This window comes from Phascolarctos cinereus, unplaced genomic scaffold (genome assembly GCF_003287225.1).
Source record: "Phascolarctos cinereus isolate Bilbo 61053 unplaced genomic scaffold, phaCin_HiC Scaffold_2;HRSCAF=192, whole genome shotgun sequence".
NCBI lineage: Eukaryota > Metazoa > Chordata > Mammalia > Diprotodontia > Phascolarctidae > Phascolarctos > Phascolarctos cinereus.
The window spans coordinates 314,303,953-314,446,495 of record NW_027555625.1 but is presented as its reverse complement, the minus strand read 5'-3'; the positions used below and the strand labels follow the sequence as shown (position 1 = coordinate 314,446,495).

Sequence of the window (142,543 nt, the reverse complement as noted above, 5' to 3'; positions counted from 1 at the left end):
AGAACTCATTTATGAATAATAAATCCCATTTCTATAACCCTTTAAGGTCTACAAAGTATTTTTTTCTCACTCGCATTCCTCTCTCTTTGTTTTCCTCTCCCTTTTCTTCTGTCCCCTTCCTTTCTCTTTAGCTGCCAGTACTCTTTTCTGGACTCATTCTTTGAGGATGCTTGTATGGCAAGTATTATCAACCCTGTTTTACAGACCAAGAAACTGAGGCCAGAAAAGTGAATGCCTTTGCCCATGACCCCTGGCTAGTAAGGTCAAAACTTCCTCTGGGATCTAGTTCAGCTCTCCTGAAGCCAAGCCTAGTGCTCTTTTCGTCACAGCAGCCTCCACTCTCTGGCTGAGGTCCATGGCCACAGCTCAATGCTGACTCAGAAGAGCATCAGGTTGGGGGATCAGAAGTAGCAGTATGAGCAGGAGCTACTAAGGAAGTTGGGACTGGCCCAGTGTCCTTTGGAGGGGATCCAGACTTCCTCCCCACATCCTTCCTCTCCACTCCCACCTCCCCACTGAGGGTCCCTCTGCAGCCTTGGGGGCTTCCAGGCCTGCCACCAGGGACCCTGGGACAAGCAGTTATTATCTACAAGAAGCTGACCCAGCCTGGCAGTCTTTGTCACCCTCCCCTCTTCCACATTCCCTGCAGCTCCAGGCTTCTACAGGAAGAAGAGAGCAGCTGGTCCTACTGCGAACAAGGCCTGGGGAGGAGGGAGGAGGGGCTGGAAAAGAAGGGAGGGGGGTCCCAATGGAAGGCCTGGAGTGCCATCTGTTTGCCTGGCTTCAGTCAGGGTGAGGATCGAAGGAGGGCCTGGGACCAGCTCCCAGACCCACCAGCATCGATCACCACATGACAAGCGCCTCTGCCCCCACCCACCTGCTCTGCCTCCTGTCTTCATTCAAGCCAGTTCTAGACACAGCAAAATAATAATACCATTAATAATGATTTCCCTTTCTATAGCACATCGAGGTTTACAAACCATTCTTCATAACACCCCAGTGAGCTAGGTTAGAGCAAGTATCATCATCCCAATTTTACTGAAGAAGAAACTGAGGCCCAGAGAAGGGCCCAAGGTCATACAGCATGTAGGTGGCAAAGCAGAGATTTGAACCAGAGCTGACAATGAACAAAAGATTCCTCCTCCCCCACCCTTCTCTCTCTCTCTCTCTCTCTCTCTCTCTCTCCCCCTCCTCTGCAGCAGGAGAGGCAAGCTACTATTGCTCATTTCTCTGGTCTGAGCCACTAATTCTGGACCCCCAACTGGACACCTTCTTTAACACCCCACCCTCTACAGAAGGAAGCCCCTTCTGTATAATTAGGAGGGAAGAGAGAGATGGATCTCCTCCTCCCCCTTTACCCCTGCACTGACCAGCTAATCCCACCCAGGCAAGAGACTGAGATGTCTGCCAACAGAGAAAATGAAAGGACGGAGGAGCCCAGAGTTTTGGGTTTGCACTCCATGTGTGGGTCTTTGTGGGGGAGTGTGCCATCTGTTTGAACTGTCATTCTCCATCCACGGGGTCCTCTTGGAATGTAGGGCCTGAGATTTCTGTAACTAACTCTGCATAGAGCCAGGACATCTTGGACTTTCAGAGAGGATAAATAGTTCACATTTTGGGGGGGTAGAGCTTTTGGGTTTACAACACTCTTTCCCCACAGCAACCTTGCATAGGGATAGTGGAGGGGGTGGGGGTGGGGGGCTTGGGGAGGTAATTCAAGTGGTATTGTGTCCATTTAACAAGTGAGGAGACTGAAGCTCAGAGAGATGCCAGGCTTGCCCAAGGTCCCATATCGTGAATTAGGGACAGAACTAACCCGTGGATTATAAATAATAACCTTTGTTTCTGTAGGGCTTTCTAATTTACAAAGTGCTTCTCTTAAAACAAGGCTGTGAGAGGGGCAAGAAAAGGATTATTATCCCCTTTTTACAATAGAGGAAACAGGCCCAGAGTTATAGGTTCAAAGCTAAACAGAGCTAAGACTCAATCCTCCATAAACCCAATCCTCCATAATCCCAGTTCCTGGGCTCTTCCAAATATGTCCCATTACATTCTATTACTATGCTCAAATTCCCTTTTCCCACATTTCTCTCCTAGGGACAGAGATCTATTTATCTTTGGTATCTCTTGACCTCCCAGGGAGGAAGTGGAAACCAAAGCTTTCTAGGATCTCTGAGACCTTTGGAACTCTCTGCATCATATAATCATAATAGAAAACATCTATAGCCATGATCATGACAGATTTGTTTGGGGTTGGGCCAGAGGATGAATTCCCCAACTCAGAGCACAGCAAGCTTCCCTGGGATTAAATAAAGAACTCTGGGTGAAAGGGAATACTCTGGCTAACCTCAGTTGCTCTGGGAATGCTAAAAAAAAAAGTTGAAGGAGCATCATCAGATTTAGTGCAGTGATAGAGTAATGGGCATGGAGTCATGAAGACCAGAGTTCAAATCCAGCCTCAGACACTTACTAGCTGTATGACCCTGGGCAAGTCACTTAACTTCTGTTTACCTCAGTTTCCTCAACTATAAAATGAGATAATAACAGCACCCGTATCACAAGACTGTTGTGAGGATCAAATAAGATAGTAATTGTAAAGCACTTAGCACAGTGCCTGGTATGTAAATGCTATATAAATGTTTATTATTATTATTATCACGTTTGACTCCTAGTTCCAGTATTTACTACCTGTGTGACCTTGGACAAATCACGGAGTCTCTGAACTTCAGTGTTCTCCTCTATTAAAAGGGGATGTGAATACTTGTATTACCCAATCCATAGGGATGCTGTGAAGAATGAAGTTTTCAAACGGAAAAGTGGAATGACAATGTGAATGCTGGTGTCTCTAGACACATGAGGAGGAATGGCATAGGCCCCTGAACCAGGGGCTCGAACCCAGGTCCTTTGAATCCAAGACTGGAATTCTTTTCACCTTACTCCATGTCCTCCTATGACAGACATCTCAATAATATCATTGAGAGAAAATGGCAGGACTTGAGTTAGGGTACTATAGAGGGTTCAGTGGAGGGGAGGGGGACTCAGTGAGCAGATGGGGTCTCAGTGAGAAGTCCTGACTCTACAATCCTAGGTCAGTCTGCCTTCCCATGTATCTTGCTGATCCTGTCTCAACCATTTGTCTGACCCTGGGTGAATTTGTCCCCTCTAAACATCCCCACCCCCATTTGATGTTAGGTCAGTCTCTATGCCTGTGCTCAGCTGTTCTTCCCTCCACTCCCTTCCAACTGTGGGTCCCTCTGTCTGTTTGGGTGTCTCTCACATCCTTAGTTTCTCCATCTGTCAGTCTCTTGAAGATTCTGCATGTGTCCTTCTCCATGAGTTTTTTTTTTCTCTCTTCCCAACTCATCTTAACAGATTCAGGCTAAAAATTCTTCTCCTAGAAGGTCTTAATTCTCTCTCCAGAAAACACCCTAGCTACTCCTAAACTGTGCAAACAGAAAATGACTGTCACGAGCTCATTTTCTGAAGCATGTTCCTGTTGAATAGATAGGAGTAGGACCCAATCTTGTGGGAAGTAAAGAATTTAAAACCATGGGTCAAATGAACACCTGCCCCTCAGATCCTGGGTCAGAAATCAGAGGCTGCAGGAATAGCCTTGGAGATAATCCAAACTACTGCTATCGTTCAGACATTTTCAGTCGTGTCTGACTCTTCATGACCCCATTTGGGATTTTCTTGGCAAAGATACTGGAGTGATTTGTCATTTCCTTCTCTAGTTCATTTTACCAATGAGGAAAGTGAGGCAAACGGGGTTAAGTGACTTGCCCGGGGTCACACAGCTAGTAAGTGTCTGAGGCCAGATTTGAACTATGAAGAAGAGTCTTCCTAATTCCAGCACTCATTCCATGGCACCTCCTACCTGCCTGAATTACTGTGTATCCTTAGGTATTGTGTACCTCTCCTCTCTGGGCCTCAATTTTTTACTCTATAAAATGAAGGGGCCAGGGGCAGCTAGGTGGCACAGTAGATAGAGCACAGGCCCTGGAGTCAGGAGGACCTGAGTTCAAATTTGGCCTCAGACACATAACACTCACTAGCTGTGTGACTCTGGGCAAGTCACTTAACCCCAATTGCCTTGCCCCCCACAAAAATGAAGGGGCTAGACTAAATGATCAGTAGGTCCCTTCTAGCTGTAACCTAAGTTTTAAGTTTCCTGCAACCCCACCTCTTCTCTCTGCCTGGGGAAAATCTGGCTTACTTTCACTACTGGTTCTAATCACATTATGTTCTAACTGTATCATGTTCTATTTTTTGACAGTTTTATGATTCTTGGTCAGACTTGGCTATGAAATCTTCTCTCAATACCTCCAAAAAGAAGGATAGGCTAGTTCTTTCTTCTGGAGTTTAACACAAGGCCTCTCTCCAGAAGGGTGGATCAGAAGGTCAATGTCTAAAGCCCACTGCTTCTCTTCCTAGGCAAACGGCCCATAGAATAAGTTCATTCTCCACATCATGAGTGTCCTTTAGGGATTCCATCTCAAACCTTCCCTCTCCTGCTCCCACCAATGCACACATGCACACACACACACACACACACACACACACACACACACAGCATCGCCTTGCCTATCTTTAGAAAAATGCCATTCTTGAGTCCTAAGGAGTCAATGAGGGTGAGGTTGTTTTTGAGTTGAAAATGTGGTGAATAAAACTCTCTCACTGGCTCTAGGATTTCTCCTTGCAGTGTGAGGACTACAGGCTTCTACTGAAGGCCTATGTAAAATGAGGGATCTTGCAATCCTGGTTGTGGGGAACTACATTCCCCCCACCCCGACCCTTTAATAGCCTAGATCCCTCATTTACATCACTAGATGGTGAGCCTTTCTTAGAGGAGCTCATATTCCTGATATTGACAGTAGAACAAAACATCAGTGTCAGCAAATGACTTGATTGTAATCACTTACCTCTTTATTTCACTTTATACCCATCTTGGTAGGTGGGTAGGAAACAGAGCCACAGCTAGTAATCTTTGTGCCAGTGGCAATCAACATGAAATATGTTATCAAATCAGCTTTTTAAAAGCAATTCTTTTTTTTTTTTAATTCTAGTGTGAAAGGAGCAGGATGAGGTCACGGAGGAGCTCACTTGAACACGACATCTAGAAACTTCTTATTTTAACTAACTAATCTCACTAATGAGTTACTAAACTCAGTTGCTTCTCAATGGCTAAAAGACTGGAAATCCTCTAAAACTTGAGTCTCTAGGCAAAAAATGTCCTGGTTATTCCACTCTACTGACAACTGCAGTGAGGAGACCGGACCAGCCTCCCTGCTCTGAAGACCACAATTCTCTGTTAGAGGGAAACCAGAATTTTATCTGGGAGAGGTAGTATACTGTGTAATAATATAAAAGCATTGGGGTTGACACCAGAAGACTTGGATTTGAGTGCAGCGCTGCTATTTTACTGGCTATGTGACATTAGGTAAAGTCACAAACCTTATCTGAGCCATAACTTCCTTTTCTGTAAAATGGCAGTGGGGATAGGAAGGCAACTAGATAATAAAAGTTGGCATTTATATTGCAAAAGATTTTATATACACCATCTCATTTGATCCTCATAAAAACCCTATGTGTTAGATACCACAAGCATTATTATTTCCATTTTACAGATAAGAAAACTGAGCCTCTTTCACATTATGTGACTTATCTATCATAGCATAGTTAGCCCCATAGCTGTGTGACCACGACTCTGAGCTCCCCATTCCCAGACTTGCTGTATACTCTCAGCCAAGTCTTTTTCCCTGTCTGGGTCTTCATTTCCATCTGTTAACTTCAATTCTACTCGACTAAGCTCAATAGAGTCAGCTCTATAGGTTTTATTTAAACATCACACACCCCTCCTCCCAAAGTAATCAGCACGGTACTTGGACACAGCAGGAATTTAATAATATTTTGTTGGATAAAATCAATTTCATAAACATTTACTAAGTGCTTACTATATGCAGGCCCAGTGTTTGACATTAGGAATACAAAGACCTGACTCTCAAGGAGTTTATAGTCTAATAATATGGAAAGAATCACTTGCACAAACTCCAAGTATTAGAGTTTAAAGGAGGCCACCCATGTGTAGGTGCGTCAATCTAATCCCTTGGAGCTCAGAAAAAATCATCAGGGTGTTACAGTGAACATATCTTTGATCTGGAATTCCAGAGACCTGGGTTCTAGTTCCAATTTGTCACTGATCTGACGTGTGATTCTGAATAAGTCACTTCACCAACCTGAGCCACCTTTTCTTTGTCAGAAAATAAAAGAGAATGAATCAATCAAGAAGCATTTGTTAAGCACCTACTGTGTCCCAGGTGGTGTGTTATGTACTGGGAATACAAAGAGAAACACAAAGTCCTAGATGGTCTCTAAGATTCCTTCCAACTATGCCATTCTTTGATTCTATGATCTCAGCAAATCCCAGCACATTTTTAAAGGCTACATCTCGCTATCCCCTAACCCCCCAACTCCATTCCTCACTTACTTCACTCCCAACCCTCAGGCAGCCCTGGGCTGAAAAGTCAGGAAACCCAGGTTCTGGTTCTAGCTCTGCTGTTGACTGTGTGGCCCCTACCAATTCATTCCCCCTCTTCTGAACCTTGGTTTCACCACATGCAAAATGAGGGGTTTGAGCTAGGTGACCTGATGTGTAAAATTTCTTCCATCAATAGTCTTTTACCTTGTATGTTCCAAGTTCCTTTTCAAATAGAAAGAGAATTGGTGGGGCAGCTAGGTGGTGCAGTGGATAGAGCACCGGCTAGATTCAAGAGGACCTGAGTTCAAAACCGGTCTCAGACACATAACACTTACTAGCTGTGTGACCCTGGGCAAGTCACTTAACCCCACTGCCTAGACCAAAAAAAAAAAAAAAGAAAGAAAGAAAGAAAGAAAGAAAGAGAATTGGACTTGGAGTCCGAAGACTTAGGTTCTAGCCCTCGCCTTGCCACTCACTAGCTCTGTGATCACGGTCAAGGTACCATGGTAGGACTATTATTATTATTATACTATTATGTGGACTATTTGTGCCTGACCTGTGGTAGAGCCTTCTGAGCTCATATTGGTCTGATCAGCCATAATTGGACACATTGTACCTTGACCCCAACATAGTGATGTCATTTGGTCCTCTCTGAGAATGAAGGACGACAACCAACCATTCACGGTAAGATGAAAAGATAAAGAATTTGGAATTAGGGGACCTGGATTCAAACCCCACCTCTGTTATTTATTGCTCTGTGTCCTTAAGCAAATCCCTTGCTGTCTCTGGGTCCAGGTTTCCTCAACTGTAAAATGAGTGATCTCTAAAGCCCTTCCCAGTTTTAAATCTATGATCCATCTCTGGGCCTCATTTTCCTCTGGGGTAAAAGGGAAATAAATTGTGCTTATACTTCCTGCCTCTCAAAGTTGTGGGGAAAATATCATAAAGCTCTCTGAAGGTAGTCTCTGTTCTTTTCTGTTCCCTGCTTTTCTCCCTTCATTTTTCCTAGTCTTCTCTTTCTTGCCATCTCCCACCAGAAGAATCACAGTGCAAAGTAGGGTGGTAATGTGTGGAAGGAGGGAGGCATCAAGAGGGGTGAATGTCAGAGTTTGGAGGCTCAATAGAAAGAAGAGCTTCCCAACAGTCAAAGTTATCAAGGAGATCTCAACAAAGGATTTGGATGCTTTGAAAAATAACAATTCCAAACGTTCTTGATTAGAAATGAGCTTTTGTTTGAACACCAGTGTTCAAACTGAAGCTGGATAGACAAGCCTTGGGGAAGCTGTGGAGGGATCCCTACAGTGGGTGGGAGTTTGGACAAGGGATCTCTTAGCTTCCTTCTGACTGGGGAGGAGGACTCTGTGCCAGGATTCCAAGAATCTGTCTGACCAATACACATTGACCCAAGCTTCTTTCCCAGACCAGAAACTGTCCTACTAGAAATTCTTCACTCTCTAGTGCCGTTCTCTTTCCTTTAGCAATCCTATTATCCAACCTAGCACTTAGGCTATTTATTCATACTCTCCACGCCCACACTCTCACTAGCATTTTGTCCTTAATATGGTCAAGGGCTAGGTGATGTGGTGGATAGCATGCTGGGCCTGGAGTGACTCATTTTCCTGAGCTCAAATCTGGCCTCAGACACTTATTAGCTGTGTGGCCCTGGACTAGTCTTAGCCCTGTTTGCCTCAGTTTCCTCATCTATAAAATGAGCTGGAGGAGGAAATGGCAAACCACTCCAGTGTCTCTGCCAAGAAAACCCCAAATAGGGTCACGAAGAGTCAGACATGAATGAAAAATGACCCGACAACCACAAAGAATGTCAAAATGACCATGCTTCCACCCTACCATCTACTCAGGATTCCAATCCTGCTGTGTGACTTGCTCACAGTCATACATCCAGTTGACAGCAGAACTGGGACTAGAATCCAGTGTTCCTGAGCTGGCCAGAGTTCTTTTCATTGCGCTCTAGGGCCATTGGATTTAGAGCTAGAAGGGCACTTAGAGAATATAAACCTCTCCTTTTTACAGAAGAGGAATCTGGTGTCCAGGGAGGTAGAGGTTCTTGCCTAGGGTCCCACAGGTATTGAGTGGCATAGCTGGGATCTGAATTGAGATCTGATGACTCAAAATCCAGTCATTCCTCCTTTAACAAAGTTCCTGCCCATGATCCTGGAAGGTCTCAGAAATTACTAGAAAGAGTCCAAGGGTCTAGAGGTCCTTCACAGAATTTATTGCTAAATCCCTTCTTGCTAATGGGCTTAGTAAATTATGTTTATCAGGTTAACAGCCCACTCAGGAGAAAGCTGAAGATTAGCAAAAGATAAATCCTGAACAAGAAGCCCTTCTGTCCTAAAGGTCAGGTATAGAGTTACAGGCTTAATTGGCTTTACCTTCCCCAGAGTGGAGGCAGAAGAGATACTCATAGGCTAAGCACATGGACCCCTGGGTCCACTTCCCAGGTCCAGACTCATTCTAACCTATCAGCTAGAGAGAGAAGGGAGCTCAGGAAACTTTGAATGAAGGGAGGCTTCCAGTTGGGAAGGGGGTGGCCTCCACTCAGGAAGAATACTTTGAGATGTTCAAAGGATGATTCTTGAAGGGCGCAAAATGTCTTCCAGTTAGAGATCATCTAGTTTAACCACTTCATTATCCAGACAAGGAAAGGGAAGGTGCTTGCCCAAAATAGTACAGCAATGAACCATGAATTTGGACTTAGGAGGCTTGAATTCAAATACTGCTTTACCACTTGCCACTAATGTGACCTTGGTAAGTAAATCTCTTTCATTTTCCTGGTCTTAGCTTATTTTTCTATAAAATGACATGGTGATAACAGATGATCTCCAAGATCCTTCCAAGCTTTGCATTTCATGATTTTAACATTCTAAGTCAGTAGTAGGACAGTGTGACTTTTAATTGTGTAAAAGGCATGGGCCAGGAGATCCTCCTGGCCCTCCATAGCACCTCTGATCATGTGGGGAATTTTCCAGCCAGAAAATCCTGATAACAGCAAAAATAATAATTTTCATTTCTATAGGCTTACAAAGCATACACTCAGTTTGGGCAATGGAAAGAACACAGAATTTAGAGTCAGAAAATGTGATTTCTATTTCCATCTTTGCTAATTACTACCTGAATAACCTTCTTACTTAACTTTGCTAAGTCTCAGTTTCCTCATCTGAAAAAAAATTTAAAGTTGAATTAGATTATTTCTAAGATATCTTCCAGCTCTAAATTCTATGATCCCATTTTACAGATGAAGGAACTGAGGTTCAGAGAGGTAAAAATGACTTGACTAAGGTAAGAAAATTAACTAGTTAGGTCAGTATAATTCCACATATAAAAATACTCAACTCTTACCCCAACACTCCAGGAGTGGATTCAATTACTTGCTCAGGATTTTTGTTCATTTAGTTACATCCACAGACTAGTACTGCCTTGTATATAGCCTAAGGAATTCAGGTTTGCCCAACCAGGAAGGAAATCAGGAGTAAGGTGGAGGAGGGTGAGGATGGAGGGGAGGACAGATTGCTCAATTGTCTAGCCCTGGAACTAGTATAAACTATCTGAAGTTAGTCGCAGAATTCCAGAACTGAAAGGAGACCTCAGCTTGATACAGGGGAAGAGTGCTGGAGGATACTGACTTTGGAGTTAGAGGTAAGGGCTTGAATCCTGGTTCTTCCACTTACCATCACCACCAAGTCACTTCATCTCTAAGGATCTTAGGGCTCTCATCTGTAGAATGAGGGGTATAGACTAGCTGGCCTGTAAGATCCCTGCCAGCTCTAAAGCTATATTTATCAAGTCCACCCTCTTCATTTTTTACAGAAGGAAATTGAGTCTCATAGAGAAGGGAGGTGAATTAACCAAAGTCCAATTAGTTAGTGGAAATGCTAAGGGTAGAACCCAAGCCTCCTGACTTCTAGTTCCTACTCGGGAGTAGGAACTTCTAAGTCATATTGTTCAGTCCCTGTACTCCCCTCTCAACTTCTTCCCCACAAAATAACCCATTCCCTGACTTCCATTTACTTTCTTAGAATCAGTCACTGAATCTTAGCATATTAGAGCTGAAGAGTCCTTAGAAGATATAACACAGAATGTGAAAACTGGAAGATGCCTTAGAACATAGAAGTCTGAGCTAAACATGAACTATTGTTTCTTTCTAGAACTATCAGATCTAGAAGATACCTAAGAGATCCAGTCCAACTTTTTCATTTTATTGAAGACAGTGAGGCCCAGAGAAAGAAATACTTGATTCTCACTACTGGTCCTCCTGGAAGTCATCTTGATTCTGCTACCAGAGTGGCTATCTCCAGTCCCAGTCTTCCATTCAGTGCTGGAGGCAGCACTGCTGTGGTGCTGCCTTCTACACAAGATCTTTCCCAATCCCACCAATTCTTAGTCTTCTCTCCCTCTTGAAATTATGTTGTATGTGGTATATTCTCACCTGTAAACACATTGTATGCTCTCCACTCCCCAAGTAGAAGGTAAGTTCATTGAGAGGAGGGGATTTTTTTCCCTTTGTATTCCCATTGCCCAGTATAGAGTAGGTGCTTAATAACTATTGAATTGAAGCTACCATCTCTGTTCATTTATTTCCAGCCCTTTTTGAGGACAATTCTTTGCTGGTCAAAGAAAACTGAGAGGTGGCTCATTGTAAGGAGATTCTGAAAGGGAGGAAGGGGTGTGGTTTGAGGCTGCTAGTGAGTAAAGGCCAGTTATCTAGGACTTAGGCTGATGGACAGAGGGAACTGAGCTTTGGCTACCAAGAATAGGAAGTTACCATTTCAGTATCTAAAAATATCTCTCCATCTGTCCACTCAGTCAAGGGAAAGACAAATGTAGATTGGTTCCTGGATATAGACTTGATTATTTTCATGTGTCAGGCTAATAATAATAATAATGATGATGAGGATGCTTTGAATGGATACTGATTTTTCCCCAGGGCAGTCTGAGGGAGAACAAGTTCACCATCTTGCTGGTGACTGGCCCTGTCACAGACGGGGGAAACTGAGGATTACAGAGGCATGGTCACACAGCCAGAATGATACAAGGAGCAGGCAACTGGAACAAAAACTAGAAGCCCTGACCCCAAAGTCTAGTGGTCTGTCTTCCAAGCTAAGCAGAGAATGATGATGATGATGATGACAATGATGATGATAATGACATACTACAACTTTGCTTTTGTATGGTGCTTTATAGTTTTCAAAGTGCTTTCACATCCATTGTCTCATTTGATCCTCATAAGAGCTCTCTGAAATATAAAGGTTAAATATTGGCTCTCTGTTCTACAGATTAGGAAGCTAAGCCAAAGAAACTAGTCCATAACTGAAGTTATTCATGGAGATAGCCCTAACAGAGAACACAGACCTCCTGACTTATTTAGTGCTTCTTCAAGTAGAACCGTCTACACTTCCCCTTCCCCAAGCAATGTCAATACAGGGGCACTTGGGACAGCCTGACTCATCCCAACCAAAGAGGAGCTTACTCTTCTAAGAGGCCTATATGGATTAACTAGGGAATGGGGGAGATACATTCCTCATTAGAGATTCATTCTCTTGAATGAAGATATCTTCTTACAGGATTCTCCAGCTCTTGGTCCTGCTAAAGTAAGGTTCTATCTCAATGTGGCTTTCCATTGACTTCGTTGGGGGAACATTGTTCTAGATCCAACTCAGCACAAAGGGCTCCCGATTGCAGGGAAAGAAGGGAATTGGAATAAATTGGAATGGATTGGAACAAATCTGTGAAAAACTTCAAGGTCTCCCCTCCTATGGAAGCTAAACCAAGCTTTTTCTTTTGCCCTTATGGGCTCTGAGAGGTGGCAAGAATGGCTCCCAAATTCCCATTGAGGTGGGGTGGAAGAATCCTTACCCCAACTGTAGTCCTAATCACAGAATATAAAAGCCAGAATGCAGAATACCAGAGCTGGAAGGGACCTTAGAACTTAAAGTATTAGATTTGGAAGAGACTTTAGAGATAATCTAGTTCAGCCTCTTTGCTTTGCATGTGGGAAAGGTAAGGCACAGAATAGGAAAGGGATTTGCAAAGGACCTCGCAGCTTGAAAATGGCAAAGTCAGGATTCAAACCAAAGTCTTCTGACTCTATAGTTCTATGATCTTAGCATTACACTACACTAAGAGCTGGGAACCCTGAAAAAGCAGCTCAGCACAGGGGGAAAGGAATATAGTTGGAGAGTAGGAAGCCTGCAAATCTGTCCTGAAACAGTGGGCCTACTTTCTTGGGCCTGCTTTCCTCTCCTATGATCCCCTTTCCTGAGGTTTAACGTAGGGACAAAAAGGGAGGGAAAGACCTAGGGTACTAAGAAGAAGCATCAGAATGGAGATGTCAATTGATTAATGAATGCTAGTTGATTATTTACTGTTGATTGTAGACCCACAGACCTTTTCAAATAGAAGAACTCATTCCCAATGCTCTCCAGACTAGGAAGTGGGGGGGGCTGCCAAAGGGGTGAAGGGAACTGAAGAAATGGCAAGTTCTGCTGCCTCCCACCACCTTCCCCTTTCAAAGCTTCCCCTTTCCAAATGCTTCTTCACCACCTCTAAATCCTCTCCTAATTCATTCTTCACATCATAAGGACAAATGTTTCCATATAGCATGATATGGTTAAAAAAAAAAGCAATGACTTTAGAATTAGAAGATTTGGGTTTGAGTCTTGACTGTTATTTACTATTTGTGTGACCTTTAGACCATTCACTTAACCCTATAAGACTCAGTTTCCCTATCTATAAAATGAGGGGGTTATATTAAATTATCTTTGTAAACAGTCTCTATTACTCTGACATTCAATGAGGCTATAAAGAGCTTTTTACTTGGAATCATGACTCTAGTCCTGATTCTGTCAGACTTGCTGTGTGACTTTGGGCAAATCATTTATCCTTCTGAGCCTTAATTTCCTCCTCATTACAAAAGGGTTTGACTGGACGACCTCTAAGCTCTGAGTTGGGCCTTCCAGCTTTGACATTCTGTGATTCTCTCACACCCTCCCCCCAATCTTGTACTGCCCCATGCATGGGGCCAGAGGGGAGACCCCCCGAGAGGTGAGGGAAAGAAGGAGAGGACAGGGTGGGGCTGGGAAATATGGGGAAGGAAATGAATCAATCCAGTCCCTCCCCGCCCACCCCCCACCATTTTTCCCCGTCTCCAGCCTCCCCTCCGAGATCTCTTCTTCCTCCCCCATCCCATCTCATCCCATCCCATCCCATCCCATCCCATCCCATCCCATCCCATCCCATCCCATCCCATCCCATCCCATCCCGTCCCTTTCCATCCCATCCCATCCCATCCTGCAAAACGTCCTTATTTTCCTACCTCCAGACCTGACCGAGCTGCAGGACATGAACTAGCGACTGTAGGAGCCAGACGCAGAGGCGGCAGCAGCGGCGGTGAGGACGTCGGGCGCCAGATAGAGAGGGAGGGGCGGGCACGGCAGGACCCGGACTGGGACCGCTGTCCTTCGTGCTGAAGGCGGCGCTGGCGCTGACGCTAGCGCTGGTGCTGTCCTTGGTGCTGAAGGCGGCAGCGGCTGCACCTGGCCCAGCTCCGGCAGATGAGTAGTCATAGACGAACCATCGGAAGCTGAGCAGCTGCACCACGAGGGAGGGCAGCAAAGCGAAAAGCAGCGTGAGGCTGAACCAGATGTGCTGGCCCTGGAGGTAATAGTCAGCCGCCAGCCACAGGTCGGTGGCCCCGTCGGAGAAGAAGACTAGCAGCGCGCACAGCGCCCAGCAACAGTCCCACAGGCTGTAGCGGGGCCGCTGTCCCCCCACCGACAGCAGCCCCGCCCCAGCCCCAGCCCCAGTCCCCAGAGCCCCGGAGGCCCCGAGCCGGCCCGGGCCCCGCCAGCCACCCCCTCCGGGCCCGGGCCGGCCGCGGTGGCGCTTCCATCCGACTTCGCGGCCATGTTGGCGGAGGAGGAGGCGGGGAGAGACTTCCGGGCGGCCGCGTGGTGGGGGGAGAGAGGAGGAGGAGGAGGGGGCAGGGGGCGGTGGTGGTTGAGAGGAGGTTCTTGCTGGTGGCTTCTCTCTTCTTCCTCCTCTTCCTCCTCCTGCTCTCCTGCTCCTCCTCCTCTCTTCCCCAAACGCTCTCCTCCTCCTCCCTCCTCTTCCTTCTCTTTCTCTTATTTTGCCTCCCCTTCCTCCTCCTTTCTCCTCCCCCCTTCAATTATTCACTGGCCCTACTCTGCTCCCTCTTCCCCGAGTTGATGGTGGGACGTGATGGGGCAGCCGGGAGAGCCGAAAGATCAGGGAGGAGCTGGGAAGGGGTTGCATCCTTGGTTATTCCTCCTTCCCTCCCTCTGCCGCGCCCCTTTCCCTGTTCCAAGCAGAACTCCAGTCCCCCACTTCATCTTCGTTCATCTTTTCTTCATGGACCTCCTCCCCCTTCCCCAGTACTACATCCATTCATCTTTTCTGTCTCCCCTCTCTCCACCCCACCTCCATATTCACCTCAGGGAGCCTGATCCTACCCTGGCCTTGTAGGGTGTGGCTGAGACTAGAAGAAGGGAGTTGAAAGGGTGTCCCATTGGCTAGGGCCCTAATACCTCCAGAACTGGAAAGCTTAAGAAAGAAAAGAGTACAGCCATAGAATGTTAGCGCTGGGGGGCACCTTAGAAAATAGGAACACAGAATGTGAGAACTAGAAGGGACCTTACAACAGAGAAGGGAGATCAGAGCTGTGACAGAACAGCCTGGTGTAGTTGAAAGGGAACTGGATTTGTAGTCAGAGGGCCTGTGTTTAAATCCTGGATCTCCTCTCAGTGCGACCTTGGCCAAGTAATTTCACCTCCCTGGGCCACAGTTTCCTCTTCTGTAAAATGAAGAGATTAAGCTAAATGATTCATAAGGTTTCTTACTGCTCTAAATTTATGATCCTATTACTTTAGACTTCTCCAATACTAGTTGCTGTTTTACAATGGTAAAGAGTTTCCTCACTAGAAGCTCCCTACACAAATGAAACCACAAATCAGCAATATTCCTTCCCAAAATAACTTTAGAATACGTTAGAGTTGAAAGGATTTTAAAATCGCCTAAATTTCTGTAGCATTAAGGTTAACAAAACTCTTTTCCTCAAAACAACTCTGGTAGATAGTTACTATTATCTATATTTTACAAAGGAGGAAACTGAAGTAGAGAGAAGTAAAGTAAATTCTTCATGGTTAGACAACTAGTATCTAAAGGGGGGTTTGAACCAGATCCCCTGACTCCAAGTCCAGAACTTTTTCCATCATCCTATAGAATGTTAAAGCTGGAAGGGAACTTAGAGATCATCTAGTCTAAGGATTATTAACTTTTTGTGTGTCATGGACCACCCCATTGACAGTTTGATGAAGCCTACAGGCCATTTTTCAGAATAATGCTTTAGAATGCATTAAAAAAAATACATAAGATTACAAAGGAAATACAATCATCAAAATATGAAAAAAACCCCAAACTCAGAGTCTCTGAAATCTATCCACAGATCTATTGGTGGTTTATGAACCCCAAGTTAAGAACCCTTGATCTAATCCAATCCCTTCATTTTAGAGCTGAGAAAACTGAGTCTTAGAGAGGAGAGTGACTTCCCCAGTATCCCCTCACACAATGTTAAGGGAAAGAATCAGGACCAGAATTCAAGTTTCGAAACTCTTAAGCCAATGGGCTTTTAGTGACCCCACACTGCCACTCCCGAGGAGAGGCAGAACCATTGCTGTTTCCATTATAGTTAGGGGTTAGAAATGCCAATTCACCCCTAAGCACTATGCACCTACTCTGTGCCCCAAGTCAGTAGGTATTGGGGGAACACCCACTTCCCATTCAGTTCAGGTGTGTAGGTCTTATAACATCTCTGGGTAAAGAAATCCCTCCTTCAGTCCCTGCCCATACCTCTGATTGGAAGACAGGTTTGATGCTTTACCTCTCCAAATCTCTAACCCTACCCACATCTCTGATACCCCAGGGTCCTTTCTGAGCCTTATGATAGAGAGAGGTTTCCCTATAGATGTAGAAAAGTTCCCAGAGTCTTGAGCTGCTGGGTGAGGGAGATGGCAGTTCCCAGAGTTCTGTAGCAGTCTCACAGTCAGCAGAAAGCTTCTGCCTGCCTGCCTGACTTCCTCCCAGCTGATGCTCCCCCAGTGTGGGCCCATCTTGGCTTAGTGCCATGCCTGGGGGCTGTGCCAGACCCAGCTGTTGCTGACAATCTCTAGAGATGGAGGAGGGGAAGGTAAGGACCTGGGAGAGCTTTTCCCTGCTGAATCAATGTTGGTGGTCTCCATCTAAGAGACAGCTGTGGGGTGCCCACCAATCAGTTGTTGTGGACTGCTGTGGACTCTTGCTGACAATATGTAGACAGAGAAGAGAAGGGAACTGGGAGAGACCTGCAGATTCAATGCTGGTGGTCCCTACCCAAGGGAGCTGTGAGGTGCCAACCATACGGGTCATATGGACATGTTTGTAGGGGATTGTGTTTAGGGCTGGGGTGGGAATAGAAGACAAAATATAGGCTATCTCCTGACCCCTATGAGTCATCTATTTGTCACGTAGCTTCATAAAGTCTAACTCCTCTTCAGACTCTTCTTTGAAGTCCCCATGGGGACTTTGGAGGCCACCCCAGAAATAACTGTCATCAACTCTCTTATGGGGACAGGTTTGAGGGGAGTGGTGTAGTTGTACCACAGGTACAACAGAAAAGGGAGATTGGAGTTGGGTGCCAAAGTGTCAGAAGTTCTGAATGGATTCACAGGATGTTAGAGCAGGAAAGGACCCTCAGAACATAGAATGTCAGAACTGGAATCAATCAACAAGCATTTATTAAGCATCTACCATATGCTAGGCACTGTACTACATGTACAAATCAAATAGTTTCTGTCCCCAAAAGCTTTCACTATAATGAGGGAGGCAGCAGGTACATATATAAGTTTATACAAATCAAATTCCAAGTGACCTTGGAAGGGAAGGTTCAGGAGACCAGGAAAGGTATCCCAAAGCAGGTGGCCCTCGGCTGAGTCTTGAAAGCAGTGAGGGATTTCAGGAGGTGGAGGTGATGAAGGAGTGGGTTGCTGGCAAGAAGGACTTGTAGATAGAGTGTAGATAGAGTATCATATATGAGGAAGAGCAAGTAGGACAATATGACTGAACCATAAAGAGCATGGGTGGGAGTGATGTGTAAGTAGACTGTAAAGATAGGAAGGAACTAGGTTGTGAAGAGCTTCAAATGCCAAGCAGAGGAGTTTAGATTTTATTTGAAAGATACTAAGGAGTCACTGGAATTTATTGCATAAGGGAGTGGGGGAAGGGGGGGGACAAGTGATTTGATATGGTCAAACCTATGCTTAGCTGCTTTGTACAAGATGATCTGGAATGAAGAGACACTTGAGGCAGGGAGACCAGTTGGAAGTTTTTGCAATAGTTCAGGCAAGAGGTAATTTGAGGATTCATTAAGCTGGTGTCCATGTAAGTGGCAAGGGAGAGGTGTATCAGGGAGAGCTCAAAATGATGAGATTTGACACCTGCTGGTATTTGTAGGGTAAGTGAGAGTAAGGAGTTGAGGATGGGATACCAAGGTTTCATTCTGGGTGACTGGAAGGAGGCTGGTGCTGTCAATGGGAATAGGAAAATTCAGAAGGGTGAGTTTGGAGAGAAAGATAATGAACTCTGTTTTGAGTATATTGGGTTTGAGATGACTACTGGATATTATGACCCAACTCTATCATTTTCCATGAATTGTCTATGGGAACAGGAACTATTAGGGTGTCTGTGTAGGTATGAAGATGCAGCATCCTATGAAGAAAATAGAATTGTGTTTAGGAAGTACAATGTTTTTTTGACAAAAACATAGCTTTCTATTGGGAAAAAGACTCAAATAGCTGTACCCAGCAACTAATAAAACCACGGCAGCCTGGACGGGCAGTCAGAAGGTTTAGGTTAAATTCCCAGTTCTACCAGGCATTAGCTGTATGACCTTGGGCAAATTACCCCTTTGGACTTCCATTCCTCACCTGTGAAACCAAAGTAATACCATAAGTGCTAAATACTTCACAGAGTTGTTATGTGAAAAGCACTTTACAGACCATAAAATGCAATACAAATTGTTATTTGCTCTGCATTCAGTAGGTTCTTAGAATATGCTGTTTGAATTGAACTGAATTTCTAAAAAAGAGGATAATAATTCCTGTCTTACTGGTCTGATGGGATTTTTTGGGGAGGGGAGGGAGGAAAGGGGATTGGTGAGGAAAGTCCTGCATACATATGAGCTGTTATTATTCTTATCAAGTATTTTAAGAACTTTGAAAGTACCAGATGGGGCACAAAGTTGGTATCTGAATTGAGTGTTGAAATATGGGTAGGATTTGAGTTAAGCCAGAAGTAGGGCATAAGGGAGTAGAAATGTTATGAATGAGGCATTTAAGGGCCGTACATGAAGAGGATTGGAATAGGGGCAAGAAAAGATTAGAGAGGTATTCTGAGACCATTGTGGACAACATAGTAGAAAGAATTTGGATTTGAAGTAAGATGACCAGGATTCTGGTTCCAGCTATGTCAATTAATTGCTATGTAATTTTGGCAAGTCACTTGACCTTCTAAGCTTTGGTTTCTTATCTATAAAATGGAAATAATAATTATTTCACTACTTACCTCACAGGAGTGTTGTGAGGATAAAAAAAAATAGAGCTACAATGCCGTGTGTCAATTTTGTAACCACAATGTGATGTGTATATATAACATTTTAAAATGTTGGGCTAGATGGCTCCTAAGGTCCCTTCAAGTTCTGACATTCATGATTCTCCAACCTTTCCATGGCTGGGTTCTTTATGATTTAATTCAAACTGAGATTCTCCACCCCCACTAGTTTGACCTATAAATAGACCTAAGAGGATGAAGAAACATTTGGCACCAGTCCCTCCCCCCTCTGACCTGTAACCCCAGCCCCTTGAAGCCTCAGTGTCTTGGGATTTTTAATGAGGATTCTAGAAGCCAAGGAGGTGATAATGATCTCTCCTGATAATTCTCTTCCCCAAAAGTCCAACAGCTTTGGCAACCCAGTCCAGATGCCTAGCTGCAACTCACCTATCTGTTTGCCTGTGGCTCCACCAGGATCTACTGGGAGGGGATGGAACAGAGGGGAAGTAGGAGCTGGGAACAGGGGATAAAGCTGCTTACTCCTAAGCTCTTCTATGTCCTTTGCAGGCCAGGGGCCATCACAGAGAGATCAGGATGGTTGAGGGAGTTGTGCTGAGATAAATCATTACCAAGGCAGAAATCAGTCATGGGAATCATAACATTTTAGAGCCAGAAGGAACCTTAGATATCATTCAGTCCAATCTCCTCATTTTACAGAGGAGGGACCAAAGATGTGCTTCCAGTCCAGTGCCAGTCAGAGATAGCTCTGAAAGCATTTGTCACCTCATCTTTATCAAGGCTGGAAGTACTCACTGAGTGAAAATATCATTGAACTAGAAGTCCTAGGTTTGAACTAAAAGTTATAATGCTTTCAAAACCATCATAACGCCTTCTCTCAATATCCCTATGGGTAGAATTGACCAGGATTATTTCCATTTTCCAGATGATGAAACTAAGGTTGAGTGGTTAAGCGACTCTCTGAAAGTTGTTCAGCAATATTAGTTGAGAAGCAGAATGGCATGGTGGAAAGCATTCTGGATTTGGAATCAGAGGATCTGTCCTTAACTTGCTATGTGACCTTGGGCAAATCACCTAACCTCATCTATAAAATGAGGGGCTTAAAATAGCTGATTTCTAAGGTGCTTTTAGGCTACAATTGTGTGACTCAGATTCAGAAGACCCATTCACTTACACTCTGTATGACCTGGTCTGGCAATAAAATCCTGGATTTCAAAAAACAGATACATAGTCTCATGCTCATTTGATCTAAAATATAAGTTTTATTGGTTGTACATAAACCGATTGAGTAGACAGAACATACTATGGATGTGTGCATCCTATCTGACTCATCACTACCTGGTTCTCAATATTGGTTTCGGTTTGGAAAGATGAAGAAGTAACTAGCCCTTTTTAGCCTGTTCAGACTAATTCTGGATGACCTGTTGAAGGTTAGGGTCACACCTCACTGAACAACAATAACAAGGCAAAGAACAAGCCTTTTGTAAACTAATCAGTCCTAGGTAAGCCAACTGCAGCCACCTCTGAATACATTGAACGAGGATAGGTTAGATAAGGATAAACTTAGGTATTGGTAGAATTCCTTGGTGTCAGAGGCTACACTTCATGGACTCATCAGTCATTTTAGCTGTTTCTGCTTCATCAGGGGCCCAGTTTTACCAGACTGCATCACCTGAGGCAAGTCACTGCACCTGTTTCTTCATGTGTAAAATAAGATCAACAAGCCCTTTGTAGTGGAAACAGTTAGAAAACCCAGGTTCAAGTCCTGATCATGTCACATCCTAGCTGTGTGACCTTAGACAAATCATTTTCCCTTTTCTTTTCTATCTCATAGAGGGATATGGTGAGGAAAACACTTTCAAAAGCACTATATAGCTAGGATCTATTATTGTTGTTTGGAAAGTAGAAATAGGCGGGACTATTATCACTACTGGCTCAGGGCATGGCAGGAGGGCTGAGACCCCAGCAGCAGCTGGTGGAGCAGGGACTGTGCCAGATGTAACCCTCCTCTTTTCCTCCCTCCCCCCACCTGCAGTGACCTGGTGGCTGAGATAAGGCCCAAACCCCTGAGGAAGCTGATCTCATCTGCCTGAGCAGGGAGAATAAAGGAGTGAGAGGCGACCCTGGTGCTGCTAATGAGCCCATCTGCCTGACATGGACACATCGTTAGCATCCCCCAGGGAACAGCTGGGAGAGGGAAGGGGGGGGAGAAAGAGAGGGATTGGTGCCTGAACATGAATTATTTACGTACCCAGAGATGCAGTGGACCAAGGCTTTCTCTAAAGGGAGTACCCAGCAGGGGTGAGGCCCTGGAGGGGAAAGAGCAGGAAGGGCCTGAAGTTCCAACCCAGTAGAGGGGAGGGGGGAGGGTGCAGGTGGTGTGGGGGAGCCTCTGCTTGAACAGCAGTAGTATTAATAGTAACAGCTCACATTTATATAGTTTACAAAACTCTTCCTTCCCATCTCAGGTGCCACTTCCCACCTTCACACTCTCTTTCCCTCCCTCCCTTTCCCTTTCCATCTTCTCCTCCCTATTTCGCTGTTTCTCTCTGTCTGTTTTTCTCTCTCTCTCCTTCCCTCCCTCTCTCCCATCCTCTCTCCCCTTCCTCCTCTCCCTTTCTCCCCTTCCCTCATCCCTTTTTCTCCCCTCCACCCCCTTAACATTTACTTCTCTGTGTACATGTTGTATCTCACACTGGAATGTAGACTCCTTACAAGGACTGCTTCGTTTTTCTCTTATTCTCCAGGCCTAATAAAGTGCCTTGAGCACATCACATCCTTAATAAATGTTTAGTTAAACACCTTGGGAGGCAGTTCATCCACATATTATTACCCTTCATTTTGCAGACAAGGAAAATGAGACTCACAGAGGGAAAATGACTTACCCCAGGGTGACAGAGAATATTAGAGTCAAGATTCAAACCCAGGACCTCCTACCATAAGCCTAGAGCTTTTCCTACTCCCACCAAGCAACCAAGCAATCAACATTTTGTAGATTCCTACTACACGCTAGGCACTATGCTAAGCACTGGGGACACAAAAAGAGCCTCAAGGAGCTTACAGTCTATACAAGTATATACAAAGCAAGCTACCTACAGGATACATAGAAAATAATTAAAAGTGGGAAAGCACTGGAATTAAGGGGGGCTGGGGAAGGCTTCCTAGAGAAGGTGGGATTTTAACTGGGACTTGAATTAAGCCGGGGAGGTCAGAGTCAAAGCAGAGGAGGGAGAGCATTCCAGGCATGGAGAACAACCAGAGAGAATGCCTGGAGCAGAAAGATGGAACGTCTTGTTTGTGGAACATCCAGGAGGCCAGTATCGCTGGATGGAGAAATACATGTCAGTGAGAAGACTGGAAAGTTAGGAGGGGGCTTAGTTATGAAGGCTTTGAGTGCCAAACTGAACATTTTGTATTTCATCCTGAAGGCAACGGGAAGCACTGGAATTTATTAGGTAAGGAGGTGGCATGGTCAGACCTGGGCTTTAGTGGCTGAATGGAGATGGATTGGAGGGGGAGAGACTTGAGGAAAGCAGATCCACCAGCAGCTATTGCAATAATCCAGGTATGAGGGGATGAGGGCTTGAGCCAGGGTGGTGGCAGTGTCAGAGGAGAGAAGGGGGGATGGTCAAGAGACTTGCAAAGGTGAAATTGACAACAGATTGGACATGGGAGGTGTGACAGTGAGGAGTCCAGGATGACGTCTAGGTTGTGAGCCTGAAGGATTAAGAAGATGGCCTTGCCCTCTACAGCATTAGGGAAGACAGAAAGGGGAGAGGATTTAAGAGGAAAGATAATAAGTTCTGTTTTGGACAGATTGAATTTAAGAAGTTTACTGGACATCCAATTCAAAATGTTTGAAAGGCTGTTAGAGATACAAGTTTGAAAGTCCTTTTTCCCCCCAGAAACTGAGACATCATTTATTGGAGACAGTCACAAAAAATGAGCAGGATAGGTATATTTGAGAATTATTAGCATAGAGATGGTAATTAAATCCATGGGATCTGATGAGATCATTAAGTGAAGTAGCATAGAGGGAGAAGAGAAGAGGGCCCAGGAGGGAACCCCCAAGGAACACCTATAACTAGAGGCCATGATTTGGAAGAAGATCCAGCAAAGGAGGCAGAGGAGGAGCAGTCAGATAGGTAGAAGGAGAGCCAGGAGAGAGAGAGAGAGAGATGTCCCAAAAATCTAGAGAGAAAAGAATATCAATGAAAGAGTTATCAACAATGTCAAAGAATGCAGAGAAGTCAAGGAGAATGAGCATTGAGAAAAGGCCATTGGATTTAGCAACTAAGATCATTAGTAACTTTGAAGAGAGCACTTTCAGTGAAATGATAAGGTAGGAAGCTAGATTGTAAGGGACTGAGACAATGAGAGGAGAGAAAGTAATGGCAACTAGAATAGACGGCCTTTTTGAGGAGTTCAGCTGCAAAGGGCAACAGAGATATAGGACAATAATCAGGGATGGAAGGATCCAGTAAGGGTTTTTTCAGAATAGAAAAGACATGGGCATGAGCCAGTAGACAGGAAGAGATTAAAAAAAAGTAATAGTGAGGATGACAGAAGGCACAATCTGTGGGAAGAGGTGGGATGGAATGGGATCACTAGAATAGGTAGAAGGGTTAGCCTTGGTAAGGAATAAGGCAGGGGTGAAGAAGTGGTAGAAGGCATCTGAGTGATAGGAGATGAAGAAGAGGGGAGAAGAGGGCTTTCACAGCCTCATTTTTTGTAAAATATGAGGCAAGGTTTTCAGATGCAAGAGTAGGGGGAGAGGGAGCCATAGGAGAGTTGAGGAAGGATAAAAAGGTTTGGAAGAATCTCTGTGGATAATGGGATAGTGAGTTGATAAGTAAGGTATAGTAGAATTGCCTAGCAGCAATGACGACCTAGTTGAAGTCATGTGAGATAAATTTGTAGTGGACCCAGTCAGGATGGATGAATGCTCTTCTCCATCTTCATTCATCAGTATGTGTAGTAGTTAAGGTGATGAATGGTGGGAGTAATCCAAGGCTATGCTCAGGAATAGGCAAAGGGGCTTTTGAGGACAATATCTAGGACCAGCTGAAAAGAGCTGGAATCAGGACCTAGGAATCAGGAGACCTGAGTTCTAGTCCCAGCTCTGTCCCTAACTTTTGGTGCCACCTTGGGTAAGTTACTTTTCCCTGTCAAAGTCTTAGTTTTCTTCTCTTTAAAATGAAGAGGCTAGACTAAAAAAATCTCTAAGGTCCTTTCCAACTCTGATAGTCTATGCTCTAGCATATCTTCCAGCTTTAAAATTCTACTATTCTTGGTGAACCACACCCTTCTTTCCCTCTAAGAAATTAGCCCCCATCATCAGAAGACCTTAAGTTAAATAATATTAGAGCCCATACTCTGACTCACTGTGTTCAGCCTTTCCCATCATGCCTTGGTATGGTGTCACAGGATTGGGGTCACAATGCACATAACTTTTACCTTTAATTTAGAGGAGCTGGGGCTGTGGTCACATCTATGGTCCCTCAGCCTTTACTTGGCCTAGTTCTTTCCTAGCAAATGTCACCTTTTCCCTGCCTGTGCTTGAATTCCTCCATTCAAAAACCACAAGTTGTTTATATAAAATAGTCTCGGTTTGTATACAAATTCACCTCAAGTGAAGAATTATTTATTAAATTTCACAACCCATTTTTGAGGGGGAACTCCTCTGTTTCTTCACCCAGTGGCTACTTATGGAATGAAAGTTTTCAGCATTTAGGGTGGGAAAGGGAGCCGGAGGCTTTTCCAAAGATGCCAACAGCCTCTAGGTGCCTTTGTTTTGTTTTTAATTAAATGTTTTATTTAGGCTTTTTTCACATTGCTGTCTCTACTCCAGGACTCCCTCATCCCCCAAAGAATCTTCCCACACAACAAAGAAGTATAGCCAAGCAAACAAATCAGCACACTGCAATATATTCACCTGACAAGGTAGGCTTCATTTTGTGCCTCTAGCAGTCTATCACGTCTCTTCTGAGAAGAGGGAGATGTACTTCACCAACAGTTTGCTGAAGTCACAATAGTCACTGCATCGACCAGAATTCTATCTTTCAAAAACAACTGTTGATATCTTTCCTTTTTAAGTAATGATAACTAACATTTATGTAGCACTTTAAAGTTTGTGAAGCACTACAAATATTATCTCATTTGATCCTCACAACAACCCTGGCAAGGAGGTGCTATTATTATCCCCATTTTATAGATGAGAAAACTGAGGCAGGCAGAGGTTAAATGACTTACTCAAGGTTGACTAGATAAGCAGTGGCTGACACTGCATTTGAATTCCTGCGTCTCAGTCTAGTGCTCTATCCATTGCGCCACCTAGCGGCCTTCATTTCCCAATATGACTCACCCCACTCCCCAACTCAAAACTATCCCTTGGGACAAAAAACAAAAAAGAAGGAAAAAAAAATAACCAACACATCAACCAAGTTATACATTGTGTGCAATTTTCCATGTAGTTTCTCACCTCTTCAAAGAAGGGAGAAAGGGTTGTATCTTAATCTCTCTTTTTGGAAATGTTTGGTCATTATAACGATGCTGCTTTGATTTTTTCATTGTTGCTTCTACTTACTTTATTGTAGTCACCAGTTTCTTGGTTCTGCTTATTTCCCTTTGCATCAGTTCATCTCATGTGCATCACTGTGTTCATTGCAGGAATTCTTTTGCTGCTCCTGCAAACTTTGATCTGTATCAGTTCATACAAGTTTTCCTAAGTTTCCCTAACTCCTTCAGAGTCATCATTTCTTAACACAAAGTAATGTTCCATTACAGTGATTTATACTAATACATTAAGCCAGTCCCCACTTGATGGGCACCCACTTTGTTTTTATTTTTTTGCTCTCACAAAAGGTGCTGCTGTAAATATTTTTGCATATATGGGATCTTTCCCTTTGTCTTTGACTTCTTTGGGGTATATAACTAGTAGTGGTATCACTTGGTATCTTCGATTTAATGATGATTCCAATATAAAGCTCAATTGTTTCCCAGAACAATTAGACAAATTCACAGCTCCACCAAACAGTGCATTAATCTGGCTATTTTTTCTCCATAGCCCCTCCAACATTTTCCATTTTTATATTTTGTCATCTTTGTCAATCTGATGAATGTGAGAATTGTTTTAATTTTCATCTCTCTTATAAGTGATTTAGAGCATTTTTATGTGGTGGCTGATATTTTGCATTTCCTCTTATGAAAATTGCCCAAACAAACTTTTGAATACACCAATCATGCTAAAGATGAACACAGTGGGTAGAGAATCCCTTTGGTGTATGTGTGTGTTGTTTGGGGATGGGAGAAGAGTGGTGCTATGCTCATACATCCATCAGTAATTCTAGCTGTTTCTTTCTGTTTCCTCTTCTTTGTGGGGAGAATGGCACAATATGACCAGACTGCATCTTTCCCTTATAAGTATGCAGATTCACAAAGCTTGAAGTAGGAACAAGTTATTCATTGCTTCCCATTATTGGTTCCCTTACCTCTTGTTCATCAGTTCATCTTCCTACAGTCTTCTCCAGCTTTCAAAAAACAGCTTTCATTTCCTTTTTCAGAAGACCATCTCTCCTTTCCATCAGCATTACAGCTCAAAAACACAGCTCCATGTTTTTCGGAAGTCTTCTTTTGCATTGTTTAGTTCCTGAGACCACCAGCCCAACAGCCTACACTAGCTGTTTTTCTTCTCATCTTTACTGCTAAACCAGGTTGAGGGTAACAGGCCTCCAACTTGTCAGTGAGTTAGGGGGGTGTTTCCTCTAAGCACATGAAGATTTCCCTGGCAGAATGGTCAGTTGAGAAAAATTTGTTCCAATGGCCATGAAGGCCACTAAAGCAGGTGCTGTGGAGTGCTCAGAGTTTGGTCAAACATTAAAGATGCCAAGGTCATCCTCTGCATCCCAGGAGAGCGATATTCATCTTGAATTTTTTTGCCACTGGACTTCAATGACTCTGTAAGAGAGAGTAAGGCTGATGACTGATTTACAGGCAAGTCAAGACATCACCCTATGATTGTCATTGGTCCTCTTTGAAAATGAAGGAGGAACGACAAAAATAGCATCTTCACTAGTACTTCTCATAGTTCTAGAATCTCAGAAGAAGAGTACTCTGGTATGTGCTGATAAATGTTTAACAACCAGCTCTCAAAACAATTTATTTTTTGGACCTTCAGCTTCTCACTAGAGAGGTGAGGTATAAACTATTGCATATACTGTCAGATGTGATTACTTAGGCTTTTAGGTTTTATTTAATTGTTTTCTTTGTTACAAAAGAGGATTTTATGTGGATGGTATATTTGGAAGTTACTCTGGTGATTATAAAAAGCATAAATTAAAGTTATTAATGGGGGGAGAGATTTAACAAAAAAATTTATTTTTGCTAGTCACACTTTTAAGTTTAATCTGCTTATTAATATTTTCTCCACCCTTCCTTAAGGTTAGAAAATCGACAAAACAATAAATCAACCCCTGACTTGTAGTCAATTTCTAAAGTGTAAATGCTCACACCAAAAATTTAATACTCAGCAGTTTGAACTGGCTCTAGCATACCGCTGAGCATTTCACCTTCTGTCCCAAAAGTCTCTTAGGTCACTATGGCAATTCTCCTGAAAGCAGCTGGTCAGTTACTACAGTTTCCTAATGCTAACTCCTGAAACATCTAGGGAAAGCTGGGGTTTGAGACACATGCTCCTTCCAAGCATTTCAATGTACTAGGATGGGAAAATTTTGTTCCCACTGCTATATAAACAAGCTTTTTCATTTAAAAACTTTTTCCATTCAATTTTATTTTATTTTCAGCTTCAGATTCCCTCCCTTCCCTCACCCACTGAGAAGGCAAGAAATACAAAACCCACTACAAATATGAAGTCATTAAGTGAAACAAATTTCCATATTCACCATGTTCTAGGTGGAAAAAAAAACACAGAAAAAGAAAGAGAAAAAAAATGTGCTTCAATCTGAACTCTGAATCCACCAATTCTCTATCTGGAGGTGAATAGACTTTTTCATCATGAGTCCTTTAGAATTGTTTGGTCATTGTGTTGATCAGAGTTACTAAGTTTTTGACAGTTGATTATAAGATTGCTATTACTGTGTAAATTGTTCTTCTGGTTCTGCTTACTTCACTTTGTATCAGTTCATAGAAGTCTTCCCAGATTTCTCTGAAACCATCTCCTTCATAATTTTTTTAAAGCACAATAGTATTCCATCACATTCATATACCATAAATTGTTTAGCCATTCTCCAGTTGATGGGGACCCCCTAAGTTTCCAATTCTTTGTCACCACAAAATGAGCTGCTACAAATATTTTTGTACATATGAGTTAAACAAACTTTTTTTAAAAAAAGAATAACATAATCTACAATGAATTAAAGTTGAAGGTCACCCAAAAGACAATGGAGAGGCACATCATGAATTTGAGCAGACTGAAAAAGAATTGTTCAGGATAAGAAATATAAATGATGCATTAGAGACGTTGTTTCCTAGGGATAGAAAAAAAGGAATTAAGATTGGTCACATTTAGAGAAGGAAAGAACAACGGCTGCGTAGCCTAAGTACTTCACTGCTACCCATGCAATGTCAAGAGATATGGAAGAATGCACCCAGAAGGTTGGGTGGATCTCCTTTGGAAGATTTATGGATGGATCAGAGTCACACAGAATGGGCAGGGGTGAATGGGTTGCAATCTGCATTATTGAGTGAATGCTCACTTTGATGCCATCATAAATCCATCAAACTATTGAGGTAAGGATGGAAAGTAATTTGGAGCCAGATAAATGTCAAGCTAAAAAATCTGTGTTTTATGCTAGCAACAATAGAGAGATACTGAAGATTTTTTTGAGCAAAAGAGTGACATCTTCAGATCTGTGTCTTAGGAAAATTATTTTGGCAGCTGTTTGGAGTAATAATTGAAGAGGGGAAATAGAGGTGACAAGAAAATGAAGTTAGGAGGCATTTATAATAGTCCAGGTGAGAGATTATGGGGGCCTGAATAAGACCAGTAGCAGTGTGAGTGGACAGAATAGAATGAATTTGAGAAATGCTGTGGAAATGAAATTGACAACTGATGGGATTTAGGAGGTTGAAAGAGAAGATTCAGAGATGACTCTGAGGTTTCGGACTTCAGCTGACCTGGGGTGGGTGGGGTGGGAGGGGGGGTGATGCTTCAAAGTGTTCTTGTTGTTGCTGAGTCATTTCAGTCATGTCTGTCCCACCCGTTTGGGGTTTTCTTGACAAAGACAGCGGAGAGGTTTGCCATTTCCTTCTCCAGCTCATTTTACAGATGAAGAAGTGAGGCCAACAGGGTTAAGTGACTTATCCAGGGTCACACAGCTAGTGAGTGTTTGAAGACAGACTGAAGATGAGTCTTTTTGACTCCAGGCCTGACCTTCTATCCACTGCACCACCTAGCTGCCCCAGTACCTCAGAATTGATTATTTGCCCTCTCTCTCTCTTTTTTTTTTTGTTTCTTCTTTCTCATGGTCCCTCCCATTGGTTCTAATTCTTCCTTACAACATGACTATTGTGAAAATAGGTTTAATATGAATGTATATGTAGAGCCTATATCTGATTACATGCCATCTTTGGGTGGGGGGGAGGAGAGGGATAGGGAGAAAATTTGGAACTCAAAATCTTATGGAGGTGAATGTCGACAACTGAAAAATAAATGCATAAATTAAAAAAGAAAACATATTAACTTCATCGATAGTCTTGTATTTTATTTATTTTGTTAAATATTTCACAATTACATTTTAATCTACTTCTATGTTTGACATTTCTGGTCTAGAAAACCACTAAAACAATAAATTTAAAAAAATGAAACTACTCTCTCCCAAGTCAAAAAAAACCCCCAAAAACGGAATTTTGGGGGAGAGGTTTGGTAAAGAAGATGGTGAGTTTAGTTTTAGATATATTGAGTCAGGATGTCAACAAGACATGTATTTCCTGAATTGGCAAAAGGGCTATAGAAATTTATACATGTGTGTGTGTGTGTGTGTGTGTGTGTAAATATAACGTCTAAGCAGTTTTTCTCTCCTCCAAGACAAAAGTAGCAGTCCTTGGCTTAGATCTGAAAAGACAGCAAATATCTATGTGATTTTGTAGCAAGTTAATCTCTCCAAGACTCATTTTCCTCTTCTGTAAACTGTGGGAGGTGGGCTTGATGGCCTCTGAGGTCAATACAGCTCTACAGCTCTCTAGCTCTCTAGCTATGATGCTATGATCTTTCCAGGTGTAGGATGAGAGACAGGAGTTTAACCTATGAGCTTATAGCTTTATGTCAAACAATTTGCCAGGAGAAATTGTCCATCTTAAGAATTTAAGATGAATGTAAACAAGGAGTCCCTAGGGTAAAAAAATTAAAAGAGGAGAAACTGGATCAATCTTAAAAATTTAAGACCAATGACAAACAAGGAATCATTGGGACAAAAATATACATATACATATCTTTCTATTTATACATGTGCATTTTATTTTATATATATATTACAGTGGGCAAGTCACTTAACTTTCTTTGTCTCAGCTTCCTCATCTGTAAAATGAGCTGGAGAAGGAAATGACAAACCATTCCAGTATCTTTGCCAAGAAAACTACAAATGCGGTCATGAAGAGTCAGACACAACTGAAAATAACTGAACGGTAACAAGTGTGTACATGTATATAAAGAAAACACACACACGTATAATTCCAATCAGCTTCTTTTACAATACTACCAAGTTCTAAATACATGATGTAGTGGCACACTGACCTTGCACTCAGAGGACCTGAGTTCTGTGTGATTTTGGACAAATTATTGTACCTCTTTAAGCCTCAGCTTCTTTATCTGTAGAATCAAGGGTTTATAGACTAGATATCTCCAGGTGCCCTTTCACAATTAACTGAGTATGGGAGAAGGGCAAGAGAGAAGGAAGAGTCAAAGATAGGTCTGTTTACATTTTAGTCTAATGTGCCTGATGAATTTCTGGAGTGGGGGGAAGAGGGAAGACCATAGAATTCAGAACTCTAAAATCCTTTATACCTTACTCTAATTCAGTCATTTTAGGGATGAGGGGATATCTAAATTACTCCACAAACCACAACCTCTCCTCATCTCTCTTCACCCAATCTGACAAATTGTGGTCATAGTCAGTTTGTAAACAAGCATTTATTAAATACCAACTATGTGTCAGGCCCTAAGCTAAGCACTGAGGATACAAAAAAAAGAAAAGAAAAAACATGGTCTCTGGCCTCAAGGAGCTTATATACAATGGAGGAGAGATGCAAATAACTATGTACATATAAGATATACTCAATATAAATGGAAGACAATATCAGAAGGGAGGCATTAAAGGAATGAGGGGGAGGGAGAGACAGACAGGGAAAGCCCTCCTGAAGAAGGTGGGACGTGAGCTGAGTCTTGAAGGAGGCCAGAGAATTTAGGAGGGGAAGTAAGGAGGGAAGAATATTCCAGGCATGGGGAAAGACTCAGGGTCACAAATAGGTCACTGTAGCTGGATTGTAGAGTACAGAAAGTGGAATAAAGTATAAAACTGAAAGGTAAGGGGGGAGGTCATGAAGGGCTTTAAATTCCAAACGAGGCATTTTATATTTGATCCTGAAGGTAATAGAGAGCCAAGATCAACCTGTGCTTTAGGAAAATGATTTGGCCACTTAGTGGAGGATAGACATGAGGCAGGGAGAACAAGGAAAAGTCGATCGCAATAGTCCAGTCATAAGGTGGTGAGAGTCTGCACCCAGCTGGTGGCTCTGTGAATGGAGAAAAAGGGACATTGATGGGGCTTGACAACAGATGGGATATGTGTGGTAAGTATGAGCAGGTTGTTCTGTGAAAAGAACTTATGACTTACAGATGGGAGGAGCGTTGGGAGTCAGAAATGGTTATTGCCTGAAACCCCTCCAAGATATAATATAAGAAAGTAAGAAGCCAAAAAAAAAGTAGAAGGCACTTTTATGAAGTGTGAAAAATGTCCTTGATTGAATTAGAAGGAGAAGTTGGTCATTGTGTGGGCAAGAGATTGATCCTGTCCTGAGTAACCCTTACAACAGCTTCAGAGTTAGTTTGGGAGTTCAAGACATAATTGAAATGCATCCAACAGGGACACACACATGCAGAGACACACCGTCTCCAGACAGACACAGACAGACTCAGGGAAGGAGTCTAGTTGAGGAACTTGTGACAGAAGCAACTTGTGAGCAGAAACTCTGGGAGCAAAGAAAAAAAAATAACCACTGTGGACTCGAATGAACTAGCCTGGCAATGAAAAGTCAAGCTAGTGAGAAAAGCAGACCTTGCGAGCATATCTAGGTGACCTGCCCAGCAGAGACACTGCTAAGAGGAACAGCATAAGGAGATAAAGGACATCACGGCCCTACAGTAATGGCAGTGGGAGCTGCCTTGTTTTCATGTGTTTCCTACCTGGGGGACTCACTACCATTATATTTGTAAGTTTATACTCACTTTTCCCACTGTGCGTTTGTAGGAATGCATATTCCAGGCATATGGAGGGAATGTCTTGAAGCTACTGTTTTTACTATGCCATCTTAGTAAGTGTTTTTGCTTTGAGTTAATTGTTAAGAGGATGCTCACCAGTGGAGGCTTGTGAGCTAAAGTTTTAGGATTTGTAGACCCATAGCATATCCTTGAAACCTGGGATCACTTAGTCCCTCTCCTACTCTGCGCACCTAATTTGCAACCTTCAGGGTGAAGATTAGCTCCCAGAGAAGGGGCTATACAGAATTTAAGAATCTTAGTGTGGAACAGAACTACAGAGGGCATCTAAGCCAACTAGTACCTGAAATTGTTAGAAAGTTTTTGCTTAATATGCAGAAGGGGTTATAATGACAATCCTGGTTTGAGATCAGAATGAAATTGCACAAATTATCAGAAAGCAGGGTAAAATTGTGTGTGTGTGTGTGTGTGTGTGTGTGGTATGTGTGTAGGGCTACTCAGCCCTACCCCCTTAGCCATTTTTTTTTTTTGCATTAACAAAAGAACTGGGACTGATCCTAAAAACCTGTGATCATGGGATCTGAAGGTAGTAACCTTCACATAAAATTGTTTCAATAAATCATGTAGTCAGGGGCAGCTAGGTAGTGCAGTGGATAGAGCACCAGCCCTGGATTCAGGAGGACCTGAGTTCAAATCTGGCCTTAGACACATAACACTTACTAGCTGTGTGACTCTGGGCAAGTCATTTAACCCCACTGCCTATCCCCCCCCCAAAAAAAAGAGTAATAAATCATGTAGTCATTAGAAAGTCAATCATCTAAGTTTTATAAATGAAGACAATCAGTAGAAAGTAAAATTTTCAAATGTGGGCTAAGGGTTTTAAAGGACAGATCACTGATTTTCTAGTTTAGTAATGTTGGAATTTATTCTATATCATACACCTAGAGCTATATGGAGTCCAATGACAAATCCCAGGTACCATGAGATGGTATAGCTCCGTGAGCCTCAGTGGTGAAGAGGAATAGTATGAGTTTATAGGCTGAATGGCCTCTGGTGAGCAGGGTGGGTACTTCAGCCTTTTGGGAAGTTAGTGCATGAGTATGGAATAACTTGGCTGGTAGACCCAGAGCTGAGCCACCTCGAGGCCATATTCTCTTGTAGGTTAATTAATTTTGTTATTATTCAGTTGGTTTTTCACTCAGTCATTTTTTCAGTCATGTCTAACTCTTCATGACTTCATTTGGGGCTTTCTTGGCAAAGATACTGGAATGGTTTGCCTTTTCCTTCTCTAGCTCATTTTACAGATGAGGAAAGTGGGGCAAACAGGGTGAAGTGACTTATCCAGGGTCACATACCTAGGAAGTGTCTGAGGCCAGATTTGAATTCATGAAGATGAGTCTTCCTAAATCCAGACCCAGTACTCCATCCACTGTACTACCTACCTTCAGGGCTAATTAACAAATTAATTCATTGATACCCTGCTTTTCTGTAGCTTTCAGAGAGTAGGAAAAGGAGCTGTGGAATGATATTCTTTTTGCAGCACCAAGTGTAGACCAAGCCCACACCACCACTAGTGATGAAGCCTACATCTGTCTCTTTCAAACTTATATATATTTATTGGTCCTGGTTTAGGACCAGAAAAGCCATGTTTTAGAGAAGACTTCTTGTTTTATCTGCTAAGGATAAGAATAATATATGTTGAAGTTCAAAGATTGTAAAAGTATTATTGTTCTTATAAAATCCTTTTCTTTCAACATACCAAACAATTTGCACCAGAAAATTCCTAAAGCAGTGAATGTTAGAGATTTTTATAATAAAATAAAAATGTGTTTAATTAAAATTTTTGAATCTGAATCACCTCATTTTACAGAGGAGGAATTTAGAGAAGTGACTTGTCCAAGGTCATATAGCTCCTATGATGATCCTGAAAACATTCTCTTGCCTACTCCAGTCCACAAGCAGCTCTTCCCTTCTAGGTGAAGGCCATAGTTTGAATACCTTAAGCAGAGAGCTGAACCTAGGCTTCTGGGAAAGTCCATCCACCACCCTGCACCTATCCCAAGTTCCATTGAGCACTGGGTATTCAGGAAGCCCTTTTTAATGATGATGATGATGAAGAGGAGGAGGAGGAAGACAATAACTGTGAACATTTTATACGTGGCTTTAAGCCTTACAAAGGGCTTTCCATGTGTTATCTCATTTGACCTTCACAACAGCCCTGTGATGTAGGTGCTATTATCCTATCCATTTTACAGATGAATCAAGGCAGAATTCAAACGCAGCCCTTCCTGAGCCTAAATCTAACATACCACCTAGTTGTTGAATCGAATTGGAAATTATTCTTTGCTCCCAATGAATTCTGTGCAGGACGCTATTTTCTACCCATTTGACAGAGAGAAAATGAGAAACCTAGGGAGAGATGAGGGTTGAGAGGAGGTCAAAGGCTGCGTCCCTCTCCAACCTGCCCATGCTGTCCAGGGAACTAGAGATGGCTGGGTTGTTCTTATTTTCTCTCCACTCTCCCCAATTTAGGCGACCTGAACTCGGGATGAGTCCTTGGGCATCTGAGAGGTGGAGACCTTAAAACAACCATTTTCGGACTTGTAGACTTCAAAGCAAAGACGCAACTCGGCCCAACCGGGGCGCCAAAGTACCTGCCTTCACCTCGCACACGTGCGTCCCCGCCCAACTCCATCCAACCCAGACGGCATCGTCACGTGGCCCCAAAGGCCACGTCCCCTCTTTCGTACCCCCGCCCCGCCCCAGGCGTGCGTCCTGACCTACGTGCGTCCTGGCCTACGTGACCGCGCGCGCGCCGGCAATCCCTGCCGACTCCTAGCGCGCCTGTGGTGGGGCGCATGCGCCCAGGAGACTGCCGGATTGCACCATGGCCCAAGTCGCGTTGGGCTCAGAAGCCGAGCGTGTGCTGCTCTACCTGAGCGAGGTAGAGGAGCTAGCCGAGGAGGTGCTGGCCGACAAGCAGCAGGTCCGCGAAGGGGCCGGGAAGAGAAGAGCGCGCTTCCAAAGTCCTGCCCGCCTTACTCCTCCACTTCCCCGTTCCGCCCTTCCTTTACCCCGACTCTGAGCCTGGTCCTGGTACAAGGGAGGAAACGGAGGCCCCCGGGCGGGGGGGTGGGGGTGTGTGGCTGGGCAGAGGTTGCTCCTCTGACCCCCTGCCCTCTCTCGGCCCCACCGTGATGTCTGGCTTTCTCCTAGATAGTGGACCTGGACTTGAAAAGGAACCAGAACCGGGAAGCCTTGAGGGCCCTTCAGAGAGACCCCAGCCAGTCGGGTAAGTCGTGGGGGAGCGGGGTCAGGGGTCATGGAAGCCATTCCCCGGCCTCTTCGAGCTCTTCCAGGGGTGAGTCTGGAGTCCACATAGAGCCGCCTACCAGCCCTGTACCGAGGTGCTTCCTCCTCTGGGTAGAGAAAAGAACACATTTCGGCCCCTTATAGCTACTGTCTGCTGCGACCCAGGCCGCTGACCCAGCTTTGTGTTAAAAGGAATGAGTCTGGGCTCAGGGCTTGGAAACATTAGCTTCAGTGCAACTTGAATTTTTTAGGTTTGGAGAATATAGAGTATCAGCAAGACTCGATTTAGCGTGACTTTTTTTTTTAAGGTCAATATAAGGTAATCATCTGTAATTCTACATCACAGCGGTAGCATGAAGAGGAGAGGGAAATGGGAAAAAAAATGAGATATTAACATCTAAAATTCAAATCATTTATATATTGGGTCCAGAACACACTATCACAACATATACAGTAAATACTTTTGAGGACATAGGTACAAATTCTTTTTTTTTAATAGTTTTTAAACATGACTACACAGAAGTGGTTAGAGATTTTCCTTTTTTTTTTTTTTTGCCAAATTGGGCCTTAAATTCTGTCACCTTCCTTAGGGAATTACGGATACCTGAAGTCTTTTTGGGGGGGGCGGCTAGGCAGTGGTGTTAAGTGACTTGCCCAGGGTCACACAGCTAGTAAGTGTTATGTGTCCGAGGCCGGATTTGAACTCAGGTCCTCCTGAATCCAGGGCCAGTGCTCTATCCACTGTGCCACCTAGCTGCCCCCATTACCTGAAGTCTTAATGGAGAAGAATACTAATAATAGCTGACATATAGCACTTGAAGATTTGTGAAGTGCCTATCACATTCAATCCTTATAGTAACCCTGTGAGATCAGTACTATTATCCCAGTTTTACAGATGAGGAAACTGGGGCTGAGAATAGCCAAGTTGACTTGCACAGGTCGAACAACCAGTAAGTATGAGGAGTGATGTGAGGCCATCCCAAGTCCACTAAAAACTCTTTGTCAATGGGGCAGCTAGGTGGCACAGTGGATAGAGCACTGGACGTGGAGTGAGGAGGACCTGAGTTCAAATCCAGCCTCGGACACTTAATAGTTACTATCTGTGACGTTGAGCAAATCACTTAACCCCATTGCCTGCCCCCCCCAAAAAAAAGACACATAAAAACTCTGCCTCAAGAATCCTTGAGTGTCACTAGCTAAATTTGACATTAGTCCCAAAGATGCTGGTCTCTGTAAGGGGTTGACCAACGCCCTTGTTCTGGCTAGTCTGCCTCCCTTCATAAGAGCCTTTCCTGACCCTCCACGTCCCCCACCAACTTTGTGTCCTCCCTCCCAGGCTACTTTAAATATATTTGTATCTGTTGATGTGCCATATATGTATTTGCCATCTCCTCTGTTAGAATGTAAGCTCCTCAGGAATAGGAATTGTTTCATTCTTAATATTTGTGTCCCACAGTGCCTGGCACATAGTTGGTGCTTAATAAACACTTGCTGATTTATCAGGCTGACCATGGGCTATTTACTATTTCAGATAAAGTGATGGTTTGCTTTGGAAACATGTTCATCAAGCTTCCCCGACCACGGACAAAGGATATGATTCAGAGAGGTAAGGGATCCCAAAACCGTGTTGTGAATACTTTGGCTTTACCTCCCAAATCAAGCTTTATGTAGCTTTTAGGCTTGGGTCTTAATTCAAAACTATCACAAAGTCTTAGTCCCAAAAGTTTAATAGCCTTTGACCTAGAGATCTCACTTTGGGGCATATACCTCAAAGAAGTCAAAGATAGAAAGTTTATATATATATATATATACATACATACACACACACACACACATACATACATACATACATACATACATGCCCAAAATATTCATAGCTGCACTTTATAATAGCAAAAAACTTGAAACAAAGTGGGTACGTATTGATTAGAGAAGATCTCTATGTAGGAAGTATGAAGAATTCAGAGAAAGGTAAGATTTGCTTGAATTGTTGCAAAGTGGAGTAAGCAGAACCAGTAAAATGATAAAATACAATGGTTACAGTTTTAAAAAAAAAGTCAGCCCCCAAAACCTTCTTCTTGGGCCCAGTTTTTTTGGGGGGAAAGGGGTTGTAGGGCATTAGTGAAGAAAGATGAGACCAACATCTGTATTTTTCACTGGGGAGAAAGGAATTGGACATCCCACCAGCCTGGTACAAAGGAAAGAGCACTGGCTGGGCAATCAGGATCTAGGTTCAAGTCTTACATCTTCCAGAACCTGTAAGAAGACATTGCTGTCTCTGTGACCTTGGGTAAGACACAACTTTGCTGGGCCTCAATTTTCCTCATTTGCAAAATGGACTAGATGGTCTCTGATGTCCTTAAATTTCTGATCCCCTACATAAAGTCCTGTGGAGTCAGAATTAACCAAACGGGGTAGAATAGTGTGATTTGAAAACAAAGTAATTGAGAGTTCTTGGTATCCAGTCGCAGCTTCTCTTATCTCCTCCCCTATGTACTGCCCCTTCATTCTAGCCAGGCCCATCTCTTTGCTTTTTGTCTGGTACACCACTCCTCATGCTTCCCCACCTCTGTGTGTTTGATCGTGCTGTTACCTTTGCTTGCAGAGTTCTTCCTCCTCTCATTGGTCTCTGTAAATTGTGTACATTCTTAAAGGTTAAACTCCAGTCCTGACTCCTGCATCCTCTCATTTGCTGTGTCATTAATCTGTGCCACTCATTAGACACTTAAACATTTCCAGCTAGGCATTCTTTTTGGCTAGATGGTTTGCAGTACCTAGACAAATTCTGTGTTAATGAGGAAGCTCTTGCTATCAGATCATAAGAATCATAGAAATGTCAAAGTTGCAAGCAATTTTAGAGACTATCTAATCCAACTCACTTGTTTTTCCAAAGGTGGAGTTAAGGAAAGTCACTTGCCTATCATCACCTTGCAGTTTGTATGCAGGCTTTGTTTAATGAGTCCATGGCTTTCTCTGTGTTTCAGCCCAGCTTGCATTATAGTTCACACATTCTTATGCTCAACTAGTTCCTCCTCTTCCTCTCAGACAACAGTAAGGTTTATAAACCTGGTTGCAGCAGCATTGGGTTGCCTCTCCCACCCCAAACACAGCTGCCTTTTTTCTTCTGTTCTTTGGGACCTTGGCAGAGCATAATAGACCTCTCATTCCCACTTCTCCAGATCATTCTGTTAACAGGCAGTGTGGCGTTGTCTGGAGAATACACAGGCTTGTCAGGACACCTGGAGTTGAATCTTGACACTGTCAGTAGTTGTGTGACTGTGAAGAAGTCATTTGGCCACAGCTTTAGTTTCTTCCTCTATGAAATAAGAATAATACTACTTGCACTGCCCACTTCACAGGATTTGGGAAGAAAGTGCTTTTAAAACTGCAAAATGCTCTGAAAATGTTAGCTGCTATTTTTGTTTTTTGTTTGTTTTCAGATCAGGAGCACCTGGATGAGGAGATAGAGAAACTCCGGAAACAGCTGAAAGGGAAGGTCAGCCGTCTCTTGGAAGCCCAAGGTACGTAGTTTCTTAGTAGGGACTGAAAAGTGGAAAAGCCAAAACCTAAATCCTAGCTTAGCATGAATGTCAGAGGTTGGAGTACAACAAGTGAATGTAGGCATCCAGAAAGTGAAGAAGAGGGTCAAAGTAGATTGGCATATGCCAAGGGCCTGAGCCAGTCTGAACTCTTTACCTACAACAATAATCTGTAGTCCCATTAAAGTTTCCTCATAGAGTTGTGCTCTCTGATTGGTCACCAGTCATTTGAATTAGCTCATGATAAAAATTGAATCTAGGAGTGAGGGAAGGCACATATTATGACCCAGGGTGAGCCCAAAACTGGCTCCTCTTCTATGGCAGTGATTGAAGTACATGAGTGGGCAGGAAAGCCCTTGAGATAAATGGGGAAGTAACAGTCTGTGAACCCTTAAGAGTCTTTCCAAAACCCAAGAGAAATGAGGGAATCATTGTTGACTAGTTAGCATAAAACTGTTTTTGCTTAGCTTTTCTTATTAGACCATTAGCCCCTCCCATGACAGTATGTAGAAGCCAAGTAATCTCTCTCTTTCCCAGCTAGAATGCGATAGGACTGCCTCCTCCACACCACTCTTACATCTCTGACCTGATGACTTGCTTCTCCCCCAGGTAAACCAGAGTTGAAAGGATTTAACCTGAAGCCCCTGAGCCAGGAGGAGATGAGAGCCCTTAATGTCATCTTGAAAGGATGAGGTTCTATAACCAAGGACTGGCATGGGGACTTAAACCATTGACCCCCAGATGTCCACAGAAGAACCGCTTCACAACCATGGCGTTAGGGTATAGTAGGAACTAGCTTCAGAAATCTATCAGATAGCAGTTTGCTACTAAAGACTTTTTGTTTACAGGATTTGGCTGCTCTATTAAGGCCAGGAACCTACAGCCTGTTATTATCCACCCAGGACACCACCAGGGTGGGCCAAAACACCAGGCCTATTGATATTCCTTGGAGAAGATCCAAGATGAGAGGCTGGGGCAGCAGCAGTGGGAGCATTAGAATGACTGCCACAGGCACTTCCAACAATGTCCTCCTGTCTGGGAGGGTGCCTTTTTCCTTTGCCTCAGACCCACAGTTTGACTATTGTTCTAGGTCTGGGGAAGGGAGTGGGAGAGAGGGAGCACTTCACTCCAGTCTAACCCCTCCCTTCCCTGCCCTGGCTGTGGGGAAAAGATGGAGAAGAGAGTTTGTAGGATGAAGATGGTGAGTTTATAACAGGTATGAATAGAACAGCAAAGCTTAATGGTGGTTTGTGATAGACAGGAAACCTTCTGTATTTGTGGTTCACCACGAAGGTCATGCAACTAGGGCTGAAGACAGCTCACATTTCCCAACAGCTCCCCCTTTTCAGTCCTTTTTGAGTTCTGATTACATCAGAGCATTTAATAGACTTTTGTTAATATCTTGTAGATCAACTGAGACTTTGTCTCCTGAACTTCTCATGGGCAAAGGGGAATTGCCCAGGCAGTTGTTCCTTCAGTAATTGCAGGGCTTAGGGGCAACTTATCATTGAACATTCCCTGATAATGGTGTCCCTATCTACACTCCCATAGCTTCATGGAATTTCCCAGAGCCCGTTCCTTGAGGTGGACACGCCACAGGACTGTATCAAATGAACTTCCAAAGAGCTATAAAAAAAAACTGAGCAGAATTAAAAACCCTGGATGGAATCTGCAGTATCTGTGATCTGTGTTTGTTATACCTGACACAGCTTCCATCGTTTGTAAATGGTATACTCTTCTGCAGAGTGAGATCATCAGTGGTATCCCACTGCTAGAGATTGTTATTTACTTTGCATATAAACTATTGCACTTTGAATACGTGATCACTTTGAAGGGAAAGATGTATGCTATACATAATCATGCAGCAATGTGCAGTTGTAGGTGGGGCTGTGGTTTTCTGTTAAGCCAGATTGGGAGTGGAGGGAGGAAGGGTGAGGCCTGGAATGCAGCCAGTGGCTCCTGAAACTGATGAAATGATGCCAGTAGCTGCACTGATCTTTTATTGACTCCTTCTTGTTAGAACCTCACACCTCTCCTTAGGTTCACTTCTCCCCACTCCAGCAACCTCATTATTGGTTGTGCTAGAGAGAGTGCCCCATGACCTTGAGTCAGGAGAGGCTTGGCCTCCCACTGACACGAGTGTGACTGAGCCAGTCGCTTCCCTTCTTTAATTTTCTTTTCTGTCAAATAGCGATGACACTTGAATTGTCTACTTCACAGGGTTGTCAGGAAAGTGCTTTGCAAACTTTAAAATGCTATACAGATGTGAGTAGTTATGCCGGGATTTATAAAGTATTCTGGAAAGTTAATACTATGTCCATGCATAAGGGAGATTAGAACTGGCCTTTGAAGTTGGCAAAGTACTTTAAATGCATTAGATCATCTAAACCACCCAGCAGTCCAGGAGATAGGTATATTGGATTATGTGCCGTGTGTGTGTGTGCGCAGAGTTACTCAGCTAGTGAATGTTAGGTGTCTGAGGCCGGATTTGAACTCAGATCCTCCTGTCCCCAGGGCCCATGCTCTATCCACTTCACCATCTAGCTGCCCCCATCACATGCCTATTTTACAGAAAAGGAAACAGGTTCAGAAAGGTTCACAGATACTTCACCTTGGGACCTCATGAAACCCTTCCTGATCTTTGGCAGTTCTGACGTTTCTTTCATGGACCTTACTTAACTAGCCTTTTCTCAGCCCCTTCCCAGAGCACTTGAGTTTGTGTTGTATTATAGTTCTCTGCATTCTTGGGTCTCCCTATGGGCTATAAAGGGCTGGAGACAAGAGACTGATTTATCTGTCACCCTTAACCTTTTGTCATGATGCTTTGCGTGATTTTTTATTCCCCTTTGGTCTGGATCTGTGATTCTGATGAAGCAAATTCTGCAGTACAGATCAGTTACCCTTTTGTAACTCTGATCCTTGTTAGGAGGGATTGTGCTTAGGTCCCTAACACCTGTCACAGTGCTTCACATGTGGTAAGGGTATAATAAAGTGATTAAATAAATGACATGCTTGGGGTCACATAGTATGTTAGAAGTAGGACTGCCCTGTCCTAAAAAAGTACATAATAAATGGCTGGTTGCTTTGTTAGTCCCATTGGATAGATGTGAAGAGAGGCATCCTGACATTACATGAAGAACTGACCTTGAAGTGAGGAAAGCCTGGGTTCCTGCCCACCTCTGACCCATGCTGGCTGTGAGTCTGGGTAAGTCACTTATTCTCTCAGGGTCCCAGGCAAGTCCCTCAGACCATGGAGGAGTTGCAGAGCGCTTGTTAGACCACATTAGAAAAGGGACTCTCCTCAGTGGAGAGGTGTTCTTGACACCAGTGAAGTCACATGTGGTCCACGAGGATGAGGAAACGGGCCCTAGAGGTTAAATGACTTGTCTGAATTCCTATAGCTAATAAATGTTGGAGCTAGTCTTGTCACTGAGATCTTCTAACTTTGAATTCACACCATAGCAACCCGGTGGAGGCAATTACTCCCTTGTCCTCCCTGAGATTTTTCCCCATCTCTAAAATGGGGGTGACCTCGCCTGTCTGCCTGAAAGAGGGAAAAAAGAGTGCCCTGTGAACATACATGGGTGATGCTCAGTGCTTCAGCCAACAGGATCCTTGCCAGATCAGAAAGAAGTCAAATGATGATTTACTTTTATTAAGAAAGTTCTCTCTAGGACTGCAAGGCTTGCTGCATTTCTCTTTGTATAGGTCAAATCCTTAGTTTCCCATCACAGAACCAATGCAGACTAACCCAGACTGGCACAACTCCTGAGTACACTTCACCCGCAGCACACCCTGGAGCCAGCAAGTCCAGGAGGCTGATGGTTGGTGACATGCTGAGCCAGCAAAACTGTTGGCAGGCCTGAAAGAAACTGGAGGCACTGCTCCAAAATTGGGAGGGGTCACTAGGCACCTGCTTGGGCTCAGTCTCCCCCTGGCCCACCATGATTAGCTGGTAGCTTTTGTCTGGCTGTGAAGTGAGCGGAAGAGCTGCCTCAGCTGTTTCTTTCGATCATTGTTGCAGCCTAAAATAAAAGCAAGAGTAGGGGTGCTATCAGGACCCCCTGATACTGGCTGGGTGACCTGGAGCTGGTAGGGAGAAGAGCATGGCTGTGGGCCAGCTTCATTTTCCTTGTCACGTAGAAATATGAACAGCCCATATAGTACTTAAAGGTTTACAAATGTGCCCCATGATCTCTTCAGGGTAGAGTGCAATCATTACTACCCACATCTGATAGTTGAGGAAACAGGCCTGGAAAGAAGTGGTTTGCCCATGGAATGTGTTCTGGGTCTAAGACCAGCACTTTTTCCCCTGCTCTACCTCATATTATCCTCAAGGAAATTTCCAGGAAAATGCATTGAAAAGTGAAGTGCTAAAGAAGTGTAAGCTGTTAACACCAAATCAAGTTCAAGCTCTTGACCTGGTTTTTAAGGCCCTTCACAGTGTGTGATCAGTCTGCTTTCTGGGCCCTCTTTCACACTCTTCCCATCCATGGGCCTGTGCTCTAACCCATCTGGATTATCTGTCACATCTCACACTTGTCCCATTACATGCCTCTGCCCCATGCACATGGAAAGTGACCCCCACCACCACCACCCAGACTTTTGTGACCCAATCTAAACACCATCTTCAGGAAGCCTTCCCTGAGTGTGTCCTCATCCTCATGATCTTTCCCCCTCAGACTTCACCTGATTGGAAACCCATGGAGCCATTCCTGCTTGCTCTTAAGAGTTTAGAATGAAGAAGAAAACAAGCAGTTTGATGTGGGCCTCAGATCTGGGGAGAGCTGATACAAAGGGCTTCAGAGCAGGGAGAGGTAGGTTCCCATGGACTGAAGTTCTAAAAGGTAGCAATTAGCCCAGCATGAGGGGAAAACTCATTAAGGAGATTATAAAAAAATGAGAGAACAATTCTGATGGGGACAAAGGAGTGTTGTCTAAAGAGCTATGCACTTACTGACTGAAAAGCCAGTGACTCACTACTGACTGACAGGTAGTGGAAATGTCAAGTCTGATGGTTTTTCCACTCAAGTCCCCACCACCACCGCTTGTGTTTCTCTGTGCTGATGGTGCCAGGCTGGGAATACAACCCGCTGAGGAGCCCCACGTACCCAGGTGGGTGTTGGCCACAAGGTTCCCAGTCCCAGACGTGTCGATGCCCTCTTCTTCTCTGCTGACTGGTCCATCATTCCACATGAGGTCAAAGCCGCCAACTCGCTTTTCCTTTCCTGTGAGCCTAGGGGGAAGGCACAGAGATGCAGCCCTCTGACAAGGGAAGCCTTGTGGAGGAGGCACTAGCCGAACTTCTCAGGGACTAGCACTTGTATAAATGATAGACCCTGGGAGGTCACTGGTTTAAGGGTTTTTATCCCCATTTTACAGAGAAGTCAGCTGAAGCTCAGAGGCCAAACAATTTGCTCATGGTTACAAAGTAACAATGTGGCAGAACCAGAACTTGGGCCCAAGTTTTCTGACTCAATTGGACTGTACATAGTCCTGTCTCAAAGAGGTGAAAGCTATAAAAAAGCTGTGGTGGGGTGAAGTTTGAGGAGAAAACACTGGGCTCATAGTTAACAACCCAATAACTAACATCTCTAGCATTTTAGGATTTCAGAGGCACTCCATATCTATTATCTCATTTGCTCCTCATAATAATCATATGTGATAGGGAGTAAAAACACATTTTTTCTGATGACCATGGAGGTAGGGGGCAGGGAGACCCACACCTATGATTCCATTGCTGTTTGATGTAGGGAACTTACCATCTGGAAACTCCCTTCTCCAGTGCTGATCATACATACCCTCATCTGTAACAAACAGCCTTAAAGAGCTACCTGGGGGCCAGTATTTGTCAGAAGCAGCATTTGAGCCCAGGTCTTCCAGACTCACTGAGATAGTTGCCTTTTAGTCTAAATATTATTACCCCCATTTTACAGATTAAAAAATAGAGGCACGGAAGTGATTTGCCTAGGGTGACAAAGTCTGGGCTCATACCCAGCTCTTCTGATGCAGTACCTTCGCATGCCACACTGCACTCATTACTGGCTTTGAGTTCCACCTTCACCACTTGCCAGACTTTGCTCCCATGGGCCTGTTTGCTCCAGTAAAGCCCTCCCCGACTCCCATGGCTGCTGTGTGTACGTGTAAGACAGTGCTTTGTAAATTGCATGAAAGGGATTATCATCATTTTGATTATTGGTATAGAGATCTCCACAAGAATCTCAGCCACTGTGTGTTTCTGGCCTTGACCCAAAGAGGGACGAAGCCCTGAAGTAACTGATGACCAACATATGTCTGTCTTGGCCAAGGACAGATCTGAAGACCTTAGCTAGGTCTGTCGGCTACTCCTTTGTTCTGGGAGGAGTCCAGCCTGAGGCCTTTGAAGGGAATGGATCTGGAGTCAGTGGCTTTGGGTTCATATTCCAGCTTGTTCCCCTTAGACCTGAGGCAAGCAAGTTTCTTTCTCTGCACCTCAGATTCCCCATTTGGGAAATGAAGGGGCTGGACTGGATGGTCTCTGAGGCACCTTCCAGCTCCAAGACCCCAGGATCCTTCCTAGCGTTCTGGATTTCTCCGTCATGCCCCAAGGTAGGTACCTAATGCCACTCCCCCACCCCCCGCTCGCCAGCTTCCTTTTGTGTGCTGTCCTCCCCCACTAGATAGTGAGCTCCCTGAAAGCAGCCATTGCCTTGTTCACATCCCCAGTGCTTGCTTAGAACAGTGCCTGGCACATGTCTTCTCCAAACTTCTCTATTAAGCTATTCCTCACCAACAATTACTCTTTCCTCAGTAGGAAAAAAAATGTGTTGGTTAGGTCTGCCTTGGGAGATTGGGGATAAGGGCTTCTATCAACCTCATTTTCTCTACAGTTTATCTTCTGTTGAGAGGCAGTGAGACATAATGAACAGAGAGCTTCCCTCAGAGTCAGGAAGACCCTGGTTTGAGTCCTGACTGTCAAATATTTGCTATGTTGATGCTAGGCAAGTCATTTAACCTTCCCTTCATCCTCCTAACTCTCTTAAGACCATAAATTACAGAGAAGATGCTGATCTGCATCAGAGAGCTCTCCAAGAGCTCTCTACAATAAAATCACAGCTAGGTCTGGTTAAGAAAAAAGCTCCAGAAGGAGGGGAGAGATGGAAGGGAGGGCAGATTAGGGGAAAGGGTATTCAGAATGCATGACATGTTGGGGTGGGGGGAGGGACAAGATGGGAAGAAAATTTGGAACTCAAAACCTTGTGGAAGTGAATGTCAAACTAAAAATACATTAATAAAAAATTGAAAAATAAAAAAAACTCAACTCTTTCTCAGTTGTTAAGATAGAAATCTGATAAAGAGAAACTGAGGCGAAAAGAAAAATAGCTCCAGTTGGCACCCATAGGTGAGGAGTACCTTGATTTACAAGACAACTATGTTCTAGGTTCTTGAAAAGTTGAGTAAGTCACATTTTAAAAATACTGAATTATAATAATTAGAAAAATACAAATTAAAATAGCTTCGAAGTAGCACCTTACACCTATAAAATTGGCTAAGATGACAGAAAAGGAAAATGACAAATGCTGGAGGGATTGTGGGAGGACAGGTATACCCAATGCACTGTTGGTAGAACTATGAACTGGTCCAGTCATTCTGGGAAACAGTTTGGAACTATGCCCAAAAAGGTATTAAATTATATATATACCTTTTCAATATCATTACTAGTTCTATACCCCAAAGAGATCAAAGAAGGAGGAAATGGACCCAGAAGGGCATTGGCGAGGGTGGGAGTCAGGAGAGCTAGAAAATGATACTGTCTTCAAGAATTCAGTTATTATTTTATGTAAATCAAGGTTTCATATACTTAAAGGGCTCTTTAGGTTGGCATCAGTAATCCCACCTGGTCTCCATGTCTACAATGTGCAGTGTGTCTTCCAGAAGGCAAGTCTTGAGGTGATAGTCCTCTTGGCTGCTGGCAGCAAGGGATGGGGAGGCATTGACCTCAAGAAGCCACCTGAAGATTAGGAGAAAGGAGGGTTGGTGATCTCTCAGCTTCATAGTAAGATGCCAGGTAACTCCAGATGAAACTCCTGGTTTATTCTCAACCTGGATCATTGGGAAAAAAATGAAAGCCCTTCTGCTTCAGGGAGAAATCAGCAACATTTGTCTCGATGATGATAACAGACCCTTTGTATGGCTCCTTAAGCACTTTCAATGTCTATGAACATTTTATCCTCAGGATTATTTGAAGCCTTGTGATCCCCATTTTAGTGAGGATTAAACTGAGGTGCACAGAAGGAAAAGTGCTTGTTTAAGATTACACAGGAAATCATGGCACATCAAGGCTAGAACCCAGGCCAGACCCATTCCACACTGTGTTGCTTCAGTGATTGTCTCAAGGTCTCTGAGTCTCTAGATCTAAATTTTCATATGTTTGGAATGTGTATTGCGGGTTGCCTTATCTGGATATTCTTTTGTACCCCTTACTTAGCTTGTGATCTAAGCCAGGTGTTTTCCCACCTTCTTTTGACTCTGAATGGAGAAGGCCGTGTTGTAGTCGGCAATTGTTGGGGACTGGTGTGTGGTGTTCTTTGGGTATGGGGACAGTTGGAACACAGTAAGGATTTTCCTCCAAGCTTCATGACACATGGCCTACTAAGAGAGGCTCTGCAGACACAGGTTTGGTTGGAGCCAGACAGATCTTATCTTTGGACTGGTAGCAGTCCAAAGCAGCATCCTGTAACCTATAAAATGTCCTGCCCTAAGAAGAGGCCTTTCTATAGGATGGATCACTCTGTGAAATAGGTCACTTAGCTCAAATGAACTTGAATTGAACTGTGGAACAGGTCTTCCTCAGGAATGGTCCACTCTGTGTACAGAGCACCCTAAGCAAGGGGCTAGCCCCACAGAATGGGCCATTCCAGAGAGCAGGCTGTCCCTGCCCACAACAAGCCCCTTACGGTTTGAGGTCCTGGTCGATGAGAATGTCATAGCCATATAGCTCAAAGCAGTGCTTGTCACTGATGATGACTTTCTGCACACTTTGCAGGCTTTTGATGAAGATGTTGTCCTATGTCCCGGAAGAGTGTCTCCACGGCCTCAGGGCCATGCTTGGAAGTCAGGTACTGGCGAAATCGCTGGATCATCCATTTGCAGCCCTGCCACAGAATCATGGGGTGAATGGAAAGAACCTCAGGCCTCAATAACCTGTACTTAACTCACAGGGATCAGGGGACATAGGAAAGATTTAGAGCTAGTCCGACCCCATCCCACCCCCATCATTTTATAGAGGAGATACTTGAGGCCCAGAGATGTGAAATGTCTGCCTCAGTCACAAAGGCAGCAATTAGCAGAGTCTGGATTTGAACCTGGGTCCTCTGACTCTCACTCCAGAGCCCTTTCCACTGCACCATACTGTCTTGGAATACCTGGGATTATTTGGGAGGTCCTGAATTGTCAGCCGCAAGAGCCAAATGACTGTTAAGTGAGCATATTAGGGTTTAACATACAACCAACTTTCAAGAGGTATTCTCGGTTCAAATCACGACTAGTCCCACCTCTATCTCTGTGGGAGAGTTCATAGTAACAGAGTAATCTCAGGCACAGAGCTTCTGCTTATGCCTCACTTAACCAGAAAATTCCATTTCAGTTCTGTTGTGCTGATAAGTCATTGTCTAGCTTTTCCCAGACACAGGTCCTACCTTCTGGGAGCTTATAATCAGAGACAATGAAACCTTTCTTTTTGGTTCCATGGTAAGACTGAGTCTCTTGGGCCCTCATTTATTGGTTGAACTAGATGATCCCCGGGGTCCTGGCAGACAGTCTCTTCCTCATTCTTTTTCTCCTCTCAAGGTTTGAGTATGAAAAAGTCCATCACCTAGGCTCAGTATCTTAACACTCTTGCCTGTCCATCACTGGTCAAAGTATAAAGCTCAGAAGTAACAGCTGTTTATAGGGGTCTGTACAGACTCTAAGAAAAAATAACCCACAGATCACAGAATTTTGAGGCTGAGGAAGACTTTGAAAATCATCCAGTTTGACAGATGAGAAGCAAGCACAGGAAGTTAGGAGTAGAACTGAGAGCTGAACCCATGTCTTCTGAGACTCTTAACCCCTTCCTTTACTGTGGTAGGGAGTTATATGTGGGTATAACTTCATGTGAGAATAGCTGGACATCACTGTGGGCATATGGCATTGTAGGCCTACTGACACTTTCCTGGTTGGGAGAGGTAGGCTGTGATGGATCAGTCTGGCTAAAGCCTTGTCAAGAGACCAAGAGGGGCCCACATAGCTCTGAATGGAAGAGCCCAAGAACCTAGGCTGGGGAGCAGCTTTGTGTCCGGGTGTTTTTTCTGCAAGGTGAGTAGGCCTTCCTGGGCCCATTTGCTAGGAAGCTGGACTGGCCTGTAGGGCCACATGACAAGTGTCTATATAAGACTCACTGGCTCAGCTCACTCAGCAGTTGGAGGAATCTGTAGCAGATCTATAGGTGTTGGGTTTTTATTTCACTTCTTTTCAGTGCTAGTGAAGCCCCTTTGCAAAGAAAAACACAAACCTCTCGATGAACTAAGGAGGAGGAGAAGCATGGTGCAATGGAGAAAGGAGGGAAAGAGAGACAGAGAGAGAGAGTGCTGGATTTGGAGTCAGAGGCCCTGGGTTCGAATGACACATCTATCGTTGCCTGTGACCTTGGACAAATCACAACTTCACTAAGCCTCAGGGTCCTCATTTGTAAAATGAGAGATTTGGACTAGACAGCCTTAGAGGTGCTTTTAATCTTGAAATCTATATTCCTACATAGGATGAAAACCAAACCAAAGGCCATCCAGTGGCAGCAGGAGAGATAGCAGGTTTTTTACTCCAATAGCTTTGGGGCCAGCCAGGAAAGGACAAGTAAGGCAGGGCAGAAAATAAGTGGGCCAAATCCCTTAGGTGGGTCAGGAGTCTAGCCTGGAACCTTTCCTGCCTTCAGGCTCTGTTCCTCTCAAGAGTGCACCCCAACAGAGCCATCCAGTAGAATGGACTGCCTGTTAGCCCCCTGCCCCAAGTCCCCCAAGGCTTCAGATGTTGGTTAGCAAGGATGCAATAGCCCAAGAAGCCTTGCTTCCAGGACCCTGGCCCCCAGGATGTTTGTCTTTGTCCATGCCCCGGGTAGGGATGGCAGTTACTGCTGCTTGCTCACCTTTTCGGGGTCATAGTCTGGGGATGTCTTCTGCACAGCAACGTTGGTGAGGTGAACATCTGACAGGTCAGCAGTCAAGGTCTAGGACAAGAAGCTAAGAAATCCTTCCCTTCACAACTGGGCAGGGAGCTACCCATGTCCCCAAGCCTCCCAACTTTATCTTAGTGGCAAGTTTTTCCATCCTTCATCCCAGGATGAAGATAGGAAAGAAGTTGCACTTAGAATCTCAGAATCTTATAAAGCCAGAGAAGCCGTGGGCTCCCTCTCATTCACTTCAATTCTACAAACTTTAAATGCCATAAGCATTGTATTAGGTGCTGGAAGTCTCTAGTCAGAGGCTGGACATCTCCAAAGATGCTGTAGAAGAGATTCTTGGTCAGGTCCAGGCTGGATTAGATGGCTTCTGAGGTCCTTTCTGGTTACCTCGGAGGTTCTCTGATTCTGTGCCCACAGGTCCAGAGCTCTTCCAAGATGGGAAGCCCACTAGAAGCCCATGGACTAGAATTTAAATTAGGAAAAGGAAAGAACATAGGCCAAGGAACACAGAGGATGGCAGAACATTGTTTAGGAGGAGATTCGCCCAGTCTACTGTACCTAATCTTAATCTCTCTCCTGAATACCAATGTTGCATCTCCAAAGGCCTGTTCTATAGCCCTACCTTTTGAGGTTCCTTTGAGGTTGGTTCCTCAAACTCAACATGGCTAAAACAGAGCTGATGATCTTTCCTCCTAAATTCCTCTTCCAAACTTCCCTATTTCTGTTAAGGGCACTTCATCTTCCCAATCACTCAGGTTCATAACCTCAGAATCATCCTCGACTCCCATCTCCAATACAGTATCTCCCATGCACAATCAGTAGTTAAGTATTTCCTATTCTACACCTTCAAAATATCTCTAGCATCCATCCTTTCTCTCCACTCACAAAGTCACTATCTTAGTTCAGGCCCTCATCTGTCCTTACACTAGAACCACTGTAATGCAGCCCCTATATAGTCTTCCCGTTTCTAGTTTTCCCTCTCTAATCCACTTTCCACACACTGACCAGATGAACTTCCCATGACACAGGTCTAGCCATTATCACTCCCCTATTCAAAAAACCCTCCCTGATTCCCTATTGTTCCTGTGACAAATACAAACTTCTCAAGCCTGGTGTTTAAGGCCCTCCACAACCTGGCTATAACCTACCTTTCTAGCCTTGTTTCACATTCTCCTTCATTCATCCACATTCCAGCAAATTAGTCTATTAGCAATGTTGAGCTCTCAAACTCAGCTTTTCATATCCAACCTCTCTGTAACTGTGTAAGCCATCCCAGATGCATGGGTTCATTTGCACCAGCTAGTCCTCTCCTACCTCTCCCCATGCCCAGAATATACTCCCTCACATCCACTTCTCAGAATTTTTGAAGGCTCAGTTCACATGCCATCTTCTCTCTGAAGTTTTTCTTCATCCCCCTCTCCCCAGTTGTTAATATTCTCTCTTCAAACTTTGAATTTACTTATGTGTAAGCATATATCCATAGCAGAACATAAGCTTCTTGATGACGAGGCCTCTGTCTTTGTATATTATAGTGCTGTTACTCAGCATTCCAAACAGTTACTTCACCAGTGTTTGTTGAGGATACAGTGATCATCAATACTGCTCAATGTGAAGCGGGTGTTAGAGAACCGAACGAAGCCATCTCGATATAACCAGGCTCGAAGGGGGATGTACTGTTGAAGAGAAGCCAGAAAAGCCAGAAAGAGGGAGGAAGACACAGGGAGGCAGGAGAAGGATTGAGGGAAGGGAGGGAAGAAGGAATGGAGAGACACAGAACAGATGAAGAGAAGAGATAGTAAGGAGAGATGGGAGAGGAAGAGACAGTGAGGGAAGAAGAGGAAAACAGTTGGGGTGGAGAGAAGGGGAGAAACAAGATAGTGGGAGAGAAACAGTGTAGGAGAAAGTATTGGAGAAAGATGGAAAATAGAAGAAGGAGGGCAAAGAGAAGAATGGAGGGAGAAATGAGGGAAGGCAGACATACCAGGAAAAAGGAGGAAAGAATCAAGGAAGAGAGAGTGGGGAAAGGTGAAGGGGGCAAAGAAGGGAGACCTAGGGGTCAGGTCAGAGAAAAATGTGTTCCCATCCCCTGGAAAGTTTATGAATGTGCCTCCCTCTGGTTTTTCAACTTACTTCCTTGGTTTATAATAAAACTAGACAAGAAAGCTCACTCAGGTCACCAGGGCTGATGCCCAAACTCAAACCACCTCCCTCCAGCAGCCATTGAATTTAGTTACTTACGGACATCACCAGGACATATACTCGCAGGTCAAATTTGCGCCCTATGGAGCAGAGAACTAATGTTAGGTATAAGTCACCTTTTTGTTTCCATCCCCATCCTAAGCCAATTAGTGTCACACAGAGAGCCTGTCACGCTGTACCCTTAATCCAAGTCAACTGGCTCACAAGTATCATGCTCTTCTCTCAATGGCAATAAAAGCAGAGTATGGATGGTTCAATATGCCCATCTCCACTGCTGAAGCCACAACTCAAAGCACAGGTGCTACTTACACATGATTTGTCATTTCCATTTCTTTTAAAACAACAGTTTCAACTATTAGTGCCACACTTCTCCCACCCACTATTCCCTCTCCTGGTGGAGGAAGATAGCATTTCAGAACAAAGAACCTCAAGCAGAAGTCAGGTCACTCCTACCACATATGGTTGCACTATTGATTGATTTGGCTTAAATTTTTTTTTTGCTAGAAGAGAAGGCTCATTGGGGGTGGGGGAGATATATCTGGAAAGGACTGACTGCAATGCAAAAACAGATTTTTTTAAATCAGATTTTTAAAAACATTTAAAAATTTTTAATTTTTGAAAATTAGATACAAACAATATTTAGGGGGGAAAAGGAATCAGGCTACCAATTTATTCCTGATGCAACCAACCCAGAAGAGTATACAGATTACTGAAGCAACAGGAGAAATTATCTTGTCCAAGAAGACAAGATAATTGATTCTCCATAAGGAGAATTCAAGGACTGATGTTTGCTCCACAGTAAGAGCTTAATAAAGTTTACTGTTGTTGCCACCAGCGGCTGCCTTAGCCCAAGAGCTATACACACAGAACTCACACCTCCAATCAATTCAACAAACAATCCATCTGGAAGGAAGGCACTGTACTCCATGCTAGAGAGATGAAGGGACAAAGACAAGATGACCCCATCTTTTCCCTCAAAGAGCTTACATTCTAGTAGGACGAGACTGACAGACACGGGGAGGAGAAAGTGGGGTAGTTCCTTGGGGTACTGAAAACAATAAAGTCTTACTCTCCCAATATGCAGCCAGAGAGAAGCAACCTCTGAAAATAACTCTGAGGATGGATTAACGTAAGCAGCCCTTTAGGGCAGGGGTTATTACCTTGGGGACCATGGATAGCTCTCAGGTTATCTATGAACTTGAAGGGGGGGGGACATCACATCTTTATTTTCTTTAACTTCCAACTTAACTTTGGCATTTTCTCCAATTATAAATGGTTATTTTTATTTTTAAAAAAATATTATTCTGAGAAGGGGTGCATGACACAAAAAAGGTTAAGAATCCCTGCTCTCCATCAAGTGCTATCTTTGTAGTACCAGCTTTGGGTTTGACTCTTGGCTGTGTGTTATTTACTACCTCAGTAAATCTCAATCTCTCTCTCTCAATCTCTCTCTCTCTCCCTCTCCCCCCCTCCTTCCTCTTTCTCTCTCTCTCTTCTTCTCTTTTTCTCTCTTCTTCCCTCCCTCCCTCTGTCTCTCTCTCCCTCTCTCTCTCTCTCCCCCCCTTCCTCTTTCTCTCTCTCTCTTCTCCTCTTTTTCTCTCCTCTTCCCTCTCTCTCTCTCTCTCTCTCTCTCTCTCTCTCTCTCTCTCTCTCTCTCTCTCTCCACACACACACACACACACACACACACACCACACACCAGTACTTGGGTCTCCTTCCTTCTTTTTTCCCTTCACCTTTGTCTTTCTATTTGCCCCATGTCCCCGTGAAGCCTTCTTGGATGGTGGTAGTGATGATGCGGGAAGGTAGTGTCTACCTGAAGGAACATGGTGCTGAGTGAGAGATGTGAAATGATTATGATGAGGGGCAGTCCATGTAGATGGACAACTTATGTCAGCAGGGCCTTTAAGGTTTGCAAAGTGTCCTCTTCCCAACAACCAGGTGAGGTAGGTAGCACAAATATTCTCCCCATTTTACTGATACAGAACTAAGAATCAGAAAATTGACTTCTTCAGGTTCATGCAGGGAGTAAGTGTCAGGGCTAAGACTCATCTCAGTTCTTTGGAGAAGACTAGTGCTCTTTCTATAACATTATGCCCCAAAATGATACCACTGATGTGACCAGAGATAGGTCTCCAGCAACAGGACTGGACTGCACAGAGCTGTCAATGCAGGCTGGACATAGAAAGGGTCCCCAGTAAATATCTGTTGCTTGACCAGTCAGAGAGGGTTGGGTAGGGCACAGGGAGCCACTCTACCTCCTATCAAATAAGGATTCTCGATGTAACGTTGGACTACATAGTTCTCCACCGGGATGTCATCTTTCTGGTCATCAGAGCGGCCCACGTCCTGACAGACACAAAGCCCCAACTTCTGTTTCCTTCATGATCAGAACAAGCTAGAAGAGTTATGACATGGAGTTCCCTGTTCCACCCCGGGCTTCCCCTTCCAGTCCACCTGCCTCTACCAACCTCCATACACGCATGGCTTCCACAGGGTTTGCTGGCATTCTGGGCTGGTGATAGCTCCTGGCTGTGGGATTCTTGGTAACAGCGCCTTGTTGCTATGCCAGGAATCAGGGGCACTCCCAAACATGGTAGCCTTACTGTTCCTCCCTGCCTCTGGCTAGAGGGCAAGGGAAGGGCAATTGCCCTGGGATGCCAGTCCCTGCTGGCTTCAGTTTCCACTGCTGCTCCCCACCTCCCCCACACTCCTAGAAAAAGGCCAAGAGGGCAGATTTTCCAATGCCATGTCACAGGGTAGGAACCTTAGGGACCATCTACTCCAACCCCTTCATTTTACAGAGGGGAGAATTGAAACCTTGAAAGGTACAATGATTTGCCAAAGGTCACACAGAACATCAGAGGAAGAGTAAGAAACAATGGTGGTCCTCTGGCCTAGGTCTCATTGCTCCAAGGGAGAGAAAAAATGAAAGAGTAAGCTTTCAGGGCCCCAGGCATGAAGGTGAAGATTTTGGATCAAAGAGCACAGCTGGATCATGGTCAGGGTCATCTCAAAGCCAGGAAGCAAGGGGAGAAATATTTCATTTGGGGGAGCTGAGGTTGGCAGTAGGTGAGAAAGGAAGAAAAAAATCTCACCTTCCTCCAGTCCATGATATCTTTGAGCTTCCGGAAGAGGAAAATGCCCTTTCCCTGGGACCTGGCCACCTGGATGGGGAAAGGAGAGAGGAAAACAAATAGCAGAAAAGAGAATATTTAATTATATCTTTAAAGGGAACAGTGTATATAGGAATGTCTGGAATGTGGGTGAATATGTGTTCTGTACATGTGAGTATGTCAATGTGTGTGTGTGAGAGAGAGAGAGAGAGAGAGAGAGAGAGAGTATGTGTATGTGTGTGTGTGTGTGTGTGTGTGTGTGTGTGTGTGCATACACAAACAGGGTGTCCCAAAAGTCTTAGTGCAGCTGTAAGCTTTAATAGATTAAAAAACTGCATGTGTGAATGTATCACCAATCCTACTTCCAGCCTGGGCCTCACAGCCATCACCAGGGGAATGATTCCTATAGAGAATGGCCCCGCCATCCTCGTCATCACCCACAATTGCTGACCAAGTGCCATCACCTAGCAGGTAAGCTCAAGAATTCAAGGAACAACTACATCTCCCAGAGCCCCGGCTCTCCTTCCATTCTGATCTGAACAGCCGTCAAGCCAGGGGCGTAACTCCTGCAGGGAAGGTGCCAACCACCCTTATCAGTCATTGCTAACCAGCAAACAAGTAGGCAGGCCTAACTGATTTAGCAAGGCACCCTGAGGGAGGGATGTGCAGTATATTCCTGGCAAGTTAAACTCTCACCACCACCGTCTTGACCACTTTGTTGTGGTTAAGTTATTTTCAATCATGTCTGACTCTTCATGACCCCATTTGGGGTTTTCTTGGCAGAGATATTGGAGTGATTTGCCACTTCCTTCTCCACCATTTTTACAGATGAGGAAACTGAGATAAACAAGGTTAAGTGATTTGCCCAGGGTCACACAGTTAGTATCTGAGGCCAGATTTGAACTCAGGAAGATGAGTCTTCCTGACTCTAGGCCTGGCACTCTATCCACTGTACCACCTAGCTGCCCCTACATTCCACATCTTGACCAGTACATCCCCTTAAAGCTCAATAAAGGCAGCTCAAGATTCTGAGTCCAAGAGTCCCAGGAACAGGAATACCACCCCAAACTACCAGCCCTGCTTCCAGTCTACCCCTGTAGCCATCATCCAGGGAAACAGCTCTCGTGTAGATGTGACCTGAAAATGGCTTCTACAGCCCCTGCCTCAGCAGCCACAGCTACTGAAGACCAAGAAGAGAAAGTCCTTGGCATTGACAAATGGTTCAGCATCAGAAATGGATAGGGTTTTATCAGTGGAAATAACATTAAAGAAAAGATAAAGATACTATTTGTTATATGGGATGGCTCACTGGGAGAGGAAGAGAGGGATATTGGGGAAAACTATGATAACATAAAAAACAGAATACATCAGTAAAAACTTATTTTAAAAAGAAAGAATATATAGTACCATCTACTTTGCTGCTAAGTCCTCAGGACCATGAGGCCTTTCAATCTACAACTTTGAACATGAACTCCTTGAGAGCACACAAAATGCACTTAAAAACACCCTGAGTGCGTGTCAGTGTATATGTATATGTACATGTGTGTGCATACACATGTACACACACACACACACACACACACACACACACACACATATATATACAGATAGATAAAATTTCATTCCTCCCTAGTTGGGAAAAACCACTCCTTTAGTACTTTGTTCATTTGTTCTTTTCCTTTTCCCAACCCAAGCCCACCTGCCATCCTGGCTGGAGGCCCTAAGATGCTGGGTCCTGAGCAAGCCTTGGGATCCTGACTTAAGTTGAATAGGCTCTTATGTCCCTGCTTCCCTCCCTCAATGCACTGCCCTGTGCAAAGTGCCCCAGAAACAGAAGGTGTGATTATCAATCAGTGCTCCATTACCCAAACAGCATTCAATTCACTTTTAATGTCTTTGAAGTAAATGACAAGAGATTTACTAAGTAAAGTTTGTTCTTAAAATGTGCTTGCAATCCCTGAACTCAACTCAATTGACTATGGTCAATGGGGAGTGGGATGGAGTAAGATGAAATTATTCAGGATGACAGCTGGATTTAAATAGCTTTCCTGGAAAACTGACATCGATGTCATTAAGGGTAGCCAGGGATGGGGCCTTTCCAAGGCCCCAAATGTCACTTCGTGCCCCTTATTAACAATAATCACTTACATGTATAGAGCATTTTACTGTTACACATTCCCATCCACTGTCTTATTTGATCCTCATAACCATCCTGGAAGGTGGAATGGAATTATATTATCCCTATTTTAGAAGAGAAGGCTGAGGTTCTACATAACTTTTTTGGGGACACTACATTTCTTTTTTTTAAACAAAAATATATTTTATGATTTAAGAGTTGTACACCGAAAAGAAAAGCAATAACAAGGTTTCCTCCATTCAGCTTTTCATACCAATTGGATATCAAAGGGGAGGAAGAGTTTCTGTGCTCCTAATCCTATGGAAACTGCATGGGGAAGCCACCAAGAACTATTCAATTCCTTCTTGTTTGTCTTTGATAGTGACCCAGAATTGCTCCTCCAACAAGGAGAGCTCTCTGGTCAGATCTGTGATGACGTTAGTGAAAGCTTCCTGAGGGTTGTAATCTGGAGCGGTCTCTACACGAATGATGATTTTGTGTTCCGGGGGTGGGGGACTTTATAGCCTGCAAACAGCACCTGTGGATCTTTTAGTAACTACGATTTGATGATGTTTCCTAGTGTGTGGTCCTCCTTGTTAATGGTAAACAAACAGGCATTGGGAACTTTGGTGTCTTTATTAGTAGTAATCTTCTCTCCCTCAAAGAGGAGGAAGGACTTGAAGGCGGGAGGTGTGTTCTTCCTCTGCCATTGCCACTACTGCAGGTGCTCCCCCCCGAAACCACATTTCTCGTAAATGTCAGAGTATGTACTAAAACCCAGGGCTTCTGACGCCCAGTCCAGTACTCAAACCAAGGGTAGCCTTATCAAAGTGAGTTTTCCTGCCCTTTGGGGCTTGAGAAAACAGAATGATACCCTGAACCATCATAACCTCATATCAGTCCATCAACAAGCCAATTATTAAACTCTGAGAATGTGCAAGACATTATGCCAGGTGTGAGGGATATAAAGACAAATCGTGAAACAGTCCCTGCCCTCAAGGGCCTTATATTTTAACAGACAATTTATATACATGTGACCACATACAAAATATGTCCAAAAGGAAGACTAGCAGGACAGGAAGTCAGGAAAGGCTTCATGTAGATGGCATGCTTCAGCTGAGTCTGGAAGAGAACCAGGCATTCCAACAAGTGGAAGTGAGGACAGAGAACACTTCACTGCCAGGGAAGAGTTGCCAAAGCAAAGGAATGTGAAGCATGTAAGTAACAGCAAGAAAGCTATGGCCTTATGAGTCAGGATGAGTAGGAGGGGGCCTGGTGGTGAAGAGATCCAAATGTCCAACAGGTAAATTTATATAGGATCCTAGAGATATAAGGTTTTTACTTAATAGGGGAGTAACATGGTTAGATCTACACTTCAGAAGAATTGCTTTGATAGCTGTATGGAGAGTAGATTTGAATGAGGGGAGACTTCAGGCTGGGCTGGTCAGGAGGGTGCTATTGCAATAATGGTTCAGGTATGAGGTCATGAGGGCCTAAACTGGGAGGAAGTGGGGGGGGGTCTGGGTGATTGGAGAGAAGAGGACACATGGGGGAAATATGGTGGAGAAAGAGTTGACACGATCTGGTAACTGATTTGATAGATGGGATGATGTGAGAGGGAGGAACTGAGAAAGACACAGAGACTTTTGAACCTGGATGACTGGGAGGATGGTGGTATCTTCAGTAGTAACACAGAAGTTCAGAAGATGGATAGGTTTGGGTGGGGGGGAAGACAGCAAGTTCTATTTGGGGCAAGCTGAGTTTGAGATTCTTAACAAGACATGTGATTTGAAATGTCCAACAGGTGGTTGGTGATGTGGGACTGGAGTTCAGGAGAGTCAGGCTGAAGAACATCGAGCATGAGATGATAATGAAACCCGTGGGAACTCATGAGGTCAAGAACTAACAGCATCTGGAGAGAAAAGATAAGGCTCAGGACAGAGCCCTGGAGAACATCCACAGTAAGTGAACTGAGCATGAATGATGATGCAGAAAAGGAGACTGAAAAGAAGTTGTCAGACAAACAGGAGAAGAACCAGGTTAGAGCGGTGTGTCACAAAAACTCCAGAGGATAGAGTATCCTGGAAGAGAGGGTGGTCACCAGTCACCAGCAGTTGTAATTGAATGATGAGGTTAAAAGCCAGATTGCAGAGGATTTAGAAAACAGTAAGGGGAGAAGAAGTGAAGGCAAGGAGAATGGGTAGCTTCTTCAAAGAGTTTGGCTCAGGAAAGGAGGGGAGATACAGGATAATACTTGGGAGAATGGAAGACTCTAGAAGGTGTTTTTAAGGATTAAGGAGATCTCAGTGTGTTTGTAGGCAGGCAGCAAGGAGACGTTTTAATAGGTAGAAATGGAAGATTTCTCCCAAAAATAGAGAGAAATTGAAGATTAGAGAGAAGTGATGCCGGGGGGGGGGGGAATCTGCTAGCGAAGATCAGAGAGGATGGGATCAAGGATACATGTTGAGTTGGCCTTGTTAAGATGGGCCATCTCATCATTAGAGAATAAAGTAAGGAGGATATTGGGGGGGAGGTGGCAGAATGATTTCAAGGCATGACAAAATGAGAGAGGTGAGAAGAGCAAACTCCAGGAAGTGATCTCAATTGTCTCGGTAAAATATGAGGTGAGGTCCTCAGCTGAGAGGGTAGGTAGAGGTGTGCTCTGGGAGGATAAAGAGAGAAGAAAAAGCTTGGAACAGTGATTGTGGAAAGTAGAACAAAGAATTAGTTATCAGAAAGGAATAAAAGGATTGCCTTCCTATGCCAAAGGACCCAGTCAGCACACTTGCCTGGCTTCTGTCAGCTCTGTTCAATAGCTCATGAGTAGAACAGAAAAGACAAATCAGGTGAGGAATCTGGAGCTGGGCTTTGGCAAGGCATGAGCATTGATAAGACAAAGACACAAAGGATTCAAGAGTATAAGATGGTGTAGAGTTGAGATGGTTCATTAACAGGTCTGTCTTAGGAAGGGCAGAGAATGATGGCACTGAGAGGTGGAGGGATTGGTGGTCACCATAAGAATGAAGAATGTTACAGGTTCATAAGGAGTAAGGCACAGGGAGACATGGAATGATAAATTATGACCAGACAAAGGAATTTCGGGGTTCTTGATGGGGGAGGGGTAGAATACTTATGGGTGATGACAAGGTGACCACCTTTCACTGTAGCTGAGGTAGAATGAGTGGAGAAGTTGGTCATGGGAGTTGAACGGACTGATGGACTGGAATGTCAGAGTACTGGAGTGAACATCAACATGTATGTTGATAGCCTAGTATGAAGATAAGAGCTGAAATGGACAGAGAAACAATGAGCCACACACTGAACTCTTGAAGAAAGAGGTGTGGGGAAGGGGTCATCCTTAGGGTTATCAGTTAATAGCCACAAGGACTGGAATCCGGTGATGAATTTGGGTAGAGTGAACTTAAAAGAGAGAAGCTGCTTAGTGATAGTGATAGATGGAGAGTCTGGCAGTGGCAATGGAGAGCAACGGGTGCTCAAACTTTCTCTCTAGAACCACTGAGTCACTGGGAGTACTGGCAGAGGGTTCAGCCAGCAATATAAGGACATCCAGTCTCTATGAGTGGCAGAAAGATGGAAGGCCCATATGAGAAAGAGGTCTAGAATGAAGGGAAGTGTTCATTACAGATCAGGAAGTCCAGGAGGCTCAGAGGAAGGGGCAGGCAGATAAGGTGTGGGACATTGTGGGGTAGGGCTGAGGTGGACAGGTATGAGACACTGAGCCACAGCAGGCTTGCTCTTGGGAAGTAGAAAACTCAGATCAAGGGATGAAGTAAGTAAGAGTAAGGAGAGAGTCTGCTAACCGTTGAAGAGTGAAATAGAATGTCTGTGGATTGGAGTAGCTCTGCTGATAAAGGCAGAGGAGTGGAATGTTCCAGGTCTCTGATCAGACTCCCTAATTTGATAATAACATTTCATAGAAATTTAAAACACAGAATGTCAGAGTAAGCTTAGAGATCATCTAGATCCAGCCCTCTTATTTTCAGGGCTGGGGGGGGGCAGGGATTAGCACAATCCCCCCTTCCTCCGCCAACCATGCTTTCCCATGTTCATGTACACTCCCTTCTTCGATCCTCACAACAACCCTGTGAGGTCGGCCGGCCAGAGAGAATTATCCCCATTTTGAAGATGAGAAAAATAAATGCCCAGAGAAAGAAATGTCTTGTCTAAGATCACCTGGCTAATAAGTGGTGGGGCTGGGACCAGAACTCAGTTCTCCTGACTCTAGGGCCAGTGTTCTTTCCACTCTATGCCCCGTCCTGTGGCTGGAGGGAGGGGAGACAGGTGACCTCAGGGCCCAAGGTGCGCCATCTACAAACCATAACCTTCTAGCTCAGAGGTGGAGGAAGCCTCTACTTCAATCCTCTTCTCACAGACTAACTCCTCCTCTTAATGATATTCCCTTTACTGCTGCTAATTAAGGTTGTGAGAATCAGTCTAATTTGGGGTTTCTAGTTACCAATTAGTACAAATTACCCTTTGTCAATGTGGATAATAGCTAGTTGGAATCATCCAGGCCTCAGATTCCAGTGCTCATTTGCATAATTACCTACTGAGTGTTCAGAATACAGCACCTCTCCTCTGCTTCACTCCCAGAGGTCCAGCTTAAGGTCAAGCGCTTCTCACCTCTCTTCTGACTACTGCAGGTGGTCACACAGTTCCCAATCTCTCCTTTTCCGAGATCGCTGTTCTCCCCCTCCAACACGCCAGGCACAAGCTGCTTTTGTCACCTTCCTAATACACATATTTGATCCTGACTTCTCAGGGCCTACAAATTAAAAGTCTAAACTCTTCACAGTCTGACCCTACTCTACCTTCCAGCCGGGGGGTATTGGGAGACCCAAATGAGATAACGGATGTAAAGCATTTTGCAAACCTATATTAATGCCTATCATCATCATCATCATCATCATCATCATCATCATTATCACATCATCATCAATTAGCATCCAGTCATCAGGCCTTCCATCTAGTGATGATTTCATCCTCTGAAACTTCTACTGCCCTCTGTTTATTGAGCAATGCAGGCAGGTGCTGGCAAATGTTTAACTAGGGGGAGGGGACCGTATGCAAACACTCTTTTATGTTTAATCTGCATTGTTAACACTCTCTTAAGTCTAGACAATAAGCAAAACAATAAATGACACCCTGATTTATAGACTGTGGATTTCTGAGGTATAAATGCTCACACTGAAAATTTAACAGTCCGGCTCTACAAAGTCAGAGCTATCTTCATCATATCTCTGCTTCCAGTGCCCTTTCTCATTACAATATGCTCCATGTTCCTTCTAGCCAAACCAGACAACTCAGAGTTCTCTAAACACATACTGTGGGACTTCCTCCTTCCCCACCTGTGTTGACATTATTCCCTTCATTTGCCCAAATCCTACCCATCCTTCTCTGAAGTACAGCATGGTCCCAAACTGAAGCTCTGGGTTTACAAAGACTGTATATAATCTTAGAGGGCTTATCACAGACTTTCAGAATTGGAAGAGACCTTTCAGAGGTCATCCAGTCCAACTTATAACAGAAAAACAATCTGCACTACCCTCAACTGTGGCCATTTGGCCTTTTCTTGAAGACCTCCAATGAAGGGGAACCCATGACCTTCAGTCTATTCCACTTTGGGACAGCTCTAATTGTATCACTTTTTTATAACATTAATGTTTTTATTTCGAGTTCCAAATTCTCTCTCTCCAATCCCCATCCATTGAAAAGGCAAGCAATATCATATCCATTACACATGTTAAGTCATACAAAACATATTTCCATATTAGATATGCTGCCAAAAAAAGCAAGAAAAATAAGCAAAGTTTAAAAAAAGTTTCATTCTGCCCTTAAAGTTCATCAACTCTCTCTCTGGATGTGGTTAACATTTTTCATCATGAGCCTTTTGGAATTGTCATGGGATCATTGTATCAATCAGAGTAGCTAAGTCTTTCACAGATGATCACTGTTACAATACTTCTGCTACAATGTTACTACATATGATGTTTTCTTGGTTCTGCTCACTTTACTTTGCATTGGTTCATATAAGTCTTCCCAGGTTTTTCTGAAACCATTCTCTCATCATTTCTTACTAGCACAACATATTTCTTCACAATCATATACCACAATTTGTTCAGTCATTCCCCAATTGATAAGCATCTCCTCAATTTCCAATTCTTTGCCACCACAAAAAGAGCTGCTATAAATCTTTTTGTACATATAAGTCCCTTCCCTTTTTCTCTGATCTCTTTGGGACACAGTAATTGTAGTGGTATTGCTGTGTCCAAGGGTATGCACATTTTTATAGCTCTTTGGGCATAGTTCCAAATTGCTTTCAAGAATGGTTGGAGCGGTTCACAATTCCACCAGAAGTGTATTAGTGTATCTATTTTTCCACATTCCCTCCAGCATTTGTTATTTTCCTTTTCAGATAGCTCAAAGTATGAGGAAGTTTTCCTTACACGAAGCCTGTTTTCTTCTTTGCAACTCCCACCCATCACTCCTAGTTCGTCTTCTGGGGCCAAGTAGAACAAGTCTAATCCCTCCTCCCACTCCATATGACAATCTTTCAAGTAACTGAAGACAGATACAGTGTCCCAGCTGAGCTTCTCTTTGCGGGCTAAGGATCCCTAGTTCCTTTAACAAACCCTCATATGGCATTGACTCCAGGCTCTTCATCGTCCCAGGCGCCCTCCATTTGGATGGCCTCCAGCTTATCAATACCTTCCAGAAATGTAGTGCCCAAAATGGGATGCATCACTTCCCTTCTTCTGCTGAGGGTACTCCCATCCAGCCACCAGGCTCTGCAAGCTAGGAGTCATCCTTGACTTTCCCCTTCCTCCCACAACAACCCCCACATCCAACGGGTTGTCAAGTCTTGTTGACACCACCTCCACAACATCTCTCACATCCATCTCCTCCTCTCCACTCACACAGCCTCCACCATAGTTCAAACCCTCAGCACATCGCGCCTGGATCACTGCAATACCTTCCTGATGAGTCTCCAGGCCTCTTGTCTCTCTCCTATCTAATCCATCCACTAGAGAGCTGCCAAACATGTTCCTAAAGCACGGGTCTAACCACATCACTCTACTCAAGAAATTTCAGTGCCTTCCCAACGTCTCTATGATCAAACACAGATTCTTTTGTCTGGCATTAAAAGTTCATTACAATCTGGCTCCAGACAATCTTTCCAGGCTCCTTGAACAATACTCTCTTTCATGTACTCAACATCCTAGCCAAACTGGCCTGGTTATTGTTCTTCATGACCACAACATTCCACCTGCCATCTCCAAGCCTTTGGACAGGCTGTCCCCCACACCTGGAATTCACTCCTTCTTCACTGGTGCCTCACAGAAACCTTAGCTTCCTCCAATGGTTCAGCTCCAGAGCCAATTCCAATAGAAGGCTTATCCTGATATCACCAATTGCTAGTCCCCCAATTCACCATCTCCCCCTACCCCAATTACTTTGTACTGTAGTTGCTTTGTAGAAACAGTGTATCATCATGGACAACCTCTGAGTTAGGAAGATCTGGGGTCAAGTCATATATTGCCTTTGTCAGTCTTGTGCTGATCTGCATAGGTACAGGTAGTTTCTTCATTTGGGAATTTCTTATACAAATGAAATCAAAAATCTAGTCCCTATGCCTAAATGCTTTGTATAGATTTCATACTTACTGATCTGCTTTCATGTTATTTCCCCCAATAGAATGCAAGCTCCCCAAGTGCAGGGATGCCTAGCACCTAGTATATTTAGTGCCTGATATATTTATCGTTCAGTTGTGTCAGACTCTTCATGACCCCATTTGGGGTTTTCGTAGCAAAGATCCTAGAATGGTTTGCCATTTCCTTCTCCAGCTCATTTTACAGATGAGGAACTGAGGCAAACAGGATTAAGTTGCCTTGCCTAGGGCCACACAGCTTCAGATCTTCCTGACTCCAGGCTGAGCACTCTATTTACTGTACCACCGAGCTGCCTGAGGCATTTAATAGATGCTTATGGTAGACTCTAGTAAACCTCCACCTCTTTCTTCCTGGAAGCTCAGCCTCTTACTGTAGTTCACATTACATTTCCTGGCTGACCTATCATTGTTGACTCATATTGAGCTTGCAGTCATAAACCATTCTATGTGACTTAGACCTTCACTCAGGCTTTCCCATGAGAAAATTAGAATTTTACTTATTTTGCTCAGGGTGTCCCATGGGAACATCAGAGTATATAGCTCCTGTCTAAATCTCCACAAAAAGGAAATGCAAGCACTTAACCTAATACACTGAATATAAGACAAACTTTATTTCAGATGAAAAAAAAATACAAAACATAAAGTACTTTAATCCAGGCCCACAAACAGTCAAGACAATTCTTCTTTCTTCACTGGTGAGCAGTGCTGTCTTGTGGTTTTGAATCTACTGTAAAACCCCACCTTCTTAGTTCAAAACTACATTTCACGGAGTGCTACTAATGTCTCCTTGGCAAAATGGATTTACCTCCCAACAGGAGCAAACAAAACACAACGAACAGTATAACATATGCTACTCCTGGTATGGGACCAATAAAAACTAAGAAACAATCCATAATAAAACACCACCTCCTCAGCTTCACCCATGTAGCAGCCTCTCCCGCACTAGATCAAAGACTATTCTAATGCCAGAAGTTCTAGTAAATGCACAGTTTACTTTGCTTGGCCTTCATGGGTGCAATAGAGATAATACAGTTTATAGTTGAACTGATTCCAACTCATCCATTCAGCAGGGCCAGTCTTGATATGAAGACTTGGGAACTATGGACCCAGAATCAGGATCTCAACTCCTCCTCTAGTCTTTGTAGTTGCATATCCCTGATCAAAAATATATATATGAGAATGTGTTTGCTCTTTAGGAGTTTTGCAACGGCAAATGCCAACTTTCCATCATGAATGTAAAAGAGTTGCTATTTCTTGCCAGAGAACATGTACAAGCGTGGGTAGTTACACTGATAAACTGAGACCTTTTTCTCTTCGACATTAGAATCACTGTGAAAGTCCCCTTCTCCCATCCTATCTGAGTCAGAATTCATATCTAGAATTGAAATGGAAAAACTGTAACTTACCTTTAAAGCAAAGGGTTATTGTTCTTGGAGAAGCAAACCCCAAGGCTTTTCTGCTTAGGTTAGAGATAAAGAAAATTCCTTAGGATACTTTGATTATTTTCCATTTACCTCCTCAATTTCACTATTTTTCTTACATTACTAAATTTTTAGGAAGCTCTCTCCCATCTCCAAAAGTCAAATAATTCTCTCACTTCCAAGTGAAGTAACTTTTTACAGCACCCTACCTAGTTCTTGTAAATAACACATTTACTATCCTAACCAGAGGTAAGACAGATGAATCATTGATCCCATTCTTACTATCCCATCCAACCAATCACTGTTCCAGGAATTCCTGGGAACTAGAAAAACTGAAATATCTCTATTTCAGAAATGGGACCCTTTTTTATATAAAAAAAGAAAACCTGCAAGCCATCTTAGGAAGATTTTTTTTATTCAATTTTCATTTTCATTTTAGAATTCTTTCTCTCCTGACAAGAAAAAACATTTTTTAAAACTAAAAATATGTATAGTCAAGCAAAACAAATTTCCACATTAGCTATGTCAATAAAGGAAGGAAGGAAGGGATTCTGAGTTTATGAAAGGTATTAAGCAGCTCTACCCCTAATCCCATCCACTCCACCCCACCTCCTCCCATACCCAAATAGCTGGTGGTAAGCCATCTGTGGTTCAGCCCCTGAAATCCTTGAAGGTTAGTTACAACTCTCTCCCTCCCCACTAGCCTATTGCTGAGATACTCCCCTTTCTCTTAAGCTACCCACTTTCTTCCACTGGCCAGTATCTCAGCTGGTAGCAATCCAAGTCAAAACAGGTCTGAGGAGCCTGTCACCTGAGATCCATTATTCTGAGACCACTATTGACTACAAGGAATACCCTTCATGCAAGATTTATGCATGTAGCCTGCTTCTTCCTCCCGTGGCCTTTAGTTTATCACAAATCACTAATTTATTGGGCAATGGACAAATTAATATAGGAGTATTTTATACTCCTACAGGAGTATCAAATAGGAGTATTTGATAAATCTTTTTATTTTCATTAAACCTTAACAGTAACCCTGACTCTTGGCGAGGGGGAGAGGAGAGGGGAAGGGGGAGGGGAGAAATAAGCATCCCCACCCCAGAGTCCCTCTGCTCTGTGCAGCAAGGGAACAAGGGAGGAGGACGGGGAAGGACCAAGAGAGGGAAGCTATGATGCTCCCCTCTCTGCACTCTCTAGGCCAGCCAGAGTGTCCTTGCTGCTCCTCATACATGACCCTTCACCATCTGTCTTTATGCCGCTGCAATGGCTGTCCCCTCTATGCCTGGAATGTAGTCCCTACCAACCTCCAGCTCTTGGAAATCTACAGTTTTCTTCAAGACCCAGAACAAGCAACACCTCCTACAAAAGGCCTTTCTTGCTCCCCCAGCTGCCAGTGCCTCCCTTTCCCAAATTAACTTCATTTTTTTTTGTTTATGCCTCTGCTAGATCCCCACTACATATATTCATGGTGTCTCCCCAATAGAATGGAAGTTCCTTAAGGGTAGGGACTGTCTTATTTTTGGTATCCACCTAGCACAGTGCCCAGCAAAAATATAGCACTTAATCATTCTCATTCTCTCTCTCTCTCTCTCTCTCTCTCTCTCTCTCTCTCTCTCTCTCTCTCTCTCTCTCTCACACACTCACACACACACATCTTCTCATCTCCTCTCCCTGTCTACTAGTTCCTTCTCTACCGCCTTCAAACACACCCAGGGCTCCTCCATACTTGCATCCCTCTCCCTATCCATTACCTCAACCTACCACCCTATATCTCTACTCCATTTCTTGGCCGAACTCCTAGAGAAAGCTGTTTAAACTCCTTTCCAGAGCTCTAATTCAGTCCTCAGCTGGCTTCCAACCTCATTACTCAGCTGAAACTGCTTGCCAATCATCTCTTAACCAATAATCCTGACAGTCCTTTCCCAGTCCTCATCCTTGCAGACCTCTCTGCTGCACCTGCAGTGTTGAGCACCTTCTCTCCCTGGATGCTCTCTCATCTCTGGGTTTTTATGACACTATCCTACCTGTCTTGACAACTCCTCTGTTTCCTCTGGATATCAGGCCCCCGACCTGTGAGTGCTCCCCCTAAGACAGTCCTAGGCTCTCTCCTCTTTTTCCTTACACTCTCTCAATTCTTGGCCTCATCAGCTCCCATGGGTTTAATTATCACATCCACACAGCTGCTCACACATCTATATGTCCAATTTCAGCCTCCTTCTGGTAATGTAGGATTAAGTCCTACTGCTTACTGGACATTTTGAAAGGGATGGCCCAAGAGACCGTTTTAACTCAACATGTCCAAAAGAGAAGTGGTCATCTCTTCCCCAAAACCTACTCCTATTCAGAACTTCCCTATATCTGTCAGAAGCACCTCTATTCTTCCAGCCTCTCAGCTTTACAACCTTAGTGTTACCCTCAACTCCTCACCCACTCATGTATCAGCTTGCATAGCCAATCAATTGTTGAATTTTGCCTTTTCCACCTTCATATATTTCTCATCTCTTGCCTCATCTCTTCCCACTCTAATCCATCCTTTTCACAACTACCAAAGTGATTTTGAGTGATTTTCCTTAAACACAGATCTATGTTATTCCCCTTCACAATAAATTCTAGTAGATTCCTAGTGCCTCGAGGATAAAATATAAACTCTTCTGTCCCCTTCCACCAAAACCACCTGGACTTTGCTCCTGGGTCCCTGAGCCCTTATAGCTTAATTTTCACTTTGTCTTGACCAAACCAGGACTCCAAGTACTTCCCAACCATTTCCAAACCATGACTTTATTCCCCTGGCTTCTATCTACCCTTTATGTGTTGCCTTCCCCAGTGTAAATCTCAGATTCTCGAAGGCAGAGACTTTCTTGCTTGCCTAGATCTGTATCTCCGATACTTAGCAAAGTGTCTGCCCATTAGTAAGCTCTTAGTAAATGCTTGATTATTCATTCATTCATTCATTCATCACAGCCTAGTTGAACCAGCAAGGTACCCTGAGGGAGAGACAGTAGGTAGCATATGCCAGCTGAGCCAAACCAATGCCACCACTTCGACCACCACCTTCCTCCCTGTAGCCTGATGGAGACAGTCTAAGACCCTATACTCAAGAATTCCAAGAATATGCTTCAGTATCAACGTCTCTCCTACCCCCAGGTCACAAGCCCTACTTCCAGCCCAGCCCTCAACACATATCATAGGAAGCAACCCCTATAAAGATGTGGGTTGGCAAATGCCTCTGCAGGTGCTAAAGCCCCCACTTCCCGAGACCCAGAAAAGAAAGTTCTCAACATCAAAGTCCTTAACACTGTCACATGATTCAAAATCAGAAACAGATAAGATTTTATTAGTGGAAACATCAAAGAAGATGCATTACCATCTGTTTTGCTGCCGTACCCTAAGGACTATGGACCCTTCCCATCTGACTTGCAGCTGAAATCTCCTAGGTGTTGTCTCCCCCGCTAAAATAGGAGCTCTGTGTGAGCAAGGTCTGTGCATAATTTTCTATTTGTAACCCAAGCACTTAGCACGGTGCTTTGCATATAGTACGTGCCTAATAATCCATCTTTCTGGCTTAATTCTACTTTACTCTCCTCCCCACATTCTTCAATCCAGAGAAACTGGCCTCATCCTGATCCTCAAATACTACACTCCATTCCCATCTGTCTCCCTGCTTGTGTGGTAGTTGTGTCAGCGCCTGGGCCTCTCACCTCTGCCTTAAAGAATCCTTCACTTCCCTGGAGTCTCTACTCAAGCTTCTCTCTAGGATGGTTTTACTGATTCCCTCAACTGATAGTGTTCTTTCTCCCTCTGTAACTATGTTGTATTTAACCACCTTGTTTATTTTGTGTTCTTACTAGATATGCTTATAAATGTAGAGACTGTCTCCTCCAACAGAACAAAGCTTCTAGAGAATAGAAAGATTTTCATTTTGTTGTTACTTTTAGCACATAGAGACACTTCAAAAGTCTGTTGATAACTGGCTTTTGATAAGGATGACTGAGACACTCATCTAGTGTAGCCTGCATTATTCTACTCAATCCTGTAATCACTTAAACTATTGGATTTAACAGGAGTTACAAAGGATTTCAAACATTTAAGAAGTACCAAAAGAATTAGCAAAAGAATAGGGAAAACCACCTCTGCAAACACACACTAGAAGGAGAGGCAGGATGGATTAAGGCCTTCACCCTGGGAGGTAACCTTTGAAAGGGACTCTCTGCTGGGATGGGTATGGTAAGATCTCTGGTACAGCCTGACGGAGATTGGCCAGCTTCAGCTGCCTAACACCTGGACCTCCATGCAGCACGTCTCTCAGTTTTCAAAGTCTGGATATTTCCTCCTCTTGCCCTGTGAGGTGTCAGGAATTGCTTAGACTTCTGGTTCCTGGATGCCACTACTACAGCATCTGGCTACAAAGTTTCCCCTCTTCTTCCCTCTAACTTGAAAGTCTTCTCACCTCTAATCAGAGTCTGCACCTCTTGAGAGTTAGTTGATTTCAGTCCTTCTGTCTACAGGACATATTTGAGAAAAGGTCTCAGAGCCACTTGGGGCCACCTTTTGTCACCTCCAATGTCTTCCTGCCCATCACTGTTTTCTCTGAACAATTAGGAGGCTGCCTTTGATACACTTACAGCAACAGAGGTGTAACAGGTGATTTTTATCATCTAGTGTAGCCTGCATTCTATTGAATCCTGTAGGTCATACCAAGGTCATACCAAGTACATTGGCAAAAATGACTAAAGATGAAAAAGGTAAACATTAAAGAAGCTACAGAAAGATATACATACTGGTACACTGTCAATAGAGCTGTAAATTGATCCCAAAATTCTGGAAAACAATTTGGAATTATGCTAAAAATAAGTGACCAAAATGTCCATACCTTTTAACCCAGAGGTTCCACTGCTAATCATATATCCTAAGGAGGTCAAAACCAGAAAGGTCCCATAGACACCAAAATATTCATAGTAGCACTTCTTTTGGTACCAAAAAACTGGAAACAAAAGGGACGCCTATTGATTTGGGAATAGCTAAACAAATTGTGGTACATGAATATAATGAAGTATTACTGCACCATAAGAAACAATGAAGATGAAGAAATCAGAGAAGCATGGGAAGATTTAGATGAAGTAAGCAGACCCAGAAAAATAACATGCACAATGACTACAACAATGTAAATAGAAAGAACAACAAAATAAAACAACGCTATATAATTACATTGATCAAGCTTGGCCCCAGAAAATTGATGAGAAAAAGCGATCTCTTCTTTGTAGAGTTGAGTATACAGTGGGGATGGAACAGGGGTATGCTGCAGCTCCAACCAGTTTGGAGAGCTGGTTGTTAAATTTCCAGTATGAGAACCTCAAAGGGATAGAGAAAATGCTAATTGAAGATTAAACTTAAAAGTGTTATCGTGCACACTTCTTTTCCCTTAGACGTTTAACTGTTAAAACATTTACCAGCATATGATTAGGTGTGGTTAGTTTTATTGCATTTGCTTCTCCCTTTGCTTTTTTATTCTTTGTTACAAGGCAAAGGGGGTAGGGAAGCCAGGGATACTGGAGAACATAAAGGACAAAAAGAACAAACTATTTCAATAAAAATGAAAAGGGGAAAAAGTCAATGAAGCCTAGACTTTTCTGTCCCTCCAAAAAAGTTTTCCAAAGACATCTTTAACGCTTGACCCAACACTCAATGAACATCGTTAAATATCCCAGACAAGACCCCCATAAATACAGCCCAGTCTGCTCAGTGCTAGATTCATCCCAGGTTCCATTCCCCATCCAAGCTTAGCTGGGAACCTCCAAAATTAGCTAAATTCCACTTGAACCAAGCTAGCAAACCAGAGAAGGGACATGCATTTTAAAATTAAAATATTTAGTCAAGAATAAATCTATTAGAAAAGGAGTAGGGAAGAGAATCTCTACAAACATAAACACTCTAGGCAGGGGTGGGGAACCTGCAGTCTAGAGGCCACATGTGGCCCTCTTGGGCCTCAAGTGTGGCCCCTTGACTGAGTCCAAGTTTTACAGAACAAATTCTTTTATTAAGGGGATTTGTTCTGTGAAGTTGTTTGAAGCCTGCTTCAAGCCCAGGGCTTCGGCCTCCAAACCCAGGGTTCTCCCCACCTTCCTTGTAGAATTCTCAAGAAAAGCAGCTGAGAAGGAACAGGGAGTATATTCATTATCTCTGAGTCCTATGGACTGATTTCTCTGATGCCTTAGAACCATGGCTTCCTGCTGTGTGTGTGTGTGTGTGTGTGTGTGTGTGTGTGTGTGTGTGTGTGTGTAATGACTTTCTTGGACTCACAGGTTTCATGATCCAGGTAATGCCAGGAGTTTTTCTAAACTCCTCCACAAAGAGATGATAATCAGAAGGCAGTTCAAAGGTCTTAGGGAAGAAGTCACACTTAGCTGCTTCTAATTTGCCCACATCTCTCTCCAGCTGCTTCCGAAAGCGTTTCAGGTTCTTTACCATGTAGTTCTTCCTCGTCAGCTGAGGGACCACATAGGAACAGGGTCAGCCAGTCCTCTCTCCTACCTGAGCCTTGCATTCAACCCATGCCCCTCACCTCTGGCCCCCCACGTGCATCTGAACCCTTATGCCCATGGCCAGGCCAAAGCCTGTGCTGCTAGGCTCTGTGCCCATGCTCAATTTATACTGCTGCCTGGAGAAAGCGATTCCCTTCAGCCTGGATATTCCAGCAACTCAAACAAGCTGGGAAGAAGAGACTGCCCCAAACAAGGACAAATGTAATCCTTCCAAGGGGGACCCGTTACGCCTTTCCAGCTCCCCCAAAATGCTTCACCTCGTAGTGATTTCGGAAGTGGCTGATTCGGACGTGTTCATCCATATAGGTGTGGTCAAAGTTCTCCCGAAGCCAGCTGACGTCACACCAGTAGAAATCCCATTCCCCCTCACTGCAGGAAACACAAGCTTTGGTCACCAAGGAAACTTGAAGGATTGTAGTCTTGACAATTGAGAGTGGCTGGGGAAACCACAACCCAACCTTCCTACTCTCTGACTACTGAAGGGGCAGGGCCTAAGGCCCAGAGAAGGCCTACCTACAGGTCAAGGGCACCAGAGAAAGACCCCTCTGGACAAGGAATCAGGGGAACTGGATTTAGGCCTTGACTTTTCCAGGATTCAAATACAGATCCTCTCACTCCAAATCTACTCCTCTATCCACTTCAGAACACTACCCCCCTATTCATGCATTAGTACAGATAATGGAGAGTTAGCTGGAAAAGGAACCCTTGAGATAGGAGAGAAATAGGAAAAGAAAAATATTCTGGAATTCAGCTAAAAGGTCTCACAAATGAATGAGTTCTCAGATGACTGAGCACCCAGACCTATATTCAAAGGAGTTAGTTCTGCAGGATACAAAGAAACACCTAGGAGGGTCCCTGCTGCCTCCCTGTGGAGGTAGGGCTAAGATTTCCTGTCCCCATTCCCTTTTGGCTTGGAGGGGCAGCAGAGATGGGAGTTAGAGAACCATATGGAGATGGGAGCTTGGCTTTTTCCTATACATTCTCAATAGGAAAACCACTGGTCACTTGGAAAAGTGGCTCTTCAACCTTGAGCAGTTCACCCACTAAACTGGGGGCTGTACCTGAGGTCATACAGGGGGCTGAGACAAAAAGACCCTTAAGCACAGTCTGGATTGAGCAGATTGCTTTCTTTGTGGTGAGTTCCAATGTGTGAATGGTCAAGAACTACCCCCTCCTCTCCTTAACCAAGGGAAAATGGGAATCCAAAGGATAGCAGGAAACACTCAAAGCAGAGAAGTGAGGGAAGGGCTGCCTTACTCCTTCACTTCCACCCAGCCAGGCCTGCAGCGAAGGACGTCCGTAAGAGTATTCATGACAGCACACTTGAATCGGATGCATACTTTCTGGTCCCTAAGAGACACATCCACATCAAAAATTTCAGAAAGTCAACAACTTTCCAAGGGAAGTTCTGGGAAGGCAGAAGAAGGATATGAAAAGAAGGCTGTAAGTCTCTTCCCTCCGCCTCTCCTTCCTTCCCTTGCCTTCCCCACAGCCTTCCAACCTGTCTTTCAACTCCCTCCTAGCTTCAGAATTTGGAATCCCAAGACCCTGAGCTTAGGATCCTGCAATTTCTAAAAGTGAGGAGTGAACAACTAGGCTAAGTAAGGGGAAAAAAAAACTATGGAGAAGATAAGGGAAGAGATTTTGCTGTTGCCAATCAAATAAAACAAACGACAAAGTTTATCTCGCACACACTTAAGAATCCCAGACTGTCAGGTCTAAGAGTGAACTTCTATGCCATCTAGCCCAATCCTCTCATTTTATGGATGGGAGGAAAAAAATGAGGCCCTCATCAGGGAAACAGAATGCGTTATAGATCACAGACTTATATCTGGAAATGCCTTTCCAGGTCATCTGGTTGTCTGACCCCCTCATTTTATAAATGAGGAATCTGAGGCCCAGAGAGGTTAAGCCACTTGCCCAGTCACAGAGATAATAAGGGCATAGTCAGGATTTGAACACAAGTCTTGTTACTCCACAGCTAATGTTCTTTCCACCACTGCTCAGCTGGAATGACTTTGGAACAATTACAAAATCCAAAAGCATTCTGCCCTTCTAGTCACTCAGTTCTCTGGCCAGGTGAGTGACTTCAGGAGGAACAACTCTGCGCCTTGCCTTCTCATTTGCAAAACAAGGGCCACAAAGCCACTACTGCTATGCTCCCAGAAGCTGCTGGGAGGATCAAGGGAGATAACAGAAGCTGAACAGCTTTACAAACGCTGGAGCCACGCGCTATATAACTGCTTCTGGCCTCGGAACCGGACAACCAAAGCCCTTTCCTTCTTGTCTTCCTCCAAAGCCAGGCCACTCACCGCTCTTTCGCCTTTGGTGCACCATGGCCCTTAGCACACTGATTCTGGAATTTAAAAAAAGGAGGCAGGAGATCAGCAATTCCACCAGGCAGGAGAACTCGACAGCAGGAACTGCCTGAGGTCTCCCTATGCAGGGCCCTTTTCTTACAGTTGTGCTGAAGGACAGGGAAGAGACCAACACGTTCTACCAAAGGTCAGACTGTTGCCAGATGAAGGGAAGGAGGCCTTGTGAGGCCGGTCTCTGTGTCTGTGGAGATATGGGACCATTTTGTTCTTGGATCACAAACCACCGCCTGGGCACAAAACCTTGGGCAAGTCCCTTCTGTTCTCTGTGCCTCCATTTCTCCCTCTTTAAAATGGAGAAGTTACAGAAGCCCCAGAGTTAGATTAGACCAAACCAACCAAGTAATAAGTAGGCATTATCTCCTGTGTGTCAGAGCTTACATTCTGACAGTGAAACAACATGTACACAAATAAGCAAAGTATACACAAAACAAAACACAAAGTAATTTGGGGAAGAAGGCCCTAGAAGCAGAGGGGATCAGGAAAAGCCTCCAGTAGGAGGTCGTTCTTGAGCTAAACTTTAAAAGGAAGCTAGGAATTGTACAAATCAGAGGTAAAGAAGGAATGCTTTCCAGGCAAGGGGAGAGGCATTGAGAGGGAGAGGCAACAGCTAAATAGTGCACAGTGCAGCTAGGCTGGAGCCAGAGAGCGAGGGGATTTCAATAGCGAAAGGGCTGTGTTTTAACCTGGAGACAACAGAGAGCCACAGGAGCTTTCTCAACAGGCAGTAGCGGGGGCAGACCTGTCCTTTCAGACAGGCAGCTATGTAGAGAATGGAATGGAGAAGAGAAGGACTTGAGGCCTGGAGTAGGAGAGAGGGCGGAGGTGATGTGAATGGACGAGGTCATGGGCTCAAAAGATACTGTGGAGATTGACGGGACTTGGCAACTGTTTATGAGAGGGGAGGGTGAGTGAAGGGTTAAGGATGACTCCTAAGTTACAAACTTCAGTGACCACAGGATTATGGTATCACCAACAGAAATAGGGGAGTTAGGGGGCAGCTAGGTGGCACAGTGGATAGAGCACCAGCCCTGAAGTCAGGAGGACCTGAGTTCAAATCTGGCCTCAGACCAAACACTTGATACTTACTAGCTGTGTGACCCTGGGCAAGTCACTTAACCCCAACTGCCTAAAAGCAAAAAAAAAAAAAAGAAAAGAAAAGAAATAGGGGAGTTAGGAAGAAGGTTTTGGGGAGAAAGGTAATGAATTCTATTTTGCACATGTTGGGCTTTAACAGCAGTTAATGATGCAGGTCTGGGGCTCAGGAGAGACTAAGGCTGTTTATGTCATCTATATACTTATGATAATTGAACCTATGGAAGCAGATAAAAGAGAGCAGGTGTAGAGATAGAGCCTTGGGAGATATATGTGTGTGTATGTGTGTGTATGCATGTATGTATACATATATATGTGTATATGTATATACACATACATACATATACATACACATATACATATATACCCAATTTTAGGGGGTGGGCTACGTATAAGGATCCAGCAAATGAAACTGAGAAGTAGTGGCCAGAGAGACCCAAGAACATTAACTATATGGGAAAAGAATCCCAGTTTGACAAGAGCTACTTTTGTTGTTTTTCAGTTTCAATTGTGTCCGAATCCATGATCTCATTTGGGGTTTTCTTGGCAAAAATACTAGAGTGGTTTGTCATTTCCTTCTCCAGCTCATTTTACAGATGAGGAAACTGAGGCAAACAGGGTTAAGTGATTTGCCCAGGGTCACACAGCTAATAATTTTCTGAGGCCAAATTTGAACTCAGAAAGATGAATCTTCCTGACTCCAGGCCAATCACTTTATCCATTGCACCACCTAGCTGCCCCCAAGAACTACTGGGAAATCTAAAAAATAGTTTGGCAGGAAATAGGCTTACACCTACATCTATACCACAATAAGTCTCTATAAAAAAATTTTTTTACATTGAGTTTTAAAGGAATACCCAACTTAAACAGAAATGGTCACATAATTTTTTAAATATCAGAGAAGAATGGAAGAAGATACTTTTCCCAGAGGTGATAATAAAAGGAGTCACAGACAATTTTAACTACATAAACTTTAAAACATTTCACACAAACAAAATCCAAACAGCTAGGACAGAAGGGGAAACTGTCAATTGGGAAAATAGCTCTATAACAAAAAATTCTGAAAACACGAGATCCAAATACATGACCAAGAGTTATTCCCTCAAAAATAAGTTGTCAAAGAATGTGAAGTTGGTTTTTTTTTTAATGGCAAACTATAAACAACCATATGAAAGAATACAACAAATCACTGTAACCCAAGTTGGTCTGGGCATGTCCAATTTAAATAACCTGCATCACCTACCAATTTTTCCACTAGATTCTTTTCCAACAACTGCTGTGGAAACTCTACAGAGTCCAGAACAGGCGTGGGAAACCTGCAGCCTGGAGGTCACATGTGGCCCTTTAGGGTCTCAAGTGCAGCCCTTTGACTGAATCCAAACTTCACAGAACAAATCAGATTTGTTCTGTAAAATTGGGACTCAGTCAAAAAGCCGCAGCCAAGGACCTAGAGAGCCACATAGGGCCTCAAGGCTGCAGGTTCCCCACCCCTGGTCCAGGGGGTGAAGATCCCAGTTCACTTACATTGAAGATGCCATGGCTTAAACTGGAAGAAAGGGAAGGGCCATCCTTATTTTGCTCCCTCGCTTTTATCCCTTCAGCTCAAAAGGGCCTGGATAGGGTGTTTGTTTGAGCCATGGTACCCGTGGAGCCAGGATTTCAGGTGGGGTGGTACATCAAGCCAGCCTGGCCTGGAATCTCTGAAGCCAGGGTGCCTAGGACTGGAACCCATGGTGGGTTTTGGACTTGGAAGTGTTCTATAGGAACTGTCCAGTTCTAGTAATATTACTAATAATAAAGAAGAGGGCAAATTAATTATTGTGATGTAAAAACAAAAGGTATGAATAAAATGTCATTCTTTTAAAAGAAAAGATTAAAAAAATAAGTGAAGGAATTAGACTAAACAAATCTTTAGGGCTCCTTTCAGGTCCGATAATACTTAAGGCTATACGGCAAGACCTTGAACCTAGGCTTTGCACAGGCCATGAACTGAAATGGGACCAATCAGGGAGGCAGGAGGTAAGTTCAAGGACCATCCTGCAAGCCCCTCCCACCCCAGGGGAGGTGGAGCTGACAACCTCTTTAGCCCTTTACCCCCACCTCCTCACGTGGCCTAGAACCCTGGCTACACAGGCCGTATCCAAGGCATGCCTTTGACTTGGCAGCCCGGATGCAAAGGGGAAGGATGGCAAAAAGGTTCCTAGAAAGTGATGGAAGCCTGGGAGTAAAGGTAACACTGTAAGTTCCGCCCCCTTTCGGTGAAGGACACTCCCACAGCCACTAGAAGAGAGCCTGTTTCTCTCCCTACAGACCAGCACAGCCTTAGCGGTCCAATGCATGTTGGGACTTGTAGTCTCTTGCCCCACTTGCTTTCAGAAACATGCGCAGGCCAGGAGGAGCTCTCTACTCCGTCCCCTATCCCCAGCTGACGCTGGCGTTCGTGGGCCTTCGGCAGCTTCGTCTGCCTCCTCGGGAGGACGGCAGCGCTGCTTTTGGCTCGGCCTTTTCTTACCTTCGGTTTGGACATTGCATTGCCTCCCGGACTTCTGGAGTACCCCCTGCGCCTGCCTTAAAACAACCACCGCGTCCGTCTCCTGCCTGTGCGTCGCGTTGCCGAAGCAACGCTGTGGCCCGCTTCCTCCCTCTGCTTCTTCCCCCACCTCCTCGCCCCGTCCATCAGAGACTGAGCTTGAACGCGATAGGCGGAACCGAGAGCAGGGGCGGGGCAGACACCCTATCGCAGTGCGCACCCTGGGGACTCTCTGGCACCCTCCACGTGTTTGTACCGCGCTCACCTGCCCACGGCTGAGCGTCTGTAGCCTAGTTGAGCGCTTCGCTTTACCAGGTGACGAAATTTATTTTCTGTAGGGTACGTGACTCTGGTTAATTAAAGACCAAGAGAGGGAAAGCGATCTACCCAAAGGCACATAGCAAGTGAGTGGCAGAGACAGTATTCATCGCCACCTAGGTCCTAGAAACCCTCTCTCAAGGCTCGTTGCACTGTATATGCATGCAGTACAATTATGTATCCTTGTGCTTAAGGATCCTGTGGATACCCGCCTGAGGATGATGTCACTTCCAGCCGCCCCTCTTTTCTGCTCTGTGTGTGTGTGTGTGAAGAGCCGAGGGGGTGGCTCCTCTGCGGAGGTGTCACTGTCTGCCCTCAAAAACGCAACTCAAAGAACATTTATTAAGCAACTACTGTGTGTGAGGCACTGTGTTAGACCCTGGTTATGCCAAGTGAAACATTCCTGGGCTGTCTGCACCCGTAAATAGGCTATGACTAGATTAGGGATATATTCCCTTAAGTAGACTGATCCTGGGAAGAGGTCCCTATTATTACTTCCTCCGCAACTAGAGAGTGCCATTGTTTAGAAGTCGAGAGACTTGAGTTCTAGTTGAGGCTCTATTACCAACTGAATGTGTGCCTTTGAATGAATTACTTTTCCTTAGTGCACCTTATTGTCCCCATCTGTGAAATGGTCCTTTCCAGCCCTGACATTCTATGGGTCTGTGAAACTAAGACAGATATCGTCCCATTCCTACTTCTCTCCCCCTCACTTAATATCCCCTTTCCCTCACCCAAGGTACAGAGAGGCTGTGTATCTTCAACCCAGCACAGCAATGACAGGGATCCCATCCAGAATCAGTCCCTGGAAATAACTATCTTTCCCTGTCCCCTCCTTCCTTCCTCCCCCACCCTCCCTCCCTGCCCCCTCTGCCCCCAACATGTCCAGCTTCCCACAGATCCATGCATGGTGCCTGCTTGTGACAGCCTGACAGGGTTTGCCCTCCCCCCAAAGGTGCTCACATCCCCTGGGCATGGCCAGTGGGCTCCAGGCGAGAGCCAGCCTCCCACTGCAAGGTTGAAACAATCTCTCCTTGTCCCTAGTGGGGGTACAAAAGACAGCCCTTGGGGTTAAGGGACACTGAGGCTTTTGTTCATTTAGCTTAGCCTGGCCTCCAGTCAGCAGCCCAGCAGCCTGCACATGATTAGGGAATAGGTGGAGCCTTCCGGCTCTGCCCATTGTCTCCCAGCCCTAGGCTGCCGGCCGGCTCAGGGAGAAGTAGCACCTTTGAAAGCTGGTTGGATCATCAGAGCTGGACCAGAAGGAAGAGCCCCGCGCCTGCGCCTGTATCTGACCTCCCAGGCAGCTGGGGGCCCTGTCGGGCTGGAGCCTGATTGGGAGCAGGAGGCAGGGGCAGCCGGCTGGCCCACAAGGACCATGGGGAATGGTATGAACAAGGTAAGGAGTCAGTGGGGATAGAGGGCGGGTTGAGCCTCAATGCAGACCCCCACCTGTCCAGTCCCACCATCCCCCCCAAAAGGAATTTCTTCTGAGACCAAATTGACTCAATTCTATTCAACCCACTGCGGAAGCGACTGACTGGCTCTGTGTATATCATGTCTGTCGCCTTCCCTCCCATTTCAGTTCTGTCCTTCATCTCTGCCATTCCATCTCATCCTCACTGTGTGTGACCTCCCCTTTTGGGCTATCTATCTGTCTCTGCCCCTCTCTCCCTCCCTTCCTCCATCTCTGGGTCCCTTTCTACATTTCTCTTTGTCCTGTCGGTCCCTTTTCTTCCTTGCCTCCCTCCCTCTCTCCCTCTCTGAGTCTCTGTATACTGCCTTTCTCTCCTATTCTTCCCTCTCCATCACTCAAGGCCTTTTCAGTACTTCTCTCTATATATTCTTTTTATTCCTCTCCATCCCTTTCTGTCCTTCTGTCCCCATCTCTTTCCATCTATCGTTCCTTGCATCCTCTGTATTTCTATTTTTGTCTTATCTGTACCTCTCCTTCCTTCTGTTTCTCCATCTCCAAATTTCTCTTGCAAGTGTCTGTCCTTTTTCCATCTCTGTCTCTCTATATACTTCTCCCTTTGTCCTCTGTCCCCCTTTCCATTTCTAAGTCTGCCTTTTTATTTTTCTCAATGACTTTACCTCTGTATTTCTGTCTCTCTTCTCCTAAAGGTCTGACCCTGTCCCTGTCCCTACCTGCCTTTCAGAGATCTTTTTAATTCAGGGCCAGGATTTTAGTGTTTCCTTGAGTGCAGCATATCTCTCTTCAGTATTCTGGGTGCTGAACTCCCTGTCCCCAAACTTTCCCTGGAGCCACAGTATCATATTGACCCAGGGAAGATCATCAAGATATCTACTCAGGCTAACAGGGTGCTGGACTTATCCCTGACCATCAGGATTCTTAGATTTCTCCTCCCTGATCTGGGCTGGCCCCTCAGTCCCTGGGTGCAGACTGGGTCATTCAGAAAGAAGAAAGGGTGGGTCAGATTGGGAGAGGTATCATGGGGACAGTTACAGAAGTGGAGATGGGGCACAAGGGCCAGGGGAAGATGGAAAGAAGCTATGTATCTTCAGCCAAGCTCAGGTCACTCCTTAAGGAATGTTTAGAGACCAGGCTGTTTCTGATGTCAGTATTGGTATAATTAATGGAAAGAGGTTTTGGTGGCAGAGGGCCCTGGGTTTGCATCCCAGTTCTGCCCCTTACTACCCCATAAGACCTTAGATGAATCACTTCCACTCTTTAGGTCTGTTTCCTTGCCTGCAAAGTTGAGGGGATTTGGATTGCATGATCTCTAGCTCTAAGGGTTTGAGAAGCATGGGCAGCAAGGGCCAGAAGACCTCTCCTTCATTCCAACTCGTGGACAGCCCGGTGGTTGGGTGAGGGGAGAAGGTGCCATCTTTGCAACCCCACTGTGGCCCAAATCTGACCTTCCTCCTTTCCGTGCTCCTACAGGTTCTTCCTGGACTCTATCTGGGCAACTTCATTGGTAAGCAGTGCCTGCCCCCAGGCCCCCAGCATCCAAACACTGCCCAGCCCAACCCCAGCCCCTCCCCCCCCAATCAATCCTATAGACCCAGCACTTGGATAGGCAAAACATCCCATAGCTCTCCAGGGCTAGTGAGGACAGCCTGAGACTAGGAGGCCTGGATTTGTTCCCCAAGTCCTTGGCTACCAGCTCTATGCCTCGGTTTCCCTCAGTGGAGCATAAGTTCCTCTGCCTCAGGGAAAGGTCTGAAATTCACCCAGAGGCTTTAGTGGTAGCTTCAGTTCAGACAGAACTGAGGGTGAGGTGAGAAGAATAACTGAAAGATAATTAAGATCAGACAGCTCTTCCCCTTGTCTAAGGATACATTTTCTCATACAAAGAGAATCAAAAGACCTGGGTTCTAATCCTGGTGGAGCCACTGACTTAATGTGTGACCTTGGGTAAGACATTTCTCCTCACTAGACCTGTTTCCCTGTCTGTTAAATGAGGGTCAGTGGTGTATAGTGGGAAAAGTACTGGATTTGGAGTCAGAGAACCTGGATTTGAATCCCAGTTCTGCCATTTAGTTCTTGTGCAACCCTGGACAAGTTGCATCCTTTCTGGGCCTCAGTTTCCTCCTTTGCAAAATAGGAGGTAGGGGGAGGTAAACTAGATGATGTCCAGTGTCTCTTCTAGTGCTGACATTCTGCGTTTCTAATGTCCTAAGCATACACTGCTCAAGATAGGGGAGGAAGATAGAAGACACTAAGGGGAAGGAATAAAGAGCAGGTCCCCAAGAGCAAGGCCGTTCGTGGACAGACCGAACCAGCTAGTTCAGGAAGGCATCCTCCATACCCATTACCTCAGGGGCTGAAAAGACAGCTTGTTTAGTTGGTCTTCCTAGTGATGGAGGTGGTCAGAAAGGTATCCGCGGGGGCCGCAGGACTCTGCCCAGAAGCTGTGTGCTTTCAGAAACAGGAGGAACCTGGGTTCTGCTTCTGCCTCTGCTGTAAATTGGCTGTCTGACCTTGGGCAAGTCTCCGCCTTTTCTTGGGAGAATAAAATAAGGTAACAGATGGGATCCAGTTTTAAAAACCTAAAGTGCTCAAGAGGAAAGGGAGGAAAAGGATCGTATTACTGCAACTGGCTTGGCCTGCTGATGCTGCTCCTAACCTGTCCTACTCTGGACCTAGTCCAGGACGTGTCCAGAGCCTGACCTAGAGGTGGACAAAGGAGGCAGCCACTGGGAATGCAATGCCCAGCAGAGCACCATGGGGCAGCTTTTATTTTTTTTTAACTTACTCTATAACCTCTTGCAGTCACTTCAAGGAGGATAATAATGCTTATAAGACCTCCTTTTATAACAAGGTTGTTGGAGGGTCATACCACATAAATCTTAAAATAGCAATATGTTGTTACTATTATCAATGGGGAGAAGACAGTCCTATTCTGCAGGGCACACAGAGACCAATATTGGCCAATGGCCAATTGCCCATGTTACAGTGAGAAGGGCAGTGTGGTATAGGAGAAACAACACAGCACTTGGGGCTGGGAAATCAAGGTTTACATCATGGCTGGGCCATAGTAACTGTGTGACCTTGGACAGGTCACTTCAGAGTTGTCTCCATCCCAGGCCCTTTCACCGGCCTCTAGGCAGCTCAAAGGGCTTTTGCCCTGTCCTAAGCTGCTAAGTTTACCACGTGCTGTACACAATACATACCTGGCTCCTGGGGGAGACAATGGGCTGTTCTAGTGTTGAACTATGAAACCTCCCACCCTCCTCCTACCACCTTTCACACACACACACACACACACACACACACACACACACACACACACACACACACAAACACACTTGCACTCACATACCTACACATACTCACATACCCCAGGAAGTGGAATTAATTTGCAGTGCTTACGGATAGGGAAGAGGGAGGGGTCCCTTATGTGGGTGAGGCAGAGCAGACTTTTAAAAAATGTTTTATTGGTGCCTTTTTTCTTTCCATCACAATTATTCCTGGAAGCTGCTCTCCCTGCCTCATCCATCCCCTCCCACATTGAACTCTTCATTGTTATGAAGAAAAACAATTAAGCAAAAACAGCCAACATTCAGTGCCTACAACATACTAGGAAAGACTTTCAGAGCTTTTGGCCATAAATTGTATGTCCTTTGTAACCACCCCTATGCCATGCCCATTCTCCTTCCTCCCCCATGAATTGCTTTCTCTAGGGGGATGGACTTCAGGAAATTCATCCCCTCTCTTTCCATTCCTTACCCTAGGGCACCCCACCATGGCCAAGAGCTTCACCATCTCGCTTCCCATGACTTCTCAATCTTTTCCTAACCCACCCTACCCCTCAATCCCAAAGCCCTAGTAGTACCCATTCCCTTCCCTTTTGCCTTTTCCTAAGTCCCTGTTCCTTCTCTGGAAGGCCTGCCTGCCCTAAAATATCTCCCCACTGTAGAACCATGAGGAAAGCCATCTTAGAGAACACAGAAAATTAGAGCTAACAAGGATCTTGAGACACCAGATACAGATTGTCAAAGCTGGAAGGAACCAAAGAACTTAGAAAGGACTTTTGGATTCCAGACTATCAAAGTTGGAAGGGACCTTACTGACGATCTAGAACTAAGGGTTTGTCTGTGTGAGATTTTTAGGGATCCATGAGCTTGGATGGGGAAAAAAATTACATCTTTATTTTTTACTAACCTTTGGTTTTCTTTGAAATCCTATGTATTTAAAAGCATTCTTCTGAGAATGGGTCCGTAGGTTTTACCAGATAACCCAAGGGGCCTGTAACACATACACACAAAAAAGGTTAAGAACCCCTGGTCTGGACCAACTTTCTCGATTTACAGGGGGGGAAGCTAGCTGGCCAAACCACACAGGTAGGTCTGGCAGAAGAAGGCCTGGGATCTATTCTTCCTGACTCCAAATTCAGTACTTTTTCTACTGCTGCCTTTGGGTGCCTGAAATTCCCACATTCACTTTGTCCTTCCTTTTGTGAAGTAAAGGATTGACATTCTTGGTTAAAATGCATATGTGTTCTAGGGAAAAGTGACTCTTAAAGTCACAGTCAGCCTTTAACATCTTAGCAAGAATTAGTTTATCTAAGGGCTAGTAGACAGAGCCCTGGACTGATAATCAAGAGCCATGCTGCTCCCAGGTATGACCTGTGGTAGAAAGAGGAAGAAAGGGGGAGGGGCAGGGGAATGGAGGGGCCTCTCAGCCTGCTTGGCCAGGCTCTAAGGGCTATAAATAAACCCACCAGATCAGCACTGGCTTTTTCCTCCTTCTCAGATGCCAAAGACCCAGACCAGCTGAGCAGGAATAAAATCACGCACATCATCTCCATCCACGAGTCTCCCCAGCCCTTGCTGCAGGTATTGGCATCACACCCCTTAGAGCTCCACAACCCCAGGAATACCTCCTCTGGCTAGTGCCCTACCTGAGAATGTGGCCAGAGTGACTCCAAGCCCAGGATCATACTCAGTCCAAGGGTGAAGGGAACCTGTTGTTGCCTTTTTGAAAAGGACTTCTTGGAGTTTCTAGGGGTGGGGGTGGGGGGGCAGGCTAAATCCTAGGATGGGAATTTGTTTGGGGAAGCTCAGAAATGGAGTCAGGAGACATGGGTTCTAGCCTCAGATTTGACTTATTTAGGGTGGGGTAGGGTAAGGATGGGAAGTCTATAACCTATGATTTTAGCAGTGGGGAGAATTTCCAATGTGGGAATTCCTTCCATGGATGCAGAGACTACACAGAGAGGTTAAGGAATTTGCTATGGTCACACAGCTAGTATCCATCAGAGACAAGACTTGCATCCTAACATCATCCTAACTTGTCCCGTCATCTCTCATCTTGATGTTGAATAAGTCAATGTCTTTGTCCAAACTTTGGTTTCTTTTCTGTTAAACGAGGGGTTAGGAGTAAATGGTCTCTAAGGTCCCTGCTAAATGTAACATTCTATGTTTTAAGGTCCCCCTTGTGGCTCTGATACTCTATGTCCTATGTTCTAAGTTCCCTTTATAGCTCTAATATCCTTGGTTCTAAGGTCCCTTCTATGTACTAAAGTCCATTTCAGGTCTGACATTCTGGGCTTCAATTTCCCCATCTATAAAAGGAAGGAAATGGCCTAGCTGGTCTCTTAGGGCCTTAAAACTCTAAAAATCAATTGTTCTATTAATGTAGTGTGTTCCCAACCTGATCCCCACCTTCTCCCCCCCAAAAAAAACAAAGCTAGGACTGGAGGTGGCCAAAGTAGGCAGCTACTAGGGCACAGCTATGTGTGTATCTATATATATATACATGTATATGTATATATGTATATACGTATGTATGTGTATATGTGTATGTTAGGCAAAAGGACATCTTTTAATATGACTTCTTATAAATGCACATATTTTTAACACCAGAAAGTCCTGTTGTCGAGGCACGGGGATATTTATTTTGAGATAAGTCAAATCACCTTTGTTACAGTCAATGCCAAAGACTTTGAGGCCCACAAGAAGCCAAACCTCTCCTAGCTTTGCTGGTTATTAATTCCCATGTTTTTCCTTTTGTCCTCACAGTTGTATCCTACAAAGAACTCAGGACTGGAAGTCAAGAGATCTCAGGTTTAAGCCCTTGCTCTGTGACAAATTCACTGTGTGACTTCCCCCTCTCTGGGGCTCAGTTCCATTGACTCATAGAATATCAAAGCTGAGAACTAGAAACCATCTAGTCTTAGGGTTTGCAAAACTAAGGCCTAGAGAGGGGAAATGACTTGGGCCCAGAAATGAATCTTGGGACTGGGCACTGGGGCTGGGAAATGGGAAGCTGGAACTTTGGCATTTTCTAGCTTCCTGAGCTTGTATTCTTCTTTTAGGACATCACGTATCTTCGGATCCCAGTGCCTGACACCCCTGAAGTCCCTATGTAAGTATTATACTAAGGCTATGGCAGGCAGGGACTGGGGGCTTGGAGGGCAGGGGTAGTGAGGACCCTCTGCTCCAAGGGAGTCTACGGACCTCCGGTTGGATCAGCTACTGATACCTAGTATGAAATGTCATGGAGCACTAAAAGGTAACCCCAAACATTTTAGAAGTCATGGGAATGATTGAATAATTTATTCAATAAATTATATTTCATCATCAGATTTTTAGAGCTGGAAGAGGGCATTTAAACTAACTTCATTTTATTTTTTAAGTTTTATTGATTCTTTTTGCTTTTACATTACATTTATTTCCTAATATAACACCCACACCCACATCCTACCAAATGAATTTTCCTTTGTAACAGAAAGAAGAGTTGTTCAGTTGCTTTTCAGTCCTGTCCAACTCTTTGTGACCCCATTTGGGGTTTCTTGGCAAAGATACTGAAGTGGTTTACTATTTCTTTCTCCAGTTCATTTTACAGATGAGGAAACTGAGGCAAACAGGGTTAAGTGACTTGCCCAGGGTCACACAGTTAGTGTCTGAGGCCAGGTTAGAACTCAGGAAGATGAGTCTTCCTGACTCCTATAAAGAAAGGTACAGTTCAGCAAAACCAACCAACCCAGAAACCTTGACAGTAGCGTGTGCAGTATTCCACACCTCTTTAGACAGAAGCGTGAGGTTTATCTCGTCTTTTCTCTGTGGTGAAGCTTGGTCATTCAAGTTATACATGGTATGGGTTTATTGTCCTTTCCATTTCCATTGTATTCATTGTGGACATTGTTTTCTTGGTTTTGCTTTTCCATGTTTCTCTGAATCCTTCATAGTCATCATTTCCTACTTTACACTAATATTCCATTACATATGTATTGATCCTCCGGAGCTACCTTCAGAGAGGATTATTATGACTCTCAGGTTCAAAGGTTTAATCTGGGCCCACAGTCCTAAAACTATATTACAAGTCCCCATCAATGAGCTTACCTTCAAAAATTAGCCAACAGACGCAAATAAAAGCAAAGGCATTTATTAAAATGGTATAGTAAGGACAATTGCTATAAAACATTCCACTACCACCCCCTCCCAACATAAGCCTGAGACATTTTCCTGAAAATACACATAGGAGTCATTGGGGAAAATGGATGTAAACTTACAGTACACTGGTAGTGAGACACAGAAAGGGAAGACACGTGACCAAGGCAACTCTCATCTCTGGTGTTATCAGCCCTAGTGTTCTTTCTTTTCCTTGTGGATGCTGCTGCCCTTGAGGGGCAGCATCTCTTGCTGGGCTGGTCATTCGCCTGGGTACCCAGAGTTTGCCCCTCTCATTTTTGTCCATAGTCTGCTCTCTTTGCTGCTAGCTGCCAGTGCTCAAAGATTCTTCCTGCCTCAAGTTTTTTGACCTGATTCTCTCTTTGTCTGTGTGTGCCCGGACAGTGTATGGTTCTGCACCCAACCCGGAATGGTATCTCTTCTTTAGAGAGCAGCTCTGTTGCAATGGCCTATATGGGGTAGAGGGAGGGAAGCTTTTCCTTCCACCTACACCTGCTTTTGGCTTTTGCTGCACAACTCTGAACTGGGCAGGTCACTCCATTTCCAAGCATGTGGCTGAGGGGAAGTCAGGTTTGGAAAAGAGAGAAATCTCTTCCTCCCCACTAAGAAGTCCCGTCTCAGGGGCTAGATTCTTCCTCAGCTGCTGGCCTGGGATGACTTCAGAACTAGCAAGCTAGCTTTTTAAGAGCTAACCAGGGCAAAGCCAATATTTTCCCAGTCAATGGTGGGGTTCTTCCAATGAAAGCAGAGTCCCCCCCTCCAATACTTCTTAGAGGGATGACAAGGCATAGACATATCTTTATACTTAGTTTAAAATACCCCTTACTTTTTTTTTTCTATTACATCTTAGGCTGGACAGCGGGACAAATTTGTATACTGTAGTTTTTTTTTAGCCAATCTTCAATCAGTGGGCACCCACTTGGTTTCCAGATTTTTGCTACCATAGAAAGTGCTGCCAAAACCCTTTCACTTAGGGCAGCTAGGTGGTGCAGTGAATAGAGCACTGGCCCTGGAGTCAGGAGGATCTGAGTTCAAATTCAGCCTCAGACACATAACATTCACTAGCTGTGTGACTCTGGGCAAGTCACTTAACCCCAATCGCCTCACGAAAAACAAAACAAACAAAAATAAACAAAAAAAACCCTTTCACTTTACAGAATTGTTTCCCTAGCACCACAGTAGTATCCCACTAGACTGGGAGCTAAGATGCCTGGGTTTTAATCTCAGGTGTCCCACTAACTCTTTGTATAATGTCTCTTGTCTGTTTTTCTTCCTGTGTAAAAAGGGAAAGTTGTAATAAATCAGGCATTCTTATTGTTTTGGGTATCATGGAACCCTTTGTCAGTCTAAGGACCCTGATTCAGAATAGCATTTTTAAATTCATAAAGTAAAATGCATAGGATTACAAAGGAAACAATTATGTTGTAATAGAGTTGTCAAAATATATGTATTTTAAAAAAAGTTCACAGACCCCAGGGTGAAGAAACCCTTGCCTAGATGATCCCAACAGTATCTTCTAGCTCTAACATGCTATGTCTTCATAATCATGATTCATATTTTCTATTATGACTTAATGTTTGCAGAGCACTTTCCCCACCCAGGTAAAATGACTTGCTTATGTAATTAGTAAGTGTTGGAGCCAAGACTTGAACTTGAAAAACCTGACTTAAAGTCCAGCTGTCTTTCTGCTTCAGTCTGTGAAGGTTCCTTCTGAATCCAAAGTTCTGTTTTCTGTGTTCTAAGGTCCCTTTCAGCTCTGATATTTTGTGTTCATAGGATCATAGATTTAGGAATAGAGGAGATGTCTAGTCTCATTTTATAGATGAGGAAATTGAGTTTAAATGACTTGCCCAAGGTCACAAAGGTAATATGACAGAGGTCGGGTTCAAACCTAGGTTCTGTAATTCTAGCTACAATGCTCTTTCATTTAAAAAAATAATAAATTCTTGATCTCTTTTGTTTCTGTATCTCCTTTATTTCCAAATATATGCCTTCTCTGGGGCAGTTATGTGGCTCAGTGGATAGAGCACCAGCCCTAGAGTCAGGAGGACCTGAGTTCAAATCTCAGATCCGACCTCAAACTCTTACTAGCAGCGTGAACCTTGGCAAGTCACTTACCCCCAATTTCCTCCAAACAACAACAACAAATATCTCCCTTCTCCTTCCTCTTCAAAGAGAGTCATCCCCTATGACAAATAATTTTTTTTGAAGAGAGGAGAAAAAACAACAACATGTCAGCCTAACTAATCGACGTGTCAGCTGAGTGTGACAGGATGGGCAATGTGTAATGCCTCTGCCAAGAGGGGAAGGAGAGAACTGCATTTTCTCCTCTATTTGGGGGCACTGAGTGTGGTCACTGTCATTACCTTGCTGCTGTTATTCTTTCCATTTACCTAGTTGTGGTCATTGTGTGTATTTTCCTGCTATGGCTGGTGTTTTTCCCACTGCACCGCAGTCCATCCCTTCCAAGGCTCTTCCCTGCTCTGACAATTTAAATTCTAAGGTCCCTTACGGCTCCAGCAATCTTTGATTTGTCTCATCTGAGGTTCTCAAGGCCCTTTATCCAGTGATGTCTTAGAGGAAGGAAAAGGGTGTGTGGCAAGGCCAGGCACACTGGAGCAGAGAGCTCCAGAGCCCTCCTCCCCTCTGCCTGTCAGCCATTCACAGGTGTCTCTTTCTCCCCTAGTAAGAAGCACTTCAAAGAATGCATCAATTTCATCCACTACTGTCGCCTCAGTGGAGGGACTTGCCTCGTGCACTGGTGAGCTGCCCGATAGCCCAGAATGCTGGTCACTGCCTCTTTGTACCGAAGGACAAGGACCCCAGGAAAGGGAGGGACCAGAGTTCGAACTGGGTTTTTGAGTTCAATAAGATGCCTCCCTCTCCCCTTCCCCTGCCCTATCCTTCACCCCCTTGTTCCAAAAACACTTTCCCAAAGGATCATTGAAGTCACTGGAATTCCATTCTTCCTGACTCATTCCTTTGGGAATAGTAGAACAGAATGAAACAGCGCTAAGCTGGTAATTAGGGGGACCCAAGTTCTACTCCTAGGTCCGATACTGATTCATTATGTGACCTTGGGAAGTTACTTTCCCTTTCTGATGCCTGGCTCCCTAATCTGTGAAATGAAAGGGTTAAGCTAGACAGCTTCTGCCTAGAAGAGTCCTCTGTTAAAACTCCAATTTTCTTTGCTGAGTCTAACATCATGAATGCCTAAGGAGGGATTCGTCCATCCTTTAGATTTCCAACCTGGCAGTGGCTACCACCACCACCCAGGAGCTCCCCACTTGGAAGTTTTGTTGGAGGATATGTAGGAGGGAGGGTCCACAGCTTCGGGACCTGCCAGGGGAGAGTCAGCCTGCTTGAGGAGGCATAGTTAGCCAGAGAGCTGAGAGTCATACAAGGTGCCCTTAGGGGGAGAGAAATACTGCAAATAAAGGCCAGAAACACAGAAGAGCAATGTTACCAACTTCACCACTGGACCGAGCTCTAGCCCTGCCCTACCTCTTCTTCCTCCTACCCCATTTGTGGGCCCTAGGGAACCACCAAGGTGGCTGTGCTGAGCACCAAGGGTGATGGGGCCCAGGGATCTGCCCTAATGGGGGCAGTCATGAATCATACAATCACAGAACTTCAGAACTGTAAGGGACCTTACTTAGCACAGAGGACATAGAAAGTCAGAGCTGGAAGGGGTCTCCATAGATCTGGTCAAACTCCTCCCACTTTAAAGATGGCAAAACTGAGGCTCAGAGAAAGGAGGAAGGGGAAGTGGCCAGTGGTTACACAGAAGGCTATTAACACAACTCAGATTTCATGACTCTCATTTCTGTGTCCTTTCCAGTAAGCCATAGTTTTGGATGAGGGGACCAGGCACCAGAGGGCAAGAGCAACTCAGCTTCTTCAGCCCCTGGGAATGAGGAGAAAATCCCCAGGCTGAAGTCCAGCCAGAAGGACTTCCTCTCCTATGGAAAGGATAGGCTAGAGTACCCTAGAAGAGAGGCAGAGAACAGAAGAGAATGAATTCCCTGGGCTTTGTAATCATGAGTTCTATCATTTGTGAGCTGCCCCCTGGAGGATACCAAAGATCATTCCAGAGACCCCCTGTCCCTGCTATATGATGCCAAGATCACTGAAACCTCCCCCCCCGGGCTTCAGTGGCCATTAGGGGATTGGGCAAGAAGAGGAGCCACAGTGGGGGTGGATGTAGTTGCCCAGGCATCAATGCCAGTAACAAAAAGGTTGGGCATTCTCAGCTTTGCGGGCATCTCCCGAAGTGCCACCATTGTGACAGCCTACGTGATGACGGTGACAGGACTGGGCTGGCGCGAAGTTCTGGAGGCAGTAAAAGCAGTCCGCCCCATCGCCAATCCCAACCCTGGCTTCAAGCAGCAACTAGAAGAATATGGCTGGGGCAATGCCCGGAAGGTAATGGGAGAGGCTGTGTGGGCCTGGCTACGGGGGTGGGAGGAGAGGAAGCCTCTGGGAAACTGACATTCTCCCCGAGGGCTGCCCTCCTAAGAGCAGGCTTGGATAGGGAAGGAGACAAAGGTTCCAAGCACAAGGCACCCATTGGAAGTCCCCAGGGAGTGAGGAAGGGCGGGGGGGGGAAGGGAAGAGAATAAGCATTTATAACATCTCCTGTGTGCCAGGAACTGGGCTAAGTGCTTTTACAATTATTATCTCATTTGATCACAATCTATCAACGTCACATCTTGGGCGAATCAAATCCAGTCATTAATCTTACCCTTTATGGCCCTCCCAAGCCTCTTCCCCATTGTGCCATCCTGGAGCACAAAGTCAGGGGCTGTCCTCATGGGAGAGGGGTCACAAGCCTAGAGCCTCCCTGTGCCTCTGCAAATGAAGAGTTATGTGGGCTGGCATATCTGCAAAGCTGAGGTCAGAGACAGGTCCCCTCTCACCCAGGAGACTGATGTGAGACCTCCTGCCTTACTTGCTATAGGGCCAGATGTCTGCTAAGGGATGCCTCTGGGTGGGGCCCATCAGGTGCTCCATCCCTGCCCATATTCAGAATGTCATTCCAAGGGGAGGGAAGGAGGGCAACACTAGGTGTGAAACCAGGGTCCACAGAGCCCATCAGGAATGGGTAAACCATAACTTCTCCTCTAACCTTAACTTTCAGACATTTCCAATAGTACCTTGCACTAATGTGGACTATGCCAGTGTCAGAGGGGAGGGCTCCCATGGGGATTGTCCGTATCAGGTGTGGGGGACACCCTGCCCTGTGAGTCCTTTCTAAGAGGGGAGGGAGCATCAAGGGCTCAAGCTACAAGTCCATGGGCTCTGTTGCTGGAAGAGAATTTAGAGATGTTCTTAATTTACAACCTGTCTCTCCCCCTTTAACATTGCCCTCCCTCACCCCAAGCTTTAGCCTAATGGCTAAGCCTCCTGGGTCAGACCACCCTGGCCTTCACAGATGAGACTAGAGATGACTTCAGGATTGGGGGAGGAAGGACTGGGCTGTCTTGGTTTCATCCCTCTGTCTTTGATTCCTCAAATTCTTTCCCCATCTCCCATTTACACTCTTCTCTAACCCTCCCTTCCCCTACCCCCACCTTCCACCCTCTGGGCCCACAGCTTCGCAGGCAACTAGAGGAGAGGTATGGAGAGAGTCCATTCAACGACGAAGAGGAGATCCGGGCCTTGCTACCCCTATGTAAACGCTGCCGGGAGGCGTCCCCATCAGGCAGCAGAGGGTACCCTGCAGAGACTGGTCCCCCGACCCCCTCGAGAGGTCCGGAGGCCTCTCCCTCTTCTCGCCAGAGTCAAGCAGACTTTCTCCTGCATCCCCAGGTGTCTATCCCGGAAAGGAGGGAAGTGATGGCTCTAAGTTATGTCCAGAACCTTATTTACAAAGCTGAGTTGGGTGGGAGTCAGGCTTAGGAACCAGGAGCGTCAAGGCAGAGAACTGGAAGGATGGTCAAGATCAGGCTACAGCAGAGACACACAGCTGGGAGCAACCTTGTGGTTTGGGCTGATGCAGATACCCCTGCCAGCCCGAAGAAGAACACATCATTCCTGGGCTTGAACTGGCTATGCCTATTCCTGCTGATGGTTTCTCCTTCCCACCTGTTTGTGTCTCTCCCTTGTCTCTTGTCTCCCTCCTGTCTCCATGTCTGTGTTGGTTGCCTCTGGCCCCTAAGTACCATAGGGTCCAAAGGAAGGTCCTAGTCTCCCTCACCCCATAAAAGATGGTCCCAGATCTGAGCTTCTGGGCCATGCCACCTGATTCCCTGGGTCCCACATGTATGGGTCTGGTGTCTGTGAGTCTGTCTCCTGTCTGCGTCTGTCTCTGTGTCCGGTCTGATGAGGCCCTGCTGCAGTAACTGGTGCCTTAGCTCCTGGAGAGACCCAGTCTGCCTGGACTGACTGAGCCCCTGCCTTACTAAGCAGAGGAGCTCCTAGGATTTGGATCTGGATAAGACCTTGGAGATAAGATCATCCAGTCCCACCTCTTCATTCTACAAATAGGGAACCTGAAGCCCAGAGAAGTGTAGAGGGTTGTCCGAGGTAGTAGGTGGCAGAGGCAAATTCTAATGCAGCCCACTGACTCCAGATTTAGAGTTCAGAGACAACATCCCTGGGAGAAAGTGGATCAGAGTGGGTTTGGTATATAGGCTGAAGGGAACCAAGGAGGATGGGCAGAGCAAGAGAGACTGAAAATGGGGGTGCAAGGAGATGATACAATTAAAAACAGAGTGAGAATGTACTGGCAGCCAACGAGGAGCTTTTTCTTAGTACTACAGGTATTGTTATCCCCATTTTACAGATGAGAAAGTAGCCTGAGAAAGGTTAAGTGACTCGCATATAACTAGTCAATGTCAGAAGTGAGACTTGAATACTCATCTTAACTGACTACAAGTCTGATACTCTTACCACTATACTACACTGCCTCATTTCACAGAAGGGAAAACTGAGGCCAGAAAAAGGAAGGGGCTTGCCCAAATTTAGAACCAGAGCCAAGTTGAAGCCTTTTTCTGACTTCAAATTTAGAGCCCTGGGAAACTCCCTAGGAACATTAGTCTGGTCTCCAACGTCTTTCTAATCATCACCTCCGGTGGAGACTGGAACACTAAAGAAAGACAATGCATGAACAAATGAAATCTTTTTGGAACTTTTCTGGGGAGAGGATTTCCTACAGCCAAGGCTGAGGTAGCAACTAATGGGGCCCCAGATCAATACCTAGAGTCACCCAGGATTCCCAAGCACCACTCCATACACTGAAACCAGTCCAATCCGTAACAGTGAGCCCCTAGTACTCTCACAGCTCTCACTACCCGAGCAGTCACCCTCATTGAACTTCATCCTTAGTCACAGAGTCCCCTTTCCCCCACTCAAAAACCTTATCATTTCACCAAACACTTTAATTCATTTTATTTTAAAAAAAAATAATGTTGGTTGCTGCTTTTGACATCACAGTCATTTTGGGATATCCTCCTACATTCCTTCCCACCTTCCCATCATTGAATGTGCCCTCTCTCATGAAAAAGAAAACCAGTTAACAAACCCAACCAATACAATGACTTTGTCTGGCAGTGTATGCAACATTCTTCCTTCATAGTCTCCTTATCTCTACAGAAAAGAGAGAGGTGCTTCCTCATCTAGTCTCGGGGCCAAGATTGGTCATTACCATTACATAGAATTGGACTTCAGTTTAGTGGGGGGTTTTGTTTGTTTGTTTACACAGACATAGTCATTGTATATATTATTTTCCTGTTACTTCTTTCTGCATCGATTCATACAAGTTATCCTATGTTCTCTGAATTCCTCATATTGGTTATTTCTTACCATGAAATTTATTACATTACACACATATATCACAATTTGTTTATCCCTTCCCCAAAGGGCACACATTTATTTCTAGTTTGTTTTTTTTACACCACAAAAAAAAATGCTGCTTTAAATTTTTTTGGCATGCACGAGGCCTTTCTGTCTGTGATCTCCTTGGAATATATACCAAGTAATGGAATGTCTGGGTCAAAGGGTATGAGGAATTTAGGGACTTTTCTCACATTATTGCAAATCATTTTCCATAACAGTTGGACCAATGCACAATTCCATCAATAGAGTATTAACGTGCCTGACCTCCCATAGTCCCTCCAACATTGACTCTTTCTGTCTTTTGTCATCTTTGGCAATTTCTTGGGTGTGAGATAAAACCTCAGTTATTTTGGTTTACATTTCTCTTCTTGGTGAGTTGGATCTTTCATATGGTTGTTATTAGTTTGCAATTCTTTTGAGAACTTTCTTCATATCCTTCGGCCACCTGTCTATTGGGAAATGGCTCTTTGAGCACCTTCATTTAGCTACTGTTACCCTCATTGAATTCCCTAGCCCCTCAAGAAGCCCATGTTCCTCTTACAGAGCTTCCATTACTCTAGGAATGGCCCCATTCCCTCACTCAGCCTTTGTCTCCCTTCTCAAGCCCCCACTGAGTCCTCATCCCCCTTTCTAAGTACCTCATCCTCTCACTAAGCTCACATCCCCACTCACTGAGTCCTCATCCTCCATCACAGAATCACAACATCTCAGAGGTCATATAGTCCAATCATTACCTAAACAAGAATCTCCTCTTCCCAATAAGTTGTCATTCAGCCTTTGACTGAAGACTTTCACTGGGGGTGTAGAGAGGGAATCCACTACTTCCTGACAGCCCATTGCATTTTTGGATAGCTCTAAGTGTTAGGAAAGCTTTTTCCTATATCTGCAGAAACTCCCCTCCCCCTCACTAAGCTTCCCATCTTTTTTCTCATTCCTTAAGCCCCTCTCCCCCCCATCCATTCACTTAGTCTCCACTTAGTCCTCCCTCAGACCTTGTTCTCTTCACTGAACTCCTTATGCCCTCAATGAGTCATCTGTGTTCTTTCATGAGCCCCTGTCTCCTCAATGAACCACCATCCCCTCACCAAGTCCCCATCCTGTCAATGAGACTTTATTCTCTCATTGAGCCCCTGAATCAATCACTGAGTCTCTATTCTCTGAGTCCCAATCCCATCACTGAAGCCTGAATTACTCTCTGAGCCTGCATACCCCTACATAATTTGCTATCTTCTTTACTGTTTCCTCACCCCCCGCACTTAATCTGTCATGCTCATCATCCTTGACAACCTCCTTCCTATCCCTTTAAATCACCTTTGAAATCCCTTCTAGATGTCACAAAGAAGACCTTTGTCAGAAATCTCCAGTCCCCATGTAGCTTGGGACTGTGGCCACATCTACGTCAGCTTCTTCACATTCCTGCCTCTCCTTCATACAGTAGCCTTTGGGTTCTCCTTAGCCTTGGCGTTGGGCCACTTCCCAAGAGAAAGGACCCATACTGGACCTGCCAGGATTCACTGGTTCACTCACCATACCCACTATGTCAAACTGGGTTCTTAGGATGAGGCAAATGGGGAGACTATACCCCCTCTGAGCCACTCTATCTGCCCCCCAACTGTCCTTAATATAGGGAAACCACTTCTCCATGAACCTCCCTCTCCCAGCCACCACTGATTTCGGTGACTTAGGGAAGTTATGGACCCTCACAAAGGTGCAGCCAGTATGAACATCCCCACAACTCAAAGGCAAGAGTGACTAACATCAGTGGTCACAAAATTCATGGGTGAGATAAGGAAGTAGCCTTTCTAAAGCCACTGAAGAATAATAAGGGAGGTAACAATTCCTTCTCTGGGCATTCAGACTCATAATTTTGCAAAGAAACATTTTCCTATCTTATTATAGGAGAAGATGTCAAATGTTGTCCATGCTTACAAAGGAGATTGAGAAGCCAGCGGTAGAAAAATGACTCATCCAAAGTCACAAAGACAGTGGTAGCTGAAACTAGAATTCCGGTTTCTGGACTCCTATTGAGGCTCTTCCCCCAATATGTGTCTCTACTTTCTGGAATGGAAAGGATTATCAATTGAGAGCTGAAGGAGATTTGAAAGACCAATTAGTCTAAAGCCACCTTTTACCCAGCAAACCAAGGAGTCACATGGACAGCACATGGCACAAGCAGGATTTGAAACCCGGTTTTGTCACTAGGCCAAGCAGTGAGCGCTTTCTAGGCAACTACAATAAGCCCAACATTCATTCAACAAACTGAGCATCTTCTGTGTGCAAGCTGGGCTTTGTGCTGCCGGAGTCAGTTAAATAGATGAAGCAAAATGATAAAATAAAACATAGTCCGTAACCACACACAGCTGCTTAGGAGATTGGACCAACCCTAATTAAAACTGTCCTTGGTTGCCTGTCACCCAGTGAGTAGTGTATAAAATGATCTTGGCATTCAGGGCCATCCATAGTCTGGCTCCAAATTACCCATCTAGCCTTATCTACCATTATATTTTAGCCATATTAGACTGCTCTCCTGTTCTGTTCTGTCCCATCACCAATGCCTAGAATACCCTCCCCTCCATACCAACACTTCCACCTCCATCTGTTGGAATCCCTCCCTTCAAGCCCCAGCTCATGTGCTACCACCTCCATGAATCCTTCCCTGGGACCCCACTCCCCCTGCTCCAGATGGAAGGAATGTCTCCCTCTCAAATACAGCACTTTGCCTGTATCTCTCCATTCTCATAGGAATTTAAAGTTCAAAAGGAAGCCAGAAGGCATCTCATTTAAACTTTACCTAAACTACCTAGTGGTACAGAGGTAACCCTGGGTTCTTGAATGCTATGCCATTTGAGTACATGGTGCATTCTCCCACACTAGAAAGCCTTCTAGTATGGTCCTGACTACAGACTCTTTTCCAAGGACTAACAGCAGCTTGGTAGAACAGTTGCTGCTTGGCCACTCAGAGATGAATTCTTTGACCACTGAAATCAATGATACAAAGAATACAATGCAATGCAAAGTGACCTTTCATGTCTCATGGTCCCTTGCCCCCTTCCACCTCTGCCGTGATGCAAGCACAAGGATGGAAGAGAGGGCAGAGGGTGCTGGGAATCCTACACATTTAGACCATCTATGACACTCTCAATGTGAGAGTCTTGTCCAGTGTGGGACCCAAGAATTAGGAACGTACTCCCTGGGGAAATGACACATTCTGGTTCTGATATCCTCACAGTAAAGGGAGCCAGAAGACAAAAAGAAGTCATGGCTAAATTTGAGGCTCCTGGTTTCTCTCTGGAGAGAAAAACACAGGAGGCGACTTGATTGTTCAAGTGAACCTCATTTTGAAACATCCTTTCATGGAATTTTTGGGTCGTTTTGCATGACGCTCATGGTGAACATCTGTATAGTCAACAAGCATTTATTGAGTACCTTCTATGTACCAGGCGCTGTGCTAAGTTCTGAGGATACAGAGAAGGGGAAAAACCGGTCTGTGCTCTCAAGGAGTTTGAATTCTCAAGGAGAAGACAGTATATAAATAAACGCACATACAAGAGATGTACAAATGGCACATGATCTCAGGAGGAAGAGGCTAGCAGAAGGGGAAACAGGGAAAGGCTTCCTGCGGAAGGTGGGCTTTGATCTGAGCCTTGAGGGAAGCCAGGAGGCAGAGGTGAGGATAGAGAACATTCTAGACATGGAGGAAAGCCAGAGAAAAGGCCACAGAGTCAGGAGATAGAGGGTGATGTATGAGGAACAGCAAGTAGGCCATTGTGACTGGATTGTAGAGTGCTAGCGTGGAGTAAGACCAGGAAAGTAGGAAGGGGCTAGGTCATGAAGGGCTTTAGATGCCGAATGAAGGACTCTATCTTTAATCATTGAGGTGGTAGCAAGCCACCCAATTTTATTGAGTGACACGGCCAGACAAGCACTTTGGGAGAAACATTTTGGCAGTTTGGAGAATGGGTTGAAGTACTGGGAGCCTTGAGTTAGAGAAACCTAGTTGAAAGGCTATTGCAACTGTCCCGGCAACACTCGACAAGGACTTTTGCAAAAGTAGTGACAGTGTGAGTGGAGAAAAGAGGACGTACATGGAGATGTTGTGGGGGTTAAAAAAAAAAAAAGACAAGATTTGGCAACATTTGCTATATAGGATGAATGTGAGTCAAGGATGATACCAAGGCTGGGGGAATGGGAGGCTGGTGGTGACCTCAACAGTAAGAGGGAAGCTAGAAAGAGGAGAAGGTTAAGGGGAAAGGAAATGGATGAGGCATCATCATCTATCACGAGAATAACTACAGTTTAAAGTAACAATTGACAGTCATGTAACGTTTGAGAGTTTACAAAGTGTTTTATGTGCATTGTCTCCTTTGAGCCACATAATGGAAGGAAGGAAGGAAGCATTTACTAAGCACTTTCAATGTGCCAGGCAGTATGCTAAGCACTGGAGATATAAATACAAGCAGAAAGACAATCCCTGCCCTCCAAAAGCTTACATTCTAATAGAGTAAGATAACCCACAAAAGGGAGCTGAGAAGGGGTGGGAGGGAGTGAAGGGTAGGGAAGGAGAAAGGGCTGGGAACTAAGGAACTCAATGTGGGGGGCATTTTTTTTTGAAGTCTAGAAAGTCAGGAACAAGGCCCAGAGGGGTGTGAAGGCAGGCTGATTGGGCATCTCCACAAAATGGAGACTTTAGGAGGAATTCACCTATGGGAGAAGGGAGGCAGGCTTTGTAGGGGGATGTATTAGGGTGAACAGGTCACGGGAAAGAGGAGGCCCCAGGTACCGAAGGAATTTCCAACCTGAGTCAGCACAGATGAAGCATGGTTTTGAAGCAGAAAAAAGTTAGAAACAGGATCAAGAGGTTATTGAAAGGTAGGTTGGGGGTTTGTTTTTGTACAAGTTTGTGATTTTTATCACAGTAGAGAACACCACCTGAGGGATAGTCTCGATGCAAATTAGCAATTGTTCTGCAATCTATAATAGAGAAGTGCCTGGGACACTGAGAAGTTAAGTGACTTGTCCAGGACCACATAGTCAGTATGTGTCAGAAGCAGGAATTTACTCCAAGAATAAATGGGCGTTATCTATTGCACCTCAATACCTTCTAGTTTATGAGCCAACATCTGTTGCAGAGGATGAGAAGGTAGAAAAATTCTATAAAGAACTTGATTAAGAACCTCTAGATTGAATTAACATGTATTTTATTTTATTTTATTTTTAGGCAATTGGGGCTAAGTGATTTGCCTCGGGTCACACAGCTAGTAAGTGTCAAGTGTTTGGTCTGAGGTCAGATTTGAACTCAGGTCCTCCTGACTTCAGGGCTGGTGCTCTATCCACTGCAACATCTAGCTGCCCCTGTTTTTTTCTAATTACATGTAAAACTAATTTTTAACATTTGTTTTTTTTAAAATTTTGAGCTCCAAATTCTCTCCCTTTCTCCCTCCCCCCTCATTGAGAAGACAAGCAATTTGATATAGGTTATACATCAACATATACTTTAATGCTTGATGACTTCAGTGCAAAGGCAGGCATGGTAAGTATAGTGAAAAGTACGTTGACAGTATGGCTCAGGAGTGAAAAATGAAAGACCTCAAGACTTAGAGACCACACAAAATGTATCATGACTACTTTCTCAGGAAGAGAGGACATGCTTTTCATATTGAACATCAAATGACATACAAAAAAATGAAATTAAAAGTCAGGAAATGACTGCTTACCAGTTTCTGAATCAGCTGCCTCAGTACAGTTAGATCATCAAGTTGTTAGAGCAACAATCAAAATCAATACTAGGTTAAAAAAAAGAATAAAAATGAGAAGGCAGGGTTTGTAATTTAAAAAGTTCCCACCTACCCCATTTTAAGAAGCTATTGATGCAAAATAAAAAAGGGAAGGGAGAATAAAAAAAAAAGAAAAGTTGTCAATCCTGAGTCACCATTTCCTAAAGAAGTTTCAATAATATAAACCAAGCCCCAGATGAAAACAGTCTGGAAAACGTTTCAGCCAACAAACACTTGATTTTCTTATCCACAGGAAAGGCGTGGCAGCCAACGACAATAAGAATTTAGTGATGTAAGAGGTCATTTGTAAAATCTTACATTGGAGAATAATGGAAGGTTGTGAGCTATGTTTCCTGATAAAAGAGTAAGAAGCATCAGAGGGAAAAAAAATAAGTTTACAAAAAACTTAGCAAGAAACTCGATTAAGCCAGAGTAACCTGAGTGCATGCAAGACTGCAACTAGAAAGAGAAGAAAGAAGTGAAAAAGGGAAACTGTCTGCCATGATATTTATATTTTCTTCATCAGTTACAGTGGAGACAGCATATTGAACTCTGATGTCACAAACCTCAATGTGCTTTAGGAAGGCATAGAAAAGACACTAAGCAAAATGAAGATGGGAATTCCAATTACCTGGCCCAAACTAGGTATACACAGAGGTCTGTGCTGTAGGCAAAAATTCTGAGGACACTGAGAGGTTAAGTCTCAGGGAACATGAAAGAGGGAAGAGTACCAAAATGCTCGGGGGAAAAATCTTTGGAAAAATATTACTGCCAAAAAAGGCAATCAAGAAAATATTAATAATTATTCAACTATGCCTACTTTCTCATCTACGCTAAATCTTTTTTCCTACTAAATATTGATGGAAATAATCAATGTGTATATCAAGGGTATTTTTGATGAAGTTATAAAAAGGGAATGGGCAGATTTTCATAAATAAATTCTGCTGCAGACCACATCTTTACAGTCATACTGTTAACTGAACGATTCATACAATACCCCAATGTGCTTCTTCTTTTTGTTAATATTAAAACACATTTGCTCCAGGAGACCAAGTTGCTACCTTAAAGGCTTTCCTCCAACAAGGTGCTTCTCATGCATAGATCAAAAACCCTACAAGAGCCCTTGAAAGATTCAACAGAAATAACTACATAGGGAGATGCTGATTAGTACAAATAACAAATCCCATGAAGTGGTTACATTATTCTAATTAGCACTGCATATTCTATTGAGATGAAACTAATGGCTATATTTTACATAATTATAACTTCAAATAGCACAAATTTGCATACATGTGACCAGTTCAGGAATTTCATTATTTGCACTAATCTGGACCGAGTGTAATGAGACCTAAGAATGCAATAAGAAATAATTTGTAGGGGCAGCTAGGTGGCACAGTGGATAGAGCACTGGCCTTGGAGTCAGGAGGATCTGGGTTCAAATCCAACCTCAGACACATAATACTAGCTGTGTGACCCTGGGCAAGTCACTTAACCCTAATTGCCTCACCGAAAAGCAACAAACAAACAAAAAAGAAATAATTGGTAAATAACTTTTGGGCTTCACTAGTATCTATTAATTATCACATGACTTAATTAAGTGAAATGCCTTTAGCACACCAGATGAATGTCCTGTGAGGGTTTACACAAGGGCATGAACGATTTGCCATCTGCATTACTGAAGGAAGTCCCCACACTGTTGAGATCACAGAGCCATTGAAGCACTAAAACAGCAATAATAACACATTTATAGAGTGGTTTACAAAGTACTTTATGTACATCATGGTATTTGATTCCCTCTACACCACAGGCAAAGGTCACTGATTTACCTTAAAGTCCTCTAGTGCTGGGGGACCCACTTTCTCCTGAAGCAGTGAGTTGTACCTTTGAAATTGGATAGCTGCTAGGACAACTCAAATTATTAGACAGTTCTTTCTTACATGAATCCAAAATTTTTCCCTCTGCAATTTTTACCCACTGTTCCTGGTTCTGGCCATTAGAATCAAGCAGGGCAAACTGGTGTTCAAGGGTCTCTTGGGGGGGAGGGGGCAGCTGCCTCCTGAGCTTCCAGCCCACAGACTGAGGGGGAATCCAGTGACTGATCAGAGAGGGATTGCAGGGATCTCTTTGCCAGTGCTGAGGCAGGAATCTCTTGCTTTGCCCGTGTTTGGATCTGGGTCACAGTTCTGGGCAGCGTGCTGAGGTGAGCAGGAGTGCTGGCATGGTGGAGCTTGTAGTGGCTGTGGATAGGAACCCTTCCTCACAGTTACGGGACAGAAAGGAGTGCTTGTGGTCACTAATATATCAGAGCACAGGATAGGAAAGGAGTAAACACCTCACCCCTTATCATACCACCTTGGAAGAACTGAAAATTTACAGGTCCCTACAATTATCTCTGAAAACAGCTACAAAAATCCCCGAAGCTTGGGACAGTACACTCTCCACATTGGAAGCAGACTCTTACCTTAACAAAGAGTTTAAAACTCAAGTAATTGGCCGGGATCATGAGCAAGCAGCGCAAAAAGAGTCAGACTATATTATCTTACTTTGGTGACAAAGAAGATCAAAAATACAACCAGAAGAAGACAACAAAGTCAAAGCTCCTACATCCAAAGCCTCCAAGAAAAATATAAATCAGTCCCAGGCCTTGGAAGAGCTCAAAAGGGATTTTGAGAAGCAAGTAAGAGAAGTAGAGGAAAAACTGGGAAGAGAAATGAGAGTGATGCAAGAAAATCATGAAAAACAAGTCAACAGCTTGCTAAAGGAGACCCAAAAAAATACTGAAGAAAATAACACCTTAAAAAATAGCCTAACCCAAATGGCAAAAGAGGTCCAAAAAGCCAATGAGGAGAAGAATGCCCTAAAAAGAAAAATTGGCCAAATGGAAAAGGAAGTCCAAAAGATTACTGAAGAAAATACTTCCTTAAAAATTAGAATAGAGCAATTGGAAGCTAGTGACTTTATGAGAAATCAAGACACTGTAAAACAAATCCAAAAGAATGAAAAATAGAAACAATGTGAAATATCTCATTGGAAAAACAACTGACCTGGAAAATAGATCCAGGAGAGAGAATTTAAAAATTATTGGACTATCTGAAAGCCATGATCAAAAAAAGAGCCTAGACATCATCTTTCAAGAAATTATCAAGGAAAACTGCCCTGATATATTAGAACCAGAGGGCAAAATAGAAATTGAAAGAATCCACAGATCTCCTCCTGAAAGAGATCCCCAAAGGAAAACTCCTAGGAATATTGTAGCCAAATTCCAGAGTTCCCAGGTCAAGGAGAAAATATTACAAGCTGCCAGAAAGAAACAATTCAAGTATTGTGGAAACACAATCAGGATAACACAAGATTTAGCAGCTTCTACATTAAAGGACCGCAAGGCATGGAATATAATATTCCGGAGGGCAAAGGAGATAGGATTACAACCAAGAATCACCTACCCAGCAAAACTGAGTATAATCCTTCAGGGGGGGAAATGGTCATTCAGTAAAATAGAGGACTTTCAAGCATTCTTGATGAGAAGACCAGAGCTGAATAGAAAATTTGACTTTCAAATACAAGACTCAAGTGGAACATGAAGAGGTAACAGGAAAGAGAAATCATAACAGACTTATTAAGGTTGAACTGTTTACATTCCTGCATGGAAAGATGATATTTATAACTCATGAGACCTTTGTCAGTATTAGGATAGTTGGAGGGAAAAATTAAATGTATGTAGATAGATAGATGGATAGATAGATAGATAGATAGATAGATAGATAGATAGATAGATAGATAGATAGATATAGGGCACAGGGTGAGTTGAAAATGAAGGGGTCATATCTGGAGAATAAAATTAAGGGTCGAGAAAGGATTATACTAGGAGAAGAAAAAAGGGAGAGGTAGAATGGGGTAAATTATTTCACAAAAAATAACAGAAAAGTCTCTTACAGTGGAAGGGAAATGGGGGAAGGTGAGAGGGAATGAGTGAATCTGATTCTCATTGGATTTGGCTTATGGAGGGAATAACATACACATTCAATTGGGTGTGGAAATCTGTCTTACCCTACAGGAAAATAGGGGGAGAAGGGGACAAGAGAGCAGGAAGATGATAGAAAGGAGGGCAGATTGGGAAAGGGGGTAATCAGAAGCAAATACTTTTGAGGAGGGACAGGGTCAAAAGAAAGAATAGAATAAATGGGAGGGCAGGATAGGATTAAGGGAAATAGAGTTAGTTTTTCACAACATGTCTAATATGGAAGTGTTTTGCATAACTGAAAATATATAACTTATATTGAGCTGCTTGCCTTTTCAATGAGGGTGGGTGGGGAGGGAGGAAGGGAGAAAATTTGGAACCCAAAGTTTTAAAAGCATATGTTTAAAAAAATGTTTTCACATGCAACTGGGAAATAAGAAATACAGGAAATGAGGTATCTTGCCCTATAGGAAAATAGAAGGAGAAGGGGATAAGAGAAGGGGGGGAGAGATAGAAGACACGGCAGACTAGGGGAAGGGATATTCAGAATGCATGCCATCTTGGGGGAAGGGGTGAGATGGGGTGAAAATTTGGAACTCAAAATCTTGTGGAAGTAAATGTTGAAAACTAAAAATAAATATATTTATATTTTTTAGAAAAAAGAACTGTGTGGGGCCTTGGTGGTCATCTAATCTAACCCTATTCCCATTTTATAGAGGAAGAAACTGAAACAGGGGGTAGGGAGTGCAGAGCGGGGTGGGGAAAGTCACGTATGGGACTTGCCCAGAGTAGTACAGCTATTAGGTATCTGAGACAAGATTTGAACACAGGCCTTCCTGACCCCATGCCTAGTCCCACCTCTTTTTTTTTTTTGGCTAGGCAATGGAGTTAAGTGACTTGCCCAGGGTCACACAGCTAGTAAGTGTTATGTGTCTGAGACAGAATTTGAACTCAGGTCCTCCTGACTCCAGAGCTGGTGCTCTATCCACTGCCCCACCTAGCTGCCCCCCTAGCCCCTTCTAGATCCAAATCTATGCACCACACCATGTTCTTCTACAGTTATCATGTCCCTCACTAAGCCTTTCCTCCTCATGGCTAAATGTCACCAGTATATTTAACAAATTCTCCTTTTGCCTGGCTTCTGGGTCTCTCACTCTGCTGCTTATCCTCCTGTGAACACACATCTGCTGCCTAACATCCTTCCTAAACGATGGTGCTCAGGACTTCAGACAGCGCTCCAGATGAGGCCTGGTAACAGGGCAGGTGACAGCAGGGCAGGACATCAGCTCCCTTGTTGTGGACTCTGGATGCTCAGTTTCTGTACAGGCCCTTTCTTTTTCTGGCTGCTGACTCATCCAGGGTGCAAGACTTGATGGTGGTGGTGTCAGTGATGATGATGATTGTAATTATAATAAAATGTATATACCACTTAAAAGTTTATACAGAAAGTCCCAAAAGTCTTAGTTCAGTTTTATACCATTAAAGGCTTTAAACTATACTAAGAATTTTGGAACACCCTGCATACATGGTTTCATTAAAGCCCTGTGGGGTAGGCAGTATAAGTATTATTATCCCTATTTTACAGATGGGGAAAACCAAAGCTATAAAAGATTAAATTTATTTAATAAATTTAAATTAAATTTAAAAGATTAAATTAAAGCACTTGCCTCTGCTGTTGAATGCAAACTCAAGTCTCTCAACTCCAAGTCCAGCATTCTATCCACTATGCCACACTGGTTTTGTTTGTCCTGATTAAGTTTCCAATTAGATTCAACTTCTTATTCCAGCCTGTTGAGATCCTTTTGGATCCTGACTAATGTATTAACTGCCTCTCTCAGGTCATCTGTGCCTTTAACCAGCTCATGGAAATAAACCAATTTCTGGGACATTCCACTAGAGATTTGTTTGTAATTCCCCAAACATTTTTTTAATCACCGGATATACAAAAGGCATGTGAGTTTCAAATATAAAAAAGTACTGGTCTCTGCTTTCCAAGAGCTCACATAAAAATGGTGGGGTGGAGGGGTGGGATACAACATGTAAACAGATAATCAAGTAAATGCATATTTGAGCATCTAGAGAGGTAAGGGAGTGGGAAAGGCATCTATCTCTAGGAGCTGGCAGCTTAACTGAGCCTTGAAGAAAGACAAAGATTTTAAAGAGGCAGAGGAGGTGGGGGGGGATTCCAGATACAGGGGAAAGTCACAGAGATAGGAAACGGAATGTCAGTTTCTTTTTTTTTTTTTAATGGGTGAGCCAGGGAAATGTCTAGTCTTTTACTGGAGGGAAGAAAACATTACAACACATCTCAAGTAAACCAGTCCAGGGGCTCAGTGGCTAAACTGGTGGGGTACCAGCTTGTAATGGGTTCCACAGTTAGGGCAATGCTGTGTCTTGCCTTTGTGAAGCCAGAACCAGATGACTGCACTGTTGTCCTAGACGTAGCCCACTATTCACTTGTCAGTGATGGAAGGCTGGGTTCCTCCTTAGTCCCTGGAGCTGCCTTTGGAGCTAAGATATTGTATGGATCCAAATCATCCCTTGCAGCAATCATAATCTCTCTTTCCAAGCCAGTAGCCTGCTCCTCATCAGAAGGGATACCTCCTCCAGTTGCCATGGAGCGAGCAGCCACCCGAACAGGGCCACAGGCCCTCAAGGCCTAGACCGTCAGCACCCCGGGGCCCCACAGTAACCTTGAAGCCATCGCATCTGGAATGTCAGTTTCAGGGAATAGAAAGTTGTCTGGTTTGGCTGGCCCATAGAGTGCATGAAAAGGAATAATGTAAAATAAAGTTGGAAAGTTACAAGGGGAGGGAGCCAGCCTATACAAAGCTTTAAATGCCAGAATGAGGAGACTGTACTTTTTTGGGGGGGGGCACTTTGAAGCAATCAGGGTTAAGTGACTTGCCCAGGGTCACATAGCTAGTGTCAAGTGTCTGAGGCTGGATTTGAACTCAGGTCCTCCTGACTTCAGGGCTTCTTTATCCACTATGCCAACGAGCTAACCAGAGATTGTACTTTTAATCACAAAGGCTGCTGAAGATTTACAAGATGACATGGCTATATTAATGCCTGATCTTTGGGGCTAGTTATGCAAAAACCCATTGAACCAAATTTGTCTAACACTATTCTCTCTCCCTTGTAGCACAATTATTTGGGAACTTATTCTTCTTATTCGATTTTATCACTCCTTGAAGGGAGTGACTGGGATTGTTTTTCATAGTCTACCCCCAGCATCTACCTAGCACAATTACCTGCCCATGGTGCTTTAATTTGTTTAACTTATTGAAAAAAATCTGAAAAATTAACTTGCAATGTAAGATTTTTATTATAGTTCAGTTCAGGAGAAGGAAAATGGATAGCATTTATAGATATATACCTAGTCAAGAGTTTCATTTTGCAGATGGGAAAACTGAAGCTCCGAAAAGAGAACTTATTTGCACAGAAAGAACTAAGATGGTATTTGAATCTATTATTTCTTTCTACTGCAACAGGTAGGATGTGCCAAGGGCCCCATCAGTGGTGTACTAAGTGAGCAGAGGGAGAGATCCGTTCAGATGAAAGTAAGGCTAGGAGTCAGGAGACCTTGGTTCTAGTTCCTGAGTCTGCCACTAATTCCTTGTGTGGCCTTGAGTATGCCCATTTCCTTCTCTGGGCTTTGGTTTCCCCATGTGGAGAATGAAAGGATTGGACTGGATGTTCTTCCAGCTTCTATCCAGGAGGAGGGAAGGAACTGAAGATGTGATTTACTCAGGGGAGCCACCCACATTTGAGCCTCCAGCCTCTTCTCTCCCAAATTCCCTTGGCAGTTGGGTTCAGGTGGGGGAAAGCGTCATGGGGCAGGGTTTGAAGTTACCCCCAACAGGACTCCCTGGGGGCCAGTCACAAGTACCGACAGCCTCCCTTTCGGCTTCTGGGACCTCAAGAACAAGGCACTCCAGGGAGGGGAGAGGAAAGAAAAAGGAAACAGGAGGAAGGAAAAGAAGAGGAAAGTAGGAGGGAAGGTAGGAGGAGGGAAGAGAAGACGGGAAAAAGGAAGAAAAGAAGGGTGACAGAACCACAAACATTTAAGCTCCTACCATGTCCTCAGCAATGGTAAAGACAAAGTTTAGATAAGATACAATCCCAGCCCTCACCAAGTTCACTGTTCAGGAAGGCAATGAGATATAAAACCTGATAAACTATATTACATGATAAATTCATTAAAGAAGAGCAATGAATCAACTAACAAATATTTATTAAGTGCTTACTATGTGTCAGGCACTGTGCTAGGCCCTGAGGTTACCAAAACAAAAATTAAATGGTCGCTGCCTTTAATATATAGGAGAAAACGAAATATTACCTGAGGGATATGGAAGAAGACTTTTATTGACCTGGGTATCAGGGAAGAGAGGAAGGAAAGAGGGACAGAAGAAGAAAGAAACGGAGGGAAAGAGATGGAAGAGGGGGAAGGGAAAAGGGGAAAGGAGGAGAGATGATAAGGGGGACAAGTGGCTGAAGGAGAGGAGGAGATGAGGGTAGAAGACAGGGAAAGGCGGTAAAGTTAGGAAGAGAGGGAGGAAGTTTGAGAGTGGAAGAGGAAAATAGGAAGGGCAGAAAGAGGGAAAGAGGGGGGGGGCAGGGTGCAAACCCCGTGGCTGAAAAGGAAAGCGAAAGCTCCCTGGGACTTTCGCTTTCGTTTCTTCTGCAGAACCTCCGAGCCCCCCAGATACCAGGCATCCCTTCCTGTCCCGTCCATTTTCGGTATCCTGCTCAGTGCCCTGGTCCTTGTTTCCCCTGGACGGCTCGTCCCCTGCGAACGTAACGCAGGGGTGCCAGGGTCTTGCCGGGAGCTGTCCCGGGTGCCACGCTTAGATTCGCTCCCTAGCTGCTTTATTATCCCAAGGTGCGGTCCGGGGGAGGAAGACAAGTGCAAGGCCATGGCAGAGCCAGGCGGTCCCTTGCGTCTGCGGGACTGGCTGGTGGCTCAAATTGAAAGCGGCCGCTACCCCGGGCTCCGCTGGGAGAACCGAGAGAAGACGATGTTCCGCATCCCCTGGAAGCACGCGGCCAAGCAGGACTACAGGCAGCAGCAGGACGCCGCGCTCTTTCGGGTAAAGCAGCCACGCTAAGCAGCCGCCAGAGGGGAGCCTCGGGAGCCCTGGAGCCAGGACAGCTTGGCCCGCCGTGGGGCCACCCACGTGGGGAGAAGCGGGGCGAGGGCTGCTGGGGAGGCATGTCGGGTTCCATTCTAGTCAATCCAGCCCCCTTGCTGGGCGGCGGACAAGGTGGGACAGGGGCACGGAGAGAGACCTGACTTCCAGTCTTACTCTGACACTGTGAACTTCAGTCCTAGGTTTCAGTTTCGTCCTCTGTAAAGCGACGAGATTGGACGGCATGATTTCTGGGCTCCCCTCTAGCTCTCGGGTTCTTTGTCTATTGGAGGATCATAGGTTCATAATTTTAGAGGTGGAAGAGACCTTAGAGGCCGTCTAATCTAATTTGGTCACCCATTTTACAGATGAGGAAATTGAGTCTCAGAGAGGTTACCAGGGATCACACAATTATTGAGTGTCAAAGTTGGGATTTTCCCAGTCTTCCAGAGGATAAGTCCAGACCCTATCAGAGACCTGCCTCCTGCTCCCAGGAGGCCTCAATTGAGGTGGAGAAGCATCATTTACTCAGGAGATGTGGGGTACAGACAGGACATCATGGAAAGAAGTGCTATGGTACAGACCCTGAGAGCATTAGGTCCTGCAGGGTAGAAGAGCGATTAATATAGTTTGGATCAGATACCCTCAGTGGCAGTGGATTGGAGTTCAAATCCAGCCTCAGACACTAGCTGTGTGGCCATGGGCCAGTCATTTATTCTCTTCCTTTTGTTAAAAAAAATTGTTATTCATTTTCAACTTAAATACCTAAAGCCAAAAAAAATTTCCATGTACACAGCACAACACAGAAGATTCAATATAAAACCATGAATTTCCAGTTTACACTGTTTACTTTTTTTGGGAAAACTATGTTAGTAAGTACTATGTATTAAGTTCTAGGTATCATTTTTTAAAGTTACCCTGCTTTTCTGTGCTTCCTTCTAAGTTTTCTTTTGTTCTCTGGCATGCACTTTTCTTTTTCTTCTTCCCTCCCCACCCACCCTAGAGAAGGTTACCATTAAACACAAACATGCAAAACCATACTATGCGTGCTTCTATTTATCAGTTCTTTCTCTGGAGGTGGATAGCATCTTCCTTCATAAGTCCTTTTTAGTTGATTTAGGTATTTATAATATTCAAAGTGAGGGGCAGCACAGTGGATAGAGCACAGGACCTGAAGTCAGGAGGACCTGAGTTCAAATGTGGCCGTGTGACCCTGGGCAAGTTGCTTAACCGCAACTGTCAAAAAATAAATAAAAATATAATACTCAAAATGACTTAGACATTCAAAGTTGTTCTTAGAACAATGCTGCTGTTACTGTGTATGGTGTTCTCTTGGTTCTGCTCATTTCACTCTGCATTATTTCATACAAATCTTCCCATGTTTTTTTTCTAAAATCAACCAGCTCATCATTTCTTATAGCACAGTAGTATTCCATCACAATCATATACCACAATTTGTTTAGCCATTCCCCAATTGATAGGCATGCCTTCAATTTCCAATTCTTTGCCACCACAAAGAGAGCTGCTATAAATATTTTAAAACATATAAGTTCTTTTCCTTTTTCCCTAATCATATTGGGAAACAAGCCAAATAATGGTATTGCCGGGTCAAAGGGTATACACAGTTTTATAATTATTTGGGCATAGTTCCAGATTGCTCTCCAAAATGGTTAGATCAGTTCACAGTTCCACCAACAGTAAATTAGTGTCCCAGTTTTCCCACATCTCCAACATTTGTTGCTTTCCTCTTCTATCATTTTAGCCAATCTGATAGGTGTGAAATGATAGCTCAAAGTTGTTTTAATTTTCATTTTTCTAATCAATAATGTTTTAGAGCATTTTTTCCATGTTACCATATATAATTTAGATTACTTCACTGAAAAACTGCCTGTTTATATCCTTTGACTATGTGTCAATTGGGAATGACTCATATTCTTATACATTTAACAAAGTTCTTTATATATCTGAGATATGATACCATTATCTGAGAAACTATCTGTAAAAATTTCCTCCCAATTTTCTGCTTTCCTTCTGATCTTGATTACATTGGTTTTATTTGCACAAAAATTTTTTAAAAATTTAACATAATCAAAATTATCCATTTTATGCCCTACAATGCTTTCTATCTCTTACTTATTCATAAATTGTTCCCCTATCCATAAGACTGATACGTAACATGTTCCACATTCTTCTAATTTTCTTATGATATCTCCCTTTATATCTAGGTCATGTCTCCATTTTGACCTTGTCTTGGTAAATGGTGTAAGATATTGGTCTATGCCCAATTTCTGCCAGACTGTTTTCCAGCTTTCCCAATAATTTTTACCAAATAATGGATTTTTATCCCCAAAGCTTAAATATTTACATTTGGCAAACACAAGGTTACTATAATCATTTACTACTGTGTATTATATGTCTACTTAGCCTTTTTCAAGCCTCAGTTTCCTCAACTATAAAATGGGGCTCTTAATAGCACTGTCCTCCCAAGGTTGTTAATCAAATGAACTAATATTTGTAAATGCTTAGCACAGTGCCTGGCACATAGTAGGCATTTAAATATTATATACCTCCTTTCTTTCCTGCCTCAGTAATGGATCTTAAGATAGAGAGTTGGAGGGGGAGACCTCAGGAAACATCTGTTCTAATCCATTTGACGGATGAGGAAGCTGTAATGCAGAGAAGTGAAATCACTTGCTCAAGGTCACACAACTATTGAGCAAAAGAGCTGGGGTTTGAATCCATATCTGATGGCAAAGCCAGTGAGGTTTCTACTGCACCAAGCTAGAAGGGACTTTTGAGACCACCTAGTCCCAACTCCTCATTTTACTAAGGAGGGAAAAAGTCCTGAGATCAGAAGTGACGGTCAAGGGCAGCAAGGTGGCACAGTGGATAGAGCACCAGCCCTGGAGTCAGGAGGACCTGAGTTCAAATCCAGTCTCAGACCAGATACTTGACACTTACTAGCTGTGTGACCCTGGGCAAGTCACTTAACCTCAATTGCCTTGGGGTGGGGGGAAGAAGTGACAGTCAAAGGTTTCCTGGTAGAGGAGCAAAGGTTTGAATTGGACTTTGAAGGACCAGGCAGATTGGGATAGGTATCACATGGTAAACAGAAGCAGGATCACAGAATTAGAAGCAGCCTCAGAGGGCATCTAGCCTGACCTCTACAACATCCCTGACAAGTGGTCATCAAGCCTCTGCTAGAAGACTCCAGTAAAGGAAGTCTTCACGGGGATACTAAATGATTTCTATTTGAACTAAGAATAAAGGCTTAGTGTTCTCTCTCTCTTTCTTTCCTTCCTCCTTTTCCTTCCTTTCCCCTTTCTTTTCGTTCCTCTCTCCTTCCTTTCCTCCTTCCTTCCCTCATTCCTTTCTTCCCTCTCTCCTTCCTTCCATTTCCTCCTCCCTTCCTTCCCTCCCTCCTCCCTTTCCTTCCCTCCCTCCTCCTTCCTTCTTTCCTTCCTACCTCCTAGATTTAAATCTATGCCTTGCTACTTATTAGCTGTGTGATCTTAGACAATTCACTTAACCCCTCTGTGCTTCAACTTCCTCATGTGTAAAATGAAGCAGTTTTACAAGATAATTCATAAGATCCTTTCCAACTCTACATGTTAAATATTTATGTGTATATATTAGATGACTAAAGCAGTATATACAAGATGAATTGGAAAGGGAGAGACAGAAGATGAAGAGACCAGGTAGGAAACTCTTCTAAAAGTCCAGGGAAAAGGGAAAAATACCCTGGTGGAAAGAATGGAAAGGAGGGGATGAATGAGAGAAACAATCTTGAACTGAAATTGACAGGACTTGGCAACTAATTGGTGGTAGGAAATGAGAAAGAGAAAAGAGTCACAACTGACTAGGTTTCTGCTTAGGTGATTGAGTGGCCACTAGAAATGAGGCAGCTTGAAAGAGGAGTTGGTTACTCAAGTGAAGATCTTTCCCAACATCGAATTCTTTACCTTACAATCTCCTCCCCCAATATCCTTCATTAGAACTTGCTGGCAAGGGTGCCCTCAGTTTGCCTCCCCACATAGGCAGGATCCCCAGAGCTAAGTCCCAGAAGGGTAGAAAGAATTCCACAGGGCTCAGAGGTTTGAGACCTGAGCCTTGTTCTTTTCCTCCAGGCCTGGGCCATTTATAAAGGTAAGTACCAGGAAGGCACAGACAAAGCTGATCCATCTGTCTGGAAGACCCGCCTGCGATGTGCCCTAAACAAGAGCACAGACTTCCAGGAAGTGATTGATCGGAGCCAACTGGACATCTCTGAACCCTACAAGGTCTACCAGATCGTCTCTGAGGGAGTCCGAAACCTGGGTATTCACATATTCAAGAGCATGGGTTTGGGGAGCAAGAGATTCAAGTTCTGGTCCTTGGGTCATCAAAGATCCTTAGCCTTGCTGTGGGGAGTTTTAGAGGGCTTTGTGGATGACTAGAGGCTAAGAAGAACAGGGCTTTCCCAGGGCTTTGAACTAGAACCTAATGTATTCACTTCCCCTGCAGAGGATGAAGGGCAGAAGGGCCATCTGAGAGCCCCCAAAGATCTATCAACTGAGCCTCTCCAGAGGCCAGACCAGGTCAGTGTACTGGCACCCTCTCTACCTCTATCCCTGCCCCATCATCCTGACACTCAAGTCTCCTTTACCTTCTTCATCCCTCCATACTTACCAGCCCTATCCCTTCCAGCCCCACATCCTCATCCTCCTCCTAACTTGGGGCACTGAGAGTTGGGAAGCTGCCCTTCTTATAGCCTATCCACATCTGATTTCATTCCCTCCCCCTTTGGGTTGTGCTGCCCACTGTCCTGACCCCAAAGCACTTGAGTTGTATCAACCAAGAACTGATGCTGGTGTGTGATTACATGATTGGTGGGTGGGCCCTCCTGTTTAGCAATGACCTCTCCCATCTTCTTTCCCCACTGAGACCTTGTTTCATTATGGAAGGCCAGCTCACTCTGATGAAACCAGTGGCTGGGCTCTAGTCTCAGCTGCCGCCCTAGCCCTCAGTCCTCATAGGCCCTCTCTCCCACTGCCTAGGCTGGCTCAGACTCAGCTGCTGAGGATATTGGCAAGGAAAGGATTTCCAAGGGCTGCCATCAGGTTTCCCCAGCCCCCTGCTTTACCAGCCCAAAGACTGAGTCTGGTAAGGGAGGGGTCTCTATGGAATTGGGTCTTCCTATCCTCTTCTGCCCGCCTTACCTTTTAACTCTTCATTCTTTTTCCACCTCCTGTTTTCTTGTTTCCCAGAGGTGTGCTGACCTCTGAGCCCTGAAGGGAGGGAACTGACAAGGAAGGCGGCTCACCACATTGGGTTATACCAGTACCTTTTCTATCTCCCTCTTCCCCTCTCCAGGGTACCAAGTAACAGGCACGTTTTACAGTTGGGACCCTTCACAGAGCCACCTTCCTCTAAGCCTGACCTCCAGTGAGAATGTTAGCACCTCTGGTAAGGATCATCAGCCTGGAAGGTTCCTCTGCACAGTCCTTACCCCTCCCCTGCCCTAGTCTCAAGGTTGATCCTGTGCTTTGCTCACCTGCAAGGCAGAGAAGTGTTATCCCCCCATTCACAGAGGATGAAGCAGGCTCAGAGAGATTAAATGACTACCCATAGCCACGCTGCTGATGAAAAGGAAGAGTCAGGACCAGAACTCAGGTCTTCCAAGTTCAGGGTCCTCCCTACTACACCTTGATGTCTTTTCTTACTGTGAAAAGGGTGTGGAACTGGGATGGGAAGTGAGGAGAGCTCACTCTTCTTATACAGAAGGTCAGGTTTGGACCTCTGCTTATCACTCACAAACTCAGTCCCTTCCCCTCTTCCCAGCTGTCAGTTAAGAGCCCAAGAAGACTCAGGGAGAGGCTATCACTAGGTAGGGCTAAATTGCATTCATGATACTGAATGATCTAGCCAGGAGTTCCCAACCTGGGGTCCATGACCTTTTAAAAAATATCTATTTTTATAACTTTATTTCAATGTGACTGGTTTCCTTTATAATCCTGTATTTTATTTTATTTCACATGCCTAAAAGCATTTTTCTGAGGAGTCAAATAGGCTTTTGCCTATTTGCCAAAGGAAGCCATGCTATAAAAAAAGATTAAGAACCCCTAGCTTAGGGGCAGCTAGATGGTGAAGTGGATAGAGCACTGGCCCTGGAGCCAGAAGGACCTGAGTTCACATCCAGCCTCAGATATTTGATACTAGCTGTGTGACCCTGGGCAAGTCACTTAACCCTGATTTCCTTACTCCCCCCCAAAAAATAGAAATACTTGTTGACTGCTCCATGTCTCTCAACTTTTGTGTGTGTGTGTGTGTGTGTGTGTGTGCTTTTAAGGCAACTGGGGTTAATGCAGGGTCATGCAGCTAGTAAGTGTTGTGTTTGGTCTGGGGCCGAATTTGAACTCAGGTCCTCCTGACTTCAGGGCCAGTACTCTATCCACTGCGCCACCTAGCTGCCCCTTCTGCACTTTTCATTCATGCAGTAGGTATGTGCTAATGTATGCCTAACCCTGTGTTCAACAATTTGTGACAGAGGACACCGAAATGAAACATCCACTGCCCTCCTGGAGCTCCCCACCTAGTCAGGGAGACTAGTAACAGAGGACGGGAGTATGAAATCAGGGGACGGATCGTGTGGCTCAGACTCCAATCCCATTTCCCTCAGGAGTGTTCCCTGACCATTCTCAGCTCAAAAGGGAACATTTCCTCTCTACCCTATAACCCGGACTGTCTGTTCCACTCACTGGGCCCTGACCACAGTCTGCCTGGGTTTGTTACCTAGCTATTTCCTATGCGTGAGTCCCATCTCTCAGCTAAACTGTGCATTACCTGAATGTTAGGACCTATCAGCTTTGTCTCCATCTCCTCCTCAGTACCCTGGACAGGGCTGGGAGTTTAGTCAATGCTCAGAAAATGATTGTAGATGATTTGGTGTATTACCCACTTCAGACTGCTGGCTTCACATCCGTCTGTACTACCGAGATGTACTGGTGAAGGAGGCCATTGCTCACACTGCCGAGGGCTGCCGCTTGACAACCCGGCCTGTGCCCATGGACAGCCCACATCTCTATGGCCCTGCCAGGCTGGAGCAGATCCAGTTCCCGTCACCTAAAGCTCTGCCAGGGGCCAGCCCACCTGTCACCCAGATTCTGGAGCGCCTCTTGCCTCACCTGGACAGAGGAGTCCTGCTCTGGGTAGCTCCTGAGGGGGTCTTTGCTAAGAGGCAGTGCCAGGGCCGGGTTTACTGGCGAGGCCCCCTAGCACCCCATTGTGACCAGCCCAACAAATTGGAAAGGGAGAAGACCTGTAAGCTGTTGGACACCCAGCAGTTCCTGCATCGTAAGCTCCTGGTGGGAAGGGGGGACTGGCAAGGTCCAGTTTGGGAGGTAAAGGAGGGTTACTGGTGTGGAAAGGAGCACAGGAAGATGAGAACACCGTTTTTGCAAAGTAAGATATAATTCAGTCAGGAGGCATGGATTTGAGTCCAAGTTCTGCCATTTACTACCATTTACATACCCCCTGCATGTCCCTGAGCTTCAGTTTTCTCATCTATAAAAAGGAGATCATATTTCCACTCCCTACCTTACAGTACCATTTTGAAGGAAGAATTTTGTAAAACTTAAAGTGATATAAAGGTGTAAGCTGTTGTTAATGTCACTTCACCCACAAAATTTCAGAGGCATCATGTCATAGTAGGGGAGAGAGAGAGAGAGAGAGAGAGAGAGAGAGAGAGAGAGAGAGAGAGAGAGAGAGAGAGAGAGAGGAAGGAGGCAGGAAAAGAGAATGGGAAGGGGAAGAAAGGGATGGAAAGAATAACAGAAAAAGAAAGGAAAGAAAGGAGGGGAAGAGTAAGGGAAAAGGAAGAGAGGGAAGGAGAGAGGAAGGGAGGGAGGAAGGAAGGAAGGGAGGAAGGAAGGAAGGAAAGAAGGAAGGGAGGGAGGGAGAGAGTAAAGGAGAAATAAAGGTAGGGAGGAAGGAAAGAGAAAATAAGAAAGAAAACAATTATCAAGGGTTCTTAATTTAGGTGTCCATGAACTTGTTTATTTTTTAATATTTTTATGACTGTATTTCACATAATTGGTTTCCTTTGTAATCCTATGTACATTATTTTATACATTTACAAACATTATTCTGAAAGGGGGCCCATAGGCTTCACCAGACTGTTAAAGGGGTCCATGAAAGTTAAAAACCTGAGATAGATAGGTAGGGAGATGGGTAGATAGAACACTAAGTTTTAACTACATGCCCTAAAAAAGATTTCATTCAAATGGGGGGAGACAATACATAGAGGAGGTGAGGGAGAGGGCTAGAGTGAGCTGCGTGTTGAGGAGACCGCAGGCAAGATAAGGTGAAAGCTCAGGTATCAGAAGTAGGGGACCCAGGGATAGGGTTCCAGTGGGAGGAGGTTAAGGACAATGAGAGAAGGTATGATGTACACACTACTGGGAAGTAGTGGGGAGAAGCTTACCTATCAGGGAAGGGGAAGAACTGTGGGGTAGAATCTAAGATTTCAAGATATAAAGATGATGGGCTGAGAGTCAGTGATGAAGCCAGAAAGACCTGGGTTCAAGTCTTGCCTCTGACATCCACTGGCTGTATGACCCCAGATAAAGTCACTTAACCTCTCAGTGCTTCAGGCAACTCTCCAAGACATTAAGTTGCAGAGAAGGGGTCTACCTGTATTAGTAAAGGGAGTTTCCTCATTCAGAAATTCTACATATTGATGTCCTGGTCCCTAGCTAATGATTTAGTAGACCATTTTACGAGTTGCTACAGCAAAAAAAGAGAAGGAAAGAGAAGGAAAAAATGGAAGAAAGAAAAAGGAAAGGAAAAGAGAAAAAAAGTCTTACCCTGGTGGCCAACATCCTCTTAATGAGCCTCTTCACACTTAGGCTAGTCAGTAGAAGACAAACACAGAGTCTGTCTGGACCCTGGAATCTGAATGAAGCCTTTTTAATGAGGCAGAACCTGCCATAAGTTGTGGCTGTTTGTAGGACTTTCAAGAACCTAAGGTCCCAGCCCCTTCCTGCCACAGCAAAGAATGAAAAGAAGAGGGAATAAGCATTTATTAAGTGCTTACTATGTGCCAAGCACTGAGCTAAGTTCTTTACAAGTATCTCACTTGATCCTCACCACAACCCTGAGAGGTAGGTGTTATTATCCCATTTTACAATAAAGGAAACTAAGGCAGATAGAGGTAGAGTGACTTGCCCAGAATAGGAAAAGGAATTTAGTGGAAGAAAAAAAAAAAGAATGTGCCTAAAGTCTCACCACTATTGAATGATCAAGCCAGAACTCAAACCTGGCTCTTCTGAAGTTAAAGCTGAAGCTCTTTTTCCACAGTCCTGGGCTGCTTCAGTGGACATAATATTGGTCTTTCTATCACCTGGCTCACTGGGTTATTGTGAGCAAAGTGCTTTATCAACTGTTAAACTCTGTAGAAATGTGAGCTGTTATTACTATCATCAAGAACGAAGAAGGAGTGTCTGAGGGCAATAGTCAGGGCCATGGACAGGGGCTGGGCACTGCTGTTGGCAGGAACCATAGGATAGGCTGGCTCAAGGCTACCTAAGCTCAGTTTCCAAAAAAGCAGGCAGAGAATGTGTTTAAAAAAAAAACCCAATCCTTTAATGCAGTCAGGTTGGATCAGCACTGGAAGACAGGCATCACTCCTTCCTGCCAAGGTCTAGGATCCAGAGACGCAGCCCAAGAGTTGGAGTTAGGCATCACCAGGACCCAGCCCTTACCTTGTGCCTTACAGAGCTGCATCGACACCTGTGTCTTGGGGAGCCAGCACCCCAGTACCAGATCCAACTGTGCTTTGGAGAGGAGTACCCAGGTCCAGGTTGCCAGTCCCAGGGGAGACTCATCATGGCTCATGTGAGTTTAGGGAGGAGGGGACAACCAGACCTATTATATCCAGTGCTTTCCCTCCCCCTGCCCCAGGGGATCCCACACATGACACAACCAGACTCCCTGACTTTGGACAAGTAACTTAGAACCTGTTTCTTTCTCTATAAGACCAGAAAATTGGACTAGATCATCTCTAAAGTTCCTTCCAGTTATAACATTGGTGTTCTGTGTTCTCAGGTGGTCCCCTCTAGCTCTCATTTCTATGACTTACCAAGCCCTTTCCAAGGCCTCGCTGGGATCTTTTTCTTTTTCTCTCTGACTCTCTTCCAGTCTTTGGGAGGACCTGTGGGAGCCCCTGAGCTTGGGAATAGACTATGAGGGTGCTAAAAAGCCCCACTTTACAGATGAGGAAACTGAGGCTGAGGGAGGTTAAGTGAATTTCAGGGGCTAACACAGCCAGCAAGTATTTGTGGCAGGATTAGCCTAAGGTCTTCTGGACTCCAAGTCCAGCACTCTATGCACTGTGCCACCAGGACTGCCCCTCCCCCTTCCTCTTAGGCCCTGCTGTCTAGGGGGATGCCCCCCTCCTCAAATTTCACAGTCCTTAAGGCATTGAGAGAGAAGGCAAGGAAGTGGGGTGCTCTAAGAGGATGCAGTGGGTGGAGCCAGAAACTGGGTACCTGAAGAGAAGTAATGGCCAGGAGGGGCTAGGAGAGTAGGGACAGCCCTTCTTACCCCATGCCTCTCTCCTTTCCTTTCCTTCCCAGGTGGAGCCCGTATTTGCCCGAGAGCTCTTCTTGCACTCCAGGCGTCTCAGTTCCCAAGATCCTTCAGGTTCCCAGTCCAGTGCTCCAGAGAGTACAACCCACCTTCTGAACCAGCTATGCCAACCCTGACTGTGGCCCCACGCCATCTCCAGAGCACTGCCCCATCGTCTCCAGAACCCTGCCCCTTTTCTGTTCATCTCTGACCAAGCTGGGCCAGCATATCTGGGGCTAAGAGTCTTCACTTTGTCAACTCTCGAGCTCATGTTGCCCTATCTCAAAACAGGTTTTGTGTGTGCCTGTTGGGTGGATGTGTTGGGGGTCAGGGGGCACAATGTATATGTATAAACTAAACTTCAATGTGCTTTAGTAGTTATTCATAAGAGGAACCCTCTGGCAAATGCTTTCTAAAATTAGACATCCTGAGCCCCCAAAACTTCTAGTATCTCAGGGTAGCTCTACATCAGTCTGCCTTTTATTTTTTTAAAGGCATGCCCCATAGTATGGAGAGTTGATGAGGAGCCATCCCCACTCTTTTCTGCCCTTGGAATGTGTTAGAAGGCACCAGAACCTGTTTATGCTGGTGTGACTGTTAACAGAATTTGCAAAGCATTTTTTATCTGTTTAGTGGAAAGAGCATTGGATTTGGAGTCAGGACAAATCTAGGTTTGATGCTCACAGCCACATTTATTGGTTCTGTGATGGTGGGCAAGTCACTTAACCTCTGAGAATCAATTTCTGTAAAATGATGATATTCATGCTTATAGTACCTACATCACAGGGCTGTAGTGAAGATGATATTATGTATGTGAAGGAGCCTTATATTAATATTAGCTGTCATTATTTCCTCATTTGAATTTCACAAGGAAGGACAGGGAAAATGAGTTCTAGGTGAAGAAATTGAGGCCTGGAGAGGGGAAGAGGCTTACCCATGGTCACACAGTTGTGGGGCTAGGATTTGAAACCAGGTCAGCTTCTAATGCCCAGCCCAGGACTCTTTCTCTTGTACTGACTGCTACCCTCATTAGCATCCTGCTTCAGGCACTGAAGACAACAATTCAAAGACCTTCATTGACTAGGTCAAAAACCTCTCTTCTCCTGCCACTTACTTGGGACAGGGTCTTTGATGAGAGAAACTGAGCCAGGAGTGTCAAAGAGCCTCATAGAGGTGGAGGCTGAAGCAACCTGCCCTCTCCTTCTATTCCCTTGTTAGCTGTGCCCTGGAAAAGACCTTAGTGATTACATAGGATCATGCTTCTCATTTTATAGTAACCCAGAGGGGCAGGAGGGTCTTCCTGGAGGGAGGAAAGGGACTTCCCCAAGTTAACACAAGTCAGTAACAAAACTGAGACTCAAATCCAGGTCTTTTGATTTCATTATCTTTCCACTGATCCCTGTTTTCTGGGACCCAGGGCAGGAAGTCTGACTGAAAAACCACTGATCAACCTTAAAGTTGAATAGGTCACCCTGCACTCTTGACCGGAGATCCATAAAGGCCTAGGGCAGGTTGAAAGGAGAAAACGCTACTCAGCCCAGCAAGACAGACTTTTCTTCAAAGCTCAGCAGAGGGAGCTAGGGCCTAGGAGCTGTACTTACTGAAGTCTCCCCCACATCCTTCCTCTGCAAGGGCCAGGGGCTTCCCCACGCCCATCCTTTCTCCTCCTCCCTCCCAACGGCCCCCATTTTCCTCCCCAGCCTCACAGCCCTCTTCTCTCTCCTTTTCCACCTCTCCTACCTCCCCTCTCTGGCTCTTGGCCCTCATTCCTCCCCCTCCTTCCGCACCTCCTCGTTCTCCTCTCCTTCCTCACAACCCTTATTCTCTTCCTTCCCAACAGCTCCCCCAGAGGTCCCTCCATCTTTATAATCCCCCCCCCAGTTTATTCTCCCTTCATTCTCACACTCTCGTCTTCTCCCCACGAGGGACAAGAACAGTTGGGCCCTTGTTTGAAAAGGGGAAAGGATAAAGTAGTCAAGGGAGAGTGGGGTGACTGGAGAAGAAATATAAAGAGAAGGGAGATTGTGAGAGAGAGCAGGGAAAAGGAAGATAAGAAGGAAGAAGGCAAGAGAGAGATGGGGAGAAGAGAAACAGGGAAGTTAATAGAGAAGGCAAAGATAATATGGGGAGGGACAGAAGGGAAATAGGAGAGCTCTGAGCATAGCTAAGATTTAATGGGAAGAAAAGTGCTGAGACATATAAGGAGGTGGAGGAGAGGCCATAAGAAAGCTCGAGGAAGGAGAGGGGAGAGAAGCAGGATAAGGAGGCAGCTGGGAATCTCTAGTCCGACTCTGCATTTCTTTTTTCAGTTCTGCCCAGCCAACCCAGCCTCTGCCTCATCCTCCTGTTCTCCTTCCCCTGGGACCCTCAGCCCTGAAGCCTGTCGGGGCTGGGCCAAAGCTTGGCCCCTCCCTAGGCCCCCAGGAGCAGTGCTGTCTCTGATCGGGACTGGCAGCTGGGTGGGAAAGGGGTGGGGGTAGAGCGGCCTGATCCCTCCCCTCCAGCCTTTCCAGGCCACAGGGGCTGGGCTGGCCAAGGGCTTTTAACCAGCTGGAGGAGGCTCCTGACCGGCTTTTGGCGGTGAAGGCTTCTGGGAAAGGAAAGAGATGCAGCCTGACTGTCCCACTCCACGGGGGCCCGGGAATGGCCAGGGCGGGGATTCAGCTCCCAGCCGGCATGGCCAGGACCCGGGTCCCAGCCGCCCTGGGGAGCTAGCCAAGCCCCCCTACAGCTATATTGCCCTCATCACCATGGCCATCCAGAGCTCCCCGGGCCAGAGAGCCACCCTCAGTGCCATCTACCACTACATCATGGGTCGCTTTGCCTTCTATCGAGACAACCGTCCTGGCTGGCAGAACAGCATCCGGCACAACCTGTCCCTCAACGAGTGCTTTGTCAAGGTGCCCCGAGATGACCGCAGACCTGGCAAGGGCAGCTACTGGACCCTGGACCCTGACAGCTACAACATGTTTGAGAATGGCAGCTTCCTGCGACGGAGGCGCCGCTTCACCCGCAAGAGGGGGTCTGAGCCTGACACTGAGACGCAGAGGAAGGCCAAGAGCAGGGCCCGTGGTGGGCCAGCTCGTGGGGGCTATCGGTCCTCTGGGATCCCAGACCCTCATAGCGATGCCCGAGAGCAGGAGGGGGCCTCTGGCCAGGCCAAGGCCACCACTGGACCGTGCTTAGCTCCACCACTGGAGCTGCCCGAGGCCCAGGGCCTGTGCCACACCAATCCAGAGACGTCACCCAATGAGAGCCTCTTTGGGGGACTTACAGATACTCTCCCTACAACCCCAGCTGGTCTCTACCTTTCCACTTCTGAGCCACTGGCCCTGCCAGCCTCACAGATGCTGATGGACCTGAAGGAGCCTCCTGAGCCAGCCAAGTCTCCTGGACAGAGGGTGGACCCTCGAGAGCTGCCACCCTCCTCCTCCTCCTCCTCCTCTTCCTCTTCTGCCTCTCCATGCCCAGCATTCAGCCTGCCCCCAGTCTTCCCTGCCCCTCAGGGCCCTCAGCCCTCCCCAGCCCGATTCCCCGAGGGTGAGGCCTACGGCAAGACAGGGCTGCCCATCTTTGGCAACTTTGGTGGGGCTGAAGCTCTGGGTGGCAGCTACCAGTGCCGTGTGCAAGCCCTGAGCTTCTGCATGGACGAGCGGGGCTGTGGCCCAGCCCTGGATCATCTGCTTGCACCCACTGCAGCTGCCCCAGCCACCCCCACTCAGTCACCTCCCTTCCAATCCCCACTACCCCTTCGGGGGAACCAGAAGGAGCCCTGGACTGGGGGGCCATTCCCACTCCAGGGAGGAGGAAGCTACCAGCTAGGGCTACCCCACTGCCTCTATCGGACCCCAGGCATGTTCTTCTTTGAATGAAGTTTCCCTCCTGGTCTTCTGCTTCTTCCCCTGTACAACCAGGCAGGCCCCCCCACCGCTTCATGCAAGGACATGCTAAAGAATGGACTCTTACCTGAGGGCTAAAGCCATTTGATCCTCTTCAGGTGAAGACACCCTGCTCAATCTGTCCCCAGCACACTGGGTCTCTGACAGAAAGGGTGCCAGAGGTGGCAGACAGTAGGGCTCTCCCTAGGTGAAGATGGGGGACAGTGAGAGCTTTGGTTCCCAAAGCCAGATGAAAAAACTAAGGATTAAATCAGAGAGCTGGAAGGGATTTTGGAGGTCATCTAATCCAACGCCCTCATTTTACAAAGGAGGAAACTGAGAGACCCAAAAAAGGGAAATGACTCATCTAAGGTCACACAGCTAGTCATTAGGAGAGCCCGGGGCCCGAGCCCAGGTCTTCTGACTCTTCTTAATCCAAAGCTCTTCCCACTACTGAACGGGTCTGAAGAGGCAACAGAAACAGGAGATCTTTGTCTTCCTTAAATGACACAGGGTTCTGCCTGACCAGGATTCCAGAGTTTCATTTAGTGACCTCATGCCCTGGCCCCTCCATGGACAAACTTGGGGAGTGTGGGGAAGGAGGTGTGAGGCTGGATCTCTGTCAGATTTTACTCGACATTCTACTTAATAAAACAAGTGAGTCTTGAAACATACCATAAGCCTGGCCTGGTGGATGGGGTCCAGGACTCCTGGGTTCTTCCAGGGCTGCCTCTGGGTATCGGTCTCCCCACAGGGATAGGAATGGGGAATGGGTTGAGTTTCTTTGTCCCATGGGGACTGCCCTGCAGGGGGACTTTTGGTGGGAGTTTCCTGCCACTCAGGGAGGGGGGAAAGAGGGAGATTGGAGTGGGAGGAGGAAATAAAGGGGGAGGGAAAACCAGGGAAGGGGAGAGTCCAAAGAGAATACAATAAGGAAAAGGAGTCTATTCCTTGTCCTCCCTAGATGCTTTCCCTTCCTGCCCCTGAAACCTGGGGCTGGGTATTCTCAGGGCCTCTGCACTGACCAAGAGTCCCAGGGGACAGACAAGGAGGGAAATGGACTCCTTAGGACCTCCACTATCCTCCACCCCAATCCCAGGAACTTGTTCCTTCATCTTCTGGGCTCCTTCTCTCAGTGGTTGGGACACCTCTATAACCCACAAATCAGACACTCCCACCTCACCCCCACTCCAAGTCGTTCTTGCTATTTGGGAGGTCAGATCAGAGCTAGTGAGACCCAGGGGAGAGGCATCCCTGTTAGAGGCGAGGAGTTAAGATACTAATAGCATTATAATATTCAAGTCTCAGAATTGGAAGTACCCATAGAGATTCTCTATTCCAACTTCCTATTTATACAACTCCCCGGGGAGTTGAGGAAGTGATTTGCCTCTAGTCACAGAGTAAGCTCAAGGTAGAGCCAAGATTTGAACCCAGATCTACTGATTTTCAGGTCATTATTATTCCCCACTAGAATATTACCATATTCTGCCTTCCCTTTGTTCCATCCAGCACCTCCAGCCACTGGGGAGCAGGTTCCAAAGAGTCCAACCCTTCCTGAAATACGGTTTTCCTGGCCTCCTGCACTTTCCCACATCCCCAGTCTCGGGGAGAGTGAACCTGCAGCCCTGAGAGTTTTGTGCCTATTTCCTTCCCTTCCCCCTTCTTCTTTTCTGGAAGTCATCTGGGTCTCCTCCTTGTGATTAGGGAAATTAGGAGGGTCAGGGCAGGGGTAGCTTTCAGCCTCCCTCTAGACTAGCGGAATCACCAGGACCCTAGAACCCAGCCTCCCCCACTGCCACATCTCCCCTCTATCAGCTCTTGTGAATCAAGGAGAGGGCATGTTGCAGACTGAGAAACATGAGACATTGATGGTTAGAGGGCGGGGGCTGGCAGAGGAAGGCACTTGTTCCAAGGATGATGAATTCTCCTAAAAACTCTTCTTCTGATCCCTGGAATGAAAAAAGACCACAAGGCTGGGGGCCAGGATTCCTGGGTTGTATTTCCACACACACACCCTATCCTACTGGGATGTCCCTAGCAAGTGACTTCCTTTTTCAGAGCCCTTAATGTTCCCATCTGGACCATGGGAAGCCAGATCCTCAGGGTTTCTGGAGGAAGGGAGAGGGATGTTCACCCTCTCACTGGGCTGGGACAAGTCAGAGACTGTTGCTTCTAAGGTGCTGGTCTCTGCCAACCCCAGTACCTAGTCTGAGTGATCTCTGTATGTAGGTTTCCAGTAATCCTTTCTGACCAACTGACTCTGTTCAGTAAAGGCTGATGACAGATACCTGGGTGATGGATCCTGGGCTTCCCTTTTATAGTTAAATGTGTCCAACAGCACCCCTCCCTTCTTCCCATGCTCGGGGATTGGGGAGGATACTAGAGTCAGTCCTGGATCAAGTAGGATCCAGGGAAGGAAGAAAAGTGAGGGGTTGACAAAGGCCTCATATTGGTGACCATGCATAAGTGTGCAGAGACCAAGAGACATGCAATGTGTAGAGCCTCCATTAGGATGTAGACTCTATGAGATAGATACAGACAAGTGTGTAACAGATAACAAAGCTGGCTATGGTGACACACAGGTACGTAGACACACAATACCCAGGAATCAGCCTACCAGGATAGACGGACATACATCCACACTGATATAGGGAGGCTGGGGAGAGCAGGAGGCTGAGGTGGAAGAGGAGCAGCTACTGGTGACTGGAAATCTGAAGTGAGGCCCTCCAAGGACCCAGGCGGCTTTGAGGTTGAATGTCTGCCCGCTCAAGAGCCCCTGGGCAGGGGCTGGGAGGGACGAAAGGCCTGGGCACCGGGGTATGGAGGAGGACCAAACCATCAGCATTTGGGCTCTGAGGCCATAGCTGGGGGGTGGGGCATGCTGAGGGAAGATCTCTCGACATCCGGCAGCGAAGGAAGCACATAGGTGGGCAGGGAAGGAGAAGGCCTACACTATTCTCAGCCCTTCCTAAATCTTCATTCTTTCCTCCCTGGAAGTAAGCTCTCAGTTTTCTCCTCTGTCTTTGCTTGCCTCTTTGCTTTGCTAATCTCCTCTCCTACCTCTGTTCTCTCTTCCCTATCTGTTAGCCCTCACCTCCAGGAAGCCCCCCTGGCTGACTGGCCCAGCTGTGTGTGTCTGGGCTGGCTGATCAACCTAACTGACCTCTTCCTCCTCCCTCCCCGCCTTCCCCTCGCAGACTCCCTCCCTCCTTTCCCGGGACTCCCTAGGGGCCTGGGAGGAAGCAAGCCCGGGGAGCAGTGCCCTGAGCTGTCTGGTTCCCACAGACTCGCCCCTGCTGTGGGCAGCCCCTCATGGGGGCCAGGCCGGGTCTCAGAGAACGGGAGCTGAGCTGGGAAAGTGTTCCCAAGGCCAGCTGCATTCCCCCTACACACACACACACACACACACACACACACACACACACACATACTTCCCTCCTTTCTGTCTCCGAGGCTCCCCCCTCCCAGAGAAGATTCTGCCTCAGACTTTATGACCTCGATGACCTTAGAGGGTAGAGATGGAGGAGGGTAAAGTTGGTGATGGGAGAGAGGAAAGTGAAGGAAAGGGGGTTTCATGTGACTAAGAGCATGCCGTTTGTGCATAGCTGTGTGTGAGAGAGCAGGGGTGTACTTGTGTTGGGAGGGATGTATGATGAATCCAGTGGCTTTAGGGGGGTGTAAATGGTGAAAGAGAGGAGATGTATACCAAAGTAATATGTGAGCCCTTCATAAACCTTAAGATGCTATTTAAACTGTAATTATTATTACATTGTCTAGGTGTGTTTATCAAAGGCATAATTGTGAAGTATATGTATATTTCAGAGAGTTGTGTGTGTGTATGGAGGATGTGTTTGTGTGGCAGGCATGTGTGTTTAGGCCCTATACATGTATAGAGGATGTGTTTCAGGGGTGGCATGTGCGGGGTATACCATGAAGATATGTAAAAGGTATATATGCCACAAGTATGTGTTTGTATGGGAGAACAGATGGGAGAATTGATTGGGATCTCTGTTTCTATGGGGTCTATATGAATTCGGTGAAGGAGACAATTGGAATAAAGTGACTTGTCCAGGGTCACACAGCTAGTAAGTGTCTGAGGCCAGATTTGAACTCAGGTCCTCCAAACTCTAGGACTGGTGCTCTATCCAATGTACCACTCACCATCCCGAACATATGTATTTCTATAGATATTTGTGGAATGATATGTTACAAATATTCTTGACATACTACTCCAAATAGAAAACTATACCTAGAGTCAAGAAGACCTAAATTCAAATCTAGCCTTATGCACTCAGCTGCATGACTTTGGTCAAGTCACTTAATCTTTATCTGCCTCAGTTTCCTCAACTACAAAATGGGGATAATAATAGCACTTACCTCCCAAAGATGTTGTGAAGATCAAATGAGATAACATTTGTAAAATACTTAAAGCCCTATTTAAATGCTAACTCATTATTATCTGGGTTTATGTATGTACGGAGGAGTGTGTATGGAGGATGTGTGTGCGTGAAAGAAGTATGTGTGAAGGGGGATAATATCAGCACTGCTGTGTTTGTATGGGGCATCTGTGTATTAAGGGTGTTTGTATGGGGAGGTTATCTGAGTACGGACTGGAGAATCAGGGATGTGTGTCTGGTATGTGGGTGTATCAGAATGTGTTCTTTATCTGGCTTGTGTGCGTGTAGTGTGTGTGTGTGTGTGTGTGTGTGTGTGTGTGTGTGTGTGTGTGTGTATGGGGGGATATGTGTATATGGGAAATGTGTGTGTCAGGGGATGTGGAGTGAGGGGGGGTTTGTATGTTCTTTATCTGATGGCTCAGAGAGAGGCCTTTCCTTCCCCTGCCTGGAGCCCTTCCCAGGCTCATTCTTGCAGGGACCTTGTGACCCCAGTTCCTGTGCTCTTCCGTGCTGTCCCCTGAGCCCAAGGAGGGGGGAGGGAACGGGGAAGGGAGGAAACTAGCACCAGGCTTCAGATTTGGGGGATGGTGAAGGTCGTCCCAGACTCTCACTCCTCTGCTGGAAGCCCCCAGCCTACAACTCTCTCTACAGGATTCTCATTCCCCCCTTAGCCTCAGGCTTCTCCCACATAGAGACACGGCTTCTTGCTGAGCTAGGGCCCCTCTGCCAACCTCTCCTCCCTGGGCCCAGTTCCCACCATCTCCCTGGGTGGTGTTGGGAATGCTGGGGTAGAGTGGGGAGAGGGGATCCAGGGATTACAGAATTTATAGCTGGAAGGAACCTTAGCAATCATCTCGTCGTTGACTTATAGAATTTGAGCTTTTAGAGCTAGAGAACATAGAATATAAAATGTTATGGTTGGAATGGACCTTAGAGACCATTTATTCCAACCCCCTCATTTTAAAGGGATGGAAACTGAACCCCAGAGGGGTGAAGTGATTTGAAGAAGGGGAGAGATCCTTCACAGCCATGGGCCTGATGATCAGTTGTGGGAAACCTGCCCCATGGTCCCTTTCTGGGGGAAGGGGCAAAGAGCATCAGGGTCAATATACCCCCCAATTCCCCCATGTCTCCTATCTGGGAACAGACAGTCAGTGCTAAGCAATCAGCCTCTCTTGTTCTAAGCTTCCTCCCCACCTCAGCCTGGGATTCTCAGTTCTGAGCCTCACCAAGTAATGGAAATCGAGCTAGATTTAGAGTCAAAAGGTGAATTTTTGGATCCCCATTCTGGTACTTGGCAGCCAAGGGATCCCAAGCAAATCACTTCTCCTTTCTGTGACTCAGTTTCCCCAAATGGAAAAAGTGAAGAAGCTGGACTAAATGGTCCTTTCCAGCTATCCATTCTAACTATAACCAACATAAGCCACAGATTTCCTCATCTTTAAAAAGAGATGATCAGATTTAGAGTTGGAAGGAATCTTTTTTTAAAAATTTGGACATGTGATGTCATTCATGAGGGAAACTCCCTCCACCGCTGCTGATTGATAACTCCTCTATAATTTACTCTCTTTAAAAATTGCCTGGGAACATTGAAAGGTGAAATAGCTAGACAGACCATGATCATACAGTCATTATGTATCAGAAAGGAATTTGAGCCCAGGTCTTCCTGACTCCTAGGACAGCCCTGTAGCCACCGCTTTGTAAGACCTTGAATGAAAGACCCCTTTTGCAACCTGACTTAATAATAGCTAGCATTTGTTATATGTAGCTTTAAGGTTTGTCAAGGGCTTTAAAGCCAAGGGTTTTACAAATATTATCTCATTTCATGCTTACAACAGCTCTGTGAGGTAGGTGCTATTATCATCCCCATTTTACAGGTAAGGAAACTGAGGCTGAGAGAGAGATCCAGTGACTTACCCATAGCTAGTCAGCAAGTATCTGAGGCAAGATTCAAAATCAGGTTTTACTAACTCCAAGTCTAACTCCACTCCACAAAACTGCTTAAGATTGTTATGAGAGCATAGCCTCGAACAAAACAAACTTCCTGATTCTGAAATGAAAGATTAAAAGGGACAAAGGAAAACTAGGATCCCTTCAAATGAGGAACATCTGAACAAATTATGGCACATGAACCTGGAAAAGGTTTTCAAATACACAAAAGAGAACAGAAAGAAACACTGACAAGCAGGATAGTTTTGAAAGTAAAACATGGAATTAGTGTGTGTGTGTGTGTGTGTGTGTGTGTGTGTGTGTGTGTGTGTGTGTGTATGGGAGAGAGAGAGAGAGAGAAAAGGTCTCTCTCTCACCTTAAATAGAAATACAAAGGCCCCTCACTAGCCCACCTTACTACTTACAGCAGGGAAGCTTTGACCTATTCCACTCCTGACTGGACCAATTCACACCTCCCTAGGCAGCCTGGTGGCCCTGGTCTGGGGGGAGGGGTACATTCACCATATTGGTTTGGATTTAGTGCTAACATCCAAGGCTTTAGCCCTGCTGTATCTTAGGACTTCTCTGTCTGACTTCTCCACCGTGCTCCAGCCTTGGGTCCCTCCCTATTGCCCTTCCATTTTCAACTTTCTTTTGGTTTTTGTCTTCCCCCTTTAGATTACAAGCTCCTTGAAGCCAGGGACTGTTTTTCCTTTTTCATTTTTTGTATCTCCAGCACTTAGCACAGTGACTGGCACAAAGTAGGTGCTTAATAAATATTTCTTGACTATTAGCTACTACAGCTCAGGATTCCTGAGCTTAGAATCTGCAGGCTTCAGCCTTTCCAGTTGCAGACATTATAGATATGTACCACGACATCCAGCTAGCATGTGCTTTTTTTTTAAACCATTTTTTTTCACTTTATTATACAAAAAAGGGGGAAGGGGGAAACAAAACTTCCAAAGTTGCTGCAGCCAGACATCTCTAGCCATCCCACCTTCACCCCTCCCTTCCCAGTGATGGAAATCCAAGTTGTGGCCATAGTGGTTGAAACCTACAAGGCACTCTCTAAATATTAGAAAAAATGGGGGGGGGCTCCATAACCCTCCATTAGGCTCTCCCCTCAAAAAGAAAAAGACAAAAAACAAAAACCTACCCTACCAACCTGTCCCAGTGCCAAAATGCACTTAGTGTGACCTCTTACAGTACCAACACCCTCCCCCCACCTACCCACCTTCAATCTTGTCTGCAATTGTAAGAATTTTTCAATGGAGGGGGGCGGGAAGTCCTAGGTTTGGTTTTTTTTGTTTGTTTGTTTGTTTATACTAAAACATAGTCCACCTGAAATACAACAGTGGTAGGGCCAGTCAACTAAGGGCAGGAAGTGGGATTGATTTCCTGCTGGGTGTTAGGGGATGGAGAGAGACAGGCAAACACAGTCAAGTAGCAAACAGATGAACCCCTCCACCATCTCCAGGTGTAGGACAAAGGGATGGAAGAGAATCCCCCCCCCTTCACCCTAAGCATCTGTTTTCCTGAGGTCAGGGCATAGATTGTCGGGCTACCTTTGGGAGAGTCTACCAGTCACTCCACTGGGTCTGTCAAGGTTTCTCCTCTTCCCACTCAGCATCAATTTCCAGTTTCCCTCCATCCCTTAGTTTTCCCATCATGGAAGATAAAATTAAATGGAAAGCCTAAATAAGTCACTGACATGATTGTTTTTTTAAAATCCAAATTTAGTCAAACATCTAGAAAATGATATTTACAGAAATAAATCTAAAGTGGCTTGGGGGTGTCAGGTAGGCTAGGGAACTGGGGGGAAAGGGGGGAGGTCAGCTGCATCCAGCAGCCTTTAGCAAACTGAAACATTTCAATAAAAACTAGGCTACCTCGGTGGATATAGGGGCCCAGCCTGAGGAATGAGTGAAGGCTGAAATATGCATATGAAAAGTTCTCAATCCACCCCCAGACTCTCAGATCCTGAGGTAGGCTGCATATTGCCAGCCTCTGCTCCTCATCCTAGCTACCCAGAACCAAGTCTGCAGCTCCTCCCTAGAAACAAAACTCCCTAGGGCCTAAGATACCCCCCAACCTCATGCCATCTAGGTCAGAGAATCATTACCCCCCCCCAAAAAAAAGAAATAGTAAATGCTTTTTTCAAAAAGAGTAAACAGTATTAAATGGAGATTCAAGGTTTCATATACAGCCCCCTTTTTATGTAGATGGAAATGTTCTCTTTTTTGGTATTTGAGTTCAGAATAAAAAACTAAAATTTAAAAAATCTTTCCTACAAGGGATGACCCCATAGGCAGGAGAGGGGAGAGCAATATATTCAGAAATGGAGAAGATACAAAAAAAAAAGATATCAGTAAAAATAAATCTTTAAAAAGATTGCTACGGAGAAATCATTTTTCAAACTTTAAAGTGCTGAAGCCCTGGGTTTAAGCCTAGAACATTTTCATAAAACTCCCCTCATAGAGGGAGAGAACGATGGGTCCACCCCAGTGCGTCTGTGGAGAGGTAGAATTGGCCTGAGAGCTTGGGATAGGGGTGGGGAACCTTCGATCTCAAGTCCACATTTGGCCCTCTAGGTCCTTGGATGCAGCTTTTTGACCGAGTCCAAGTTTTACAGAACAAATTCTTTTATTAAGGGGATTTGTTCTATGAAGCAGGTTCCCCACCCCTGGCTTAGGAGAACAGAGACATGCCTGCTTCAAGAGAGGAAAGGGTTCCAGACCCTTTATGGGGAGAAATCCATAGAAAAAGAGGTCAGCTTTTGAAGACAGACATGCAGTGCAAGCCAGAACCTCAACAGGTCCCTAATTTCTGCCTGGACTCCTCTTGTAAACTTCTGGATCAACTCTGCCTCTCACACCGGGGGAAAAGGGGCGGAGCCCTCCTCTCCACCCAAGGGTAGATCTCATGCAAATGATCCAGGCTTGAACCCAGGCTTACAGTGCTGTGGAATCTGGAGCTCCCTATGTTATCACACATGCAGCGGCAGAAGTCCGATGATGAGCGTTATAATATAATTCTTTCTCTCATATTATATTACATAGAAAGTTATAACTTCTAAGTTATGTTACATTATATAAGTGATGTTACATAATTATATATCTGACTCTATGTAATGTTTTACATACAGTTTATAAATCACTGTCATATCATTACCTAATATGATCCTCACAACCAATCTGCGACATAGGTAAGGCAAGTTGTTCAGTCATTTCTCAGTCCTGTCCAACTCTACATGACCCCATTTGAGGTTTTCTGGGCAAAGATACTGGAGTAGTGTGCCATTTCCTTCTCCAGCTCAAACACTGAGGCAAACAGGGTTGAGTGACTTGCTCAGGGTCACATAGCTACTAAATATCTGAGGCCAAATTGGAACTTAGGAGGATGAGTCTTCCTGACTCCAGGCCCAGTGTTCTATCCACTGTAGCACCCAACTGTCCCATATGGCAAGTATTATCCCCATTTTGTAGAATTGGGGGCTGAGGTGCCAAGAGAAAAATGACTTGTCCAAGGTCACACAGTGTCACAGCCAGGACTTAAACCTGGTTGTGCCCTTACAGCACACTGCCCCTCCTACAACAGAGAAGGATTATATCTCAATAGCTCAGGAGGCTGAATATAGAGTCTTGATAATCAAATGGATTTGTAATGTAATTAACCTGGATATTCCCTCCCGACATGCACCTGGAGCCCATCTCTGCTGCAAGGCCTCCACCACAATGAGCAGAACCTTGCAGCAAATTTATCAGAGGACATGGACAAGAGTCCCACAGGATGAGCAATTCAATTAGGGATGAATATAGAGACATACCTGTACAGGACAGAAAAGGAACTGTACCAAAGCTTCCAGGAGGTACTTTAATCTGCTAGCTCTGTTTCCTGCCTGGGGTTCCCCACATGGGCAAAAGTTGCCATCGGCAGTAAGGGAAGGAGCATTTATAGATTCATAGTTTGTTAGGGAGAGAAGAGATTTTAGAACATGGAACATGGAATGCCAGAGTAAGAAGAGAGCCTAAAAGTCAACTGGTCCAACCTTCTCTTTGTACAGGAGAGGAAACTGAGGCCCAAGGTGGGAAAGGCATATGTTCCAAGTTGCAAATTAATGAACAGGAAGACGATTTGGGGGCTGGGCAGGTCAAGGGCAGGGTGGGGGTGGAAGAGCTGGTACAGCCCAGCCCAGACTGAGGCACTGGCTGGGTGCTGAGTCCCAGTCGTTGTGATCTCATCTCCCTGCTCCACCTTGGACTCCCCCGACACTCCTGAGACCAGTGCCCCCGCCCAGGCCGGCTTCCTGCCCTCACATTCTTTCCATTCTGGCCTCCCCACATGGCTGTTGGCAGCCCCCTGGGCCCCAGCCTTCCAGAATCAGAAAGGGAGGAACAGGAAGACCATCTTAGAACAGGCAGCCACTCTGCAACCCAGGTCTCAATGTAATTATAATATTAACTCCATCCAAAAAGCATTTATTAATAACAGTTATGGGATTTTAAGGTTTGCAAAGGGCTCTGCTCACAACTTCGTGAGGTAGGTATCACTAACGTTATTATCCCCATTTTATAGATGGAGAAACTGAGATTTTGGTTGTGATATGTGTATGGTCACATAACTAATAAGTCCCAGAGCCAGGAGTCTAACTCAGGCACTAGTATGATGGTAAATGTTTAACTGGTTCTCCAGACAGAATGTTCTCATAACACACACTTTTTTTTTTGCTTTTTAGTGAGACAATCAGGGTTAAGTGACTTGCCCAGAGTCACACAGCTAGTAAGTGTCAATTGTCTGAGGTCACATTTGAACTCAGTCCTCCTGACTCCAAGGCTGGAGCTCTATCCACTGCGCCACCTAGCTGCCCCCATGACATACTTTTAAGTTTAATCTGCAGTATTAAATATTTCTCCGTCATTTTTAAAAATCTAAACAATAAGTAAAACAATAAATCAAACCTTGCTTTGTAGCTTATGGATTTTCAAGGTGCAAATGCTAACAAGGAAATTTTAACAACCAGCTCTGGGGAACCAGTATTAGCCAGATCTAGCAAAGATCTCAGGTTTCCTGACTCCCCATCAGTCTTTCCATGTACCAGGCTGCCTTTCATAAGTGTAAAAAAAAAAAGTCTCCAAAAGAAAACAGATATAACCAGCACAGCAGGACCCAAGATCACTGTCACTAATTTGCTTCATTTCTCCGTGCCTCCATTCTCTCATAAACTGTTCCCATCAGGCATTCTTGGAGGTTCACAGGGAGAGGGCAGAGATAGGTACTAGACCTGAAATAGAACATTGAAAGAAGAAGAAGAAGAATAACAAAAATAGAGAGAACTCCCTCTACCATTTCAGGAAGGCACCTTCTCTCCAACTTTCAGTCTTTGGAGAGTTGTCTAGAGTCCTGAGAAGTTAAGTGACTTGATCAAGATCACCCAATTAGTATTTGTTAGAAGTGGGACTCGAACCCAGATCTCCCTGGGTTCTCTCAGGAACCTCTCAGGATGCTCTCCATCCACTATGCCTCTCAAAGCTTAATTGTGTGTACATGATACATACATATTATATTTACATATACATATAACATAACACACAACATAACAAACATATAATATACACATATGTTATATGGGTACGTGTGTGGTGAAAGTTTCGTGTTCACAAAAAATTTTCTATACATTAACTTTTTTTAAAAAGTAGCATTAATGTCTTTTTTAAAATCATTTTCCCATGACTCTACTGTCCCATTCACCAGAGAGCCCTCCTGGTAACACAGAAGTAATACAGTTAGCCAAAACAAATTAAGACACGATAAGTCTGCCATGACTGACAATGTATGCCTCATTCCACACCTGTATTTCACCACCTCTCTGATAAAAAAGAGGGGGGTGTGCTTCACCATGAGTCCCATGATGAAGTCTTCAGTATCTCCACCTGCTCAGGGCAGCTGGTGGTAGTGGTCTCTTTTTAATCATTCCAACCAGACTTTCCCTCATCCCTGATTCCCCCAAGCTCTCTTAGTTTGACCAGCAATGGGATCCCCTTCTTTTTTTTTCTTTATTTGTGGAATTCTTTTTTTTTAATTTTTCATTAATTTATTTATTTTTAGTTTTCAACTTTCACTTCCACAAGATTTTGAGTTCCAAATTTTCTCCCCATCTCGTCCCCTCTCACCCCAAGACAGAGTGCATTCTGAATACCCCTTCCCTTACTCTGCCCTCCCTCCTATCCCCATGCTCTTATCCCCTCCTCTTCTATTTTCCTGTAGGACAGGATAGATTTCTGTACCCCATTGCCTGTAAATCTTATTTAATGGGATCCATTTCTTGATCGAGTTGAGGCACTATCGGGTTAAAAACTCAAAACGTTTAGCATATCATTAAGGGAGTGATCTACAAAGAAGGTGCAGGTTTAGCTAAGGCTCCAATTTCAAAAGGTAAGGTATAGTTGAATAGGTTCTAGACTGGAAGCTAGAGGAGCCAGGTTCTAGTCCCAGCTCCCAGCTGAACTGGCTGTGTGACTTGAGGCAAGTCACCTTACCTCTCTGGGCTTTGGCTTCTTCCTCTGTGCCATGGGCACAACTGCTTCCCTACTTCCTTCACTGTTGTGTAGTGAAAAAAAAAAGTGCTTTGCAAATTGTAAAGCCCTGTTCTGGGAGCAGTATTATGCACAAAGGTGTAGCCTTGATAACTTGCAACGCAGGTCTGTCTGCTCTTTCAGGGAACAAGTTTACTCCACCTCCTTCAACAATTTTCTTTTGTTCTTTTTGAATCCTAAGCACTTAGCACGGTGCCTGGCACAAAGTAGCCACTTAAAAGTCTATTGCCTGAATGGCTGTTCTTCCCACCACCACATTCCCTCCTCAAGATGTGAGAACAGAGACCAGGAGAGTAACTGGACACTGGGGAGTTGGGCGTTAACAAGCAGCAGCCCATGTTTCTGCAGCCCTTTACAATGTATCATTTTCTTTCTTTTTTTTTTTGTTTAAATTTTTAATTAATTTATTTTGATTTATCAACAATCACTTCCATAAGCTTTTGAGTTTTAAATTTTTCTCCCCCTCCCTCCCCACCTCCCTTCCCAAGATGGCTGCAATCTGATACAGGTTATACATATACATTCCTATTAAACATATTTTCACATTAGTGATGTTGCAAGGAAGAATTAGAACCAATAGGAGGAACCACCAGAAAAAGGAAAAAAAAAACACAACAGAAGAAAAAAATAGCAAATGGTATGCTTTGATCTACATTCAAATCCCATAGTTCTTTCTTTGGATGTAGACAGCATTTTCCATCATGAGGCCTTTGAAGATGTCTTAGATCCTTGTATTGCTGAGAAGAGTTAAGTCTATCAACATTAGTTATCACACAAGGTGACTATTACTGTGTACAAGGTATCATTTTCAAAAGGCTTGTGGACCTGTGAAGGAAACGTAAGGAGAGCCTATTGGGTGAGAAAAGAATACAGGATTTGCTGTAGGAGGCCTTGGGCTAGATGCGTGAGTCTTGTGACCCAAGGCAAATGACTTTCCCTCTCTCAACCTCAGTGCCTTCATCTCTACAATGGGATGATCCTCTGGCACACTTAGTAAGCTTTAAAGCTTAGAGGAAAAAAGAATAACAGACTTAAAACCATCAGAAATGGTCATTGCAATGCAAATGAAAAGAAGACTAAGAAGTCCAATGTGAACCCTGCAAACGCTAGAGACCAAGCTTAGCTCCAAGGGAGAGAGAGAAGAAAACACATCGCCCTCCCCTTACTTTTCACGGAGGGAGGACACAACTCAGGCAGGGAAAGAACACTGCCTAGAACCACAGACTTTTCTGGATATATTAGGCAATTGGGCAGGACTTTTTTTTCTTCTTTTTTTTAATTGTTCATGAAAAGGTATGGCTTTCCTGGAGGGTGGGAGGAGAGGGATGCAGCTGGAGATGTAGGTCATGTGGAAACAAAAGGTATCAGTAAAAATCTATTTTTTAAAAAAAATGATTGTCACAAAGTTACAAAGAACACATTTGACTCCAAAGAAGAGATATGAGAGGCCTTCCCCTAATCCTTTGCAGAGCTCTGTGTGTGTGTGTGTGTGTGTGTGTGTGTGTGTGTGTGGCTGGGGGGTGGGAGGAGAGAAGAGGAGCAGATCCCGGATGATGGAACATTACATTTTATCAATACATTTTTTACTTTGTTTTTTTCTTCTTCTTCTTTTTCTTAAAAAAAAATCTGTTAAAAGGATGGATGAGGGGGAAGGAAGGAAGGATACATAGAAATGCAGCAATTTTAAAAAATATATCAATAAAAATTTGGTTAAAAAAAACTGATAGGAACATGAGTCGTTCTGAGCCTGCAGTCAAGATGACTTGAGTTCATCAGCCTCAGACACTTTTCTAATTGTATGACCCTGGGCAAGTCACTTAATCTGTTTGCCTCAGTTTCCTCAACTGTAAAATGGGGATAATAACAGTATCTACCTTGAAGGGTTGTTGTGAGGATCACATGAGACATTTGTAAAATCCTTAACACAATGCCTGGCACGTAGTAGGTGCTATATAAATGCTTGTTCCCCTCCCTTCCCCTTCTTGTTATTCTGATTGTGCTGCCTCATTGTGGGGTAGTTGTGACCTTGAGTTCTCAAAGGCTCTGTCAGCCGAGTGTAAGCTGTGGCAGGCCCTGTGGATCAGAAAAGGCTTCAGCTAGGGCCCGGGTGACTTGTCATCTGGGATTCAGTCTAGCTAAGTTTAGAGGTTCACCACCATACTGATTTCAAGTAAAGTAAAAGTGGCTTGTCCTCTGTAATCCATGCAACTATCCAAGGCATAGAGAGGCTAAGATCTCCACTGGCAAAGGGGGTACCCTTACTAATAAAGTCATAGCTCTTTGAAGCATCAAAGCCAGTAGTATTATTACAGATGGGAAAACTGAGACCTATTTGTAATGGAAATTACAGAAAGGAAGAGGAAGTAAGTGATTTGGCCAAGGCTACATAGAAAATTAGTGGTCAACCTTGAACTCGAATAACAACCACAAAAAAATAATCAAAACTGAATACTGTGCAATGATTATGACCAAGCTTGGCCCTGAAGAAGAGATATTGAAGTTCGCCTCCATCCTTTCTTTGCAGAGGTGGAGGGCTATGGGTATGGCACATTGCGTACACTGGCAGACTTGGCTAATATTCTGGTTAATTTTGCTAAACTTTCATTTCTCTTTTAATCTTTGTCATAAGAGGTGGTTTTACAGGTTGGGAGAGGATATGTTAGGAAATGAAAGTTATGTAAAAACAAAAGATACTGATAAAATTTCTACATAACCAAGGACCATCTGTAGCCACATAGGAAGCAGTATATGATGCTGAGCAAAGTGACCTGGGTGGAGCATTTTAACTTTTTTTTTATAACCCTAGGTAAGAAGGATTTTTTTCATAAGTCATTCAAGTTAAAACTATGGTGTGTCTAATAGGCTTGGGTATATTACCACCTGATAAATAAAGGAATTTTGATGCTAAGAAAAACAAAACCACTTAGACCTCTTCCCTATGATCCCAGGGCACTACCAGCCTTTCTATTCTTGTGTTTTTTGGTGTGTGTGTGGGGGGGGGTGGTTTAGGCAATTGGGGTTAAGTGACTTGCCCAGGGTCACACAGCTAGCAAGTATGTCAAGTGTTTGGTCTGAGGCCGGATTTGAACTCAGGTCCTCCTGACTTCAGGGCCGGCACTCTATCCACCGCACTACCTAGTTGCCCCTAGTCTTTCTATTCTTGAGAGGCAGCCTAGTAGAGTGGATTGAGTGCTGGTCCTGGGGGTCAGGAGGACCCACCTGGGTTTAAATCCTGCCTCAAATGTTTGCTAACTATGTGACTGTAGTCATTTAACCTATCTGAGCCTCAGTTTCCTTATTTGTAAAAATAGGGATGATAATACCAGTATAATAATGATGAGGTGCTGTTGCACCGTATCTTGGAAGGTTGTTTTGAGATCATATGAAACCATGTAGGACCATGGAGTCCCTACTGCCTATTGGGGTAGAGGCTTGAGAGTTGGAAAGATAAGCCTGTTTCTCTTGGGTCATCGAAGGTAAATGGGGATGGGGAAGTCGAGAGCAGCTGAAGTCAGGGTGGAGACAGACAAAGCCTCCTCACTAGGGCAGG

General features: G+C 44.8%; 6 protein-coding genes and 2 pseudogenes across 11 annotated transcripts in view; 4 read left to right on the top strand and 4 right to left on the bottom strand.

Annotated features, from left to right (window-relative positions):
- Positions 1-14,403, bottom strand: part of XKR7 (XK related 7) — a 19,877-nt gene extending 5,474 nt beyond the window's left edge. Inside the window, 2 exon segments of the mRNA XM_078150202.1 lie at positions 13,812-14,329; positions 14,332-14,403. Of these exon segments, the coding sequence (XP_078006328.1) occupies positions 13,812-14,329; positions 14,332-14,403 (590 nt within the window).
- Positions 14,404-35,377: 20,974 nt separating this feature from the next.
- On the top strand, positions 35,378-41,083 carry PDRG1 (p53 and DNA damage regulated 1). Of its 5 annotated transcripts, none has more exons than XR_013484791.1 (6): positions 35,378-35,550; positions 35,781-35,856; positions 37,408-37,482; positions 39,317-39,397; positions 39,953-40,024; positions 40,967-41,083. XR_013484791.1 is itself a non-coding variant. In XM_020990710.2 (6 exons), exons 1-5 carry the CDS (start codon positions 35,452-35,454, stop codon positions 39,998-40,000), a joined length of 375 nt encoding a protein of 124 aa, XP_020846369.1. In that variant the 5' UTR covers positions 35,378-35,451; the 3' UTR covers positions 40,001-40,024; positions 40,967-41,083. The 5 variants fall into 5 exon arrangements, 4 of the variants coding, with proteins under 4 accessions (XP_020846369.1, XP_020846370.1, XP_020846368.1 ...); XM_020990710.2 differs by having other exon boundaries at positions 39,957-40,024; XM_020990711.2 differs by lacking the exon at positions 39,953-40,024 and having other exon boundaries at positions 35,379-35,550.
- A 1,966-nt stretch (positions 41,084-43,049) lies between these two features.
- On the bottom strand, positions 43,050-79,820 carry TTLL9 (tubulin tyrosine ligase like 9). Its single transcript, XM_078150201.1, is given in 14 exon segments — positions 43,050-43,440; positions 44,527-44,651; positions 47,292-47,405; positions 48,352-48,461; positions 48,463-48,549; positions 50,574-50,632; positions 52,799-52,888; positions 55,067-55,157; positions 55,907-55,975; positions 73,449-73,634; positions 73,948-74,059; positions 74,948-75,040; positions 76,003-76,046; positions 79,673-79,820. Coding segments are annotated over 14 exon segments (1,272 nt in total). The 5' UTR covers positions 79,688-79,820; the 3' UTR covers positions 43,050-43,363.
- DUSP15 (dual specificity phosphatase 15) lies at positions 43,435-97,084 on the top strand. Its single transcript, XM_020990708.2, is given in 13 exon segments — positions 43,435-44,232; positions 48,441-48,513; positions 56,293-59,625; positions 59,845-60,001; positions 81,165-81,407; positions 82,914-82,947; positions 86,229-86,311; positions 87,497-87,541; positions 87,793-87,842; positions 91,575-91,649; positions 93,142-93,313; positions 94,484-94,581; positions 94,583-97,084. Coding segments are annotated over 10 exon segments (1,017 nt in total). The 5' UTR covers positions 43,435-44,232; positions 48,441-48,513; positions 56,293-59,625; positions 59,845-59,929; the 3' UTR covers positions 94,728-97,084.
- Positions 58,380-58,924, bottom strand: LOC110211286 (DNA-directed RNA polymerase II subunit RPB11-a pseudogene; annotated as a pseudogene).
- Positions 97,085-108,699: 11,615 nt separating the features above from the next.
- Positions 108,700-109,231, bottom strand: LOC110211284 (cytochrome c oxidase subunit 5B, mitochondrial-like; annotated as a pseudogene).
- A 1,903-nt stretch (positions 109,232-111,134) lies between these two features.
- On the top strand, positions 111,135-122,565 carry LOC110211417 (interferon regulatory factor 4-like). Of its 2 annotated transcripts, none has more exons than XM_020990706.2 (8): positions 111,135-111,552; positions 115,719-115,908; positions 116,095-116,168; positions 116,628-116,733; positions 116,944-117,036; positions 118,534-118,923; positions 121,346-121,464; positions 122,205-122,565. In XM_020990706.2, exons 1-8 carry the CDS (start codon positions 111,379-111,381, stop codon positions 122,331-122,333), a joined length of 1,275 nt encoding a protein of 424 aa, XP_020846365.1. In that variant the 5' UTR covers positions 111,135-111,378; the 3' UTR covers positions 122,334-122,565. The 2 variants fall into 2 exon arrangements, with proteins under 2 accessions (XP_020846365.1, XP_020846364.1); XM_020990705.2 differs by having other exon boundaries at positions 121,221-121,464.
- A 2,113-nt stretch (positions 122,566-124,678) lies between these two features.
- On the top strand, positions 124,679-126,748 carry FOXS1 (forkhead box S1). Its single transcript, XM_020990704.2, has one exon. It carries the CDS (start codon positions 124,803-124,805, stop codon positions 126,066-126,068), a length of 1,266 nt encoding a protein of 421 aa, XP_020846363.1. The 5' UTR covers positions 124,679-124,802; the 3' UTR covers positions 126,069-126,748.
- Positions 126,749-142,543: the final 15,795 nt, after the last annotated feature.

Bases quoted from the DNA above. Each gene is read 5' to 3' on its own strand.
- PDRG1 (XM_020990709.2), top strand. From the start codon at position 35,452: ATGGCCCAAGTCGCGTTGGGCTCAGAAGCCGAGCGTGTGCTGCTCTAC. The intron at 35,551-35,780 runs GTCCGCGAAGGG...GCTTTCTCCTAG, and splicing joins TGCTGGCCGACAAGCAGCAG to ATAGTGGACCTGGACTTGAA. The intron at 35,857-37,407 runs GTAAGTCGTGGG...TTACTATTTCAG, and splicing joins GAGAGACCCCAGCCAGTCGG to ATAAAGTGATGGTTTGCTTT.
- LOC110211417 (XM_020990705.2), top strand. From the start codon at position 111,379: ATGGCAGAGCCAGGCGGTCCCTTGCGTCTGCGGGACTGGCTGGTGGCT. The intron at 117,037-118,533 runs GTAAGGATCATC...TACCCACTTCAG, and splicing joins TGAGAATGTTAGCACCTCTG to ACTGCTGGCTTCACATCCGT. The intron at 118,924-121,220 runs GTAAGCTCCTGG...CCTTTAATGCAG, and splicing joins CACCCAGCAGTTCCTGCATC to TCAGGTTGGATCAGCACTGG.
- FOXS1 (XM_020990704.2), top strand. From the start codon at position 124,803: ATGCAGCCTGACTGTCCCACTCCACGGGGGCCCGGGAATGGCCAGGGC.